Below are 144179 nucleotides of genomic sequence, written 5' to 3'. Positions count from 1 at the left end.
CTCCCTCCAAATTAAAGAACATCTGACTACAAATGTTATTTATCTTTTGGAGTGCCCATGCAAAAAACAGTACATAGGGCGAACTAAAAGAACACTCAAAAAGAGAATAGCTAAACATATTTCCAATATTAAGAAAGGTTACGAGCTACGTACAGTTTCGAAACACTTCAAAAAATTCCATAAAAAAGATCCAACGTCACATACCTTTATAGCATTTGAAAGTGTTAGAAGACAGTGGAGAGGAGGCAATTACATCGCAAATATGTCAAGAGTTAAATCCAGAAGGAATTTTGAATTTTGATACAATAGTTTCTTTAGCTCTGAATGATGAAATGGAACTCTTTGACTTTCAGTAAACTATGGGGTGGGTGCTTACCAGCACCTCGATCTCTCCTCCTTGGAAGGCCCCCATCCTCCCATTCTCCATTTTCCATATTCTTCTAAGCTGATAATTCCACACAGATTAAATATATATAGAAGAAAGAAAATACAATGTATTGTAAGATAGAAGTAAAACAAGCACTATTGAGATAGTCAACAGTAATCCTTTGGAATATTCATCATATTTTTCAAAGCCAGGCAGAAATATCAAACAATTTTTCTTTCTGAGAAAAACTGCACCAGAAAAGCAGGAGTGTTTTTGATATTTCCTTTTCCATCTTTTACTTTCTGAAATGACTTTTATATTGTTTGATGTCATTGTATCTTCTATGTGGGACTCCGTAGTTATGCTTACCTTTTGATCCACAAGATTTGTTTCTCATAAAATTTAGAATACCAAGGAACAAACTAAATAACAGATATCACTATATATATATGGAGACTTGAAGTGCGGGCCAGCTATTAGCAATTACCTAAAATTGGGAAATGCTGATACCCCTCCTCCTTGTTAATAGATGACCCTATAAAAATTAATCCAGTTAAGACACTGTTCATGCCCACTGAAGGAGCATGTATGCTCCGAAACGCGTCTGGCCTCTGAACAGTGATATCCTAATTGATGCATAAAGAATATAGCATGCTGCGATCCAGAAAGTGATTTACTTTTGTTTCATATGGCCATATGTAGCTACATTCAACCTTAAATCGAAGACCTATGGTACCTCCCCCTCTCCCTATACGCCAAATGAAACTAAGACCTACAAAAAGCGAAGCCCACATGTGCAGATACAAAAAGTATATGCTTTATTAAATAACATGATAACATACATAAAGGACGTTATATTTACAAAAAAGGTAGCAGCAAGAAAAACCACCATCCCAGTGGTACACTAAGCCATGAGTAATGACAAAAATAGAAAAATGCTTACAAAAGTCTATATAATAAGGCCGAGTCTCATATATTGCATACAATAGGTATCTCTGTGTAGGACGGTCACTACCAGAAATAACCACAGCAGTCTGACCTGCAGATATCACAGGAACGTGTAAAGCCCGGGCGGGAACATGACATCTTACAGACCGCTGACCATAAGGGAGCAATAATAACCTTATACAGAGAAGACTCACCAGAGAAGCTAGTGTATCCAAACAGGGATGGCGTTACCCCCAACGAGCGTTTCGGCGTGCCTTCGGCAGGGGGTAGCGCCATCACCGTGGATCATGTGATTATAAAGATCTATCCTCCAATCAGGTTGCATTCGCAATATCTTCAATCATTTAAGTATTTTAGTCACCTGGATGTTCGGCAGCAAGGGCCTGATGGACGCAATCCGGCACATGATCCTCCCCCCAACCAGCATCACCTCATACCGCCAATGACACGTGACGTCTCACGTCATGTGGCCGGCCAATGTCAAGACGCCAGGTGGGAGGTGCCATACACAGTCTCGTACATCATGTGCACACATCATAGGGGAAGAAAATCTGAGCGAACAGATGTGCCATGCAATCCCATTCTAGATATCTCTCATGTACGCCCTCTTGGCATATTCTACTCCCTCTCCTGGACATCACCTATAGATAATAATGTGTATATTGATACAGCCCAATCTTACAGAGTATGAAAATGTTAATTCTGTACATAAATGAATATTAAAATACATACAAGTAACATATTATACAGAATCTCATAATACATAATTACAGAGGAACTTCATAATATATGATTACACACAATATAAATAAATACAAAATGCACATAGGGCTGTATTTTATAATAAACCAGATATTAATGTAAAAGGACATAATTGGTTGGTTCTTCATCCTTCAATACATCATTAAAAAGTTAAAAAAATATATATAGAAAAACTAAAGGGAAAAGGGGGCAAACACCGGTGCATTCCGATGTGCCTAACTTGCAATAATCAATATAGTTGCAGAAAACCTCACCCAATTAAGTTCTAAAAGGATGCAGTCATGCAGATAACCCCCAATCCCTCCGTACCCCTGTCTTATATTGCCAAAGCAGAATGTAAGACCATCCATAAAAAATCAACATGGGCTGTGCACACTTGAGAGAGTCCCCACTGACGAAAACTATGCAAGATGACAGGATGGTCTATCCAAAAATGGATGCGATGATACCAGGCCTAATGGAAGCTATGAAAGGAAGAAAAGAAGAAAAATACACATTCAAAAATTAATAATAGTCCTAACATTAAAAACAATGGATCCAAAGTAGATGGTCCTAATAGTTAGAGAAACGCATAGAAACTCAAATTTTCGTTCAGACCTGCGGGACGAAGGGTCCCCAGTGTCCAAATCCTCCGGCTCTCTTTCTGGGCAAGTCTTTTGGATATGCCCCCTGCTCGAAGATCCGTTCTGATACAGTCAATCCGAATTAAACTAACAGCTAGATGGGAGTATCGTGCATAACCACATGGGACGCCATTTTTCCCGCGAGACGCTAACAGACAGTTCGGACTAGAGTTCGGAGTAGAGATTGGAGTAAGATTACCGGAGTGAGGTGCCAGATAGCCTCACCACAAAAGCGTGAGTCACCCTATGAAGGGACACCACCTGTAACAAGGAGGAGATTGATTATTCCATATAACTAATTCTGTAAAAAACGGCACTGAAAGAGATCATCACTAAGAGTGATGATACATGATTTTAACCATATAGGAGACATATAAAAACAATAAGTACATCTCTACTATTGTTTGACTAACAATTATCGTCCTTTCACTATTGTTTGGTTGTTAACTATCAATCATCTGGATGTATCATCTGGAGAATTATTTATAATAATTGATCTATTATTCATATTATGAACTGGGACATTGCTATCACTATTATCATCTGAAGAATCATAATTATTATATGTCTACTATAGGAGGACTAACATCAATTTTTTAAGAGAATTTTTATTTTGTTTTTAAATATTGGGGCCAACTTGACTCTTAAATCACTGCAAAAGGTGCACCACAATGATATGCAACTGAAAATATTGGCTAATCCCTCAGGCTGATGTTAAAAACTGAGACTAGCCAATTTATTCCAGTCAGGAACACAACGGAGCCCTTTTGCACCACCGTCAAGGTATCTCAGCGTGGTATGGGTCCTAGCACTAGACTACCTATTGTGTGTGAACACGGTCTGAATGGTGCTAAGATCTAACTCACAGCCAAGCTCCCACATACCTCCATAGTGAGATTACTCAGGCAGTGGGAGAAGGGATATGGCTGCAAGCCCCACCTATAACAGGCCATGTGACACAGGCTACCAGGTGCACTAGAATGTTACCGGCATTACGCAATGGCACATTCCATACATATAAAATAAAATCACTAAAATAAAGTGGCCTAAATGGGAGGAAATGCTCAAAAACCCCAAACACTGTAGCGTGTTTATAACTGGGGGAGCAATTCCTCTGCATGTGATCCGTTGCTAGCGGCAATCCCCAGTAAAAAATGCATACAATGGAGGAAGTCGGCAGCGGACCACATGCACCACAAAGGCATCCTACACAAGATGGAGTAGTGTGTGGATTATAAACACGCTACAGTGTTTGGGGTTTTTGAGCATTTTCCTCCCATTTAGGCCTCTTTATTTTAGTGATCCAACTTGACTCTTTCCTAATAGTAGCCATCGCGATTAAGGATTATATTATGTAATTATGGTATTATAAGGGCATTTTCTGGTATTGATATAATCATGATCAGATACTAATCAATTATCAATTAATATTCAACTGATGTTTGATCCACTAGACATATGTCCATATTTTTCATTTGCATTTTGATGTGTCTGACCATGATCAAATATCATAATTGCTACTAATCATGTACTGCATATTGAATAATATATCTTGTTTTTTGTAAATTTTTTAACTCGTTCATTTTTTTATTTCATATATCTGTATTTTTATTTAAAATAAATATATTATACTTTTCTACACCGTTCCAGATACAGAGTGTGCCATCCATATACAGTGGATATAAAAAGTCTACACACCCCTGTCAGGTTTCTGTGATGTAAAAAAATGAGACAAAGATAAATCATTTCAGAACTTTGGCCACCTTTGATTTGACCTATAAACTGTACCACTCAATTGAAAACAAACTGAAACCTTTTAGGTGGAGGGAAGAAAACAAAAAAATAAAAATAAATGTGGTTGCATAAGTGTGCACATCCTCTTATAACTGGGGATGTAGCTGTGTTCAGAATTAAGCAATCACATTCAAAATCATGTTAAATAGGAGTCAGCATACACCTGCCATCATTTAAAGTGCCTCTTATTAACCCCAAATAAAGTTCAGCTGCTCTAGTTGGTCTTTCCTGAAATTTTCTTAGTCGCATCCCACAGCAAAAGCCATGGTCCAAAGAGAGCTTCCAAATCATCAGAGGGATCTCATTGTTAAAAGTTATCAGTCAGGAGAAGGGTACAAAAGAATTTCCAAGGCAATAGATATACTATGGAACACAGTGAAGACAGTCATCATCAAGTGGAGAAAATATGGCACAACAGTGACATTACCAAGAACTGGACGTCCCTCCAAAATTGATGAAAAGACGAGAAGAAAACTGGTCTAGGAGGTTACCAAGAGGTCTACAGCAACATTAAAGGAGCTGCAGGAATATCTGGCAAGGACTGTCTGTGTGGTACATGTGACAATAATCTCCCGTATTCTTCATATGTCTGGGCAATGGGGGAGAGTGGCAAGATGAAAGCCTTTTCTTACAAAGAAAAACATCCAAGCCAGGCTACATTTTGCAAAAACACATCTGAAGTCTCCCAAAAGCATGTGAGAAAAGGTGTTATGGTCTGATGAAACCAAGGTTGAACTTTTTGGCCATAATTCCAAAAGATATGTTTGGTGCAAAAACAACACTGCACATACCCAAAAGTACACCGTACCCACAGTGAAGCATGGTGGTGGCAGCATCATGCTTTGGGGCTGTTTTTCTTCAGCTGGAACTGGAGCCTTAGTTAAGCTAGAGGGAATTATGAACAGTTCCAAATACCAGTCAATATTGGCACGAAACCTTCAGGCTTCTGCTAGAAAGCTGAACATGAAGAGGAACTTCATCTTTCAACATGACAACGACCCAAAGCATACATCCAAATCAACAAAGGAATGGCTTTACCAGAAGAAGATTAAAGCTTTGGAATGGCCCAGCCAGAGCCCAGACCTGAATCCGATTGAAAATCTGTGGGGTGATCTGAAGAGGGCTGTGCACAGGAGATGCCCTTGCAACCTGACAGATTTGGAGTGTTTTTGCAATGAAGAGTGGGCAAATCTTGCCATGTCAAAATGTGCCATGTTGATAGACTTATATCCAAAAAGACTGAGTGCTGTAATAAAATCAAAAGGTGCTTCAACAAAGTATTAGTTTAAGGGTGTGCACACTTATGCAACCATATCATTTTATTTTTATATTTTTTCTTCCCTCTACCTAAAAGATTTCAGTTTGTTTTTCAATTGAGTTGTACATTTTATAGGTCACATTAAAGGTGGAAAAAGTTCTGAAATGATTTATCTTTGCCTCACAGAAACCTGACATTTTAACAGTGGTGTGTAGACTTTTTATATCCACTGTATACTTACTTTATCCAATTTCCACATTAAGCGGAGGGAGGGTGCCTAGTATAGAGCACCACAATCCAGAAGGGTTGAATAAGTGAGCCACTATCTTTGCTTTTTATTTATTCCTTTTGGTTTTTGTTTCGTGTTTGTGTTTTTTTGTTTGTTTTTTTTAATTCAGTTTTTCTTTTTATTTATTTAGTTAGAATTGGGTGTATTTATTTGTATATCAGTTTTAAGGGGGTGTTTGATAAAATGATCATCTCACAATGGTGAATTGTGTCTTTCCTGATTCCATTTCTGGAGCATACCCGACACCTTTTTTGTGGCCTTCTCCGTGTCTCTGTGGGGGGGAACTACCCCAGGGAAATGCTGTCCTCGTATTATTCTGCTCTCACTTCCTGTGACCCTGCTCCCTTCCTGTTCCCCAAATAAAAAGGTCTTTATTACTTTTTCTTGAAAGTGCAGGAATTTTCCTCCATTTTCCTGTACGTCTGTATATTGCAAAAGCATTATAGAGGGCTATTTGCATCAGGTGCAATGCCAATTTTGTGTATGGTTGCAGTACCGGGTCTGACAGATCCACCCCTCCCATAAACTTATTATAGTCCTGGATGCACACAGGTTTGGGGACTGATTCTGTGGATCCACAAACTGGAACAGGGGTGGATCTGTCAGCATGTATGGTAGTAAGTACAAAGACACCACGCTTGTCTTTGTACTTAACAAGCATCATGTTATCACTGCAAACCGCCCTGCTTTCCCTCACTTTTATTCTTTGGTCTATAACATTTTTAGGATGTTTGTGGTTTCATCTGATAGTTCCGCATGCAACAGTGTCTCTGGAAATCAGGCATTTCAGTAGAGGGACACTTGTGTAGAAGTTGTCAAGGTACAAGTTGTACCCTTGACCTAACAGGGAATGAATCAAGTTCCATACTATTTTGCCTGCTATTCCAAGGACAGGGGGGCACTCTGGGGGTTCGATTTTGGAATCTTTTCCCTCGTAAACGCTGAATTTATATGTATAGCCACATTGGCTTTCACATAATTTGTAGATTTTGATGCCATATCTGGCACGTTTGTTGGGCAGGTATTGGCGAAAATGCAGTCTGCCCTTGAAGTGCACAAGGTATTCATCAAAGGACAGATGCTTTTGTGCGGTGCATACCTGGCCAAACTTGAGATAATAATCTATAATGGGCCGAACTGTATAAACGATCATATCCAGGATCATTAGGGGGTGGACAATCTGCATTATTGTTATAATGTAGAAGTTTCAGGAGAACTTCGAATTGGGCCCTGGGCTTAAAGGGACACTGACAGGCCCAATAAGCATATTTAGCTATATATATGACTGCACAGGTCTTCTAATGTGTAATAAAAACATATAAGTATACCCCCTGTCCACCTTATAAATACAGTAAACTGATGTTTTATAACCTGATAGAATCGTCTTCTTTCTGCCCAAGGGGCGGCGTTTCAGTTCACTTGCGCCCAGCCGCCGTTTTGAAGCGCATTCCCAATAGAAAGCTATGGGCATCGGACTCCATTTTAGCTTCAGCGCATGCGGCCGGCACCCTCACTGGCCGGGATCGCATCGCGCCTGCGTCCCCTCTGCTTCTTTGAGGCCGCTTCAGCCTCTGCGTTCTGCGCCTGCGCCGGGCACTCTTCTGAGCAGTGCTTCAGAGCGCTGCTCTCAAACACATCTGAAGCCGCCCAGCGAAGTGAATATTGATGAGCTGGGCGGCGCTTCAAAACGGTGGTTGGGGCGAGGCTGGCTGGGCGCAAGTGAACTGAAACGCCGCCCCTTGGGCAGAAAGAAGACGATTCTACCAGGTTATAAAACATCAGTTTACTGTATTTATAAGGTGGACAGGGGGTATACTTATATGTTTTTATTACACATTAGAAGACCTGTGCAGTCATATATATAGCTAAATATGCTTATTGGGCCTGTCAGTGTCCCTTTAATGGTGCGGTATATTGACGTGTGATGTAAAAGGTCATTACTCCAATATGACCGTAGTGATGGTTTTTAAACTATCCCCATATAAAAAATTAAATAAAAAAAAGGCCAGTTATGGGATACAATTGGTATGGTAGAACTGCTCAAAACAATAGTAAGTCCAGCATGAAAAAAAGTTTTTTACTTAAAATTACAATATTTAATCAATATTATATTAAAAGTGGGATACAGTCTCATTAATTCATATACAAAAGTGACCAATAGTGTATTAATCTTAAAGACCAGACATACAAACAGAAATGGGGAGGTCACAGGTGCCTATAGGGTGAAGAGAGGGGGGGAGGGAGATGGATGTAGATATGGGGTTGGGCCTATACAGCCCTATACTATCCCTATCTATCCCTTTGCCCAGGGAAAACCCCAGATGGTAGGGCCCCCCTGTCCTCGTGCCTAAACAATAAATGCCCTGATAGTCCCTGTACTATATAACTAATTGATGACCTAGTTGTGGTGGCAAATCACCAGCCAGGTGTGACTGACGTGAACCAACCACCACACTTAGGTAATACCTCAACGCGTTTTACACTAAGAGGGGGCTCCTCAGGAGTGAAACCTATTAGTCACTAACAAGCGGCAAAATAATAAATAAATAGATAGATGTTATGGAATCATATTAGTTATAACGATGAAACTCGTGAATTCCAAGAAATCGCAGCAATAACAATCATGGATTGTATACACGCCTTCCACGAATTACTCAAGCAGCCAACCATATAGGTTATGCCAAATGATAAACACTGGTGTGAACCAATAGATGACGGTTCCCCAGTGACACACTGAGTGTCCACGATGTGTGATTAAAGATGTGGTGTTAACAATACAAAATCCGCAATCAGACAAATATGCCACATCCTAAATTTTCTACTCATCCATGATGTGGACTTCCAGGGTTGTGGTCAAACATCCATACATGCGTCCTCAACAGGATACATCAGAAGCACGTATTTCTTTGTGCTTGGGCAACCTATAGATAGAAACCACAAAATAATCCAGGGGTTCACCAATGACAAAATACTACTTCCCCACTTTGAGAAATAGGTCCCACACCCTCACATACCCGTCAAGTGACGGTCATAATTGGAAGTACAGTCAAGAAGTGCAATCACCATCCAAAACACACTTGATATCAAAATCTGATGATATAGGTGAGGAATATGCAGACCTGAAAATTAATTACAAAAGCAACAACCTTGATGTGCTGAACATATGTGGAATAGCATCGCAAAGAAATGATGCATAGATTACTTACAGTGGAAGACCGCAAATCCAGTGCGCCCATTATGCTGCCGTCCTAATAGACTAACTGGTCTGATGCCTGTGTGCCATTTAAACAGGACGCCTGATTCCCGCCCTCAAGATAGCTCCACCCACCCCACAGAGCGTCCAATTAGTTGCCGCTCTGCTCGTGGTGAATGTCCGCCCTACTCCGGTATCGTGATGCATACCCAATGCGTCACGACGGAACTTCCTGTCAATGGAACGCACCTCCTTTGCGTGTCAGCCGGAACTTCCTGCCACTGGAACGCAACGGTTCTAACTGCGTATCAACTGTGTGTCCAGGTCATGTGACAGGGTCGACTGCCCACTCCCCCTTCCTATCTATGAAGCGCAACGATAATAATACATATGCAGAAGGCTTAATTTAGCCCTCCCATAGGTCATACAATGTAAGTATAGAGGGGAATAGAGGATTACATATCAGGAGTGGTCCAAATACCCTTTGATGATCTCATGATTGAAAACATAATTAATCAAAGCTTATATTGAACAAAGAGGAAGGTTGAAAGAGTACATTAAATACCATCAATAAGTATATACTCATTGCTTGGGGTGCACCTAGTACTGTGGGACTATGCCCCAACATTACCAAGATAACTAATAATGACCCCAGCAGGATTGCACTCCACAAAACAATAAAACCCTTACGTTCCAGACATAGGGCATATTTTGGGCATTAATCTGAAAAGGGCAAGAATTTATACACTTCTGTCCAGAAGTCCAGATATTAAAAAACAACAAGGAGAGGACAAATAACCCTCCCCAATATAAATGTTACATATTCGTATGCTTCTCACATCTAAGACACGGTTCAGGGGATACAATTCACTTTAAGGGGAAGCATATCAGACAAAGGACAACCAAGCCAATTTAACAGTGTACCATGGTAAGTTTATAAGAAACACCCAAAAGTGAGCCTTTCATTAAGGCTGAGAGGGGACTGGGATCGAAAGCGATAAATCCATTCGTATTCCTTTTGTAGAATTTTCCGATCCCAGTCCCCCCTCAGGGGATAAGGATACCAACTCCAAAACCGAAAATCGAAGGCATCTAGGATCACCGTCATGTGCTTCCAGCACATGAGATGTCACCGGGGTAGCCTTTTTCTTCAGGACATCATTGACATGTTCGCAGATACAGTACAGACCAAAAGTTTGGATACACTTTCCTATTCAAAGAGTTTTCTTTATTTTCATGACTATGAAAATTGTAGATTCACACTGAAGGCATCAAAATTATGAATTAACACATGTGGAATTATATACATAAGTGTGAAACAACAAAAAATATGTCATATTCTAGGTTCTTCAAAGTAGCCACCTTTTGCTTTGATTACTGCTATGCACACTCTTGGCATTCTCTTGATGAGCTTCAAGAGGTAGTCACCTGAAATGGTCTTCCAACAGTCTTGAAGGAGTTCCCAGAGATGCTTAGCACTTGTTGGCCCTTTTGCCTTCACTCTGCGGTCCAGCTCACCCCAAACCATCTTGATTGGGTTCAGGTCTGGTGACTGTGGAGGCCAGGTCATCTGGCGCAGCACCCCATCACTCTCCTTCATGGTCAAATAGCCCTTACACAGCCTGGAGGTGTGTTTGGTGTCATTGTGCTGTTGAAAAATAAATGATGGTCCAACTAAACGCAAACCGGATGGAATAGCATGGTGCTGCAAGATGCTGTGGTAGCCATGTTGGTTCAGTATGCCTTCAATTTTGAATAAATCCCCAACAGTGTCACCAGCAAAGCACCCCCACACCATCACACCTCCTACTCCATGCTTCACGGTGAGAAATAGGCATGTAGAGCATCTGTTCACCTTTTCTGCGTCGCACAAAGACACGGTGGTTGGAACCAAAGATCTCAAATTTGGACTCATTAGACCAAAGCACAGATTTCCACTGGTCTAATGTCCATTCCTTGTGTTCTTTAGACCAAACAAGTCTCTTCTGCTTGTTGCCTGTCCTTAGCAGTGGTTTCCTAGCAGATATTCTACCATGAAGGCCTGATTCACTCTTAACAGTTGTTCTAGAGATGTGTCTGCTGATAGAACTCTGTGTGGCATTGACCTGGTCTCTAATCTGAGCTGCTGTTAACCTGCGATTTCTGAGGCTGGTGACTCGGATGAACTTATCCTCCGCAGCAGAGGTGACTCTTGGTCTTCCTTTCCTGGGGCGGTCCGCATGTGAGCCAGTTTCTTTGTAGCGCTTGATGGTTTTTGTGACTGCACTTGGGGACACTTTCAAAGTTTTCCCAATTTTTCGGACTGACTGACCTTCATTTCTTAAAGTAATGATGGCCACTCGTTTTTCTTTACTTAGCTGCTTTTTTCTTACCATAATACAAATACAGTCTATTCAGTAGGACTATCAGCTGTGTATACACCTGACTTCTCCACAACGCAACTAATGGTCCCAACCCCATTTATAAGGCAAGAAATCCCACTTATTAAACCTGACTGGGCACACCTGTGAAGTGAAAACCATTTCAGGTGACTACCTCTTGAAGCTCATCAAGAGAATGCCAAGAGTGTGCAAAGCAGTAATCAAAGCAAAAGGTGGCTACTTTGAAGAACCTAGAATATGACATATTTTCAGTTGTTTCACACTTTTTTGTTATGCATATAATTCCACATGTGTTAATTCATAGTTTTGATGCCTTCAGTGTGAATCTACAATTTTCATAGTCATGAAAATAAAGAAAACTTTTTGAATGAGAAGGTGTGTCCAAACTTTTGGTCTGTACTGTACGTCTGCGTAACTCTCTGATGGTTTTCCCTATGTAATCCATCGGGCAAGGACATTTATTATTATTTATTATTAAATATCTTATAACACTTATAGATTTTAATATTTGAGGCAAACAATGTTAAGCATGATAAACAGATGATACCTCATTGCAATGATTAAAAATGACTGATAATCCGCTGTGGATAGACAGGTTAGGAGGAGGTGACTTAGATTAACAGCCTGGGGAAGCAGCCGTATGATGGATGAAGGAGAGTGAGAGCGGAGGATTCACAGCGCTCCAGAGGAAGGTGTCAGATCACTGATGCCTGGTTATAAGAGGAGAGTTTGTTGTGATGTTAGATTACTGATGTAAGGTTGTATTGGAGAAGTGATATTGCGGTGAAGGGGAGAAGAGTGATGAATTGATGGACTGTTGATATATATAGTAGATGCATTGGGGAGGGATAGTGAATTAACTATATGGATGGAAGTATTCCATAATATAATTGAAATAATAATTGATTCATGATAAAAAATAATTAATTATTAAATTGCCTGCTTGGATTTGCTTAGTCGAACAGTGCTGTTGATAACATGTATGCAAGTGTAGCAGAGCTGAGTTACTTAGCTATGTAACATATTTATGTCACAGTATACAGCAAAATATATCTAATATATAATTATATAATAGTAATAATATATATATATATATATATATATAAAATAAATAATAATAATAACATAAAATAGAAAAAAAAAATGAAAACAAGCAGGCAATTTATTAATTGTTATAATTTATCAATTATTATTTTGATTATTTATCAGCAATTATCATCCATTCACAAATGCACCTACTAAGTCTCCCCACATCCCTTCATCTCTGCCTGCTCCTTGGCTCCCCTCCATCCCTGCCCTCTCCTTGGCTTTCCTCCATCTGTGCCCCCTTCCCCCACATACACATTTAAGGCACAATAGTAATAGCATACAATTGTCACAAACCCTCAACTGCAAGAAGTATTCGGTCTCTAGGGGTTTTCAGCTTCTGACTGTAAAGAGTGACCTAATACTTCTCACAGATGAGGGTTTGTTACAATTGCGGCACAAGTCTCTCTCCTGTTCTGAAAGTTTGTTACAATGTATAGTACAGTATACAATATATATGTATATTAAATAGTACTGCTTTTGTCTACTGCCCAGTAAATAAATTACTTACTGTATCTGTTTTGTAAGTAACCCCCAAGGCTCTGTACAGAGACATATCCTTTGGTGGCTTTACCTGCATGGCACGGCTGGCGCATTTTGCTTTGTTGGGGCTTTATTTTCATGTAATTTTTATTTGAGCATTTTTTTGGTTTTCATTTTTATTCTAGGAAAACTTTTTCTTTAACTGAACAAAGTTAAATGGTGACCCCTTTCTATAAGAGTTGTTTTACTATAGGGTGATGTATGGTTTAGAGTCACTGAGAGCAGAGGTAGCTGGTCCACATTCAAGTGCGATGCGCTGCTTTTTCCTTTCAATGTACTGACACAAGTGATTCAAAAAAGTTTCATTACAAGTTTCCGCAATTACTGTACTTTCGGTCCGGACCATATAAGAAGAAATACTGTACATTTGCCAGCATTTATTATCATTTTATTGGTACCTAAATAGGATCATATCCATCGATCTTCACTGGGATTGTATATATATTTATGGATATTGATTAATTAATATCTATTTATTTTTATCTTGATACAGTTTTCCATTTATATTTTTATTTATTATTATTTGTTTTTCTCTATAAAAATCAATATATAGTTATCAAACTAATTAATTTTTTTAAATTCATTTACAAGATCAAAATGATATCAATTGATTAATCGGCATCTAGTTGGTGTACAAATATCTACTTCTACTGCATATATTTTATATATATTTTTATTCTTATTTTTAATTTTAATATGTGTTATACAATAAATGATTAGTGTTGCATGCGGAACCAGTAGGAGGAGTGCCTACCGTTTTATATATATTTATTGGCACAAGTGGTGGCATTCTGTATTGTACACTATATCGCTGCAGCTAATTACTGGCTTTTGCGATATCTCGCCATACACCTACAGTATGAGGCCACTGATTGCCCGCAGAGGTGACATTCTGTATACCGCTGCAGCTAATTACTGGCTTTTGCGATATCTCGCCATACACCTACAGTATGAGGCCACTGATTGCCCGCAGAGGTGACATTCTGTATACCGCTGCAGCTAATCACTGGGTCCAGCAATGCAGTATCTCACCATACTGTACATCTATGAGGCCATATACTGTATTGGCTACAGGTCAATGGCTGCAGCCCTGAAGATGACAAAGCAGCAAAGTGTCCATTTTAGGTATATTAAAACAAATGAAATTAATTATGGATTACTAAAAATGTCAGGTATCAAAAACAGTTCATAGTTCAGTATAATTTTTTATTTTTTTTAAATTGACCCATGGTGTTCTGGAGCTCCTTGACCTCCTGTCATACTGACCATTAACCCTTTCATTCCCTTATACTATATAGAAATAAGATGCAGAGAAGACCAGTTTGTAGCCATATTCTAGTGCTTCTGGTTTTGCATATAGAGCGATAGATTTATTGGACATATACCATATAATATAAAAATACAGATAAAAATACACACACTGTACAAGTTAAATAGGAGTGAATATAAAAATAAAAATTTGAAATAAAAAATATATTGCAAAATATTAATCCTTATTAATATTAATTAAGACAAGACGATGGTGCCATCTAAGATCTGAGATCATACTACAGTAAGTGAAGAAGTACTTGGAATAAAATCTCCAATATGTATGGAGACAGATCCATATAAGGGTCTTATATAAGAAAGGCCGGACTAGGACGAGAGGTAGGAGGAGGCCGACGTGATAGGTTTTGGTAGGAAGGGTAAGGGCAGGAGGGAGTTAATAGATGTGGAGAGGGGGTGGTTAGGAGAAAAAGGGGGTGGATTTAGGTGTTAAAAAGGAGGGAAAAGAACTTACCGGTCACGATGTCCCACTCAGTGGACAAAGTTCTGCAGCAGCTGAGGGCGGCAGCGGAGTCCAGGGGTCAGGACTGGCTGCAGGAGCAGGTAGCCAGCCTGTTGCGGGGGGGGGGGGGGGGGGCGGGTACAGCAAGCCCGCTGCCAAGTGCTATCCAGCCGCGGCAGGTACGGCCGCCGACACGCCTGAGCCCTGAAGTTACCCACAGGGGACGGCGTGCAGACTGCCTCCAGATCCTCCCGGCGTGGGAGGAATCCAACAGGTCGGCGGGACCCAGTGCAGGGCGGGGTGACCTGTGCCCCGTCTGCAGCAGCATGCGGCGTGGTGGCAGGAGCAGGAACTGCAGGCTCCCCCCTCTCAGGAAGGGGAGGGCTGCTCAACGTGGGAGAGGCAGCAGCAGCATGGGACACAAGGCTGTGCACCAGGAGAGGGGGAGGGTGCTCAGGACTCAGCAGAGTGACGGACAGCCTTCCGCTGGTCCTGCCCACAGGGAGGAAGAAGATGAATTGGGTTCGGCGCGGAGTGCATCCAGCGCGGAGGATGCTGCGATGCCGTGTTTAAGCGGGCGGATGACATCTGGAGTGGTCGTGCCGATGACATCTGGTGTGCAGCGTCAGGATTCCGGAAATTCAGCTGCGGGGTACACAGCACCCCGGCAGCCAGGTGTGACAACATTGGGAGGGTTTCTTGCGTTAGCTCAGGGTGCGGGGGAGGGGGAGGGGTTGCAAGCTGCAAGCCTGGGGGTGGTTCAGGCGTCACGGTGGGGGGTTCGGTGTCGGTGTAAATGCAGCCAGGCGGCGGAGATAACAGGCCCAGGGTGCATGATGCGGCGAGTGGGGAGGTGTACGTGTGTTTTGAGGGCCCCCTGGGAGCGCACTTGAAGCAGGAGGTCAGGGAAAGGATATGGCAGGGGGAATATGTAGATATTTTTTCACTTCTCCCCTTGGAGCGTTTTAATCTGGACTTAGGTAAAAGAAATGGGGGAAAAAAGGAAGAGGAGGAAAAACGGCGGTACCGGCTAATACCACACACTTTTGCAAATTGGCTCCAGGCGTTCGCCATATTAGCAAGTGTGATTGGGGAAAGAGCGCCGGACAGTTGTTCGCTGCTTTTTTGTTATTTGGATGCTATAGGGGAGGCTTATAGAGTTTATGGGGGTACTGAGTGGCTGAGGTATGACAAGCAGTTTCGTCAGAGGAAGGTGGTCCACCGTAGTATGCGGTGGGACCATAAAGACATAGGGTTGTGGATGAGGGTGACGGCGCCAGTAAGGCATCCCTTTTCGGGGGATGCACAGGGGGGGCTGGTCAATCAGGGTTTGCAACGGCAGCGGCTAAGGGTCTGTGCTTTCTCTTTAACTAAGGGAGTTGCAAGTTTGGGCCAAAATGTAAATTCAAACATGAGTGTTCGTCCTGCGGGGGAGGTCACGGGGCTAGCCTTTGCTTCCGGGGAGCAAAACAGAGGGGGGGTGAGGCTGGTGTGAAGGGGTCAGACGCCGGTGCGGGTGGAAGGGATGGCGTGGTATCTAGATTGATACCTGGACAGGGGAGCAGCGGAATTTTTAAGGAAAGGTTTCACGGAGGGGTTTAGTATTCCGTCTCGCCCGGGGGAACAGGTGATGATGGTTAGAAAGAATCTGCGTTCGGCTTTGGAGCATCCGGAGGTGGTATCAGACAAATTGGCTAAGGAGGTGGCATTGGGTAGAATGGATGGGCCTTTTGCGGAGTTACCGTTAGTTAATTTGCGGGTTTCCCCTTTGGGGGTGGTGCCCAAGAAGGAGCCGAACAAGTTTCGGCTCATTCATCACTTATCTTTTCCAAGGGGGGGCATCGGTCAATGAGGGTATTGATCCTGAGCTCTGTTCGGTGGTCTATACCTCCTTTGATGCGGCTGTAGGTTGGGTACGTAAATTGGGTCCGGGGGCCTTATTGGCAAAAACGGACATTGATGCGGCGTTTCGGCTGTTTCCCGTTAACCCAGATAGTTTGCATTTGCTAGGTTGTTTCTGGGATGGCGGGTATTTTGTGGATAGGTGTTTGCCAATGGGGTGCTCGGTGTCCTGTGCATACTTCAAAACATTTAGTTCTTTCCTGCAATGGGTAGTGAAGGATGTGTCGGGGTGTGCGTCGCTTACCCATTATCTTGATGATTTCCTATGCTTGGGTTCGGCAAATTTGCAGGTTTGTGCGTTATTGTTGTCCACGTTACAGTCGGTTTTTAAGTTGTTTGGGGTTCCGTTGGTGGCTGGGAAGATGGTGTGGCCCACGACGGAGTTGAGTTTTATGGGTATAGTTATTGACGCGATTCGAATGGAGTGTCGGTTGCCGAAGGATAAGGTGCAGGACTTGAGGATGGCTGTGGGGAAAGCATTGCGGGCCCCCAAAATTTGCCTGAGGGATTTGCAATCCCTGTTAGGAAAGTTACATTTTGCCTGTTGGATTATTCCGATGGGGCAGAATTTTTGTAGGAGGTTGGCGTCAGCCACGGGGGGGGGCTGGTGGTGAGTGGCCCCACATCATTTTATTCGGTTGGGTCACGAGTTGAAGGGCGATTTAGCGGTTTGGGAGGGGTTTTTGAGGGATTTTAATGATAGGGCATTAGTTATGGGTGATGCGGTGGACAGTTTTGATTTTGATTTATATTCGGACGCTGCGGGGGCGTGGGATTTGGAGTGTACTGAAATGGCCAGTGGTGTGTGGGGAAATGGCCTGAGTACTGGGTGTTGAGGGTTTGGGTTAGGAACGTGGCGCTGCTGGAGCTTTTTCCGATAGTGCTTGCGGTGGTTCAGAAATCGAAAAGTTCGTTATCATTGCGATAACCTGGGGGTGGTGCAGGCGATCAACGGTTTGACTGCTTCGTCTCCTCCAGTAGTTCAGTTATTGCAGCACTTAGTGTTATGTTGTTTAGCGCTTAACTCTTGGATTGTGGCTGTGCATGTACTGGGGGTTGACAATGGGGTGGCTGACTCTCTTTCTCATTTGCAATGGGAGCGTTTTCGGCAGCTGGCCCAGGACACGGAGGCAGATGGGCTGGTGTGTCCGGAGTCTAATGTATAGTAGTGGCCACCATCGTCTCCCCCGACACCAGGGCCAGGAAGGGGAGGCTGAGTAGTATCCACATATTCCTTATGACTTTCACCTGTAAGGCTGCACGGTGACACCACAGGAACTTCTGCCACTCTCCCACTTGTTGCTATAGGAATAACTGGCACATACTGTACCGCATTGTCCGGCTCCACGCCTCACTGCGCCGATTTGGCTGTGTGCAGAGCAGTAGTTATGATAGCAATATTATGTCGAAGCTCTCCCCCCCTCCACCCTGATGTAACAATCTGAATATACAGCTGGGACATAATATCACAATCATAACTACTGCTCTGCACACAGCCAAATCGGCAGAGTGAGACGTGGAGCCGGACACTGTGGTGCAGTATGTACCGGTAGTATATAAGTCTTTGTCTGATGTTAAGAATCGCTATAAGAATCACTATAGCACTGAGTATAGCAATGGGATGAAGTGGCTCAATCACCCATACAGACTGCTGTTCCATGCGCCATCTGGTGTTCATAAACCAAAATTGCAACCTGATTTTTCTCAATAGTCTATTTACGCGCTTCGGGTTTTCAAAGGAATTGGATATCGCTCTGCGCTCACGCGATTCTGATGGGAGCGCTAGTGATGATTCATCTGCATATACAGTCCTGATCAAAAGTTTAAGACCACTTGAAAAATGGCAAAAAATCATATTTTACATTGTTGGATCTTAACAAGGTTCCAAGTAGAGCTTCAACATGCAACAAGAAGAAATGAGAGTGAGACAAAACATTTTTTGAGCATTCAATTAATTTGCTGATCCAAATTTTAGGACCACATGCCTTTAAAAGGCCAAATCTGTGCAAAGATGTGGATTCATTGTCATTTTCTGTCAGGTAGTCACACGTTGTGATGGCAAAGGCAAAAAAACTCTCCCTTTTTGAACGTTTTTTTGTTTTTTTTTTGTTTTTTTTTTGTTTGTTTTTTTCTTCTTTTAACATCCATAAAAAACACATTGCACCAACAACAAGCAAAAATCAAATGTTAATAATTAGTAGTTTCTATTCATTTCTGTTTTCTTTCTCCCCTTTACCTTCCCTCCCCCCCATTCCCCCCTCCCTTTACCATACCCTCCCACCCCTAAAGGGAATGAAGGAGGGGGGGGCGTGGGAAAAAAAAAAAAAAAAAACACATGGCAGATGTCAACCCTGAAGTAACCAATTTTCCCACACTTGGTCGAGATTTAATGACCCTTTAGAATGATTATTCATTACACGTTCTTCTTTAATTAAATTATCTATTACTTTTCTCCACTGTCCCACCGTCGGTGGGTCCGCCTTTATCCATTTTCTGAGAATAAGGAGTCTGGCCTGAAATAGTACTTTATTCAAGACCAATCGTATTTTTTTGTTCAAATTCAAGTGTTCAGTTGCCCCTAGAATAAAAATTACTGGATCATTGGGCAACCGAACCTTCAGGAGCAAATACACGGTTTCCATTATTTCTGTCCAGTATCTATAAAGCTTGGGACATCTCCAAAAACAATGTATCAAATCTGCTCTCTCCTCCCCGCATCTTGAACACTTATCTGTTTCTCTCACTCCCATTCTTTTCAATATCCATGGAGATCGATGAAGTCTATGCACTATGTAAAATTGTGAGATCTTATGTGAACCCCTATCCGAGATTGTCGCATAATTCCTGAGGGCATCTCTCCATTTTTCTTCCGTAAAGGAATCTAGATCTTTCTCCCATTTTTTCTCAGCAAGCATTGTAATCCTTTTTCTCTTTGCCTCCATCAAAAACCTATATCTCCTTGCAGTTATTCCTCCTCCTTCTGCTTCTGCTGTAAACTTATCCAACCTATCTGATTTTTCTCTTCTATACTTGTCTTCCTGTACCACTGTCCGCAGTGCATTCCTAAGCTGGAAATATTTATACATATCACTATGGGGGATCCCAAATTCCAACACCATTTTGTTGAAGTCCTTCAGCTTATCCTCTTCAAAAATCTGATCTAAATATTTCACTCCTTTTTTCCCCCAATCTATATAATCCCTTATTGTTTCTAATTCCTTTAAATTAAGATTTTTCCATATCAGTGTATATTTCAAAAACCCTTTAATCTCCAATATCTTCTTAATTTCCCCCCATACGTATTCTATTAAATTTAATATCCTATTATCAGTATTTTTTTTCCCCAAAAAACCTGATTCCAACACCTCTAAGTGATTACATTCCTTTTTCCATCCCCATTTATTTAATTCTTGTCTACCCACCTGACTATCTAAACTACCCTTTATATTCCCGTATTGTGTTATTAAAAAATAAAAAAACAAATTAGGGACCGCTAATCCTCCCTCCTGCACTGGAAGCTGAAGGACTTCCTTCTTTATCCGAGGGATCGCACCCTTCCAAATAAATTCCCCCATTAATCTATCAAATAGTTTGAAAGTGTTCTGCGGTATTCTCGCTGGGGCATTTTGTAATACATAGAGTATCTTCGGGAGGAGGACCATTTTTATTAAATTTACTCTACCTTGTATTGACATTGGTAGTCTTTTCCATATGTGTATTTTAGTTCTTAATTCTTTTATTAAGGGAAGGACATTTAATTTTTCATATTCTTCTATATTTCCGGAGATTTGTATACCGAGGTATTTAAAATTTTCATTTTTTTTGAGAACGTGTACCCGTGTATCTCCCTGTAATTGTCCATCTCCTAATAATAACATGTGTGATTTCCCCCAGTTAATATTTAAACCAGAAGAAAAACCAAATTTATCTATTGTCTCCATCACTTTATTAAACTGATCCCCAATGTTTTGCAAAAAAAGTAAAATATCATCCGCATACATTAACACCTTTTCTTCTCCACCCACATATTGAAAACTTTCAATCTCCCTATCATTCCTTATTATATTTGCCAAAGGTTCGATTGCAATAGCAAATAAAAGGGGGGAGAGAGGGCATCCCTGCCTTGTGCCACGAGATAGGGCAAACGGCAGGGACAAGCTCCCATCCACCACCACTCTAGCCCTAGGGTTACAATATATTAACTGTATCCACCCTATAAATCCCTCCCCTATGCCAAACCTCCTTAATACTGCCCATAGATACTCCCATTCAATACAATCAAATGCCTTTTGGGCATCCAATGAAAGTATCGCTTTCTCCCCTGCATCTGATCTATTAGCTTCAATGTTGAGAAATAACCTTCTTATATTGGAGTATATTGTTCTACCTGGTATAAATCCTGTTTGGTCTTTATTTATTATTACTTTGATAACCTTTGAGAGCCTATCAGCCAAGACTTTTGCCAAAATTTTAACATCCGTGTTCAACAGGGATATGGGCCTATATGAACCAGGATCTGTTTGTTCTTTTCCTTTTTTTGGAATTAATGTAATAATTGCTTCCTTCATGGAATTCGGTAAATCGCCTAATTTTCGGGCCTCATCCAATGTTGTTTTTAGTTCTGATACCAAAACCTGAGAGAAGGTTTTGTATATTTCAAAAGGAAGTCCATCTCCTCCTGGTGCCTTCTCGAGTTTAACCTTCCCCAGAGCTAGATTTATTTCTGCCACCGTTATTTCTTTCTCCAGATATTCTCTTTGAACCTCAGATATCCTACTAAAAGCAATCTTATCTAAATATGAATCTAACTCTTGTTTTGAGTATTGCACATTGGACTTATATAACTCTAGGAAATACTCCCGGAACACATTTTTAATGCCTTCAGGTATGGTGGTTAATTTACCCGTTTTATCTCTAATTGCACCGATCCATGATTTCCCTTTTTGATTTTTCACTATATCTGCTAGTATTTTACCAACCTTTTCACCCTCCGAGGCTACCTGGATCCCTTGAAAAAGCAATTCTTTCCTACTTTTTTCTAATTGATATATCTTCAACTTTTCTTGTTCTTCCTCCCATGCTCTCTTGTTGAATGCAGTAGGGTATCTCATACATGTCATTCCTGCCTCTTGCAGTTTTTCCTCCAGTACCTTCCCGTTTTTCCTAGTACTTTTTTTCCAATAATCTACTTTTTTAAACAGTATTCCCCTCAAAAAGGCCTTAGAAGTGTCCCAAACCACCAATCTACTGGCAGAACCGTTATTTTCCATAAAAAAAGTTTTAACTCCTCAATTATACTCTCCTTATCCGAGATCAATAATAACCAATGGGGATTGAACTTGAACAACGGCAAAATATTTTTTTAATTCAAATCCAGCTCAATTACCATTGCATTATGATCTGACAGGGCCATAGGTATATACTTTATCATGATCCTGTTTTGGGACATTAAATTTTTATTTCCAAAAGTCATATCTATTCTCGACCAAGTTTGGTGTGTTTTTGAGTAACAAGAGTACATAACTTCATCAGGGTTCTGGACCCGCCATACATCTACCCAATTGAATTCATGAACTAATTTACGTAAATCTACATTTTGTGCTCCTCCCCCTCTGCCAGACATCCTATCCCTGAGTGGATCCATAACCGCATTGTAATCGCCTACCGCAATCAACATACATTCCTGTTTATTCAACATAAATCTATACAGTAGATACAAAACATCTGATTTATATGGTGGTGGAATATATATATTTGCGATTACAGTTTTAATCCCTTCTACATAACAGTGTAAGAAGAGGTATCTGCCGTAGCTGTCCGCCTCACATGCCAGACCTTCAAACTTGATTTTGTTATGGATCAAAATTGAGACCCCTCTAGAATAAGTAGTATATACCGAATGATATCCCGCCACCATCCACCTCCTCTCTAGCCATCTTACTGATCCCTTATCCAAATGTGTCTCCTGGAGGCAAATGATGGCTGGCAGAAACCTCTTCATCCACTCAAGGATAGCGTATCTTTTAACTGTCTCGCGGAGCCCTCTCACATTCAATTAAACGATCTAAACCATCTAACCGAGGTGGAGGAGCAAAAAAATAATAATAAATAAATAAATAAATAAATAAATTCCACGTCCCCCCTACCCACATCCCATATCCACCCTCCCATCTATATAGTCCCCCTTTCTGCTATCCAGCAGTCCGGGCGGCTCCTTAACTTAGCATATTGGCTCCTATCCCCTCCTCCCCCCCCAGCCTCAAAGTCCCTCTCCATCCGCCCATTCACTAACTTCCTCCGGAGTCTGAAAAAATACAACTTTACCATTGTGTTCCACCCTTAATTTTGCTGGAAAAAGTAGGCTATATTTTATACCTGCCTCCCTTAATCTTTTCTTGACCGATATGAATTCTCTTCTTTGTGCGTTGGTACTAAATGAATAATCTGGGAATAGTTTAACCTTTACCCCCTGTATATAATATTTTTCGGAGGTTCTAACATCTGATAATATTCCATCTCGATCTTTAGATAATAAACATTTCACCAATATCGGTCTAGGAAAATCCCCTGGCACCCTATTTTTTGTGGGGACCCTGTGTGCTCTTTCGATAGAGAATAAGGGGGAGAGAGTACCTTCTTTAGTATTTTCCTTTAACCATTTTTCCATAAATTCAGTACAATTTTCTCCCTCCACTCGCTCTGGGACCCCCACGCATCTTATATTAGACCTTCTAGCTCTATCCTCCTGGTCTACCAATTTTTGTTCCATCTTAACATTTTTTTGTTTTAAGAGATCCACCTCTTTCTCTAATTTATACACAACTTTCTCTAGGGTGGGAATCCTTTTTTCCGTCTCTTGCAAACGCTGCCTTACTTTTTCCATCTCAGCTCGTATAACCATAACATCTGTTTGCACTGTCCCAAGCTGGGTTACTAAATTACCTATTAAATTTTCCATCCGTGAGACCGTGCAAAGTATATCCTGCACCATTTTTACATCTGTTTCTGTATATGTCACTGGTGTACCCCTCTCCCCCTCCACTAGCGTCACATGTGTCGGACCCTGCAAACTAGCATCCACATTTTTTTCTTTTTGTGGGGATCTTGCCCCAGGTGAATTCGGGACCAGATATTTATTTAAACCCAACTGTTTAGACCCACTTTCTAAGCCTGATACTGATCGCCTGGCGGCACTCCCCGTAGGGCCACGCTGTTCCTCCCTTTTTTTGATGGCATTTTAAATTCTCTTCCCCCTTTCTCAGTTTCTTCCTCTATTGCTTCCTCTCTTCTCTATCCTTTCCTCCAAGGGCAAAAAGAGTCAATGATATTAATCCGACCTTGCAGAAAACCAAACAAATCCCAAACAAAAACAAAAATAAATAAATAAATGAATCCCTCCAATAATTAGGGCTCAAGGCCCAACATCTTTACATATACTAAGTACAGTCAATTAGTTGGTTAGACAGTCAATAATATTGATCAAAACCTTAGTCCGGAAGGAAAGAGAGAAGAAAAAACAAAAATAATGATAATAAAGAAGTTGAAGCTCAAGCCTAAATCCGGACATATACGGAGTGCCGTCAGTTAGTTTATTAGTTCAGGGAAGTCCAATATCACTGTTCTGGCTTAAGATCTGAGGGGGATGAGGGTTTTTCCCTCCAAAGTTATTAAGGGTTATACTCCAAAACCCAAACCCCCTCACTCTTTTTCTCTCCTCATTCAATTGCAGGTATCACTGCTAGCTATTGTTTGATCTGCGGCGTACTCGAATTTAACTCCCATATTTACAGCCATAATGGCAGATAGACCATCTGTCAGCTGCAATCGTAGGGGTATTACACAGCCACGGCAGACATATATACACGGTGGCCAAATGAAAATCACAAAGGAAGACCTGCGCCCCACAGTCAATTTCTTCTATAGATCTCCATCCGAAGAACGTGGGGGGGGGGCGACCCTTCTGGTACTGCAGTTCAATTCGGCCTCTCCACTGAGAGCCCGCAGGAGTCCACAGAGTTCAACAGAACAGAACAGGACCTCAGAAACAGACGACTACACCCTCAGGCGTCGTCTCCATGGAGTCCAGCCACCCACAGACAGCGTTCAGCCGGTACCCCCCTTAGCAATGAAAATTAGTATGCATGCCTTAATCCAACTCCACCGGGCTTCAGCACACCAGCACTTATTCTCAGTCCTCCCCCACAATGTGGGTACTGGGAGTAACTCACCACCCGGCACTTCCTAGTAGCGCAGGACGAGGTTCAGAGTCCAGGCATCCACGTCGGCATCTCAGACAGTTTAGGGCGGCCTCGGCATATCGACAGACTCACGGAGGTCAGATGTCCCGAGCAGCAAACAGGCGGCAGGCGGCCAGCGTGCAGGGGAGGGCGAGGGGGGCGGAGCCCTAGCGTCCCACGTCAGACGCTCTCATGCGCACCCAATTACTATTACGAACGTTGTCGGGTTGTTGAACTGCATAAGCAGGGTCTCTCACAGCGTGCCATCGCTGCTGAGGTGGGACGCAGTAAGACAGTCATTTGGAATTTCTTAAATGATCCTGAGGGTTATGGAACAAAAAAGTCAAGTGGAAGACCCCCAAAAACATTAATCAGCACTGAGCCGGAGGATCCAATTGGCTGTCCGTCAAGACACTGGACGATCCTCGACCCAAATTAAGGCCCTTACTGCTGCTGACTTCAGCCCCATAACCATCAGATGGCATCTGAGACTGAAGGGCTTACAAAAACAAAAAAACATCTTCAAAGACCTCGTCTCCTCGAACAGCACAGAACTGCTCGTTTGGACTTTGCAAAAGAGCACCAAACATGGGACATTCAAAGGTGGAAGAAAGTTTTATTCTCTGATGAGAAAATATTTAACCTTGATGGTCCTGATGGTTTCCAACTTTACTGGCATGACAAGCAGATCCCACCTGAGAGGCAGAGATAGGTTTAATTTATAGTTGTTTTCTTTTCTTCCTTTCTGATTATTTTTAGTCTTCTGTGAGAAATATAGGTGTGGGTGGGCAATGCTTGTCAATGATTATCTTCTTTTTTATGTATCTATGGTAAGAAATGTATTGAGTAATTAAAAAAGAGAAGAAGAAAAAGAATACTGGTATATGGTTTGTGGCTAAGAAAAATCCAATATAAATAATTGCGTTTGTCACTTTTGAGACAAATCCTTCAACAATAGACGTATTTTAAGCAACCTTTTGAGATGGTAAAAACACGGTAGAAGTGTACTTCACAGCTTAGTCTAAATATGGTTGCTTCTTGTGTGTGAAAGAGAATATTACATCACAGTAGATCTATGGCAGGCTTTTAAACAAACTTTTCTAAGAAAACCTTCCACAATGGTTCCTTTCTAGCAATACACTGCGGGGGCAGCCCTGGTCCTTCAGTGTTCTGTGCAGATGTCAAGGCTGTTGTTCTACTGGAAAAGTAGCTGGGACAGTTGGATATGGTTCTCCAGACCAGAACCACTGTAGCAGGAAGTTCCAGGCTAAATACAATAGACCAACCTACTAACATTACCTAGCCTTTTGCCAACTCTATGTGTAGGCCCAATAATAATCCTCCAAAAAGCTATTTTTAACAGGCTAGAACATTTAACTGTTTTAGCACAAAGCGCATTCATGGAAATGTTTTTAATATAGTAGTTATGACTTTAAAGGGATTCTGTCACCTGGATTTTAGGGACAAAGCTTTTAACATCACATTAGTCTGCTCGTTTTGTATTAAAATATACTAGTGTTACTACTCTAAGTGTTGTCCTTTGTCTAGAAAATCGCTTTTATTAATATGGTAATTACCTGAGTAAGAAGTCCAAGGGTCTGTCCCTCCGGCCGTAGTATCCACGAGCTTATGTCTCAGCAAACGCATTCCGCGGTGTGTGGAATCGGCCTCACAGGACGCACTGCACATGCGCCAGCCGGCAATGAGGAGTGAATAAATTAGCAGTGGGCAGTGCTGGGCTCCAGGAGAAGGGGTGCATCTGGGCTCCAACGGCCGGAGGGACAGCCCCTTGGGATCCTTACTCAGGTAATTACCATATTAAAAAAAGTGATTTTCTTGACAAAGGACAGCACTTAGGGTAGTAATACTAGTATATTTTAATACAAAACGAGTAGACTGATGTGATGATGTTAAAAGCTCTGTCACTAAAATCCAGGTTCTGCAGTTGTTTGAAGTTATGGATAGGGCATAACTATTAGATCGGTGGGGGTTCTACCACTGGGACGACCACCGATCACGAGAACAGGTGCCCTGTACCCCCTGCAACCCTTTAAAATGAACAGAGCATCCGGTCGCACATGCGTGTGGCCGCTCTATTAATTTCTATGGGAGTTTCAGAGCTAGCCGAGTATAGCACTTGGCTATCTTCAGAATCCCCATAAAAATGTGAATGCTGGATGTGCAACCGGCTGCTCCCTTCATTTCAAGAGGGTTACAGGGGGCATAGGACACCCGTTCTTGTGATCGGTGAGGGTCCCAGAGGTAGGACCCCCACCGATCTAATAGTTATCCCCTATCCTGTGGAATTCTTAAGCTGTTAGAAATAAATGGAGAAACACAGATAATATGCCATTGCTTTAGTCAGTTTATTAGAAGCTTTAGTTATTAATTATGAAACATACTGAGCAAAAGCTATGAAAAAATTACAATAAATCAGTTCAGTAATAAATATATCCTCTAATCCACTGTGATGAGTCTTTGCAGCTGTAGAAATCAATGAAATATGTAGACAATGTGCGATTGCATAAGTTTAGTTATTGATTATAAAATATACTGAGCAAAAGCTATGAGACGGCCACAATAGATCTTCAGTATTAAAGTTTGCATCCTTGAGTCCACTTTGCTAAGTTTCTGCCCTTACAGTACTTTCTCCATGCAACCCTGTAAAAGAAAAAGGTTTATTATTATTTTTCATTTCTCTTGATTATATAGCGCTGACATATTCTGCAGAGCTTTACAGACATTAACGTCACACTGTCCCCAATGGGGATCATAACCTAAGGTCCCTATCACTATGTCTTTGGAGTGTGGGCGGAAACCAGAGTACTCAGAGGAAACCCACACAAACATGGGGAGAACATACAAACTCCATGCACCAGTGCTAACCAGTGTTTAATAAATTCGATATTAGGCACTTTATTGTGTGCATATTTGGATCTATTAACTTTAATGATTGATAGTGCTAAAATAGAAAAAACAAAAAAACTTTATTAGGGTGTCAGTTATAAACATCAATATGAAATGGCTCTTATAATCATATTACTCTGGGTGTGGGGGGCCTCCACAATATCCACTAATCCTACAATCCTGCCAAAACAGCATGGAGTGAAGTTTAGTAGTGTGGTTCTTGCTGTCCCCACCTCTCTGGGGGTATTGATACATGGCGCAACAGGACCCTGTGTAGCTGAACTGCCAATACTAGTCAAGCTATGATCACCTGAGCCTATACCTTTGCTCACTTGAATCAATGGCAATATTAGCTTGCTACCTATAACCTAGTGCTGCCCTGTAATGAGTCCCTACTGCGTTCCCCTCAGCACATATTACAGGCTACATTAAAGACTTGTTTCCTATCTAGCACTCTGCTTGACGCGTTTCCCTGATGGTCAGTATTTCATCAGGAGCCAGCGCAGAAGGGAAACAAAGCAACAAATTGATAAGGTGCTGCACGCCTCTGATATGGTGCGTGTAGCTACACGTAGCCACCGGCACTTTGATGGCCGTAGCGCGGCCTCCGCATACCTCTTCTTATGTACAGATAACCACACTTATGTACAGAAACACACATGTGTGTAAACGGATTTTGGATGACAAAACATACTGTAGAAGATTAGCTAGCAATCCCACTGATGTCTTTAAAAAGGGGTTGGTACAGCTTTTGGATAAGGCAGCAGCATTTGATCAGTAAGGCTTAATATGCATTTATGCTACCACAATATCCGGTGCTACCATCCTTTTACAGTCGACCCAAGATCCTCAAGGGGGTATCCCCTTTGAAAGGGAGACCAATTGTATCGGGGATTAGCAGCCTGACAGAAAAGATCAGCATTTACGTGGACAGGATTTTAAGACCATTTGTAGTTAGCTTACCGTCTTATGTAAGAGACGTGTTGAGGCGCCTCAATGATGTATACTGTGAAGAGCATACGCTCTTAGCGAGCCTAGATGTTGAGGCTCTCTACAGCTCGATCCCGCATGAGAAAGGATGTGAGGCAGTAAGAGCGTTCCTGGCGGAAAGAGGAACACATCTCTTGATGCATAATGAATTTGTGGTGGAGCTACTACAATTTATCCTGAGGCACAATATATTCTCCTTTGATCGTGACATCTACCACCAGCTCAGGAGGGTGACGATGTGGAGCCCATGTACCCTGACTTGTGACAACCTGTACCTGGGCTGGTGGGAGAAGGAGATTGTGTTTGGGGAAGTCATGGACTGGTTGGCCTCATCCATTTTGTTATGGATGAGGTTCATTGATGATGTATTCATCCTTTGGAGATTCACGAGCACTGAATGTGAGGGGTTTGTCTCCTCGTCGAATGTGAATGATTTGGGGTTATATTTCACATATGAAATCAGTGATACCCATCTCACATTTCTGAACCTCTCCATCAGTATTAACCAGTCGAGAAAAATAGTCACCAAGATGTTTCGCAAATCCACAGCTCCCAACTATAACTATAATTAAGCAATAGGATAGTGGACATCCGACCCCACTTAAACGGGGCATCCACAAGGGCCAATACTTAAGGGCCTGATGAAATTCTTCAGAATGGGAAGACTTTAAGGTGGCGGCAAATGGCCTCTAGAGGAGGTTCATGCAAAGAAGCTATCCTTTGTCTTCCCTTAAGAGAGCATACCAGCATGCGTCAGGCTGCAATAGGGATAGTTTGCTACATCTCAAGAAACGGGAGATTGGGAATGATAAAATACAGATCATTGGGACATTTGACCTGGGACACAAAGAGGTACGTGAGATTCCGTGGGAATCCTGAAATCGGACCCGGATGTGGGAGACCTGGTGGGTGATTATCCTTTGATCACCTACTGGAGAGGTGGCAGTTTGAGGGACAGACTGGTCTATAGTGTGTTCAAGACCCCCGCCAAGGAAAACTGTCTCCCTAAAAAAAAGTGTGGTAGCTGTATTGCATGTAAAGATATCAAAAAAGGCAATAAAGTAACCAGCTCTGTGACGGGATGCAGCTAAAGTATTAGATCATTTATTAATTGCAAAACTGTAGGTGTGGCAAATCCAGCCACATTGAGAACTGTTGGACTGTATCCGTGACAATCCCTGTGACTATGGGCCCTGGGCGATTTGGCCCTTTAAATACAGAACTTGGGCATATTGCATGTTATTTCCCTGTTTCTGGGCTTAATGGATTCATTTGTACCATGCTGGGTGTGTTTCTATTGTCCCATTGTGTAGTAACTTTTCAGTTTAGGAGATAATGGGGGAGATACAGTGATTGATTCAATTATCTCCTAGACAGAGGGGAGGAATATGTGTGGGTTGTAACTACAATGTTATCGGGTAATGTATGATAATGTGTGTGTCCCTCTCCTTCCGGGGAGCATGTAATAAAAAGGGCTGCAAGCTAGCAGCCAAGTAGTTCACCTCCAAGCTATGTGTCGTCTAGTTCTTGGAGGGATGGGATTTATACACGCTACCTGCATTTCATTCTGATGGTTCCTGTCTACCAGCGGAGATATTGCCCTTCACCCTGCCTCTCCGCTACAATTGGTGGCAAGCGACGGGATTCAAATCTGTTCAGCTGTTTTATTTGATACGAACGGAAAGGAACCTCATCCGTACAAAGTCATAGTTCGTGAGTATGCGGATTTTATGCGAACAGATGACGAATGGGGACGGATTATACCAGGCTGAAAAGAGAAACGCTAAAGGCATTACTGGAAGCCAGAGGAATTATTGCCAGTAACAAAGCAAAAAGAGTCATTATTGACGAACTCATGGAGGGTGATCAAGCAGCAGTTACACCAGCAGCCACGGAAACATATAGCTCAGCATGGGCCAACGAAATGAGGATAAGGCTGGCATTTTTTCCGTTGCCACATTCCCAGGAATTTCTTGAAAGGACATCAGCTGATATTAATGAATATCTAGCGGCCACCCGACCAAACCTCACTTCACCTGGGGGAGTAAACCCTCCTGCATATCCGGTAATATCAGAAAAACTGAAATTACCGCACCATGCATTTAAAACCTATGTGGAAACCGAGGACATTGATGGGTACCTGCAGGACTTCGAAAGATTATGCCAGCTGCATAAAATCGATCCTGCGGATAAGGTACCCCTATTGGCCGGCAAATTGTCGGGTAGGGCAGCGGAAGCATACCGGACTATGCCAGATGAGGACAGCACAGATTATCAAAAGGTAAAACAAGCCATATTGACCAGGTATGCCATTACCCCTGAGGCATACCGCCAGCGCTTTCGGGAGCTAAAGAAAGCCGAGAGAGATACCCACACGGAATGGGCACATAGATTGACCCGTGCTGCTAAAGGATGGGTACAAGCAGCACAGGTAACCCAGCTGGAAGAGCTGTTACAATTGTTATTACTGGAGCAATTTTTTCAAGGACTGTCTGACGAATTACAAAACTGGTTACGGGATCACAAACCCAATACCGTACATGTGGCAGCTACTATGGCAGACGAGTACCAAGATGCCCGGCGGGCACAGAAGGTTGCACAACGACCCCTTTCCGGGGCTCCTACAACTAACCCCGTTCCAGCACCCGTTCCAGCATCCAGTCCAGCACCCTACAGATCGAGTGGGGGCAACTACCAACAAGCACCCAGATACCAGTCTCGCCCGCAGGTCAGATGCCATATTTGCAAGCAGCAGGGGCACATCCAGAAAGATTGTCCCAGGAACCAAAACCGTTCCAACTGGGGAAACCCTAGCCAGCAGATTCATCACCCAGCGGCAGTACACTGCTTCCAAAATGAGTTTTCCCAGCAGCAATTGGTGCCAATGCTTCCAGGGGAACCCTTGGGCATTCTACACAAGGCCAACCCGATACAGGCAGCCTCTGACAACAGACAAGGCCATTGCCAGGCCGTCCACCTAGATGGCAGGAGCCGCCAGGGATTACGAGACTCTGGCGCCACCATCACCTTGGTTCGGAATCACTTGATCCCTGCTCACCAGCTCACCGGTGAATGTGTAGCTGTTCGAGTAGCCGGGGGTAATATCTACAAGATTCCTATTGCCCGGGTACATTTGAATTGGGGAGCGGGGTCTGGAAATGTGGAAGTGGGGCTCATGCAAGATTTGCCAGCGGATATTATTTTGGGCAACGATTTGGGGGAGCTGACTTCGGCGTTTGTGCCACAACGGAACCTCCAGGAAGCTTTACCTGTTGTTACCAGGCAGCAGGCCCACACCAACCCACCGGAAAATCACGCTGAGGCTCAGGTAAAGAACAATACCCCTGTTATCCCTTGCCCCCCCCCCATTAGAGTTTGGTAGTGAGGTAGCTAATGACCCTTCCTTGCAAGTATATAAAGATAAAGTAGCAGGAAGCCAAACTGGGTTAGAGGGGGAGAGATATGGGTGGGAAAAGGGGTTACTGCATAGATATGCAGATAAGACAGTAGCCGGTACAGTTCCCGTATCTATGCGACAGTTAGTAGTACCTAAGAGATACCGGCGTGAGTTACTACGCATTGCTCATGACATCCCCCTGTCAGGACACTTAGGGGTTAGTCGGACTAAACACCGGTTAACGCAGAACTTCTTTTGGCCCGGTATCTCCAAAGACATTCGGCAGTATTGCCAAACGTGTGACACTTGCCAACGAGTAGGGAAGGGAGGAGATAAATATAAGGCTAAGTTACACTCCCTCCCTATAATTGAAGAACCCTTCAGTAGGGTAGCTGTTGACATTATTGGACCCCTAGCTAAACCCGGCCCCTCGGGGAAGCGGTTTATCCTGACGGTAGTAGATTACGCCACCCGTTACCCTGAGGCAGTGGCATTGACTAATATTCATGCCGAGACCGTAGCCGAGGCCCTTATTAAAATATTCTCTCGCATGGGTTTCCCCCGAGAGATTATTTCTGATAGGGGCACCCAGTTCACCGCTGAAGTCACCCGCCAGTTGTTGAAAACATGTGGGGTAAAGCCGATTATAAACTCGGCCTACCACCCCCAGTCTAATGGCCTCTGTGAACGGTTTAATGGAACATTGAAACAAATGCTCCGTACGTTCATGGAGACCCAGAAGAACTGGGAGCGGTTTTTGCCCCACCTGTTGTTTGCATACAGGGAGGTGCCTCAAGAGTCCACTGGGTTCTCACCTTTCGAGTTAATGTTCGGACGGAGGGTAAGGGGCCCCTTAGATTTAATCCGGGAACATTGGGAGGGGGAAGTCACGATAGAGGGTACCCCTGTTGTACCATATGTGCTGGAGTTTCGGGACCGCTTGGAGGAGCTAACCGAGACCGTACGCTCTAACCTCCGGGCGGCCCAGAGCCGGCAGCGCCGATGGTATGATAGAGGTGCCAGGGACCGCAGTTTTCAAGTGGGGGAAAAGGTGTTGATCCTTAAACCTGTTAAGAATGATAAACTGCAGGCTTCCTGGCAGGGCCCATACAAGGTGGTGGAACAAGTCTGTGACACCACCTATGTGATCGGTCCATGTACTGGAGCAGGAGTTAGGCGGATGCTCCATGTTAACATGTTAAAACCATATCATGAACGCCAAGAGGAGGTAAATGCTATTTGCGCCTCTGCTGCAGAAGATATGGACAATTTACCTCTCCCTGATCTCCTGGGAATGGATAACCGGAACGAAGACCTGGGAGAGGTACAATTGGGGGAAAGATTAAACCCGCAGGAAAGGGACCAGATTGTAGATCTCTTACGAGAGGAAAGCGAAACCTTCTCTAATGTACCAGGGTATACCCCCCTAGCCACTCGCCGAGTGGAGACCCCTGGTCAGCTGCCCATGCGTCAACCCCCTTACCGCATCCCTGAATCTGTCAAGGAACACATGCGTAAGGAGATTGACGAAATGTTAGAGCTTGGGGTGATAGAACACTCCGACAGCCCCTGGGCTTCCCCGGTAGTTCTAGTGCCGAAACGGGACGGCACGACCCGTTTCTGCGTAGACTACCGGAAGTTGAATGACAAGACGGTATCAGACGCCTATCCTATGCCCAGGATAGACGAACTCTTAGATAAGATGGCCCGTGGTCAGTACCTCACGACGATAGATTTGTGTAAGGGGTACTGGCAGATTCCCCTATCCGAGGATGCCATCCCCAAGTCGGCGTTCGTCACCCCATTTGGCCTGTACCAGTTTAAGGTCATGCCATTTGGGATGAAGAACGCCCCGGCTACCTTTCAGAGGATGGTAGATCGACCCTAAAACCCAGCAAGTGCCATATAGGGATGGCAGAAGTTCAGTATCTGGGACACAGGGTGGGTAGTGGGAAACAGAAGCCAGAACCCGCTAAAATTGAGGCTGTCGCCAAATGGCCAACCCCCCGCACCAAGACCCAGGTATTAGCTTTCTTAGGTACCGCTGGGTATTACCGGAAATTTGTACCCAATTATAGCGCCGTAGCAAAACCCCTCACTGACCTTACCCGTAAAAATCTCCCTAAGATTGTCACCTGGAGCCCAGAGTGTGAACAGGCATTCCAAAAACTGAAAGACTCTTTGATAAATGCTCCTGTCTTGGCCGCTCCTGATCCAACTAAACGTTTTCTTGTCCACACAGACGCTTCAATGTTTGGATTGGGAGCAGTACTGAGCCAAGTCGGAGCTGATGGCGGCGAGCATCCTGTAGCTTACTTAAGCAGGAAATTGTTACCCCGAGAGGTAAGCTACGCCGCCATCAAAAAGGAATGCCTGGCCGTGGTGTGGGCCTTAAAGAAATTACAGCGGTACATTTATGGACAACAGTTCTCGCTACTCACCGATCACAACCCGTTGGTATGGCTAAACAGGGTGTCTGGAGACAATGCCCGACTGTTGCGCTGCAGCCGTTTGACTTGACAATTCACTACCGCCCTGGGAAGCAGAATGGTAACGCCGACGGGTTGTCCAGACAAACTGACCTTGAACAATGATCGTTGGGTACTCTTCCGGACCTCCCCAAGCCGATCCGTTTGGATCAGACTGTGTATGCCGGCTTGGTTCTGGGGGAGCATTGTGGCAAATCCAGCCACATTGAGAACTGTTGGACTGTATCCGTGACAATCCCTGTGACTATGGGCCCTGGGCGATTTGGCCCTTTAAATACAGAACTTGGGCATATTGCATGTTATTTCCCTGTTTCTGGGCTTAATGGATTCATTTGTACCATGCTGGGTGTGTTTCTATTGTCCCATTGTGTAGTAACTTTTCAGTTTAGGAGATAATGGGGGAGATACAGTGATTGATTCAATTATCTCCTAGACAGAGGGGAGGAATATGTGTGGGTTGTAACTACAATGTTATCGGGTAATGTATGATAATGTGTGTGTCCCTCTCCTTCCGGGGAGCATGTAATAAAAAGGGCTGCAAGCTAGCAGCCAAGTAGTTCACCTCCAAGCTATGTGTCGTCTAGTTCTTGGAGGGATGGGATTTATACACGCTACCTGCATTTCATTCTGATGGTTCCTGTCTACCAGCGGAGATATTGCCCTTCACCCTGCCTCTCCGCTACAGTAGGCATAGTGTACATAGCCACATGTATCTGTCAAAAGCAATATGTAGGCAAGACCAAGAGCGAATTTAGGAGACGGATAGGGGAACACCTATCTAACATCAGTAACCAGGATGATACCCCGATTGCACAACACGTGCTAAAATATCATGCAAAAATGCATAATTTTATCAGCTTTCATGGGATGGAGCACGTGAAGCCGTCCCCAAGAAGGGGGGGGGGGGGGGGGGGGACATTGATAACCTCCTGCTGCGAAAAGAGGCAGAATGGATGTTTAGGCTTCAGACTGTCAAACCTAATGGATTAAATGAGTTTATATCATATACTTGTTTTATATAATAGTGGATCTGGGGCCATGTAATTAGGTGATACCCATCTCATAAGAGACCTCCTTATCTGAGTGACTTTTGGAGTATATGGTTCTGGGTCATGGGACATTTGCCTATGACCCTGATTTATTTAACCATGTTCATGCCATAACATTGGTGTATCCAACTCTGTATTTGTCGTAACTTGATCCATGCTTTCATCTCTAGTTGCGGGCTATGATTTACTTGCGCGCACAGTGATACCCTTTTATTGTTTATTTGTTTATTTCATTTTTCTAAAGGGATGTAAAGATAAACAGCCATGTAATATAACATCCATCCATTGGCAGCGTGGTTGCTGTCAGGTAAGTAAATATATCTATTGATAAGTGGACCTAGTTGAGTAATGTACTATGTCTCCCAGGAGGACATATAGTAGCCGCCTTGAGATCACCAGATAATTATGTATCCTTTCTTACCCTCTGGGATTTTGTGATGAATGAACACAACGGGCGGAGGAGTACTTGGATATGCCTCCCCGTCCTTTGCATGATCCGCTGTGAGGCTCCACCCAGAGGGAGTGGTTATCTGTACATAAGGAGAGGTATGTAGCCTGTAATATGTGCTGAGGGGAATGCAGCGAGAATAAGAAGATTAATCCAGCATCGAAGTTAACAACGTTTTGAGTTCCTTTATTCAAAATTGCACAGATCTGTACAGTGACCGCATCGCCTCAGTGTTCCCAAGAATCGTCTACGTGTTTTGAACAAACGTGTTCTTAATCATGACTGGCCAGAGATTCCCAGGTGGCAGTACTTGTAGAGGTGAGCCCCAACCACTCCTCCCATCTCCAGCTGGTGATTGAAGGTAGTAAATTGTGGCAAACTCCAATCAAAAAAAGCCACTGGGAAAATCTGAACCAAACATTGGTGTATATTAACAAACAATAAAAAATGTATAAAACCTAGTTCGTGCACTTAAAATACATGATGTTCAAGGCCTTAGGTCTAAATCAGGGATAGCAATACACAGAAGTCAACTTCCCACAGTAAACGGAAAGAATATATTCCCTAAAAAAACGCATGGTCTGAACAGTAATTCCCAATGTTAAAAGAAAAACAAAAAATACAGCTATATATGGCAAATCTGTCTTCAAAATTGCTCTTCTGAGTAGAATAAACACATATGCACACCAGGAATGGACCCAATCCTAATATAGATACATAAGTTCTTTCTTTAAATTAAGGCCATCTGGATGCCTTGTTTTTAATCGAAGTATCCAGAAGGCTTCCCTCTGTATTAGATGCTTTTGAAAATTGCCCACTCGGATGGAGGGCAGAACTCGCTCAATTCCAAAAGCAGAAAAGGTTCGCAAACTCCTATCATGTACTGAAATAAAGTGCCTGGCTGCATTCAAAATATTGACGTATGAAGCATTAGTGACATAATTCAAATGTTCCAGGATTCTGTTTTTCAATTTTCTTATGGTGCTTCCCACATAAAGTAAATCACATTGTGTACATCTAATAACATAGATGACCCCAGTGGTGTTACAATTGATATAAGACCTAATGGGGAAATGTAAAGAATGTTCAGAGTCCTGGAAAATTTTGGTGGGCAAGACATAACCGCATGTCCTGCAGGGATGACCGCCGCACCGTGTGAACACGGTATACTTTAACCAGGCACTGGGTTTGCTTCTCTGTGGAGTGGAAGCAAATAATGATGGAGATAAAGAACATGCCAGAGTGGGAGACCGTCTAGCAGCCACTCTAACGCCCTCTTGCATCAGGCCATGTAGAATATCATCTTCATGTAGGATCGAAATACATGTTTAACCTGCTGAAATTGGTTACTATATGTAAGAACTAGGGTAGGTAGATTAATGCAGTCCTTCCCACTTACTGTATCATCATCATTCCTACTTTTATTATTGCTCTAGAAAAGTCATATCTCGCGATTCTTTATCTGCGCTATTCTTTTAGCTCTTTTAATCATCAAACCAGGATAACCCCTTGCCAGCAAGCGTGCAGCGACGATGCGGCACTCAGACATGAACGCCGCATCATTACTGCAATTTCTCCTGGCACGTACCATTTCACCCACCGGTATGGACTTAATAGTATGCATGGGGTGATGGCTGTTCGCCCTCAAGATCGCATTGCCAACTACTGGTTTACGGTAAGTGGATGAATGTATATTCCGATGGGGGATGCCCGTGAGGGTCAAATCGAGGAAATTAATGGTGAACATATCCTGTAAATAAGTGAATTTTAAATTGTACAGATTGCATAAAAGGGGGGAATGCAGTAGGGACTCATTACAGGGCAGCACTAGGTTAGAGGTAGCAAGCTAATATTGCGGCTGATTTAAGTGAGTAAAGGTATAGGCTCAGGTGATCATAGCTTGACTAGTATTGGCAGTTCAGCTACACGGGGTCCTGGTGCGCCGTGTATACCTACCCCCCAGAAAGGTGGGGACCCCAAGAACCACACTACTAAACAACACTCCATGCTGTTTTGGCGGGATTGTAGGATTAGTGGATATTGTGGAGGCCCCCCACACCTAGAGTAATATGATTATTAGAAGTAGATAGCCATTTCATATTGATGTTTTAAACTGAGACTAATAAAGTTTTTTGGTTTTTTCTATTTTAGCGCTATTAATCAATAAAGTTAATAGTTCTATATACAGATAGGCACAAACTTCTACACAATTTTCTAAGTTATTTCAAACTTCTAAATGAATGACATACCGCTATAATAATGCCATTGCTTTATGATCGGGGTGGGGGACATCTAGAATCTTTATTGGCCCTTAACATGGAGATTTAGCTCTGTTATAACGCTGTATACCCTCCACAGTTTTTCCTCTGTACAGCAGCACCCCAGCCACTGGACGTGTGGAGGACGTGAGAAGGGCCATGCTTCAGTACCCGGTAGCAGAATGAGTGCCACAGTGCAAGGAAAACTTAGGGGAAGCAAAGTTCTGAACCCCTGATCATAAAAGCCATGTCACATCCAAGCAATATGACATCATTTTATGAAAAACTCTTGTAATTAGGGTAAGGATAGATAAGTAGGACACTAATGCAATAAGAGGATTGGTGTAGCTTCAATGGTACTATTTGGTATCAAATGGCACTGTGACAATATCTGGGAAATTATGGCACATTGAGGCGCACAAGGTGTTAGCTGAATGCTCTTCACTGTGATATTACAGCACTGTATGTGTATTTATAGGCTGTGTTGTACTGTGAAGTCACAATAATGTGGGAGTATTTAGAGGTTCCATTCTTCGGTGATGATATTGTTAAAGATGTGTGAATTTTATTCTATATTTTGTATATCTAGGATTGTAATGAGTTAACTTTTTCTACTTCCAAGTGCCCACCCACCCCCCTCTTTGTTTCAAGATTGGAGAAGAGAGGGGGGGCAAAGGGCTGTGCTGTGAGAGGTTTCTGTTTTCTCATCCTTGTACAGGCGTCCCAACAAGGGAGCTATATAGAGAGTCATATAGACTGTGAAGGAGTGCATAAGCCAATTATATGGCTCGATGATATGTATATATTATTCACTGCCTATAGAGAAGCACCTCTTTGAAGTGTCACATATGATGTAGGCAGTATTCTTGCTAGAATGAACTCCATTACAAAATGGCGATGGTAACCAGATGTTTACATTAGTTCACATTCCAAAGTAGGACCCAGTGCGCAGAAGCCAGGGTGCTATCTCCTCTCTCTTATCTCTTCTTCCTTTTTGACCAATGAAACAATGTTAAATCCTCAGTGAGGACTGCCCTCTTCTGAAGATGTATATACGCTTACCCCATGTAATAAAAGTTAGAGATTGCTTTGACCAACTTCTGTGTCAGCGTCCAGTCTCTCAGCCACGCGTGGATATTAACCCCTGGGGGGGGGGGGGGTACATTGATTTGGAGCAACAGAGTGCATCTAAAATGCTCTAATTTAGGGCTACTTTGACAAATGGCGACCATGAAGGGACCCCAAGGTGAAGGGAGCATCAACAGCCGACACACAAGAGGCCCCAGGACTTGACGAACGTCAGAGAGGAGATGGCCGGCTTTAATAGAACGGTAAGAATACTCTTACCCGCCTTTCTGCCATTTAGTTCGTCACTTCATGTTGGCCTAGTCTGCTGTGAGGTGGCACCCATGTAAGTATAGTAGTTGGCTAATATGCTGAAAGCCTGGGGTCCATAGAACCATAGTCTGAATTTATAGATCACTCTGGTGTGTATATGTTTTGTGTGTGTCTGTGATTTATGTGAGGAGTGAGTTGAACACAGACGGTAAGACCACAGACAAAGGGAGGGGACAGTAACCTCCTGGTTGGGAAGGGGGCGCTGTAGTGCCGAGGTGTGGGACAAAGTAAACTCCGGCTGATCTGGCAGGGAGATGTGTGGAGCCGTATGACTCTTTGAGATAAGGGAAGACTGCGGAGATGTTCTCCACCTGACCTGACCCCAGGAAGACGCGACGGAGCCCGTCTGACCCCTGGTCTTGGGGAAGATGTGCGGGGAGTACCAGCTGACTAGTCAGACGTGATAGTCAGATTTGAGCCAACCAGAGGGGAGGGTGAATCCTTTGTCTACGGAGGAAAGGGTTAAAGGTGCTGATCACTCCTCTGTTTTGTGTGTGTGTCAGTCTGAAATACTGTTGTTGATATGGGTCAGTCCCAGTATTATGAAGAAGGAGAAAATACAGCCCCTAGCTAGTAGCGAGGGAAGAGGGAGATTATAGGATGTGATATTAAGAATTGAAAGTAAAAAATGTGACAAATAGCCCTAGAATGAGGGATTACAGCAGTTCAAAGAATGGTCAGTTAATGTATAAGTGTATTGAAGGAAAAGAGAAGTTGGTTGAAGGATAATAATAGGCTGGTGCATACTGAGTTATGGTTTAAAGTGTCCATGGAAGTAACTGAGAGAAATTGAAAGTTGGAGAAATGTGTAGCATTTCTTATTACAAGATGGAGGATTTTGAATCCTATAGAGAACACAGAAGTTGCCATGTGGCATCCCTTCCCCCACCACATCTGCTGTAAATTCCAATGAGTAAAAGTTTGAGGAATATTTAGGATGATTGCTTTACTTCCCCTGCCTGAACATTCCTGAGATAAGAGACGGGAGGCAAGGGAATCATGCAGAGTAAGTGATGTTATATGTGTAATAAAAATTGTTCAATAATCTTCTTTCTTCTTTCCCAAGCAGGGTACTGTGGGAATCCAGATTTTAACAAAATGACTGTATGATTATAACATGTATATTGTCTTACAGCGACAGACCATCAGCAATTCTGGGTGTGGTGTGGCTATCTGTTTTCAGGAAAGCTGTGTTGTCTGTGCTGCAAGTTTTGGGATGAAACAATGTGGGTTGGAAGACATAAATGATTCAGTGGAATGTGAATGGGTGTGGCTTTGAGTTGTAGTTGAGGCGAATATGTGTGAAGACTGATTATGAGCTGTTAATGAAAATAAGTACATGGAAAAATGAATGCGTGTGGAGTACGATATTTGTTTTTTAAATAATATGCGCATTGAGAATTGTATTTTATTTTTCTTGGAAGTTTTGGGTTTGTATTGGTGCCAACAGCATTGATCAAGCTGTACATTTTTATTTATTTATTTTATTTTTAAATTGAAGTCAATGAAAAGTTTTTATGGGCCCTTTGTGTGTTCATGTCTGTATTGTCAGATCTGTTTGTTTCAATGTTTGAAGTTACGTGTTACATGTTAAGTGTTGTGCTAAACATCAGAGCTCTGTTCTAATGGACAGCTGGCAGATTACTGACGGACAAAAGGATAGGGGTGGACGTTACAGACGACAGCCCTTGTGCCCATCCCCTAGTTATAAGACACTCCCATGGAAGATGAGAAGTCCTGTTTTGTTTTCCAGTCTATTAATTCTGCGATAGGAAAAGTTGGATACTTCTGTAAGCCAAAATGCAGAGTAACATCAAGCAGCATTGGGTGGTTCAGTGGTGCCAACCATAGGTAGTGTTCCTTTGGCATTGCTTCAGCCCTGATGTCAAACGCCTCATTGAAGTGAGGAAAAAGTAAGTCTGCCACCCTATGGTGGGCCTGCAGAGTCTGTGGGACCCAGATCCCAGAAGAGAGAGTGTTGTGCTATGTGTGGTACTCCTCGTCCACACCACACAAGAGGATTGTATTCTATGTTGACCATGCCCGGATCACTGTCCGTCCCCACAGACACCCATGTTTTTTGTCATAAGGAGAACACAAAGATAGTAAAGGGGGGGGGGGAGTTAGATCAAGATTAGGAAACAGGAAATCCAGTATCGGCTCTGCTTTTTAGCAGATTCAGTCTGGCCCAATGATATCCCTCATTCTGGGTGATAAAGAAGTAGTCCCGTTTTTGATTGATACTGGAGCAGCCAAGACAGTTGTGCACAGCAAACATGGCCTCCCCTGATTTACTCTCCAAGGACACCAGTCTTTGGGTAGAAGTGAATGGGAAAGTAGTACGCTCCCTTTTTTCAACAGAAACCATCCATATTAGATTTGCCCCTAATCAAGATGCGCTTGCCCGTTTGCTGGTCAGTGGTAACGCCCCTTGTTGCCTCCCAGGTGCAGATTTGTTTGCAAAAGTACATGCAGCTATCTCACATCAGGAGGACGGCACTGTGAAGCTTACAGGTGCCCTCAATGACCAGGAAGTTTGTTGGCCATTAGTGATAAAATTCCCTGGTCCATGTTTGTATCAGTACTCCCAGAAGCTGAGAAAAGCAAACCACTCACCATTGGATGGTACATGACCTACATGCCGTTAATGAAGCCACAGTTTCTAACACCCACATTGTGCCCAACACACACACACACCTTGTCGGCTCAGGTTCCCATTACCCCTACTCACTCCACTGTGATTGATTTGTCCTTTAGTCCCTACCACCTTACAGATGAGGTGGTAGATGCTTTTTATGCCTAGAACTGGCAATTTTGTGTTCCCCCACACTGAGCCTATCAGATTATTACATTTAGATTGTATTGTTATGAAGTGAGTGGCCATGACTCAGCTGTCCTCACCCAATTGCATGGCCAGCAATAACTCCCCGTAGCATATTATTCAGTCAGACTTGATCCCGTGGCCAGAGGTGCCCCTTTCTGCATCAGAGCTGTAATAGTTGTACTAGCTATGCTTGATGAAAGCTCTGAGATAGTTCTGAACCACAAAGTGATGGTGATATTACATCTATCCTCATGAACGTACAATCCAAATGATTGTTTTGTTGCCCGTTATTTGAGAATGCAGTGTTCCATTTTGTTGCCTGACAATGTTGCTCTCCAAAGGTGTAATACTTTGGACCCAGCCACCCTGTTGCTTCTGGACCAAGGGGGGAGGGAAGAGTTAGGGCACCGCACTTTAAACTTTTCTTCCAGATTCAAAGGAAGAGGCTCCGGACTGCAGATGATGTCACAAGAGGTAGTGGGATTTGGTAAATCAGCCATTAGGTAATCTTGATCATGTGCTCTTTGTGGATGCATTGAGGTATGGCCAGGATGGCAGGTACTACACAGGTTGGGCAGTGGTGATTAAACGTGAACTACCACACATGTCTGCTCAAGAAGTGGAGCTAAAAGACTCTGAAGATGGCTTGCAGATATGCAGATGGAAAAAACAGCCAACATTTACACTGATTCCAGGTGTGCTTTGGGATAGCCCATGACTATGGGCCCATATGGAAAGCCAGAGACTCCTCGATCGCTTCAGGTAAACCCATCGAAAATGGGGAAGCAGTGAGGTCTCTGATGGAAGCCCTCTTGTCACTAACATGAGGGGTTATGATAGCAATGAAAGGCCACTGTAAACAGATGCAGAGGAGGCAAAGGGGAAGGCCACGGCAGATCAGGCGGCAACAATGGCTGCCAAATTACCTAAGCAGACCCCTGTCTTAAGTGGCCACAGTTCAGGTCCCTGAAATAACTCCTGTCTCCCGAAAGTTCTTAAGACCTTACAGAACCAGATGGGGAAGGAGGAAAGGGACTGTGGATGGAAAAGGGAGGACTACAAATAAGAAGGGAAACTTTACCTTCCCAGGTCCCTCTACTCCACGATGGCACAGGCAACCCATGGAGTGATGCACCAGACAAAAACTGCTATGTGTGATTTAGTACATAGCATACGGTATGCCCCAGGGTTCAGCACTGTAACAGTCAGACATACTCAAGGATAAATGGTTTGTGCCCAGAACAACGTGGGCAAGGTGGTTAAGGTACCCAAGAAACACGTCTTGCTTTTTGTATCTGTTTCAACGTTTGCAGACTACCTTCAACTACCCAAGGTGGGCATGTATGAGTATGTATTGATATGTGATGACTTGTTTTCAGGATGGCCAAAACCGTACCCAAAGAAGTAAAGAAGATTATGGCCGAAGTTGTGTGCAAGTATGGGGTACCTTAGATCATTGACACAGGTGTTCACTTCACAGGTGAAGTGATGCAGGAGATGATGAAGGTTTTGGGTGTAGGACAGGCCTTACATGCTTCGTACCATGCACAAAGCAGCAGTAGAGAAGGGAAAATGAACTGAACGGGACACTAAGTTAAAGATTCAAAGCCTTAATAGAGTGCCTGCTGGTAGCCCTCTTTTAATAAGGTATACGCCTAACCGTGAGACAGGCCTTTGTCCCTATAAGATCCTTTTTGGGTCAGCCCCTAGAATAGGATTTTATTTCCCACAGCAGCTTCAGATGCAACATGGTTGTCTGACAGATTATGTGATCAGTTTTATATAAGCATTTGACTAAAGTACATTTTCGAGTTTTTGCTTCACTTCCAGGTTTTGATAAAGTACCAGGAACCCACCCACTTGTGTCTGGAGATTGGGTGGTAGAAAAATACACGTTAGAAAAGTCCTAAAACTCTGGTTTGATGGTAAATTCCGAGTGTTGTTGACCACATGCACAGTGAAGCTCAAAGACAAGGATAATTGGATTGATTTCAAGGAAGTGTTGAGACTGGTTTTCCCTTGTGTGACTGTTGATCATGACTCAAAAGAATATGGAAAATTGGTCCAGTCAAATCAGAAGCACTGATGACCTCCAGTCCCCCCATATAATGTCAACGCCAGTTAGGGAAAGATCATCTGACTTCCCCGTACTCAAATCCAGTGTCACGGGAGGCTGTTCGCTAGGTATGGCTTGTCGTGGAAGCTGGTGAAGAGGAGGCGGAGCATTGGGACAGATGTTTAGGTTTAGGGAGAGAATGAAATTCAAGGGGGGACTGTTAAAGATATGTGAATTTTATTCTATATTTTGCATATCTAGGATTGTAATGAGTTAACTTTTTCTACTTCCAAGTGCCCACCCACCCCCCTCTTTGTTTCAAGATTGGAGAAGAGAGGGGGGACAAAGGGCTGTGCTGTGAGAGGTGTCTGTTTTCTCATCCTTGTACAGGCGTTTCAACAAGGGAGCTATATAGAGAGTCATATAGACTGTGAAGGAGTGCATAAGCCAATTATATGGCTCGATGATATGTATATATTATTCACTGCCTATAGAGAAGCACCTCTTTGAAGTGTCACATATGACGTAGGCAGTATTCTTCTTAGAATAAACTCCATTACAAAATGGCGATGGTAACCAGATGTTTACATTAGTTCACATTCCAAAGTAGGACCCAGTGCGCAGAAGCCAGGGTGCTATCTCCTCTCTCTTATCTCTTCTTCCTTTTTGACCAATGAAACAATGTTAAAGCCTCAGTGAGGACTGCCCTCTTCTCAAGATGTATATACGCTTACCCCATGTAATAAAAGTTAGAGATTGCTTTGACCAATTTCTGTGTCAGCGTCCAGTCTCTCAGCCACGCTGAGCACCATGATTTGGAGCACCAGAGTGCATCTAAAATGCTCTAATTTAGGGCTACTTTGACAATATCACAATAGTGAGTGAATTTATAGACTGCAATCTATTATGATTTCACAATATATAGATATGCGTTTGTGTATCTATTCACTATTGTAGTTATTGTATTGTATTAGTATATATTCATAGGCTGTACACCATTATGATGGGATCAAAATAATGCCTGACTGTAATGATATATAATGTGATGAAATGACAACACTGTTACCAATAAAACAATTTTTTTTCCTATTTAGGCCCCATTCGCACAACCCTATTTTTGGTCCGCAGCTGAACAGCCTTTTTTGCAGATCAGATGCGGACCCGTTCAAAAAAGATACAAGTCCTATTCTTGTCTGTTTTTGTATGTAGGAATTGTAACAATGGGTCCTCCAAAAAAACTGATTCAACACGGACAGCATCCATATTTTGTGGATCTGCGTTTTGCGGACCACAAAATACATATGGTCATGTGAATGCACCCTTTAAAAAACTGAGTGACGAGGGCAGGGAGTGGGCAGGACTGGTGGCCCAGCTACATTTATCATATTCTATGCAAGTTTTCTAACATAGAAGAACACCGACATCTATGTCAGCCAGATCTCAGTTCAAACGCACGGAGTGCTGGATGCTGTGCCTAATTTATGATAAGGCGTACACCTCATCATAAATCAGGCGCGGCATTCTGCAGCCAGGGGTAGATTGGAAAAAACATTTAAAAGTGGCCCCATGTTGTAGGTAGGTCAAAACTGACAGAAGGCGGCGCAACAAAATTAGGCAGGGCCAGCAATACCATAGTACAAAGCAATATACTGCCCTAGCTGAACCAAATACCACAGTGCAGCACAAAATACTGTGACCTGCCGCAAAGTTGAATTCAGGAGGGCACCTACGGCTGCTGGCCAGGTGCGTATGAGACAATCAGATCATTATGTACCCGGCTGACGGCCCTGAGAATGGCTTGGGTGGCCCTCCTAGGCATCGGCCCACCAAGAAATTTCCCTGTAGAGTCTATGGCCAATCTGCCCCTACCTGCAGCATTCCAGGCTATGAATAAATCTACCGCTTAGTGTTCAGTGATTTATACTCACCATGCATTCATGCCATTGGAATTACTCACAACACGCTTTGCACATTTTATAGCTTGACTTATATTGTCACTTAACAGTGCTGTAAAATAGTAAAAAAAAAAGTTAGAATTTGCAAATCACATTATGACTTTGTTAAAAGCTGTAACATTTCCAGGCAAACTTTCCAGTTTTAATTAGCATCTATCCTAACCTGCACTTCAAATTATTACCTACTATTGCCCATTATCCGTTTCCTAACATTATGTATTCAAATAAATGTATTGCAGTTGAGGGAACAATTTCTTCTGGAGTTCTTTTGAGAGAAATGGCAGAGACTATTGCTTAGATTTTTCTAGGATAGACTTTGTCTCCATTCTCCTACTTCGCTTTACATATCAGAATAATGAATAAGTAATTCATGAATAGGGATGAGCGAACTCGAACTGTATAGTTCGGGTTCGTACCGAATTTTGGGGTGTCCGTGACACGGACCCGAACCCGGACATTTTCGTAAAAGTCCGGGTTCGGGTTCGGTGTTCGTCGCTTTCTTGGCGCTTTTGTGACGCTTTCTTGGCGCTTTTTGAAAGGCTGCAAAGCAGCCAATCAACAAGCGTCATACTACTTGCCCCAAGAGGCCGTCACAGCCATGCCTACTATTGGCATGGCTGTGATTGGCCAGAGCACCATGTGACCCAGCCTCTATTTAAGCTGGAGTCACATAGCGCCGCCCGTCACTCTGCTCTGATTAGCGTAGGGAGAGGTTGCGGATGCGACAGTAGGGCGAGATTAGGCAGATTAACTCCTCCAAAGGACTTCACTTGATTAATCGATCGATCTGCAGCTGTGCATCATTGAGCTGCTGATACTCAAATGCTCACTCACTGTTTTTAGGCTGCCCAGACCGTTTGTCAGTCACTTTTTTATGGGGTGATCGGCGGCCATTTTGTGTCTTGTGCGGTGCTGCGACCAAGTGCATCCAAGCTGCGACCAAGTGCATTTAACCCTCAATGGTGTGGTTGTTTTTTGGCTAAAGCCTACATCAGGGTGAAGCTGTCACACCAAGTGCATTTAACCAGCAATAGTCTGTTCATTTTTTGGCCATATACTAAATCAGGGGCAAGCTGCGCCTGTCACCAAGTGCATTTAACCCTCAATAGTGTGGTTGTTTTTTGGCTAAAGCCTACATCAGGGTGAAGCTGTCACACCAAGTGCATTTAACCAGCAATAGTCTGTTCATTTTTTGGCCATATACTACATCAGGGGCAAGCTGCGCCCGTCACCAAGTGCATTTAACCCTCAGTAGTGTGGTTGGTCAAGCTGTGACACCAAGTGCATTTAACCAGCAATAGTCTGTTCATTTTTTGGCCATATACTACATCAGGGGCAAGCTGCGCCCGTCACCAAGTGCATTTAACCAGCAATAGTGTGGTTATTTTTTGGCCATATCCCAGTCTAATTCTGTCACTAAATCCATACCGGTCACCCAGCGCCTAAATACTAGGCCTCAAATTTATATCCCGCTAAATCTCTCGTTACCGCTGTCCTGTTGTGGCTGGGAAAGTTATTTAGTGTCCGTCAAAGCACATTTTTTGTTCTGGGTTGAAGTACAATTCCCAATTTAGCAATTTCATAATTTAGTGGTTCCTGCTATATCAGAGCTATTTGAAATCTATCCCTAAAAGGGTATATAATATTCAAGGTGCACATAGGGTCATTCAGAATAACTTCACACACACGCTACTGTGCATTTCCAAGTCTAATTCTGTCACTAAATCCATACCGGTCACCCAGCGCCTAAATACTAGGCCTCAAATTTATATCCCGCTAAATCTCTCGTTACCGCTGTCCTGTTGTAGCTGGGAAAGTTATTTAGTGTCCGTCAAAGCACATTTTTTGTTCTGGGTTGAAATACAATTCCCAATTTAGCAATTTCATAATTTAGTGGTTTCTGCTATATCAGAGCTATTTGAAATCTATCCCTAAAAGGGTATATAATATTCAAGGTGCACATTGGGTCATTCAGAATAACTTCACACACACCCGCTACTGTGTATTTCCAAGTCTAATTCTGTCACTAAATCCATACCGGTCACCCAGCGCCTAAATACTAGGCCTCAAATTTATATCCCGCTAAATCTCTCGTTACCGCTGTCCTGTTGTAGCTGGGAAAGTTATTTAGTGTCCGTCAAAGCACATTTTTTGTTCTGGGTTGAAGTACAATTCCCAATTTAGCAATTTCATAATTTAGTGGTTCCTGCTATATCAGAGCTATTTGAAATCTATCCCTAAAAGGGTATATAATATTCAAGGTGCACATAGGGTCATTCAGAATAACTTCACACACACGCTACTGTGCATTTCCAAGTCTAATTCTGTCACTAAATCCATACCGGTCACCCAGCGCCTAAATACTAGGCCTCAAATTTATATCCCGCTAAATCTCTCGTTACCGCTGTCCTGTTGTAGCTGGGAAAGTTATTTAGTGTCCGTCAAAGCACATTTTTTGTTCTGGGTTGAAGTACAATTCCCAATTTAGCAATTTCATAATTTAGTGGTTCCTGCTATATCAGAGCTATTTGAAATCTATCCCTAAAAGGGTATATAATATTCAAGGTGCACATAGGGTCATTCAGAATAACTTCACACACACGCTACTGTGCATTTCCAAGTCTAATTCTGTCACTAAATCCATACCGGTCACCCAGCGCCTAAATACTAGGCCTCAAATTTATATCCCGCTAAATCTCTCGTTACCGCTGTCCTGTTGTAGCTGGGAAAGTTATTTAGTGTCCGTCAAAGCACATTTTTTGTTCTGGGTTGAAGTACAATTCCCAATTTAGCAATTTCATAATTTAGTGGTTCCTGCTATATCAGAGCTATTTGAAATCTATCCCAAAAAGGGTATATAATATTCAAGGTGCACATAGGGTCATTCAGAATAACTTCACACACACGCTTCTGTGCATTTCCAAGTCTAATTCTGTCACTAAATCCATACCGGTCACCCAGCGCCTAAATACTAGGCCTCAAATTTATATCCCGCTGAATTTGAATACAATACATTGGGCCAAATAATATATTTGTTGTTGTGGTGAACCATAACAATGAGAAAAACATCTAGTAAGGGACGCGGACGTGGACATGGTCGTGGTGGTGTTAGTGGACCCTCTGGTGCTGGGAGAGGACGTGGCCGTTCTGCCACATCCACACGTCCTAGTGTACCAACTACCTCAGGTCCCAGTAGCCGCCAGAATTTACAGCGATATATGGTGGGGCCCAATGCCGTTCTAAGGATGGTAAGGCCTGAGCAGGTACAGGCATTAGTCAATTGGGTGGCCGACAGTGGATCCAGCACGTTCACATTATCTCCCACCCAGTCTTCTGCAGAAAGCGCACAGATGGCGCCTGAAAACCAACCCCATCAGTCTGTCACATCACCCCCATGCATACCAGGGAAACTGTCTCAGCCTCAAGTTATGCAGCAGTCTCTTATGCTGTTTGAAGACTCCGCTGGCAGGGTTTCCCAAGGGCATCCACCTAGCCCTTCCCCAGCGGTGAAAGACATAGAATGCACTGACGCACAACCACTTATGTTTCCTGATGATGAGGACATGGGAATACCACCTCAGCATGTCTCTGATGATGACGAAACACAGGTGCCAACTGCTGCGTCTTTCTGCAGTGTGCAGACTGAACAGGAGGTCAGGGATCAAGACTGGGTGGAAGACGATGCAGGGGACGATGAGGTCCTAGACCCCACATGGAATGAAGGTCGTGCCACTGACTTTCACAGTTCGGAGGAAGAGGCAGTGGTGAGACCGAGCCAACAGCGTAGCAAAAGAGGGAGCAGTGGGCAAAAGCAGAACACCCGCCGCCAAGAGACTCCGCCTGCTACTGACCGCCGCCATCTGGGACCGAGCACCCCAAAGGCAGCTTCAAGGAGTTCCCTGGCATGGCACTTCTTCAAACAATGTGCTGACGACAAGACCCGAGTGGTTTGCACGCTGTGCCATCAGAGCCTGAAGCGAGGCATTAACGTTCTGAACCTGAGCACAACCTGCATGACCAGGCACCTGCATGCAAAGCATGAACTGCAGTGGAGTAAACACCTTAAAACCAAGGAAGTCACTCAGGCTCCCCCTGCTACCTCTTCTGCTGCTGCCGCCTCGGCCTATTCTGCTGCTGCCGCCTCGGCCTCTTCCTCCGCCTCTGGAGGAACGTTGGCACCTGCCGCCCAGCAAACAGGGGATGTACCACCAACACCACCACCACCACCTCCGTCACCAAGCGTCTCAACCATGTCACACGCCAGCGTTCAGCTCTCCATCTCACAAACATTTGATAGAAAGCGTAAATTCCCACCTAGCCACCCTCGATCCCTGGCCCTGAATGCCAGCATTTCTAAACTACTGGCCTATGAAATGCTGTCATTTAGGCTGGTGGACACAGACAGCTTCAAACAGCTCATGTCGCTTGCTGTCCCACAGTATGTTGTTCCCAGCCGGCACTACTTCTCCAAGAGAGCCGTGCCTTCCCTGCACAACCAAGTATCCGATAAAATCAAGTGTGCACTGCGCAACGCCATCTGTAGCAAGGTCCACCTAACCACAGATACGTGGACCAGTAAGCACGGCCAGGGACGCTATATCTCCCTAACTGCACACTGGGTAAATGTAGTGGCAGCTGGGCCCCAGGCGGAGAGCTGTTTGGCGCACGTCCTTCCGCCGCCAAGGATCGCAGGGCAACATTCTTTGCCTCCTGTTGCCACCTCCTCCTTCTCGGCTTCCTCCTCCTCTTCTTTCACCTGCTCATCCAGTCAGCCACACACCTTCACCACCAACTTCAGCACAGCCCGGGGTAAACGTCAGCAGGCCATTCTGAAACTCATATGTTTGGGGGACAGGCCCCACACCGCACAGGAGTTGTGGCGGGGTATTGAACAACAGACCGACGAGTGGTTGCTGCCGGTGAGCCTCAAGCCCGGCCTGGTGGTGTGTGATAATGGGCGAAATCTCGTTGCAGCTCTGGGACTAGCCAATTTGACGCACATCCCTTGCTTGGCGCATGTGCTGAATTTGGTGGTGCAGAAGTTCATTCACAACTACCCCGACATGTCAGAGCTGCTGCATAAAGTGCGGGCCGTCTGTTCGCGCTTCCGGCGTTCACATCCTGCTGCTGCTCGCCTGTCTGCGCTACAGCGTAACTTCGGCCTTCCCGCTCACCGCCTCATATGCGACGTGCCCACCAGGTGGAACTCCACCTTGCACATGCTGGACAGACTGTGCGAGCAGCAGCAGGCCATAGTGGAGTTTCAGCTGCAGCACGCACGGGTCAGTCGCACTACAGAACAGCACCACTTCACCACCAATGACTGGGCCTCCATGCGAGACCTGTGTGCCCTGTTGCGCTGTTTCGAGTACTCCACCAACATGGCCAGTGGCGATGACACCGTTATCAGCGTTACAATACCACTTCTATGTCTCCTTGAGAAAACACTTAGGGCGATGATGGAAGAGGAGGTGGCCCAGGAGGAGGAGGAGGAGGAGGAGGAAGAGGGGTCATTTTTAGCACTTTCAGGCCAGTCTCTTCGAAGTGACTCAGAGGGAGGTTTTTGGCAACAGCAGAGGCCAGGTACAAATGTGGCCAGCCAGGGCCCACTACTGGAGGACGAGGAGGACGAGGATGAGGAGGAGGTGGAGGAGGATGAGGATGAAGCATGGTCACAGCGGGGTGGCACCCAACGCAGCTCGGGTCCATCACTGGTGCGTGGCTGGGGGGAAAGGCAGGACGATGACGATACGCCTCCCACAGAGGACAGCTTGTCCTTACCCCTGGGCAGCCTGGCACACATGAGCGACTACATGCTGCAGTGCCTGCGCAACGACAGCAGAGTTGCCCACATTTTAACCTGTGCGGACTACTGGGTTGCCACCCTGCTGGATCCACGCTACAAAGACAATGTGCCCACCTTACTTCCTGCACTGGAGCGTGATAGGAAGATGCGCGAGTACAAGCGCACGTTGGTAGACGCGCTACTGAGAGCATTCCCAAATGTCACAGGGGAACAAGTGGAAGCCCAAGGCCAAGGCAGAGGAGGAGCAAGAGGTCGCCAAGGCAGCTGTGTCACGGCCAGCTCCTCTGAGGGCAGGGTTAGCATGGCAGAGATGTGGAAAACTTTTGTCAACACGCCACAGCTAACTGCACCACCACCTGATACGCAACGTGTTAGCAGGAGGCAACATTTCACTAACATGGTGGAACAGTACGTGTGCACACCCCTCCACGTACTGACTGATGGTTCGGCCCCATTCAACTTCTGGGTCTCTAAATTGTCCACGTGGCCAGAGCTAGCCTTTTATGCCTTGGAGGTGCTGGCCTGCCCGGCAGCCAGCGTTTTGTCTGAACGTGTATTCAGCACGGCAGGGGGCGTCATTACAGACAAACGCAGCCGCCTGTCTACAGCCAATGTGGACAAGCTGACGTTTATAAAAATGAACCAGGCATGGATCCCACAGGACCTGTCCGTCCCTTGTCCAGATTAGACATTAACTACCTCCCCATAACCATATATTATTGGACTCCAGGGCACTTCCTCATTCAATCCTATTTTTATTTTCATTTTACCATTATATTGCGAGGCTACCCAAAGTTGAATGAACCTCTCCTCTGCCTGTGTGCTAGGCCTAAATATATGCCAATGGACTGTTGCAGTGGTGGCTGACGTGAAGCCTCATTCTCTGCTATGACATGCAGACTAATTCTCTGCTGACATGAAGCCAGATTGTCTGTTACGGGACCTCTCTCCTCTGCCTGGGTGCTGGGCCTAAATTTATGACAATGGACTGTTGCAGTGGTGGCTGACGTGAAGCCTGATTCTCTGCTATGACATGCAGACTGATTCTCTGCTGACATGAAGCCAGATCCTCTGTTACGGGACCTCTCTCCTCTGCCTGGGTGCTGGGCCTAAATTTATGAAAATGGACTGTTGCAGTGGTGGGTGACGTGAAGCCTCATTCTCTGCTATGACATGCAGACTGATTCTCTGCTGACATGAAGCCAGATTGTCTGTTACGGGACCTCTCTCCTCTGCCTGTGTGCTAGGCCTAAATATATGCCAATGGACTGTTGCAGTGGTGGCTGACGTGAAGCCTCATTCTCTGCTATGACATGCAGACTAATTCTCTGCTGACTTGAAGCCAGATTGTCTGTTACGGGACCTCTCTCCTCTGCCTGTGTGCTAGGCCTAAATATATGCCAATGGATTGTTGCAGTGGTGGCTGACGTGAAGCCTCATTCTCTGCTATGACATGCAGACTGATTCTCTGCTGACATGAAGCCAGATTGTCTGTTACGGGACCTCTCTCCTCTGCCTGGGTGCTAGGCCTAAATATATGCCAATGGACTGTTGCAGTGGTGGCTGACGTGAAGCCTGATTCTCTGCTATGACATGCAGACTGATTCTCTGCTGACATGAAGCCAGATCCTCTGTTACGGGACCTCTCTCCTCTGCCTGGGTGCTGGGCCTAAATATATGCCAATGGACTGTTGCAGTGGTGGCTGACGTGAAGCCTGATTCTCTGCTATGACATGCAGACTGATTCTCTGCTGACATGAAGCCAGATCCTCTGTTACGGGACCTCTCTCCTCTGCCTGGGTGCTGGGCCTAAATTTATGACAATGGACTGTTGCAGTGGTGGCTGACGTGAAGCCTGATTCTCTGCTATGACATGCAGACTGATTCTCTGCTGACATGAAGCCAGATCCTCTGTTACGGGACCTCTCTCCTCTGCCTGGGTGCTGGGCCTAAATTTATGAAAATGGACTCTTACAGTGGTGGGTGACGTGAAGCCTGATTCTCTGCTATGACATGAAGACTGATTCTCTGCTGACTTGAAGCCAGATTGTCTGTTACGGGACCTCTCTCCTCTGCCTGGGTGCCGGGGCCTAAATATCTGAGAATGGACTGTTCCAGTGGTGGGTGACGGGAAGCCAGATTCTCTGCTATGGAACCTCTCTCCAATTGATTTTGGTTAATTTTTATTTATTTAATTTTTATTTTAATTCATTTCCCTATCCACATTTGTTTGCAGGGGATTTACCTACATGTTGCTGCCTTTTGCAGCCCTCTAGCCCTTTCCTGGGCTGTTTTACAGCCGTTTTAGTGCCGAAAAGTTCGGGTCCCCATTGACTTCAATGGGGTTCGGGTTCGGGACGAAGTTCGGATCGGGTTCGGATCCCGAACCCGAACATTTCCGGGATGTTCGGCCGAACTTCTCGAACCCGAACATCCAGGTGTTCGCTCAACTCTATTCATGAATTATTTAATTCATTATTATTAAAGAGGACCTTTCACTGGTCCGGACATTATAATATAACTAGTGGATTCTGTGGGGCATACTTATGGCAAATTACAGCGCTTACTATTTCCTGTATGCGCCGCTCTGTTTGCCCGCTGTGCCTCCCGTTCACTTTTCCGCCTGGTATGTAAATTCATACCATCGGTACAGGGAGGAGATGGCCCTGTTTCTCAATGGGCGTCTCCTTCACCCTGGCTGTGACGTTCTCCAAAGGGATTGGACAGCTCACAGCCAGAGAGAAGGAGACGCCTATTGAGAAACAGGGCCATCTTCTACTCCCTGTACCGATGGTATGAATTTACATACCAGGCAGGAAAAGTGAACGGGAGGCACAGCGGGCAAACAGAGCGGCGCATACAGAAAATAGTAAGCGCTGTAATATGCCATAAGTATGCCCCACAGAATGCACTACTTTGGAGAGAGTTCAGAGAAGAGCTACTAAACTGGTACATGGATTGCATGGATAAAACTTACCAGGTAAGATTAAAGGACCTTAACATGTATAGCTTGGAAGAAAGACGAGACAGAGGGGATATGATAGAAACTTTTAAATACATAAAGGGAATCAACAAGGTAAAAGAGGAGAGAATATTTAAAAGAAGAAAAACTGCTACAAGAGGACATAGTTTTAAATTAGAGGGGCAAAGGTTTAAAAGTAATATCAGGAAGTATTACTTTACTGAGAGAGTAGTGGATGCAAGGAATAGCCTTCCTGCAGAAGTGGTAGCGGCAAATACAGTGGAGGAGTTTAAGCATGCATGGGATAGGCATAAGGCCATCCTTCATATAAGATAGGGCCAGGGGCTATCCATAGAATTTAGTATATTGGGCAGACTAGATGGGCCAAATGGTTCTTATCTGCCGACACATTCTATGTTTCTATGTTTCTATGTCCGGACCTGTGAAAGGTCCTCTTCAATTAGTTTTCTATTTTTGTTACCCGTCACTCATCTGGCATGAGTGGTCGTTTGGTAACTCTCTTGGATGGAGCTTCTCAGAGTCCGGATTGGCAGTAGTATGGTGATAATTCATCTTTCTCACTTGGTAGGACTACTTCTGTGTGGGGCTACATAGAATACGCTTACAAGAGTGCCTCCATATGACTTCTGTTCATGTCTGTATGACAGGATGGGAGAGCACCTGGCATTGAATTGCTCTGACACTGTAAAGGCATTATTTAGGCTGTGGCAACAGGGGCGATAACTGTTGTGCATGACTCATTACATCATAATATCATGTGCATGTGACACAGGAAAATGGAAGTCACCACAATCAGCACATCAACCTGAAATGGCACCCCAACCCCCCAATGCCAATTTCTTAACCGAACCCCTTCCCTCCAGCCCTACTGTTAAAGACATACTTGGAAAACATTACATACAAAGCTACAAAACATACAGGGTAATACAGCACCACATATTGTGCTTCCTAATAGTATACTGCAGAAACAGATAATCCCCCTTCCGCTGCCCGCCTCTTGCTCCTACCTGATGCTTCCTGAGGCAGTCGCCTCACCTCATTGGTGGTGCAACCCTGATTGTAGACCAGGCCCATTCACTGGTGTACCTAGGTCATGTGATCAATGACTCTTTAGAGTGCCTTGACCTCTTCTAATGGGTAGTCAACCCGGGCTCTAGGAGTTGGAACCCCACATATCAGCTGAGTATAGGTCATCAATATTAAACCCCGAGAAAGCTTTGTTACAATTCATTATTAGTCCATTCATAACCTCTAGTAGAAATAATAAAGGAATAGCACAACACAGAGCCATAAGAATAGATGCCCCAGAATTTTTATTACATGGGGAATGCATGTACAGTAGTTACTAAAACAGACAGCTCAACTTTAAGGGCAGGAGCTTTTTCACACAGTGTATCAGAGAAATAAAATGGTGTCCCATGGACCAACTCATCCCGACACAGGTAGAGAGTAGTACAGGACATGTAGTATTACACTAGTACAGTAGAGAGGTGCTACTAGATACCGTATTAGTGCATGCACTTCAGTTTTATCAGTCAGATGCCTTTGCTCATTTGCTGTACTTGTGGCATTATATATTGAATATGGTTTCCAGATACAATGGTGAAAATAGAATAAGTTGTCTCACTTTAGTTTACTTACCTTTGCAGTTGATATTGCAAATATTTTTACTTCTGGGGGGCTTGTAATCATTTCAACACCATCGACTATTCATTTGAAAAATGCCATAATCAGTGCTCTTGTCATGTGGATTGTAGTTTGTGCTGGCTGTGTTGAAGCCACTCTCATGGAATGCGGTACAAATCCCTGGAGAGGGTTTAGTTCAAAGAACAAAATGTTGATACAGCATTATTAATTTAACTATTAGCTACAGCGAAAATTTTTAACCGCTTTATACCAAGAAATGATTGTCAACCCTAACAACCACATTCGTTTTCACTTTGTTGAACTGGCCGGTAAATTAAGTGAACTTATTTTCACCTCTTGTCATATTGCTCATATAATTGGTAAGGAGATAAAAAAAAAAATCTCATATTTAGAGCTGTGCTGGGTCACAAGATGTCAAATAAAGTTTTTTTTTAAAATTTTTCGAAAGTTAATTTTGTTGAAGATTTTTATTTTTTTTTACCACCTCAGCTCCCCTAGCTTAAACCCCCTTAATGACCAGACCACTTTTTACAATTCTGGACTACACTATTTTCACGGTTTATTACTCGGTCATACAACTTATCACCCAAATGAATTTTACCTCCTTTTCTTCTCACTAAGGCCTCTTGCACACTGCCGTGTTTCACGGCCGTATGCGGGCCGTGGAACCGCGGCCTGGATCCCTCCTGAGAGCAGGAGCGCACGGCGTCACTGGTTGCTATGACGCCGTGCGCTCCCTGCTGCCGCCGCAATACAGTAATACACTGGTATGATCTATACCAGTGTATTACTGTACTGTGCCGGCAGCAGGGAGCGCACGGCGTCATAGCAACCAGTGACGCCGTGCGCTCCTGCTCTCAGGAGGGATCCAGGCCGCGGTTCCACGGCCCGCATACGGCCGTGAAACACGGCAGTGTGCAAGAGGCCTAATAGAGCTTTCATTTGGTGGTATTTCATTGCTGCTGACATTTTTACTTTTTTTAATATTAATCGAAATTGACCCAAATTTTTGCTAAAAAAGTAATTTTTCACTTTTGATTGTAAAATTTTTCAATTAAAACTACATTTCTATATAAATCTTTCTTTAAATTTATTGTTCTACATGTCTTTGATAAAAAAATGCAATAAGTGTATATTTATTGGTTTGTGTAAAAGTTATAGCGTTTACAAACTATGGTGCAAAAATGTGAATTTCCGCATTTTGAAGAAGCTCTGACTTTCTGAGCACCTGTCATGTTTCCTGAGGTTCTACTATGCCCAGACAGTAGAAACACCCCACAAATGACCCCATTTCAGAAAGTAGACACCCTAAGGTATTCGCTGATGGGCATAGTGAGTTCATGGAAGTTTTTATTTTTTGTCACAAGTTAGCGGAAAATGATTATTATTATTTTTTTTATCTTTTTTTACTAAGTCTCATATTCCACTAACTTGTGACAAAAAATAAAATTTTACATGAACTAACCATGCCCCTCACGGAATACCTTGGGGTGTCTTCTTTCCAAAATGGGGTCACATGTGGGGTATTTATACTGCCCTAGCATTTTAGGGGCACTAAAGCATGAGAAGTAGTTTGGAATCCAAATTCGTAAAAATGCCCTGTGAAATCCTGAAAGTACTGATTGGAAATTGGGCCCCTTTGCGCATCTTGGCTGCAAAAAAGTGTCACACATGTGGTATCGCCGTACTCAGAAGAAATAGGGCAATGTGTTTTGGGGTGTATTTTTACTGGGCTGGGTGAGAGAAATATCTCTCTAAAAGACAACGTTTCCCATTTTATTATACAAAGTTGTCATTTGACAGAGATATTTCTCTCACCCAGCATGGGTATATGTAAAAATACACTCCAAAACACATTGCCCTACTTCTCCTGAGTACGGCGATACCACATGTGTGACACTTTTTTGCAGCCAAGATACGCAAAGGGGCCCAGATTCCAATGTGAGGGGTATGGTGAGTTTATGTGAGATTAAATTTTTTTGTCACAAGTTAGTGGAATATGAGACTTATGAGAAAAAAGAAAATCAGTTTCCGCTAACTTGTGCCAAAAAACAATAATTCTTCTATGAACTCGCCATGCCCCTCAAAAGTGATCTTTTTATAGCGCTGCAGTGATTTTACTGTGTTTTTGCAGTAATCAGAAAAAAATAATTCTGTCACTGCGGTGGGGCGGACTGAACGCAAGTGTGCGCACAAGATCAGGCCTGATCGGGCGAACACTGCGTTTTTTGTAGAGCCTATAGAACATGTCCTATTCTAAAGTAATTTTCTATATAGTTCTGGCAATGTGCGGATCCGCAAAATGCAGACAGCACATTGACGGTGTCCATGTTTTTCAGATCCGCGGTGTCCGTGTTTTGCGGATCTGCGGATCCGTGGATCCGCAAAACACATACAGACGTCTGAATGGAGCCTTACAGGTGGTGATCAATGACAGGGGGATGATCAGGGAGTCTATATGGGCTGATCACCACCCTGTCATTGATCACCACCCTGTAAGGCTCCATTCAGATGCCCGTATGTGTTTTGCGGATCCGTGGATCCGCGGATCCATGGATCCGCAAAACACATATGGACGTCTGAATGGAGCCTTACAGGGGGGTGATCAGAGAGTCTATATGGGGTGATCACCCCCCTGTAAGGCTCCATTCAGACGTACGTATGTGTTTTGCGGATCCATTGATCCGCGGATCCGTGGATCTGCAAAACACATACGTATGTCTGAATGGAGCCTTACAGGGGGGTGATCAATGACAGGGGGGTGATCAGGGAGTCTATATGGGGTGATCAGGGGTTAATAAGGGGTTAATAAGTGAGGGGGGTGGGGGGTGTAGTGTAGTGGTGTTTGGTGCTACTTACAGAGCTACCTGTGTCCTCTGGTGGTCGACCCAAGCAAAAGGGACCACCAGAGGACCAGGTAGCAGGTATATCCGACGCTGTTAACAAAACAGCATCTGATATACCTTTCAAGGGTTAAAAAAAATCGCATCTACAGCCTGCCAGCGAATGATCGCCGCTGGCAGGCTGTAGATGCACTAGTTTACCTGCCGTTTCCTGTGAACGCGCGCTCCTGTTTGCGCGCGTTCACAGGAAATCTCACCTCTCGCGAGATGAGATGATGCGCCGGCGCGTTGAAGAGGAATAAACCGGTCGCCTCCGGACCGCAATCCTGCGTTAGGCGGTCCGGAGGCGGTTAAAGCAACTGCATTTTTGTTTTTATATATACAGTACAGACCAAAAGTTTGGACACACCTTCTCATTCAAAGAGTTTTCTTTATTTTCATGACTATGAAAATTGTAGATTCACACTGAAGGCATCAAAACTATGAATTAACACATGTGGAATTATATACATAACAAAAAAGTGTGAAACAACTGAAAATATGTCATATTCTAGGTTCTTCAAAGTAACCACCTTTTGCTTTGATTACTGCTTTGCACACTCTTGGCATTCTCTTGATGAGCTTCAAGAGGTAGTCACCTGAAATAGTTTTCACTTCACAGGTGTGCCCTGTCAGGTTTAATAAGTGGGATTTCTTGCCTTATAAATGTGTCACGGATGGTGTAACAGAAAACAAAAAGTTACAAATAATCCGACTGGCTTGAACCGAAACTAAGAAACAAAAGGGTGACCCCTATTTAAGCCCTGAAATGCTCCCTGTCTTCTCAGCCCATGCAAAGATCTCTATGATAGAAAATTGCATGCCCTCGTGCCTCGACTGTATGACACCTGAACACCCTATAACAGTGGGGGGACACGACCACCGGCTCCCTACACTTAATATGGAGGGAGTCAGGGTCACCTAGGATCAAGCAAACAGGAAAACACAAATCAATGAACAGACTTATCTGTAGAAGCATCAGTTTGTAGCATCCAGCATGTACACACTCCAGGAAGTTGTATAAACCACAAAGTGATGCAGTATGGGAGGGGATTTAAAGGGATGCAATCAGTGCAACTAGATGACAGCTGAGAGAGGGGAACAAGATGACAAAACTAAAGCAAAACAAAAGAACCTCAAGCAGGAGGTTCTGAAGAACGCCTGTCAGAGCTTCTCAAATGTCTGGCGGTGACAGTACCCCTCCTTCTACGAGTGGACTCCGGACACTCAGAGCCCACCTTCTCAGGATGGGACCTTTGGAAAGCCCTGATGAGACGAGTGGCCTTAATGTCTGTCACTGGGACCCACATCCTCTCCTCAGGACCATAACCCTCCCAATGAACAAGGTACTGGAGGGAACCGCGGACAACAAGAGAATCCACAATCCTAGAGACCTGAAATTCAGGATTACCATCAACCACAATCGGAGGAGGAGGCAAAGAGGAGGGTACAATGGGTTGGACATAAGGTTTTAATAGGGACTTATGAAAAACATTATGGATCTTCAAAGTCTGAGGAAGATCAAGACGGTAGGCAACAGGATTGATGACGGACAAGATTTTGTAAGGCCCAATAAACTTAGGACCCAACTTCCAGGAGGGAACCTTCAATTTGATATTCTTAGTAGACAACCACACCAGATCACCAACATTCAGGTCCGGACCAGGCACACGTCTCTTATCCGCCACACGCTTATATCTCTCACTCATGCTCTTTAGATTAGCCTGAATCTTTTGCCAAATAGATGACAAAGACGAGGAGAATCTCTCCTCATCAGGTAAACCAGAAGACCCCTCTCCAGAGAATGTCCCAAACTGTGGATGAAACCCATATGCACCAAAAAATGGTGACTTATCAGAGGACTCCTGACGACGGTTATTTAAAGCAAACTCAGCAAGGGACAAAAAAGAACACAAATCCTCCTGATTCTCCGCCACAAAACAGCGCAGATATGTCTCCAGATTCTGATTGACGCTCTCTGTCTGGCCATTCGACTGTGGGTGGAAAGCAGAAGAGAATGACAACCGAACCCCCAAGCGAGAACAGAAAGCCTTCCAGAATCTGGAAACAAACTGCGTGCCCCTATCAGAGACTATGTCTGAAGGAATACCATGCAATTTGACAATGTGATCAATAAATGCCTGCTCCAGCGTCTTAGCATTGGGCAACCCAGGAAAAGGAATGAAATGCGCCATTTTACTAAAACGGTCCACCACCACCAGAATCACAGTCTTCCCTGAGGAACGAGGCAGGTCCGTAATGAAGTCCATGGACAGATGTGTCCAAGGACGGGAAGGAATGGGTAACTGAAGAAGAGGACCTGATGGCCGTGAATGAGGGACTTTGGCACGAGCGCAGGTCTCGCAGGCTGCCACAAAACCCTCAACCGACTTACGAAGCGCCGGCCACCAGAATCTCCGAGCGATGAGATCCACTGTGGCTCTACCCCCCGGGTGCCCAGCAAGGACAGTATCGTGGTGCTCCTTAAAAACCTTGTGTCTTAAAGCGAGAGGCACAAACAACCTCCCAGGAGGACAAAGATTAGGAGCCTCTGCCTGGGCTGCCTGAACCTCTGCCTCCAATTCAGGATAAAGAGCAGAGACCACCACACCTTCAGCAAAAATAGGACCCGGGCCTTAAAAATTCCCACCTCCCGGAAAACAACGTGACAGGGCATCTGGCTTCACATTCTTAACCTCAGGGCGGAACGTGACAACAAAATTAAACCTTGAAAAGAACAAAGACCATCTGGCCTGTCTCGGGTTCAGACGCTTGGCTGACTCCAAGTAGGCCAGATTCTTATGGTCAGTAAACACAGTAATAGGGTGTCTGGCTCCCTGTAGCCAATGGCGCCATTCCTCAAAAGCTAACTTGATGGCCAACAACTCCCTATCTCCTACATCGTAATTTCTCTCTGCAGAGGAGAGTTTCTTCGAGAAAAAGGCACACGGTCGCCATTTCGTAGGAGACAGACCCTGAGACAAGACCGCACCCACACCCACCTCAGAAGCGTCCACCTCAACTATGAAGGGCAGAGATATCAGGTTCTACCAAGATGGGAGCGGAAGCAAAACTCTCCTTGATACTAGAAAAGGCCTTACGCGCCTCTACCGACCAGGAGGAAAAATCTACCCCCTTTCTTGTAATATCAGTGAGTGGTTTAATAGCAGAGGAATAATTCAAAATAAACTTCCTGTAATAATTGGCAAAACCCAAAAACCGCATCAGCGCCTTCTGATTCTCAGGAAGCTCCCACTCAAGCACAACGCGGACCTTCTCGGGGTCCATGCGAAAACCAGAAGCGGAGAGAAGAAACCCCAGAAATTGAATTTCTGGAACCGCAAACACACATTTTTCCAGTTTAGTGTACAATTTATTCTCCCGCAGGATGAGCAAGACCTGACGTAGGTGGTCCTTATGAGTTTTGAAATCAGGAGAAAAAAATCAAAATGTCATCTAGTACAAATTTCCCCATTAAATGATAAAAAATGCTGTTCACAAAATGCTGAAAGACGGCTGGAGCATTCATCAAACCAAAGGGCATAACCAAATTCTCAAAATGGCCCTCAGGGGTATTGAAGGCCGTCTTCCATTCGTCCCCTTCTCTGACCCTGACCAGGTTGTATGCCCCTCTTAGATCCAACTTGGAAAAAACGTTAACCCCAACAATCTGGTTAAACAGGTCTGGGATCAGAGGAAGCGGATAAGGGTCACGAATTGTGATACTGTTCAGCTCCCTGAAATCCAGACATGGTCTTAAAGAACCATCTTTTTTCTTAACAAAGAAAAAAACAGCGGCAACAGGTGACTTCGAGGGTTGTAGGAGTCCCTTTCTCAGGCTCTCAGAGATATAAGCATGCATAGCGACCCTTTCAGGTTGGGAGAGATTGTATTAACGAGATTTAGGCAGCTTGGCGCCTGGGATGAGATTAATAGGGCAATCATACTCCCTGTGAGGGGGCAACTCCTGAACACCACTCTCAGAAAACACATCCGAAAATTCAGAGAGAAAAGATGGTACAGTCTTAGTAGAAACCTCAGAAATAGATGTCGTGAGGCAATTCTCTGCAAAAGTCACTCCAACCATTTATTTGCCTCGCTTGCCAATCAATGGTGGGGTTATGTTTAGTGAGCCAGGGTAGCCCCAACACTAGAGGAGTAGGCAACCCGCTTAGGACGAAACATGACACATCCTCAACATGAGTATCACTCACAATAAAACGGATATTGTGAACTATGCCCTTTAACGATTTCTGAGAAAGTGGAGTGGAATCAATAGCAAAAACAGGTATATCCTTTCCCAAAGTGCCTACCTGGAAACCATGTGTTATAGCAAATTGATTATCAATGAGATTGACAGCTGCTCCACTAGCTACAAAAATCTCACAAAAAATGTTCTTGCTCTCTAGCGCCACCCTGGCAGGTAGGACAAAACGGGAACTACAAGCAAACGGAAAACCTTCAATTTCCGCATCAACCTTGCCAATAGTAACAGATGGAATGTTTTTAGAGGATTTTTTTCTTTTTGTTTCTTTGTTTCTTTATTACCCTCAAAAAACTGCCTGAATCTCCTAGAGGGACAAACATTTGCCAAATGATTTATACCTCCACAACAGAAACAAACCCTCCTCTGAGAGCTGAATCTTCTATTGTCAGAGTCAAGCAAACCCAGCTGCATGGGCTCCTGCTCAGAGGGGATTGAGAGAGACGGAGACCCCTGCGCACTGAATGAGACCGCCGCACTGTCCTTGGACTGAGTATGACAGGAAGGAGTGATCTCTCCTCTCTCTAAGACGCCTGTCAATACGAACGGCCTGAGACATGGCAGAGTCCAAGGAGGTAGGTCTCTCATGAAAGGCAAATGCATCTTTCAATCCCTCTGAAAGACCATGGCAAAATTGACTTCGGAGTGCAGCATCATTCCAACCAATCCAATCAGCTGCCCATCTCCGAAATTCAAAACAGTATATCTCTGCGGACTGTTTACCCTGGCATAAAAGACGTAGTCTAGACTCAGCCATAGCATATATCATATATCTGACCCAAGGCTAAAAAAAATTCATCCACTGAACGGAGGGGCCGTGCCCCCACCGGCAGCGAAAAGGCCCAAGACTGAGTGTTATCCCTGAGCAGCGAGATGATGATCCCCACCCTCCGCTCCTCATCACCAGAGGAATGGGGAAGTAGGCGAAAATGGAGTTTGCAAGCCTCTCTAAAATGAACAAAATTCTCAATACCCCCGGAGAACGTATCCAGAAGCGAGATTTTAGGCTCAGAACAAATTCCATGAACGCAAGCAGAAACGGTCACCTCAAACTGAGAGACAGTTTTCCGGAGATCTGCTACCTCCAGTGAAAGACCCTGCATGCGGTCAATCAAGGTTGAAACCGGATTAATGCTTAAGACGGTTATGGCGGTTTATAATGTCACGGATGGTGTAACAGAAAACAAGAAGTTACAAATAAGGATCCGACTGGCTTGAACCGAAACTAAGGAACAAAAGGGTGACCCCTATTTAAGCCCTGAAACTCTCCCTGTCTTCTCAGCCCATGCAAAGATCTCTATGAAAGAAAATTGCATGCCCTCTTGCCTCGACTGTATGACACCTGAACACCCTATAATAGTGAGGGGACACGATCACAGGCTCCCTACACTTAATACGGAGGGGGTAAGGGTCACCTAGGATCAAGCAAACAGGAAAACACAAATCAATGAACAGACTTATCTGTAGAAGCATCAGTTTGTAGCATCCAGCATGTACACACTTCAGGAAGTTGTATAAAACGCAAAGTGAAGCAGTATGGGAGGGGATTTAAAGGGATGCAATCAGTGCAACTAGATGACAGCTGAGAGAGGGAAACAAGATGACAAAACGAAAGCAAAACAAAAGAACCTCAAGCAGGAGGTTCTGAAGAACGTCTGTCAGAGCTTCTCAAATGTCTGGGGGCGACAAAATGGGGCTGGGACCATCAGTTGCGTTGTGGAGAAGTCCTACTGAATAGACTGTTATAATTTGTATTATGGCAAGAAAAAAGCAGCTAAGTAAAGAAAAACGAGTGGCCATCATTACTTTAAGAAATGAAGGTCAGTCAGTCCGAAAAATTGAGAAAACTTTGAAAGTGTCCCCAAGTGCAGTCACAAAAACCATCAAGCGCTACAAAGAAACTGGCTCACATGCGGACCGCCCCAGGAAAGGAAGACCAAGAGTCACCTCTGCTGTGGAGGATAAGTTCATCCGAGTCACCAGCATCAGAAATCGCAGGTTAACAGCAGCTCAGATTAGAGACCAGGTCAATGCCACACAGAGTTCTAGTAGCAGACATATCTCTAGAACAACTGTTAAGAGGAGACTGTGTGAATCAGGCCTTCATGGTAGAATATCTGCTAGGAAACCACTGCTAAGGACAGGCAACAAGCAGAAGAGACTTGTTTGTGCTAAAGAACACAAGGAATGGACATTAGACCAGTGGAAATCTGTGCTTTGGTCTGATGAGTCCAAATTTGAGATCTTTGGTTCCAACCACCGTGTCTTTGTGCGATGCAGAAAAGGTGAACGGATGGACTCTACATGCCTGGTTCCCACCGTGAAGCATGGAGGAGGAGGTGTGATGGTGTGGGGGGGCTTTGCTGGTGACACTGTTGGGGATTTATTCAAAATTGAAGGCATACTAAACCAGCATGGCTACCACAGCATCTTGCAGCGGCATGCTATTCCATCCGGTTTGCGTTTAGTTGGACGATCATTTATTTTTCAACAGGACAATGACCCCAAACACACCTCCAGGCTGTGTAAGGGCTATTTGACCATGAAGGAGAGTGATGGGGTGCTGCACCAGATGACCTGGCCTCCACAGTCACCGGACCTGAACCCAATCGAGATGGTTTGGGGTGAGCTGGACCGCAGAGTGAAGGCAAAAGGGCCAACAAGTGCTAAGCATCTCTGGGAACTCCTTTAAGACTGTTGGAAGACCATTTCAGGTGACTACCTCTTGAAGCTCATCAAGAGAATGCCAAGAGTGTGCAAAGCAGTAATCAAAGCAAAAGGTGGCTACTTTGAAGAACCTAGAATATGACATATTTTCAGTTGTTTCACACTTTTTTGCTATGTATATAATTCCACATGTGTTAAATTATAGTTTTGATGCCTTCAGTGTGAATCTACAATTTTCATAGTCATGAAAATAAAGAAAACTCTTTGAATGAGAAGGTGTGTCCAAACTTTTGGTCTGTACTGTATATACAGTACAGTAGATGTAAATGGATTAAACCCATGTTCCTCCTCTCTGTACAACAACAGTGAAGAGGATCTTGAATGGAGTGGTGGTCCCCCAGTCGCTGTGACACTTTATTCAATGTCTATAGAAATGAATGGGAACCATGTTCTAGTGATTGGTGATACGATGATACGTTTATCACCTATTAACCCCTTTAAGCCAAATGCAAATAGGCAATAGTAAAATCGGCAGTGTTCTCAACATTGAACACAGACTAGTTTTTAAACACACTGCTCATGGGTGTCATCTGTGTGTGATCTGTTTTTCTCATAAACCCATTAACTTGAGTGAATAAGTCTTGTGGCAAAATCAGAGCAGGATGCTGCGATTTTCTCCTGGGGCAGGAGCATGATTCCCGCACTGCACACGCTTGTCTGAAACAGCCCTTAGGCTCTGTGCACATTATGTCAGAGCCCGAATTTTTGTTTACAATGGGACACTAAGGTGAACGTATGGCTATACAGTAGCATACAATGGAGGTATATGTAAGGAAATCCTTCCTACACATACAGCCAACCAAAAGCTCTGTTTCTACGTTTTTGTTTTAAAATGCGACCATAGGGGCAAAATATCTCAATGTATTTCTAGACAGTGGCATACATTGGATATCAGAGGTATATATGTTAGGAAATCTTCTTGATGTATACTACTAACAAAGGTGTCAGGAGCAGGAGCAATATGCCTCTCAAGGAATCTGGAACCACACAAGGCATGCTACAAGCACAAGATCCAAGATATGTGATGGAAATGAGTGTGCCTTCGGAGAAGACCTTGCTGAGTTCGGTCTCTAAAGCTATGACATAGTTTCAGCCTATTATCCCTACATGATCTAACAGTGTAATAAAAAAAAAAAACTAAATTAAAAACTCACACTTCGGTGCACCAATAGTGTACAACCAGTTAAACGTCTCAGCGGTGTACAGAATACGGAGTTTACGGTACACTTTTTCAATGGTGCTGCAGTGCACGGAGTAAGGGCAGGGGCATTGCTGCTCCTGCCTGTGCCCCCCGGAGGTTTACTAAATCCTTGCATAGCACATGGATACCTTGTACCCATGTGCTATGTCAGGATTAGCTGAGCGGAGCGGGCTCCTGCCTGTGCCTGCTTCGCTAAGCTAAAAGCTGACATGGAGGACTCTTAGCGAAGCAGGCACAGGCAGGAGCCGCTTCATTCAGCTAATCCTGGCATAGCACATGGTAACAGAGTACCCGTGTGCTATGCAAGCATTTAGTAAACCTCTGGGGGGCCCAGGCAAGAGCAGCAATGTGTGCTCCTCCCCATACTCCATGTGCTGCGGCCCCCTTCATAAAGTGTACAGCCCATACTCCGTACACTGCTAACTTGTACAGAAAAGTCAGTTTTAAGCGCACAGGGGAAAGGACGCTTTGGGGGGAGGGGGGGGGGAGTATCTCTATTAAAAATTCAAAATGCACCAGAGGATGGGGGCACAAAACTCTGGCGCCAGGCCTGCTGCTGGAGAGCAGTGGAGGGCCAACAGGTTTGGACCATCAGAGAGCAGCAGCAGCAACAACAAGGCATTTTATGCAGCACCCATGCCCCCCCCTCCAAGTAGTGAAACTGTGATGGGCACAGGTTAAAATTCCACAATGCAAATATACTTACAATTTTCCAGACTGTAACCTCTGAAGCCACCAAGTCCTCCCTTTTTCAGAACCCTAGCAAGTTCACATTTTTCATACTTTTTTCCACTTGCAATTGCAAGTAGGAGCACGAGTCCTCCCAAGATATGTATTTGCCACTTCATAGCTAAGCTTAGAGACTAAGGTATGCCAGTCAGATACAATGCCCTTTATATTACAGGCGTGACACACAACTTCCTCCTTCATGACCAAAGTAAACTCATATTACTCAAGAGAAACCAATAATTAATTTCAGTTCATCCAGTTCCTGTGTGAAATAGGATTTACCCATGCACCTACTTTTATTTTTATTAATCCAATAGTGAAGTGATTTTTTTGTATTTTGTTTAGAAATTCCTTTCTTATATCACTGAATAATATGGCACAATTATTTTTTCTATTCATTTTGCAATTATTAATATTATATTTATTAGTATTTTTTTATTTGATAACTGTTTAACAGTACAGTATTGGAATATCTATCCCAGTAGTATTACTACAGCACAGCCCTGAATTCCCTTAGCAGTTAGCATGAAACTAGTCATTTTATTCAAAATTTATTCAGTAGTGTCATGGCAGTAGTGTCATGGCATCTAATTTAATAAAGGGCAGTTATACTTTTATAAAAGAAGAGCAGAAATGCTGCTCTCAGTGCTGTGCCTCTTTTTTTTTTTTACAAACATGCTAATTACAGCCACTCTATCATGTGTGATCACAAATGCAGAACTTCTTCCTGATGCCTTCAAGGATCTTTCTCGAATAAGACTAGCAGGGCGGCTTTGTTCCAAAAATACTGCCACACATGGGTTATGTGTGACATTGCATCTAGGCTCCATTACCACCCACTCTCTTTTGACAAGTGGTGCTGCTTTTGGAGATGTGACTTATCTCTGCAGGCCCCACACCTGGTGCCCCTCTGATCACAAGGCATGGAGTGAATGCAGCTGAAGGCTGCTGATCAATTTGAAGTCTATGGGACTGAGAGAGATAGCCAAGTAAAATGCACAGATGTCTTCATTAGTCCTATAAATTTTGAAGAAAGTGGCACTGGAAATGCTCAGAGAGGCATACAGATATGGTACTACTCTGCTATCAGAGCCGATACTGTATTTATAGCAACACTGGTCATTACTGCAGTAAAATGTCCTACATGCTGCTCCTGTGTGAGAGAGAGGAGCAGGATTTTGTCTCCTGTATATGTGCTGTGTATGAGAGGCATTACAGCACCTAGTCTTAACCCCTTCTGCAACTAAGCCCAGATAAAACTGACAGAGATGGAGACTGCAGAGGGGAAAACCACAGGATACAGGTAACATTGTGGTCAGAAATATTATTTTCGTTAATGTACACATAAATATTTTAAAGGTCATACAATTTTGCACTGTAGAGAGACTTTTGGTTGCTTGCTCATTGGTTTGTACACAGGTCAAAGTGATTGCTTATGAGTTTATTTAACTCCTTAAAGAGACACTGACAGGCCCTATAAACATATTTCGATATTCCTATACAGTCATAGGTCTATTAAAGTGTATTCAAATGATGTAAGAGTACCCCCTGTCCGCATTGTAAACCATATAAAAACAACTTTATATTCATCTGTCAATCGCATTTCTTTGTGCCCATGGGGCGTTTTTTCTCCCACCTTCGTGCCCAGCCGCGCCCCAACTGTCGATTCCTACTGCTGCTCAGCTCATTATTATTCACTGCGCTGGGTGGCTCTTACATTCCCCGATCCTGTCAGATCCCGTGCATGCCCGATACAGACTTATGGGCATCGGCCTCAATCGGACCATCTGCGCATGCGCCGTATACCTGTGTCCGGCACCCTCCAAAGCCTGAAATTGAATGCGCCTGCGTCCCGTTTTCTTCTATGCGGCTGCTCCCTGTCTCTATCGGGCATGCGCGGGATCTGACAGGATCGGGGAATGTAAGAGCCGCCCAGCGCAGTGAATAATAATGAGCTGGTCGGCGGTAGAAATCGACAGATGGGGCACGGCTGGGCACGAAGGTAGGAGAAAAAACGCCACATGGGCACAAAGGAATGTGATTGACAGATGAATATAAAGTTGTTTTTACATGGTTTACAATGCGGACAGGGGGTACTCTTATAATATTGGAATACACTTTAATAGACCTATGACTGCATAGGAATAACTAAATATGTTTATAGGGTCTGTCAGTGTCCCTTTAATGACTGGCCATTTTGCACCTTTCTTGACCCGACAAGTGTCACTTTATGTGGTAATAACGCTTTTACTTATCCAAGCCATTCTAAGATTGATTTCTTGTGACACATTGTACTTCAGGTTAGTGGTAAATTTGAGTCAATATGTTTCACCTTTATTTATAAAAAAAAAATCTAAAATGTACAAAAAATCTGGAAAAATTTGTAATTTTCAAAATAGTTATTACTTTACATTTCCCATATGTCTACTTTATGTTGGCATTGTTTTGAAAATGTCAATTGTAGGGATTTCCCAAATGGTAGCCTTCAGATAAATACACAGTAGCCTTTTAGTGGTGGAAATCAAAGTAATAAATGTCTTTTATTGTTGGCACACCACAATTCAACAGGCAGTAGTGATCAGCTTACTTCAGCCGACATTTAAAGAAAAACAATTCGGTCTTGAATCTGAAAAATCACATAGAAAGTTTTAGGGCACAGTACCGTACTCCCCACGGAGTGGATGGGAACCTTGCTTTGTCCTTTGTCTCTCGGCAAAGACCCTCTGGTTTTCACTCGGCTCCAAAAACACACAGCTACACAGAGCTCCACCAACAGCCAGGTAATCACACCACTGACCCTGCTGGCTGACTTTTTGTAAGCCCGTCAAAACCCGGCCTGGACCATGGGGAACAGCCAACCCCCCCTGCATCAGCAACTGCTGCGGACATATACACTACTGGCTCCTACTTCACTGAGGCCAGGAACCTCGGTGTCACATATCTTCCATCTATGATGGTCCCTTGTGCCTTTCTACATATCCCCCCCCCCCCTCTGCCCAAAGCCGGGGGTCTGGACAACTCCAGCAAACATGCAGTGTACTCTGGATAGGGCATCCGCATTTCCTTGTAGCCTTCCCAGCCTATGCTCTACCGAAAACCTAAAGTCCTGTAGAGCTAGAAACCAACGGGTGACACAGGCATTCTTATCCTTTTTCTCTCTTAACCATTGCAGAGGGGCATGATCCGAGACCAGTGTAAATCTCCCTCCCAGGAGATAGTATCGGAGACAATCAAGGGCCCACTTAATGGCTAAGCATTCCCTTTCAATTATGGAGTAATTCTGCTCTGCCGGGGACAGTTTTCTGCTGAGGTAACACACGGGATGTTCCTCCTCATTTATGACTTGAGACATTACTGCCCCTATGCCTACTTCTGATGCATCTGTCTGAACAATAAATTCCGGGGAGAACTCAGGGGCTACCAAGATGGGCTGTCTACAGAGGGCGGACTTAAGTTTTTGGAAGGCCTCTTCAGCCTCTGGGGACCACTTGATCACAGCAGACTTCCCCCCTTTTGTAAGGTCAGTCAGGGGTACTGCTATTTCTGCAAACTTAGGAACAAATCTCCTGTAGTATCCCACAATACCGAGAAAGGCTTTGACCTGTTTCTTGGTAAGTGGGCGGGGCCATTTTTGGATCGCTTCCACTTTAGTTACTTGGGGTTTTATTATACCTCTTCCGACGATATATCCCAAGTAACTAGCCTCTTCCAACCCCATGGCACACTTACTTGGATTTATAGTGAATCCGGCCTTTCGTAGCGCATCTAGGATGCTCTGAACTTTACTGAGGTGACTCTCCCAATCTTGACTGAAGATCACTATATCATCCAAGTAAGGGGCCATATATTCCCGGTGTGGGCGTAAGATTTGGTCCATAGCTCTCTGGAAGGTGGCGGGGGCCCCTTGCAACCCAAACGGCATCCTAACGTACTGGAAGGACCCTTCCGGTGTAGAAAACGCTATGGAATTTGCCAGTATCCCTTTGTAAGATCCAGGGTCGTTATGTATCGAGCTGGCCCTAGTCTCTCAATGAGCTCATCCACCCGGGGCATGGGATAAGCATCTACTTTGGACACCTCGTTTAATTTTCGGTAGTCATTACAAAATCGCCATTCTCCATTGGGCTTCTGGACTAGCACTATGGGACTAGACCACCCACTTTTGGATTCCTCAATTACCCCCAGTTTTAACATTCTCTGGACCTCTTTGGAAACTATCTCCCTTTGGGCCTCAGGTATCCTGTATGGTTTTAAATTTATTCGCGCCTGAGGTTCTGTTAGAATTTCATGTTCCACAACCTTGGTTAAGCCAGGGGTTTCTGTAAACAAGTCCCTATTCTGCTGTAACAGGAGCTGGCATTGGTATTTTTGGGAAGGGGACAGGGTTTCGGCAATTTTTACATTGTCGATGGTGGCGTCTGGTTGGGTCAACAGACATGGGATCTCAGGAGATTTGATAGGGCTTTCTCCTACCTGGCTGATGTACCCGGTAGTTAACTTCGCCCACCCTCTCAGTTATCTCATAGGGCCCTTGCCACTTGGCCAGGAACTTGCTCTCCACTGTGGGGACTAAGACTAAAACACGGTCCCCAGAACTGAACTGTCTAAGACGGGCCGTCCTTTATACGTTCTCTTGCGCCTCCTGTGCCTGGAGCATATGCTCTTTCACAATAGGTGTCATTTGAGCTATTCGCTCCTGCAATGTAGTCACATGTTCAATGACACTTTTGTAAGGCGTGACCTCACTCTCCCAGGTCTGCTTAGCGCCTCGTGGATGCCTTCCATACAACAACTCAAAAGGCGAGAAACCTGTTGACACTTGGGGTACCTCTCTGATTGAGAACAGTGGATAAGGCAACAGGTAATCCCAATCTCTGCCATCTTTCTCAACCACTTTTTTCAACATAGCCTTCAAAGTTTTATTGAAGCGTTCCACCAGGCCATCTGTCTGTGGGTGGTACACTGAGGTACGCAACTGGTTAATTTTTAATACCTTACAGAGATCCTGCATGACCCTGGACATGAACAGGGTCCCCTGGTCAGTCAGGATCTCCTTGGGCAGCCCTGTTCTGGAGAAAATCTGAAACAGTTCTCTGGCTATAACTTTAGAGGTAGCTTTCCTCAAGGGCACCACTTTAGGATATTGGGTAGCATAATCCATTACCACTAATATATATTGGTGCCCCCTTGCGGATTTTGCCAAAGGCCCGACTAAATCCATCGCAATTCTCTCGAATGGTATCTCGATAATTGGTAATGGTATTAGAGGGCTGCTGAAGTTTGCGACTAGAGAGGTTACTTGGCACGTAGGGCAGGATTGGCAGTAATCCATTTCTCTGTAACACCCAGGTCAATAAAACCTCTGCAAAACCCTTTCAAGAGTTTTATCAGCCCCTAAGTGTCCCCCTAATACATGGCTATGTGCCAGGTCCATTACCATGCGTCGGTATGCTTCAGGAACCACGAGCTGTTCAACTAATTCTTCCCGGATTTTAGTCACCCGGTACAACAAGTTTTCATTCATTGCAAAGTGAGGGTACCTTTCGTCTGCCCCTGGCTCTTGAGGTGCCCCATTTACTACCCCCACATTGTTTAAGGCCCCTTTTAGAGTCTCATTTTGGGACTGAGCAGTCCCAAAGTTTCCCCGAGACACCTCTAAGTCGGGGACCGTCTCCTCAAGGGCAGACTCTTCCTCATTCTCACCTACCATGGCCGAGAACGGAAAGTCAGGGACCATCTCAGGGTCAAGGAGCACGGGGCTGTCTGCAGCACCAGGGTGTTGCTACGGTACTGCCTTGGCCCACAGGTCCCAAAACACAGGACAGTCTCAGCCAATGATCATCTCATGCATCAACCCCTGCACTACCCCTACCTGGTGGTATACTGTACACTCTTTTGTTTTTAAGGTCACCTGGGCTATTGGGTAGACCTTGGTATCACCATGAATGCAGGTGACTCTAAAGGTCTTCCCAGGAACCAACTTATGAGGAATACTGGCCGTTAGGTGCGTGACCAGGCTCCCCGAGTCCATAAGTCCCTTTGTGGGGTTGCCATTCACATTAATTGTACAAAAAGGGAGTCCTCCCTCAACATTAGGAACCGCACTACACAACCTCGAATCACATGATTATAACATAACAAAATTCCCTATTCCCCATATCAGTTATAAAATTCCAATACAATCATATTCACATACATAAAAACAAATACTGCATTTAAAAAACGTTTTTCTGACATAACTTTAAAATACCTCTGTCTCTGCCTCTTTTAGTCATATGGTTGATTACGCCCTCTCATCTTCTACTCCATTATTGTCTCCTACACCACAAAAATTTTACCTACACTCCCCCACTGGCATCTCAGCTCCACTTATCGTTCACCACACCAGCGTCAATATGGACTTTAGTTTTTACATTTTGCTACACTTATTCTCTTCTAATAGATATCCAAATATACATAACCCCACATAAAATATACAAACCCCATTTTCTTTTTTCATTGCATAAAATAACCCACATTATGATATCTATCTTGCAAGTGAGAAAATTTCACATCAACTTCCCCATATTGTTGCCAAAGGTTTATATTTACAGTCACAGATTCACAAATCTTGAATGTGCTGCATATCAATGGCAAACCCATATTTTATTTATCTATTATACAGGCCTTTATATCAAATTCAACATTCAAACCATCAGGCTACAAAGTCCCCAATTTATAGATCTATTCTACTTCTTTTCTATTTATTCTATATTTAATGGATCACCCCCTCTCCAGTTATTATGGACCTGTTCAAGTCCAATAAACCTCAAACCTTCAGTGTTTTTGTTATGTATTTCTTTTAAATATGCAGAGACACTGTGTGTATCTAATCCTTGTTTTATATTTCGTATCTGTTCTTGAATTCTGACTTTTAGTTTTCTAGTAGTCCTTCTTACATACTGGAGACCACATGGACACTCCAGCATGTAGACAACACCCATATGTTCACACAAAAGTTCTCCCATTATTTTAGTGGTACCATTGCTCCTAGAAACCACTCTTTTTTGCACTGTTTATTTTCTTTCAGACGATTCTTAGATGGTAATCAAAAACCGAACTATGTGAAATTATGTTTATTCATTTTTCCAAATTGTGTGAATATGAAACTATGTACAAGTTTATTCTGTAGTAGTGTTGAGCGAGCATGCTCGGCCGAACTGCTTTTCGGCTCCAGCATCGCTATGCTCGGCACATGGCAGTACTCGGCCGAGTACCGCATGTGCTTGAGCGCGATGCTCGAGTCTCCTCCCCACTCGTTTCTTGGCTGCTATGCAGCCAATAAACGTGCAGGTATGTACTGCCATCACTGTAATGCTGTAGCCTTGTATTGGCTGGCTGGAACACATGATCGGGTGCTATATAGCACCCGATGGCACGTTTTCAGCTCATTATTAGTCAGGGAGAGCTGCGCTTATAAAGGGACAGACAGTGTAGGGAGTGTGATCGCAATCTATTTAGTTGAAAAACGTTTCAAACACCCAAAAGTCCTTTTAAGGACCATTGTGTGTGGTGGCAGCATTATAATATAGCCATCAAATTTTTTCTATAGAGGGTGTCTGCAGTGACTTGTGACATCTGTGCAATACCTTCTGTGTGTCAGGGCCAGAAATAGGAAAAATATAAGTGAAAACTAGAATATTTTTCCATACTTTTCCATACTTTTTCTATACAGGGTGTCTTCAGTGACTTGTGACATCTGTGCAATACCTTCTGTTTGTCAGGGACAGAGATAGAAAAAATATGTGAAATCTATTTTCCTTTTTCCATACTTTTACGTACTTTTTCCATATACTGTGCTTGCTGTGACATCCATGCCACATCTTGTGTGTCAAGCGTGCATATAACATTTAATATGAAGAAGGCGAGCAGTAAGGGACGGGGAAGAGGCTGATGGTTCATGCAGAGGCGGTGGCCCAGGGCGCAGAGAAACTGTGCCTGCTGCCAGAGCTCAAGAAAAACAATCATCCACAGGACAAAACTCTTGAAGTCAGACCAGTGCGACCAGGTGGTCGGTTGGATTGCAGCAGATAATGCTTCCAGTCGGTTAAGCACCACCCTATCTTCCACCAAATCCAGTCTCAGTAGCCAATAGTCTGGTCAACAGAATCCTCACCCTGATCCTCCTTCCTCCCACCATGGAGAGTCTGGCCAAACAAGTGATCCCACACTCGGATATTCCGAGGAGCTCTTTTCATCGCCATTACTTGATTTGGCACTCTCGCCAAGCACACTTGAAGAGGGACATGAGATCTTGTGCCCTGATTCCCAACCTCTTGAGCATCCACAGTCACAAGAACATGGCTGACTTCATGTTAGGCTGCCTTTCTCGCGACCCGCGCGTAATACGCATTTTAGACAACATGGATCACTGGGTGTCCACCCTTCTCGATCTCCGCTACAAAGAGAACTTCTTATCTCTCATTCCTCAGGTGGAGAGGACGAGCAATATGGTACAATACCAGAAGGTTCTGGAATTTCCATATGACAACGCTGGCGGCAGAGTCTGTACTTCCCTGGGCAACTGAGGAGGGGAGACAAGGGGAACACACAGAAGTTCCAACAGAGGCAGGGCAACACTCTCCAAAGCCTGGGACAGTTTCATGAAACCCCGCCAGCACCCTCCCCTGATGCGCGGCCAAGAGTCACAATGAGGGAAAAGTTTTGTAAGATGGTGAAGGAGTACGTAGCAGAGCATGTCAGCGTTCTCAGTGATCCCTCAGTGCCTTACAACTACTGGGTGTCCAAGCTGGACACGTGGCACAAACTGGCACTCTACGCCTTGGAGGTGCTGGGCTGATCTGTCACCAGTGTTTTGTCTGAGCGGGTATTTAGTGCTGCTGGTGGCATTATAACAGATAAGCGTATCCACCTGTCAACTGAAAATGCTGACAGGTTGACTCTTATAAAAATGAACAAGGCCTGGATTGCCCCTGACTTCTCGACTCCACCAGAGGAAAGCGGATGAACAAAGGCACTTTAAATGTGTTGTTTAATGTACTCAATACACCCCTTCCACCACAAAAAAGGGTATAGGGTTAAATCTTCCTTATCTCATCCTCCTCTTACATCATATCAACATGCTTATTTGTCGCATATATGCCCTTGCATATCATTTTTTACAGGGTTAGCTCACTTGCAGGCCCTCGCATATAATTTTTTAGAGGGTCAGCTCACCTGTAGACCCTCGCATATAATGTTTTACAGGGTCAGCTCACCTGCAGGCTCTCGCATATAATTTTTTACAGGGTCAGCTCACCTGCAGGCCCTTGCATATAATGTTTTACAGGGTCAGCTCACCTGCAGACCCTCGCATATAATGTTTTACAGGGTCAGCTCACCTATAGGCCCTCGCATATGTTTTACAGGGTGAGCTCAACTGCAGGCCCTCGCATATAATGTTTTACAGGGTCGGCTAACCTGCAGGCCCTTGCATATAATGTTTTACAGGGTCAGCTCAACTGCAGGCCCTCGCATATAATGTTTTACAGGGTCAGCTCACCTGCAGGCCCTCGCATATAATGTTTTACAGGGTCAACTCAACTGTAGACCCTCGCATATAAAGTTTTACAGGGTCAGCTCACCTGCAGGCCCTCGCATATAATGTTTTACAGGGTCAGCTCAACTGCAGGCCCTCGCATATAATGTTTTACAGGGTCAGCTCACCTGCAGGCCCTCACATATAATGTTTTACAGGGTCTGCTCACCTGCAGGCCCTCACATATAATGTCTTACAGGGTCAGCTCAACTGCAGGCCCTTGCATATAATGTTTTACAGGGTCAGCTCACCTGCAGGCCCTCGCATATAATGTTTTACAGGGTCAGCTCACCTGCAGACCCTCGCATATAATGTTTTACAGGGTCAGCTCACCTATAGGCCCTTGCATATGTTTTACAGGGTGAGCTCAACTGCAGGCCCTCGCATATAATGTTTTACAGGGTCAGCTAACCTGCAGGCCCTCGCATATAATGTTTTACAGGGTCAGCTCAACTGCAGGCCCTCGCATATAATGTGTTACAGGGTCAGCTCACCTGCAGGCCCTCGCATATAATGTTTTACAGGGTCAGCTCAACTGTAGACCCTCGCATATAAAGTTTTACAGGGTCAGCTCACCTGCAGGCCCTCGCATATAATGTTTTACAGGGTCCACTCACCTGCAGGCCCTCGCATATAATGTTTTACAGGGTCAGCTCAACTGCAGGACCTCGCATATAATGTTTTACAGGGTCAGCTCACCTGCAGGCCCTCACATATAATGTTTTACAGGGTCTGCTCACCTGCAGGCCCTCACATATAATGTCTTACAGGGTCAGCTCAACTGCAGGCCCTTGCATATAATGTTTTACAGGGTCAGCTCACCTGCAGGCCCTCGCATATAATGTTTTACAGGGTCAGCTTACCTGCAGGCCCTCACCTACAATCTTTTACAAGGTCAGCTCACCTTCTGATGACGACAGCAAAGTCTTGCCTGTTGGTACTCTGGCACACATGGCTGACTTCATGTTAGGCTGCTTTTCCCACGACCCACGTGTTATACGCATTTTAGACAACAAGAGTTACTGGTTATTCACCCTTCTAGACCCCCACTACAATGAGAACTTCTCATCTCTCATTCCTCTGGTGGAAAGAACAAACAAAAATGGTGCTATACCAGAAGGTCCTTATTGAAAAATTGCTCCAAAGTTAATAGGGCAGACGTGCGATCGCCTAGAAGTTATCTAAAGTCAACAAAGTGGCTGCAGGCCCTCACCTACAAGTTCAGTCTCAGTAGCCAAGAGTCTAGTCAACACAATCCTCACCATGACGGCACACTGGGTGAACGTTGTATAAGCTGGGAGGAAGTCGGCTGCTGGCACCAGACTTGCCCTCCAATAGATCCTCATTATCAGAAAGTGTACTCATTCCAATAACAGGGCCTCTTGTTATTTATCATCACTACCTCCCCGAGTCGGGAGTGGGTAATTGCTGCGCACCTGCTGCCTTCCTTAGATGCTTGTGCTTTAATAACTTGACCCACTCTCTCTGGGTGGTTCACAATTAGGAAAAAAAGGGGGCAAGGCAAAAACAGCCAATCAGATTTCAGCCATTGACCTCCCTTGGATGTGGTAGCCGTTTCTCAGGCTCCCTCTCCGGCATCGAACCCTGATTCCCCGTTACCCGTGATAACCATGGTAGGCGCAGAAAAGAGCATCGAAAGTTGATAGGGCAGACATCCGAATGGATCGTCGCCGTCATGGGAACGTGCAATCGCCCAGGCTATCTAGAGTCACCAATGCGGCAGCAGACCCTCACCTCTAATGTTTTAGATGGTCAGATCAGCAGACCCTTGCTCAAAATGTTTTTTGAGCGTCACCAGCAGGCCATCACTCATAATTTTTCAAGGGTGTGTATGATGCCCTCCTTTATGTGTAACAAAGGGTGTATTGGAATGCTGATTCCTTGTAATTTTTGGCAGCACTTTCACTTAGTGCATAGGCTTTATGAGTGTAGGACTCCCACTTCCTGAACTATTGTACCACAATGTGAATAAGGCCCTCCATTATGTGATATACAGGTTGTATCGGAGTACCTCTTCCTTGTAATTTTTGGCAGCACTTGCACTTTATATACAAGTAAATATACAGGAAAGAATGTCTCTTAACAATTTTTTCTCTAAAATAGATTTATTTTTTCGGTTTCGTGCGTATTATTGTCAGTCTGTAAAAGTGGCGTACTACTCGGACAACAAGGTTCCCGAACCATTTCAATGGTGTTTCCATCAACTTCTGACCTTTTTCCTATCCTGATGTGTTTCCTATCCCAATGTGTTCGGCCAGAGCACCCGAGCACTTTAACGCTCGATCAACACTATTCTTTTGATTAGGTGCTTTTTTAAAAATAACTGTAGGATTTTTGGGGATAATATTTTCTAATATGGCGTAATTTTTAAGGAAAGACCAATTTTTCTCACAACTTCCTTTATTTGCCTGCATTATTGTTGAATTGTCTAATAAAACTCAAGCAAAAGTATTTTTCTTCCTTCTTCCTTCTATTTATTTGCTGCTTCTTACCCTGTTCCAAATTAACACTTTCCTCAATCACCTGATGTGAAACTCTCCCTAGTTCTTCGTTCTTATAGCCTTTTTTCTAAAAAACAGTTTTTTTATTAAGCTACTCTGCTCCTTATAGTCATGCAAATTGGTGCAGTTTCTATATACTCTTTTAAACTGTCCCTTAGGGATATTCTTAATCCAGGGTTTGTAATGACAAACTGGTCGCGGAAATATATGCATTTGTGTCTGTAGGTTTAAAATATGTTTTTGTTTTTAATCTCCATTCATCAACAAAAATGGTGAGGTCTAAAAAATCAACACACTTGTGGCTCACATTTCCTGTAAACCGCAAGTTCCATTCGTTCATATTTTTTGTCCCTCACAATCTCCTTTCCATATCAGCAGGCAATCATCAATATATATTTTCCACATAATCAATTCTCCTTTTCTATCTTTATTACCCAACCTTGGTTTTATAAATTCCTCTTCCCATGAACCCATCAATCGGTTGGCGAAACTGGGGGTGAATTTCGCCCCCGTCGCCGTCCTGATGCACTGCAAGTACCAGCAACCATCAAACCCCAAAAAATGTGACATAAACAAAATTCTAAACATTTGATCTTTATCAAGACAGTCTTTAATAGTATTCATACCCTTGTCTTTGGGGATAACAGCATACAGAGATGCAACATCTACAGTGGTCTGTATTATATCTTCTGTATTTTGCCCCAAACCCTTTAAAAGTTTTAACACATCTCCTGTATCTTTAAGATAAGAAGGGGTTTTGCTCACATATTTTTGCAGGAAAAAATCAACATATTCAGTTAGCCGGCTAGTCAGGTAATTGATCCCAGATACAGTAGGCCTAGGTTTGGGGGATCCATAACATTTTTATGAACTTTGGGCAGATAGTAGATCACTGGCATAACTGGGTATTTATTCTGAAGTAATTCAAACTCTTTTACATTAAAAATACCCATTTCCTTACCCTTCATCAATAGTATATCCATTAGTTTTTTTATATTCCAGGGTAGGATCCTTCCTCAATCTCTTACACGATGTGTCATCCTGCAGTAGTTTATACATGACTTCCTCGTATCTTGTTTTATCGAGGATCACTACCCCCTCCCTTATCATCTGACTTGATCACGATATGTTAATTTTTCTCTAGCAATTTTAAGGCCTTCCTTTCTTCATGGGTTAGATTATAATGAACAGGTTGAGAATCTATTTTTCCTAGTTATTTCAAAAGGCCCGTTTTTAAAGGCTTCAATACAAAATTTGATTTATCTCGCAAGTTGGTATGCATAATACCTCCAATACCTGTATCTGTATCTTTTCATTATAGGGTTCGAGGTAACATATTTGGCTATATTGAGCTTTCTTATAAACCTACGAATATCCAAAAAGGTCTCAAACTTGTTAAGTTGTTTTGTGGGTGCATATTTTAACCCATTAAAACCTTATTTTCATTATCACTCAAAACATACGAACTAAGATTATAAATCCCATTTAGTTCTCCTTTAACTACTTGTTTCTGGAGCTGTTCCTTTCTTTTATCCCCCCTCTACATCTTCTGTAAGATTTATTTTCTGGGGGTTCTTGTCTTTTCTACCTGTGACTTTATTTCAAATGTTTCTTCTCTTTGGATCCCCTTTATTTTCTAATTTGGAAAATTTGTTACCTCATCATCTTGAGACCTGTTGGCATTATTCATAGGTTCAAATAAATTCTCCTCCGCACATAGGTAATGCTGATAATATCTATGCTGATACCATATCTATGATAACGCGGTCCTCTTGGCTGTTGATTATTTGGCATATTATACATATGCGATTTATATCTCCCTGCTGGATACATCCTTTGTTGATAAAGGAGATAACTGTAACTGGAGGGATTACATGGTCTGGAATCATAACCATACCTTGGGGGTCTAGTTGTTTGTTGATAATTATCTCTAGGTTCATAGGATTGGGTGTATTTGTTTATTTGTCACTATATTTTATCTGTAAGGTGTTTTGGTGGGATTCCTGATCAAGTTTTTTATGGATATTTTTGATTTTTGAGCAAGTTTGAAATGTAACACTGAGGAAGTTTTCACATTACAATATGAAAGTAATCAACCGAATGATTTAGAGGGTATTTTTTCAGAATTAGAAAAACATATGATTAAAGAGTTGAAAACCACTTGGGATGTGATCACATTGGAGAGATATTTAGCCGAGGAAAAAATTCCAGAAGGATTAAGATGACAATTACCTCTGAGTTCAGAGGATGCTAATGATTTGGAAAAATGGGAGAAATGAATGAATCAGTGTGGCTTTAATACTATGCATTTTATTATTATTATTATTATTATAATAAGAAAAGATAAATTGAAATGTATTAACAAAAGCGATCGATGAGATTCAAGAGAAGTTATAACCGTTTAAGAAATTAGATGACTATGTGGAATTATCTAAATTATGTAAAAAAACAAACATAGGAAATATATCAAAATATCAGAAGATTATCGACATAATAAGGTATATAAATGGAAATCTAAAGGAGTGCTAGAGAAGGGTTCACATGATGAGGAGCCAAAAAAGAAGATATTGGGATCCAACAAGGAGAATTTTCATACTCACAGTAAGATTCGTCAAAGGGCTCCTCCTCAACAGAGATCCTATGAACCTAGAGATAATTATCAACAAACAACTAGACCCCAAGGTATGGTTATGATTCCAGACCACATAATCCCTCCAGTTACCGTTATCCCCCTTATCAACAAAGGATGTATCCAGCAGGGAGATATAGATCGCATATGTATTATACGCCAAATAATCAACAGCCAAGAGGACTACGTTATCATAGATATGGTAATTATAAACCTCAATATTATCAGCATTACCCACGTGCGGAGGAGAATTTATTTGAACCTATGAATAATCCCAACAGGTCTCCAGATGATGAGGTACAACATTTTCCCCATGAGAGAATAAAGGGGATCCAAAGAGAAGAAACATTCAAAATAAAGTCACAGGTAGAAAAGACAAGAACCCCCCAGAAAATAAATCTTACAGAGGATGTAGAGGGGGGATAAAAGAAAGGAACAGCCCCAGAAACAAGAAGGTAAAGGAGAACTAAAGGGGATTTATAATCTTTTTTCGTATGTTTTGAGTGATAATGAAAATAAGGTTTTAATGGGTTAAAACAGTGGTGCCCAACCATTTTTCGTCTGAGGGCCGCACTAGACTTGGTATAAATTTTGCGGGCCGTAACCAGGTAGCTTTGCCAGAAAGAAATGCAAACGCTGTGAGGGGGCACGTGTGAGCATTACTACTGTGAAGAGGGCACATATCTGGGCATAACTTCTGTGAGGAGGGCACATATCTGCATAACTACTGTGAGGGGGCACATATCTGGGCATAACTACTGTTAGGGGGCACATATCAGGGTATAACTACTGTGAGGAGGGCACAAATCAGGGCATAACTACTGTGAAGAAGGCACATATCTGGGCATAACTACTGTGAGGGGGCACATATCTGGGCATAACTACTGTGAGGGGGCATGTGTGAGCATTACGTTTGTGAAGAGGGCACATATCTTGGCATTATTACTGTGAGGGGGCACATATCTGGGAATAGCTACTGTGAGGGGGCATGTGTGAGCATTACGTCTGTGAAGAGGGCACATATCTTGGCATTATTACTGTGAGGGGGCATATAATGTATACATGTGTGTAATGTATGTAGTGCAGTATGTGATGATCACACACTGCACTACATACATCACACACATGTATACATCACATACTGCGCTGTCACCTTCTTCTGCAGGTCTACCTTAAAGTCTGGTCTTTAGGCTTCAGTCAGATCCTCCACCGCCATGCTTGCGCCGTATGCCTGACACCACCAGGAGCTGGCCCCTCCTCCTTTCATCTCCCGCGGCTTCTCCTACAGCAGGGCGCTCTATCGCTCTGCCTGCCCAATCTTAACAATCAGGGGCGTAGCTAGAAATGACTGGGCCCCATTGCAAAAAAAATGATGGCCCCCCTCCCGGATCTCCTACCCCCACATACCTATCGGACCTCCCACCCCTTCCAGAGCTCCCACCCAAACACCCCTCCAGGACCTCCCACCCCAACATCCCCACACCCTTCCCGATATCCCCCTCAGTGTCGTCCACAGATATCCCCCTCAGTGTCGTCCACAGATATCCCCCTCAGTGTCGTCCACAGATATCCCCCTCAGTGTCGTCCACAGATATCCCCCTCAGTGTCCTCCACAGATATCCCCCTCAGTGTCCTCCACAGATATCCCCCCTCAGTGTCCTCCACAGATATCCCCCCTCAGTGTCCTCCACAGATATCCCCCCTCAGTGTCCTCCACAGATATCCCCCCTCAGTGTCCTCCACAGATATCCCCCCTCAGTGTCCTCCACAGATATCCCCCCTCAGTGTCGTCCACAGATATCCCCCTCAGTGTCGTCCACAGATATCCCCCTCAGTGTCGTCCACAGATATCCCCCTCAGTGTCGTCCACAGATATCCCCCTCAGTGTCGTCCACAGATATCCCCCTCAGTGTCCTCCACAGATATCCCCCCTCAGTGTCCTCCATAGCTATCCCCCCTCAGTGTCCTCCACAGATATCCCCCCTCAGTGTCCTCCACAGATATCCCCCCTCAGTGTCCTCCACAGATATCCCCCCTCAGTGTCCTCCACAGATATCCCCCCTCAGTGTCCTCCACAGATATCCCCCCTCAGTGTCCTCCACAGATATCCCCCCTCAGTGTCCTCCACAGATATCCCCCCCTCAGTGTCCTCCACAGATATCCCCCCTCAGTGTCCTCCACAGATATCCCCCCTCAGTGTCCTCCACAGATATCCCCCCTCAGTGTCCGTCCACAGATATCCCCCCTCAGTGTCCTCCACAGATATCCCCCCTCAGTGTCCTCCACAGATATCCCCCCTCAGTGTCCTCTACAGATATCCCCCCTCAGTGTCCTCCACAGATATCCCCCCTCAGTGTCCTCCACAGATATCCCCCTCACCCAGAGCCGCTTCCTAGCTAATTTATTCACTGCACTTGCCTCTGCGTAATCTCGCACAGGCGCACTGGCAGAGGCCAGGAAGGCGGTGCATGCGCACTTTGATACATCTGCCAGTGCACCTGTACGAGATTACAGCGCTTCTCTTCAATTTCACAGAGGCAAGTGCAGTGAATAAATTAGCTAGGAGGCGGCGCTGTGCGGGGAGATTGCAGGCACAGGCAGCATTGCTTTGCTGCCTGTGCCGTTCGCAGCGCACCCTGCGCTAGTGCGCTGATAAAGTCCTGTCACTGTGCGGGCCGCATGACACGGCTTCGTGGCCGCATTTGGCCCGCGGACTGTAGGTTGGGCATCACTGGTTTAAAATATGCACCCACAAAACAACTTAACAAGTTTGAGATCTTTTTGGATATTCATAGGTTCATAAGAAAGCTCAATATAGCCAAATATGTTATAGCCTATAATGAAAAGTACAGATGCAGGTATTGGAGGTATTATGCATACCAACTTGCGAGATAAATCCATTTTTTCCCCCAGCCCAAAAATAATGAGTGTATTGAAGTCTTTAAAAGGGGGCCTTTTGAAATAACTAGGAAAAATATATTCTCAACCTGTTCATTATAATCTAACCCATTAAGAAAGGAAGGCATTAAAATCTCTAGAGGAAAAATGAACATATCGTGATCAAGACGGCTGATAAGGGGGGGGGGTAGTGATCCTCAATAAAACAAGATATGAGGATGAATCCACGTATAAGAGATTGAGGAAGGATCCTACCCTGGAATTTAAAAAAATAATGGATATATTATTGATGAAGGGTAAGGAAATGGGTATTTTGAGTATAACTACGCCACAAGTGACCTCATTTTGGAAAGAAGACACCCCAAGGTATTCCGTGAGGGGCATGGCAAGTTCCTAGAATTTTTTATTTTTTGTCACAAGTTAGCGGAAAATGATGATTTTTTTTTTCTCTTTTTTCCTTACAAAGTCTCATATTCCACTAACTTGCGACAAAAAATAAAAAATTCTAGGAACTCGCCATGCCCCTCACGGAATACCTTGGGGTGTCTTCTTTCCAAAATGGGGTCACTTGTGGCGTAGTTATACTGCCCTGGCAATTTAGGGGCCCAAATGTGTGAGAAGTACCTTGCAATCAAAATGTGTAAAAAATGGCCTGCAAAATCTGAAAGGTGCACTTTGGAATATGTGCCCCTTTGCCCACCTTGGCAGCAAAAAAGTGTGACACATCTGGTATCGCCGTACTCAGGAGAAGTTGGGGAATGTGTTTTGGGGTGTCATTTTACATATACCCATGCTGGATGAGAGAAATATCTTGGCAAAAGACAACTTTTCCCATTTTTTTATACAAAGTTGGCATTTGACCAAGATATTTTTCTCACCCAGCATGGGTATATGTAAAATGACACCCCAAAACACATTCCCCAACTTCTCCTGAGTACGGCGATACCAGATGTGTTACACTTTTTTGCTGCCAAGGTGGGCAAAGGGGCACATATTCCAAAGTGCACCTTTTGGATTTCACCGGTCATTTTTTACACATTTTGATTGCAAAGTTCTTCTCACACATTTGGGCCCCTAAATTGCCAGGGCAGTATAACTACGCCACAAGTGACCCCATTTTGGAAAGAAGACACCCCAAGGTATTCCGTGAGGGGCATGGCGAGTTCCTAGAATCTTTTATTTTTTGTCGCAAGTTAGTGGAATATGAGACTTTGTAAGGAAAAAAGAAAAAAAAAATAAAAATCATCATTTTCCGCTAACTTGTGACAAAAAATAAAAAATTCTAGGAACTCGCCGTGCCCCTCACGGAATACCTTGGGGTGTCTTCTTTCCAAAATGGGGTCACTTGTGGCGTAGTTATACTGCCCTGGCAATTTAGGGGCCCAAATGTGTAAGAAGTACCTTGCAATCAAAATCTGTAAAAAATGGCCTGTGAAATCCGAAAGGTGCACTTTGGAATATGTGCCCCTTTGCCCACCTTGGCTGTAAAAAAGTGTCACACATCTGGTATTGCCGTACTCAGGAGAAGTTGGGGAATGTGTTTTGGGGTGCCATTTTACATATAACCATGCTGGGTGAGAGAAATATCTTGGCAAAAGACAACTTTTCCTATTTTTTTATACAAAGTTGGCATTTGACCAAGATATTTTTCTCACCCAGCATGGGTATATGTAAAATGACACCCCAAAACACATTCCCCAACTTCTCCTGAGTACGGCGATACCAGATGTGTGACACTTTTTTGCAGCCTAGATGCGCAAAGGGGCCCAAATTCCTTTTAGGAGGGCATTTTTAGACATTTGGATCCCAGACTTCTTCTCACACTTTCGGGCCCCTAAAAAGCCAGGGCAGTATAAATACCCCACATGTGACCCCACTTTGGAAAGAAGACACCCCAAGGTATTCAATGAGGGGCCTGGCGAGCTCCTAGAAATTTTTTATTTTTTGCATAAGTTAGCGGAAATTGATTTTTTTGGTTTTTTTCTCACAAAGTCTCACTTTCCGCTAACTTAGGACAAAAATTTCAATCTTTCATGGACTCAATATGCCCCTCAGCGAATACCTTGGGGTGTCTTCTTTCCGAAATGGGGTCACATGTGGGGTATTTATACTGCCCTGGCTTTTTAGGGGCCCTAAAGCGTGAGAAGAAGTCTGGAATATAAATGTCTAAAAATGTTTACGCATTTGGATTCCGTGAGGGGTATGGCGAGTTCATGGGAGATTTTATTTTTTGACACAAGTTAGTAGAATATGAGACTTAGTAAGAAAAAACAAAAACAAAAACAAACAAAAAATTTCCGCTAACTGGGTGATCACCCCGCTGTCACTGATCACCCCCCCTGTAAGGCTCCATTCAGACATCCGCATGATTTTTACGGATCCATGGATACATGGATCGGATCCACAAAACACATGCGGACGTCTGAATGGAGCCTTACAGGGGGGTGATCAATGACAGGGGGGTGATCAGGGAGTGTATATGGGTGATCACCCGCCTGTCATTGATCACCCCCTGTAAGGCTCCATTCAGACGTCCGCATGTGTTTTGCGGATCCGATCCATGTATCCATGGATCCGCAAAAATCATGCGGACGTCTGAATGGAGCCTTACAGGGGGGTGATCAATGACAGGGGGGTGATCAATGACAGGGGGTGATCAGGGAGTGTATATGGGTGATCACCCGCCTGTCATTGATCACCCCCCTGTAAGGCTCCATTTAGACGTCCGTATGCGTTTTGCGGATCCGATCCATGTATCCGTGGATCCGTAAAAATCATACGGACGTCTGAACGGAGCCTGACAGGGGGGTGATCAATGACAGGGCGGTGATCAATGACAGGGGGGTGATCAGGGAGTTTATATGGGGTGATCATGGGTGATCAGGGGTTTATAAGGGGTTAATAAGTGACGGGGGGGGGTGTAGTGTAGTGTAGTGTGGTGTTTGGTGCGACTGTACTGACCTACCTGAGTCCTCTGGTGGTCGATCCTAACAAAAGGGACCACCAGAGGACCAGGTAGGAGGTATATTAGACGCTGTTATGAAAACAGCGTCTAATATACCTGTTAGGGGTTAAAAAATTCGGATCTCCAGCCTGCCAGCGAGCGATCGCCGCTGGCAGGCTGGAGATCCACTCGCTTACCTTCCGTTCCTGTGAGCGCGCGCGCCTGTGTGCGCGCGTTCACAGGAAATCTCGCGTCTCGCGAGATGATGCATATATGCGTGACTGTGCGCAGGGCTGCCACCTCCGGACCGCACATCTGCGTTAGGCAGTCCGGAGGTGGTTAAAGACTAAAAGGAAAAGAGGACCGGCACTCGCTGTTAGTAGATAATCTTGTTGTGATTTATTGTCACATTCCAGTGACGTGTTTCGGCATACAATCTGCCGTTTTCAAACTGCTATTAAAGACTGTCTTGATAAAGATCAAAAAATGACAACTGAACAGGGGACATTTATATTAGAATTTTTAGAATTTTGTTTATGTCACAATTTTTGGGGGTTTGATAGTTGCTGGTACTTATAGTGCATTGGGATGGCGATGGGGGGCGGAATTCGCTACCCGGTTTCGCCAACCAATTTATGGGTTCATGGGAAGAGGAATTTATAAAACCAAGGTTGGGTGAGAAAGATAGAAAAGGAGAATTGATTATGTGGAAAAGATATATTGATGATTGCCTGCTGATATGGAAAGGACATTGTGAGGGACTAAAAATATGAACGAATGGAACTTTTGGTTTACAGGAAATGTGAGCCACAAGTGTGTTGATTTTTTCGACCTCACCATTTTTGTTGAAGAAGGGAGATTAAAAACAAAAACATATTTTTAACCTACAGACACAAATGCATATATTTCCATGACCAATTTGTCGTTACAAACCCTGGATTAAGAATATCCCTAATGGACAGTTTAAGAGAGTATATAGAAACTGCATGAATTTGCATGACTATGAGGAGCAGAGTAGCATGATAAAAGACAGGTTTTTAGAAAAAGGCTATAAGAAGGAAGGACTAGAGAGAGTTTCACAGAAGGTGGTTGAGTAAAGTGTTCATTTAGAACAGGGTAATATGCAGCAAATGAATAGAAGGAAGAAGGAAGAAAAAGACTTCTGCTTGTTTTTTATTACACAATTCAACAATAATGAATGGCAAATAAAGGAAGTTGTGAGAAAGAATTGGTCTCTCCTTAAAAATAACCCCATATTAGGAAATATTATCCTACAGTTATTTTCAAAAAAAGCACCTAAACTAAGGAATAAACTTGTACATAGTTTCATATTCACACAATCTGGTAAAACTAATAAACATCGGTTCACATGGTGCTGTTTTTGCTTACCATGTAAGAATCGTCTCAAAGAAAATAAACAGTGCAAAAAAGAGACAGTGGTTTCTAGGAGCAATGGTACTAATCATAAAATAATGGGAGAACTTTTGTGTGAACATATGGGTGTTGTCTACATGCTGGAGTGTCCATGTGGCCTCCAGTATGTAAGACGGACTACTAGGAAACTAAAAGTCAGAATTCAAGAACATATACGAAATATAAAAAAAGGATTAGATACACACAGTGTCTCTGCACATAAAAAAAAATACATAACCAAAAACCCAGAAGGACATTGAATAGAATAAATCGAAAAGAAGTAGAAGGGATCTATAAATTGGGGACTTTGTAGCCTGATGGTTTGAATGTTGAATTTGATATAAAGGCCTGTATAATAAATAAAATATGGGTTTGCCATTGATATGCAGAACATTCAAGAATTGTGAATCTGTGACTGTAAATATAAAACGTTGGCAACAATATAGGAAAGTTGGAGTGAAATCATAATGTTGGTTATTTTATGCAATGAAAAAAGAAAAGTGGGCTATGTATATTTTATGTGGGGTTATGTACAGTACAGACCAAAAGTTTGGACACACCTTCTCATTCAAAGAGTTTTCTTTATTTTCATGACTATGAAAATTGTAGATTCACACTGAAGGCATCAAAATTATGAATTAACACATGTGGAATTATATACATAACAACGAAGTGTGAAACAACTGAAAATATGTCATATTCTAGGTTATTCAAAGTAGCCACCTTTTGCTTTGATTACTGCTTTGCACACTCTTGGCATTCTCTTGATAAGCTTCAAGAGGTAGTCACCTGAAATGGTTTTCACTTCACAGGTGTGCCCTGTCAGGTTTAATAAGTGGGATTTCTTGCCTTATAAATGGGGTTGGGACCATCAGTTGCGTTGTGGATACACAGATGATAGTCCTACTGAATAGACTGTTAGAATTTGTATTATGGCAAGAAAAAAGCAGCTAAGTAAAGAAAAATGAGTGGCCATCATTACTTTAAGAAATGAAGGTCAGTCAGTCTGAAAAATTGGGAAAACTTTGAAAGTGTCCCCAAGTGCAGTCACAAAAAACATCAAGCGCTACAAAGAAACTGGCTCATATGCGGACCGCCCCAGGAAAGGAAGACCAAGAGTCACCTCTGCTGCGGAGGATAAGTTCATCCGAGTCACCAGCCTCAGAAATCGCAGGTTAACAGCAGCTCAGATTAGAGACCAGGTCAATTCCACACAGAGTTCTAGCAGCAGACACATCTCTAGAACAACTGTTAAGAGGAGACTGTGTGAATCAGGCCTTCATGGTAGAATATCTGCTAGGAAACCACTGCTAAGGACAGGCAACAAGCAGAAGAGACTTGTTTGGGCTGAAGAACACAAGGAATGGACATTAGACCAGTGGAAATCTGTGCTTTGGTCTGATGAGTCCAAATTTGAGATCTTTGGTTCCAACCACTGTGTTTTTGTGCGACGGAGAAAAGGTGAACGGATGGACTCTACATGCCTGGTTCCCACCGTGAAGCATGGAGGAGGAGGTGTGATGGTGTGGGGGTGCTTTGCTGGTGACACTGTTGGGGATTTATTCAAAATTGAAAGCATACTGAACCAGCATGGCTACCACAGGTGGCTACTTTGAAGAACCTAGAATATGACATATTTTCAGTTGTTTCACACTTTTTTGTTATGTATATAATTCCACATGTGTTAATTCATAGTTTTGATGCCTTCAGTGTGAATCTCCAATTTTCATAGTCATGAAAATAAAGAAAACTCTTTGAATGAGAAGGTGTGTCCAAACTTTTGGTCTGTACTGTATATTTGGATATCTATTAGAAGGGGATAAGTGTAGCAAAATGTAAAAACTAAAGTCCATATTGACGCTGGTGTGGTGAACGATAAGTGGAGCTGAGATGACAGTGGGAGAGTGTAGGTAAAATCTTTGTGGTGTAGGAGAGAATAATGGAGTAGAAGATGAGTGGGAGTAATCAACAATATGACTAATGCCTCATGCACACGGACGTTTTTTTTTGTGGTCCGCAAAAACGGGTTCCACAGTTCTGTGATCCGTGTCCGTTTTTTCTTTCTTGGGTCTTCCTTAATTTTTGGAGGATCCACGGACATGAAGGAAAAAGTAGTTTTGGTGTCCGCCTGGCCGTGCGGAGCCAAACAAATCCGTCCTGTCTTACAATGCAAGTCAATGGGGACGGATCCGTTTGACGTTGACACAATATGGTGCAATTGCAAACGGATCCGTCTCCCATTGACTTTCAATGTAAAGTCAGGAGTCCCTATTATACCATCGGATCAGCGTTTTCTCCAATCCGATGATATATTTTAACTTGAAGCGTCCCCATCACCATGGGAACGCCTCTATGTTAGAATATACTATCGGATTTGAGTTAGATCGTGAAAACTCAGATCCGACAGTATATTCTAACACAGAGGCGTTCCCATAGTGATGGGGACGCTTCAAGTTAGAATATACTACGAACTGTGTACATGACTGCCCTTGCTGCCTGGCAGCACCCTATCTCTTACAGGGGGCTGTGATCCGCACAATTAACCCCTCAGGTGCCGCACCTGAGGGGGTTATTGTGCGTATCATAGCCCCCTGTAAGAGATCAGGGGCTGCCAGGCAGCAGGGGGCAGACCCCCCTCCCTCCCCAGTTTTAATTTCATTGGTGGCCAGTGCGGCCCCCCCTCCCTCCCCAGAATTAAATTCATTGGTGGCCAGTGTGTGGCCCCCCCGACACCCCCTCCCTCTATTGTATTAATTTGATTGGTGGCCAGTGTGCGTCCCCCCGGCCCCCCTCCCTCTATTGTATTAATTTTATTGGTGGCCAGTGCGGCCCCCCCTCCCTCCCTCTACTGTATTAATTGAATTGGTGGCCAGTGTGCGGCCCCCCTCGGCCCCCCTCCCTCTATTGTATTAATTTCATTGGTGGCCAGTGTGCGGCCCCCCTCACTCCCTCTATTGTATTAATTTCATTGGTGGCTAGTGTGGCCCCCTCCTCCCCTCCCTCCCTCTATTGTATTAATTTCATTGGTGGCCAGTGTGCGGCCTCCCCTCTCCCCCCCCCCCAATCATTGGTGGCAGCGGAGAGTTCCGATCGGAGTCCCAGTTTAATCGCTGGGGCTCCGATCGGTAGCCATGGCAACCAGGACGCTACTGCAGCCCTGGTTGCCATGGTTACTTAGCAATATTAGAAGCATCATACTTACCTGCTGCGCTGTCTGTGACCGGCCGGGCGCTCCTCCTACTGGTAAGTGACAGGTCTGTGCGGCGCATTGCTTAATGATCTGTCACTTACCAGTAGGAGGAGCGCCCGGCCAGTCACAGACAGCGCAGCAGGTAAGTATGATGCTTCTAATATTGCTAAGTAACCATGGCAACCAGGACGGCAGTAGCGTCCTGGTTGCCATGGTTACCGATCAGAGCCCCAGCGATTAAACTGGGACTCCAATCGGAACTCTCCGGTGTCACCAATGATCGGGGGGGGGGGAGGGGAGGCCGCACACTGGCCACCAATGAAATTAATACAATAGAGGGAGGGAGGGGGGGCCGGGGGCCGCACTGGCCACCAATGAAATTAATACAATAGAGGGGGGGCCGGGGGGGCCGCACACTGGCCACCAATGAAATGAATACAATAGCGTGAGGGAGGGGGGCCAGGGGGGAAATTAAATTAAATTAAAACTGGGGAGGGGGCTCTGCCCCCTGCTGCCTGGCAGCCCCTGATCTCTTACAGGGGGCTATGATAAGCACAATTAACCCCTCAGGTGGAGCACCTGAGGGGTTAATTGTGCGGGTCACAGCCCCCTGTAAGAGATCGGGTGCTGCCAGGGAGCAGGGGGCAGTCATGTACACAGTTCGTAGTATATTCTAACTTGAAGCGTCGCCATCACCATGGGAACCCCTCTGTGTCAGAATATACTGTCGGATCTGAGTTTTCACGAAGTGAAAACTTAGATCTGAAAAAGCTTTTATGCAGACGGATCTTCGGATCCGTCTGTATGAAAGTAGCCTGTGGACGCGGATGACAATCTTGTGTGCATCCGTGTTTTTTCACAGACCCATTGACTTGAATGGGTCCGTGAACCATTGTCCGTCAAAAAAAGATAGGACAGGTCTTATTTTTTTGACGGACAAGAAACACAGATCACGGATGCGGATGAACAACGGTGCATTTTCCGAGTTTTCAACGGACCCATTGAAAGTCAATGGGTCCGCAGAGGAAAACAGAACAACGGACACGGATGCACACAACGGTCGTGTGCATGAGGCCTAAAAGAGGTATTTTCATGGATTTTAAAGTTATGTCAGAAAAACGTTTTTTAAATGCAGTATTTGGTTTTATGTATGTGAATATGATTGTATTGGAATTTTATAACTGATTAGACATTGTGCCCGTTACAATCACCACATTTTTTAGACCACACCTCACCTCACCACAGAACGAGAACCAGACGACACTCACAATCCCCAAGAAGGCTTTTGAGAACCCAATCCCCCACACACAGGTACAATTTGAGACACAAACACAATCCTCAACCAGAGAAACAGATGAGAGACAGACCAGAGACACAGTCACCGAACACCAGGCACAATCATTATTATAATGGGAACACCCAAAGGAGAGGAATCAGAGATTGGAGACAACAAGGACACTGGGATACAACTCTATAGAAAGACAAGGAGAGGAAAACGAAAGAAGAAATCAACACAGACATTACAGAGCACAATAACAGATGATATAACCAATAATCTCAGCAATTTCACGTTAACAGCTGCACAAATCAATCTGTTAAACAAGGAAATTAAATTCTCTCCGATGGCTAAACTAGATAAATTTAACACATTTATAGGGGTAGAAAAAAATAGTGAGAAATATATGTCTGAAAAAATACTTTATGAGAAATACAGTTACTAGAAAAATGACAAATATATCTAAGTAGCAACACACATCACTTAGAGAAAAATAAATAAATAAAATACCCTAAACAAGAAATAGGCCCCGAAATAGCCACATTTAAAAAAAAAAAACATGTAGAAAGATATTAGGAGAATCAAAAATACTCCCACATAACAATTTTAATAAGGAAGAAATAAAAGCAAATAAAGAACTACAAACCTTACAAAATATAGTTACCAGACCAGCAGATAAAGGTGGTGCCATTGTCATTCTAGACTATGAAAATTCTAACAAAGAATGTAGGATACAGTTGGTGGATCATTCGACATATACTATTTAAAAAAAAAATCCAACTATAGAATTTTATAAAGAATGTCTATTATAGTCAATTGGGGCGTGATAAAGATTTTCTATTTGAACAAGAATACAGATATATTATCGGAACACAAAAAAGACTACCACTATTTTACTGTGTGCCTAAAATTCATAAAAATCAAACATACCCACCAGGTAGGCTGATAATTTCTGGAATTGGTTCAATTACATCAAACCTATCACAGAATATAGACCGGCTACTACAACCGGTAGTGAAACAGATACCTTCATACATCAAAGATATGACAGATATCATAGCTCATTTCGAACAAATTGATTCTCAGGAACATTGGTTTTTAGCTACCATGGATGTAAATTCTTTATAAACTATAAACTATAATTAACCATAGTCAAGGTGTTGAAGCATTGAAAGAACAACTACAACAAAGTAAAACACTACAACTTGATCAAATAGATTTTATAGCAGAAGGGGTCAACCATATCCTCACACATAACTGTTTTATCTATGAGGGTGAGTTTCTTACAGACAAGAGGGACAGCAATGGGCACCAGGTTTTCCCCCAGTTATGCAAATGTATTTATGGCCCACTGGAAACAGGAGAACATTGGACCAAAATTGGGGACCAGCCTTGTGCTCTGGCATCACTATATAGATGACATCATTTTTATTTGGAAAGATACTGAAACACACCTTTTGAAAGAAATCAATACTAACGACAGACATTTGAATTTCTTAACAAATATAAATAAAACATATGTGGAAATTCTTGACTTAATAAGAAAAATAGATGGAAATAGACTAGTATGCAATGCATTCCATAAATCGGTGATGAAAAATAATTATATTCTATACTCCAGCTGTCATCTTCCAGGCTGGCTAATAAATATCCCCACTAGCCAGTTTAGAAGGTTAAAAAGAAACTGTAAAAATGAAGAACAATTTGAAGATGAAGCAAAGAGCTTGAAAGAACAATTTCAAATTAAAAACTACCCGAATGAAATAATAGAAACGTCCCTACAGAAGGAAAGAACTATAAATCGGAAAGATTTTTTCACAGTCACTAAAAAAGAAATGAAAAAAGATGAAAATGTATGCATTATTTTGCCATCTAATACACAGTGTAAAACAATAGAGAAAACATTGGCATCTTCTTATGAAAGATAAGCTAATAGGTCCATACTTACCCACAAATCCATTAATAACGTACACTAGAGCTCCAAATTTGGGCTTAAAAATTGCTCCATCGATAAAAAATAAAACAAGCAGAATCCAAACTAGCTGTTTAACGATAAAAGGTTTCTATAGATGCAGAAGGTGTAATAATTGTAAAACTACGAATTTCCCTAAAAAAAGACTAAAATAAACTCAACACACAACAATTACTCCCTCCAAATTAAAGAACATCTGACATGTGACTCTACAGATGTTATTTATCTTTTGGAGTGCCCATGCAAAAAACAGTACATAGGGTGAACTAAAAGAACACTCAAAAAGAGAATAGCTAAACATATTTCCAATATTAAGAAAGGTTACGAGTAGAGTTGAGCGAACACCTGGACGTTCGGGTTCGAGAAGTTCGTCCGAACTTCCCGGAAATGTTCGGGTTCGGGATCCGAACTCGACCCGAACTTCGCCCCGAACCCGAACCCCATTGAAGTCAAGGGGGCTGCAAGGGCTAGAGGGCTGCAAAAGGCAGCAAAATGTAGGTAAATCCCCTGCAAACAAATGTGGATAGGGAAATGAATTAAAATAAAAATAAAATAAATTAAAATTAACCAATATCAATTGGAGAGAGGTCTCATGGCAGAGAATCAGGCTTCATGTCACCCACCACTGGAACAAGCCACTGTCAGATATTTAGGCCCCGGCACCCAGACAGAGGAGAGAGGTCCCATAGCAGAGATTCAGGCTTCATGTCATAGCAGAGAATCAGGCTTCATGTCACCCAACACTGGAACAGGCCACTGTCAGATATTTAGGCCCCGGCACCCAGACAGAGGAGAGGGGTCCCATTGCAGAGAATCAGGCTTCATGTCACCCACCACTGGAACAGGCCACTGTCAGATATTTTTAGGCTCCGGCACAAAGACAGAGGAGAGAGGTCCCATAGCAGAGATTCAGGCTTCATGTCATAGTAGAGAATCAGGCTTCATGTCATAGCAGAGAATCAGGCTTCACGTCACCCACCACTGGAACAGGCCATTGTCAGATATTTAGGCCCCGGCACCCAGACAAAGGAGAGAGGTCCCATTGCAGAAAATCAGGCTTCATGTCATAGCAGAGAATCAGGCTTCAAGTCATAGCAGAGAATCAGGCTTCAAGTCATAGCAGAGAATCAGGCTTCATGTCATAGCAGAGAATCAGGCTTCACGTCACCCAACACTGGAACAGGCCATTGTCAGATATTTAGGCCCCGGCACCCAGACAGAGGAGAGAGGTCCCATTGCAGAGAATCAGGCTTCATGTCATAGCAGACAATCAGGCTTCATGTCACCCACCACTGGAACAGGCCATTGTCAGATATTTTTAGGCCCCGGCACCCAGACAGAGGAGAGAGGTCCCATTGCAGAGAATCAGGCTTCGTGTCATAGCAGAGAATCAGGCTTCAGGTCTCCCACCACTGGAACAGGCCACTGTCAGATATTTTTAGGCCCGGCACACAGACAGAAGAGAGACGTCCCATAGCAGAGATTCAGGCTTCATGTCATAGCAGAGAATCAGGCTTCATGTCATAGCAGAGAATCAGGCTTCATGTCATAGCAGAGAATCAGGCTTCATGTCATAGCAGAGAATCAGGCTTCACGTCACCCACCACTGGAACAGGCCATTGTCAGATATTTAGGCCCCGGCACCCAGACAGAGGAGAGAGGTCCCATAGCAGAGAATCAGCCTTCATGTCATAGCAGAGAATCAGGCTTCAAGTCATAGCAGAGAATCAGGCTTCAAGTCATAGCAGAGAATCAGGCTTCATGTCATAGCAGAGAATCAGGCTTCACGTCACCCAACACTGGAACAGGCCATTGTCAGATATTTTTAGGCCCTGGCACCCAGACAGAGGAGAGAGATCCCATAGCAGAGATTCAGGCTTCATGTCATAGCAGAGAATCAGGCTTCATGTCACCCAACACTGGAACAGGCCACTGTCAAATATTTTTAGGCCCCGGCACCCAGACAGAGGAGAGGTTCATTCAACTTTGGGTTGCCCCGCAATATAATGGTAAAATGAAAATAAAAAAAGGATTGAATGAGGAAGTGCCCTGGAGTACAATAATATATGGTTAAGGGGAGGTAGTTATAAATGTCTAATCTGCACAAGGGATGGACAGGTCCTGTGGGATCCATGCTTGGTTCATTTTTATGAACGTCAGCTTGTCCACATTGGCTGTAGACAGGCGGCTGCGTTTGTCTGTAATGACGCCCCCTGCCGTGCTGAATACACGTTCAGACAAAACGCTGGCCATCGGGCAGGCCAGCACCTCCAAGGCATAAAAGGCTAGCTCTGGCCACGTGGACAATTTGGAGACCCAGAATTTGAATGGGGCCGAACCATCAGTCAGTACGTGGAGGGGTGTGCACACGTACTGTTCCACCATGTTAGTGAAATGTTGCCTCCTGCTAACACGTTCCGTATCAGGTGGTGGTGCAGTTAGCTGTGGCGTGGTGACAAAACTTTTCCACATCTCTGCCATGCTAACCCTGCCCTCAGAGGAGCTGGCCGTGACACAGCTGCGTTGGCGACCTCTTGCTCCTCCTCTGCCTTCGCCTTGGGCTTTCACTTGTTCCCCTGTGACATTTGGAAAAGCTCTCAGTAGCGCGTCTACCAATGTGCGCTTGTACTCACGCATCTTCCTATCACGCTCCAGTGCAGGAAGTAAGGTGTGCACATTGTCTTTGTACCGGGGATCCAGCAGGGTGGCAACCCAGTAGTTCGCACACGTTAAAATGTGGGCAACTCTGCTGTCGTTGCGCAGGTACTGCAGCATGTAGTCGCTCATGTGTGCCAGGCTGCCCAGAGGTAAGGACAAGCTGTCCTCTGTGGGAGGCGTATCGTCATCGTCCTGCGTTTCCCCCCAGCCACGCACCAGTGATGGGCCCGAGCTGCGTTGGGTGCCACCCCGCTGTGAACATGCTTTATCCTCATCCTCCTCCACCTCATCCTCGTCCTCCTCGTCCTCCAGTAGTGGGCCCTGGCTGGCCACATTTGTACCTGGCCTCTGCTGTTGCAAAAAAACTCCCTCTGAGTCACTTCTAAGAGACTGGCCTAAAAGTGCTAAAAATGACCCCTCTTCCTCCTCCTCCTCCTCCTGGGCCACCTCCTCTTCCATCATCGCCCTAAGTGTTTTCTCAAGGAGACATATAAAGTGGTATTGTAACGCTGATAACGGCGTCATCGCCACTGGCCATGTTAGTGGAGTACTCGAAACAGTGCAAAAGGGCACACAGGTCTCGCATGGAGGCCCAGTCATTGGTGGTGAAGTGGTGCTGTTCCACAATGCGACTCACCCGTGCGTGCTGCAGCTGAAACTCCACTATGGCCTGCTGCTGCTCGCACATTCTCTCCAGCATGTGCAAGGTGGAGTTCCACCTGGTGGGCACGTCGTATATGAGGCGGTGGGTGGGAAGGCCGAAGTTACGCTGCAGCGCTGACAGGCGGGCAGCAGCAGGGTGAGAACGCTGAAAGCACGCACAAACAACCCGCACTTTAGGCAGCAGCTCAGACATGTCGGGGTAGTTGTGAATGAATTTCTGCACCACCAAATTCAGCACATGCGCCAGGCAAGGGATGTGCGTCTAACCGGCTAGTCCCAGAGCTGCAACGAGATTTCGCCCATTATCGCACACCACCAGGCCGGGCTTGAGGCCTACTGGCAGCAACCACTCGTCGGTCTGTTGTTCTATACCCCGCCACAACTCCGGCGCAGTGTGGGGCTTGTCCCCCAAACACATCAGTTTCAGAACGGCCTGCTGACGTTTACCCCTGGCTGTGCTGAAGTTGGTGGTGAAGGTCTGTCGCTGACCGGATGAGGAGGTGGAAGAAGAGGAAGAGGAAGCCGAGTAGGAGGAGGAGGTAACAGGAGGCAAAGAATGATGCCCTGCGATGCTTGGCGGCGGAAGGACGTGCGCCAAACAGCTCTCCGCCTGGGGCCCAGCCGCCACTACATTTACCCAGTGTGCAGTTAGGGAGATATATGGTTAGGTGGACCTTGCCACAGATGGCGTTGCGCAGTGCACACTTGATTTTATCCCATACTTGGTTGTGCAGGGAGGGCACTGCCCTCCTGGAGAAGTAGTGGCGGCTGGGAACGACATACTGTGGGATAGCAAGCGACATGAGCTGTTTGAAGCTGTCCGTCTCCACCAGCCTGAATGACAGCATTTCAAAGGCCAGCAGTTTAGAAATGCTGGCATTCAGGGCCAGGGATTGAGGGTGGCTAGGTGGGAATTTACGCTTTCTCTCAAAGGTTTGTGAGATAGAGAGCTGAACGCTTCCGTGTGACATGGTGGAGATGCTTGGTGACGGAGGTGGTGTTGTTGGTGGCACATCCTCTGTTTGCTGGGCGGCAGGTGCCAACGTTTCTCAAGAGGCGGAGGAAGAGGCCGAGGCGGCAGCTGCAGAAGAGGTAGCAGGGAGAGTCTGAGTGAGTTTCTTGTTTTTAAGGTGTTTACTCCACTGCAGTTCATGCTTTGCATGCAGGTGCCTGGTCATGCAGGTTGTGCTAAGGTTCAGAACGTTAATGCCTTGCTTCAGGCTCTGATGGCACAGCGTGCAAACCACTCGGGTCTTGTCATCAGCACATTGTTTGAAGAACTGCCACGCCAGGGAACTCCTTGAAGCTGCCTTTGGGGTGCTCGGTCCCAGATGGCGGCGGTCAGTAGCAGGCGGAGTCTCTTGGCGGCGGGGGTTCTGCTTTTGCCCACTGCTCCCTCTTTTGCTACGCTGTTGGCTCGGTCTCACCACTGCCTCTTCCTCCGAACTGTGAAAGTCAGTGGCACGACCTTCATTCCATGTGGGGTCTAGGACCTCATCGTCCCCTGCATCGTCTTCCACCCAGTCTTGATCCCTGACCTCCTGTTCAGTCTGCACACTGCAGAAAGACGCAGCAGTTGGCACCTGTGTTTCATCATCAGAGACGTGCTGAGGTGGTATCCCCATGTCCTTATCATCAGGAAACATAAGTGGTTGTGCGTCAGTGCATTCTATGTCTTCCACCGCTGGGGAAGGGCTAGGTGGATGCCCTTGGGAAACCCTGCCAGCAGAGTCTTCAAACAGCATAAGAGACTGCTGCATAACTTGAGGCTCAGACAGTTTCCCTGATATGCATGGGGGTGACGTGACAGACTGATGGGCTTGGTTTTCAGGCGCCATCTGTAAGCTTTCTGCAGAAGACTGGGTGGGAGATAATGTGAACGTGCTGGATCCACTGTCGGCCACCCAATTGACTAATGCCTGTACCTGCTCAGGCCTTACCATCCTTAGGACGGCATTGGGCCCCACCAAATATCGCTGTAAATTCTGGCGTCTACTGGGACCTGAGGTAGTTGGTACACTAGGGCGTGTGGCTGTGGCAGAACGGCCATGTCCTCTCCCAGAACCACAGGGTCCACTAACACCACCACGACCATGTCCGCGTCCCTTACTAGATGTTTTCCTCATTGTTACCGTTCACAACAATAAGAAAAAAATTATTTGGCCCAATGTATTGAATTCAAATTCAGGCCTTTTTTTACAGGCACCTAACACTATCTGGCTATCTATTTAGGTACCGTATTACACTAATACAGGCACAGCAGTAACCACAGATTTAGCTGAATATAAATTGTAGGCCTAGTATTTAGGACCTGGATGACAGGTATACGTTTACGGACAGAATTAGACTTGGAGATGCACGGTAGCGTGTGAAGTTATTGAGGATGACCCTATCAGCATCTTCAATGTAATATACCCTTTTGTGGATAGTTTTAAACTTGGCCTGCTACAGCTACTACTGATTTAGGGAATTGCTAATTTGGGAATTGTATTTCAACCCAGAAAAAAATATATCCTTTGCCAGACAGCAGACAGTATTACAATTGGCTGGCCACAGCTGAAACACCAGATTTAGGGTACTGCTATTTTGGCAATTGTATTTCACCCCTCAATAAAATAGTAAGCACAGCCAAGCCCCTGATATAGGATATAGCAAAAAAAAAAACAACTATTGGTTAAATGTACTTGGTGGCAGCTTGTGCTGGCGCACCACAAGACGCAAAATGGCCGCCAATCACTCCAGAAAAAAGTGACAGAAAAACGCTCTGGGCAGCCTAAAAACAGTGAGCATTTAAATAGCAGAGGTTGAATGATCCACAGCTGTAGATCGATAACTTCATTAAGTGTTTTGGAAGAGTAAATCCCTGCCTAATCTCGCCCTAACAGCAGCAGCTGCATCCTCTCCCTACACTGATCAGAGCAGAGTGACGTGCGGCGCTACGTGACTCCAGTTTAAATAGAGGCTGGGTCACATGGTGCTCTGGCCAATCACAGCCATGCCAATAGTAGGCATGACTGTGATGGCCTCTTGGGGCAAGTAGTATGATGCTTGTTGATTGGCTGCTTTTCAGCCTTTCAAAAAGCGCCAAGAAAGCGCCGAACACCGAACCCGAACCCGGACCATTTGAAACTGTTAAAAGACAGTGGAGAGGAGGCAATCACATCGCAAATATGTCAAGAGTTGAATCCAGAAGGATTTTTGAATTTGATATTTGAATTTTGTTTCTTTAGGTCTGAATGATGAAATGGAACTCTTTGTCTTTCAGTAAACTATGGGGTGGGTGCCCTCTGAGGACGGGACATCGACATCCGGCTGCTTACCAGCACCTCAATCTCCCCTCCTTGGAAGGCCCCATCCCCCATTCTCCATTTTCCATATTCTTCTAAGCTGATAATTCCACACAGATTAAATATGAATAGAAGAAAGAAAATACAATGTATTGTAAGGTATAAGTAAAACAAGCACTATTGAGATAGTAGACATTAATCCTGTTGAATATTCATCATTTGCTTCAAAACCAGGCAGAAAGATCAACCAATTTTTCTTTCTGAGAAAACACACACCAAAACTGCACCAGAATTGCAGGAGCGTTTTTGATATTTCCTTTTCCATCTTTTATTTCTGTTTATTCTTTCTGAAATGACTTTTGTATTGTTTGATGTCATTGTATCTTCTATGTGGGACTCCGTAGTTATGCTTACCTTTTGATCCAAAAGATTTGTTTCTCATAAAATTTTGAATACCAAGGAACAAACTAAATAACAGATACCACTATATATATGGAGACTTGAAGTGCGGGCCAGCTATTAGCAATCACCCAAAATTGTGAAATGCTGATATCCCTCCTCCTTGTTAATAGATGACCCTATAAAAATTCATCCAGTTCAGACACTGTTCATGCCCACTGAAGAAGGAGCGTCTGGCCTCTGAACAGTGATATCTTAATTGATGCATAAAGAATATAGCATGCTGCGATCCAGAAAGTGATTTACTTTTGTTTCATATGGCCATATGTAGCTACATTCAACCTTAAATCGAAGACCTATGGTACCTCCCCCTCTCCCCATACTCTGAATGAAACTAAGACCTACAAAAAGCGAAGCCCACATGTGCAGATACAAAAAGTATATGCTTTATTAAATAACATGATAACATACATAAAGGACGTTATATTTACAAAAAAGGTAGCAGCAAGAAAAACCACCATCCCAGTGGTACACTAAGCCATGAGTAATGACAAAAATAGAAAAATGCTTACAAAAGTCTATATAATATGGCCGAGTCTCATATATTGCATACAATAGGTATCTCTGTGTAGGACGGTCACTACCAGAAATAACCACAGCAGTCTGACCTGCAGATATCACAGGAACGTGTAAAGCCCGGGCGGGAACATGACATCTTACAGACCGCTGACCATAAGGGAACAATAATAACCTTACACAGAGAAGACTCACCAGAGAAGCTAGTGTATCCAAACAGGGATGGCGTTACCCCAACGCGCGTTTCGGCCTGCCTTCGTCAGGGGGTAGCACCATCACCGTGAATCATGTGATTATAAAGATCTATCCTCCAATCAGGTTGCATTCGCAAAATCTTCAATCATTTAAGTATTTTAGTCACCTGGATGTTCGGCGGCAAGGACCTGATGGACGCAATCCGGCACATGATCCTCCTCCCAACCGGCGTCACCTCGTACCGCCCATGACACGTGACGTCTCACGTCATGTGGCCGGCGTCAAGACGCCAGGTGGGAGGTGCCATGCACCGTCTCGTACATCATATGCACACATCACAGGGGAAGAAAATCTGAGCGAACAGATGTGCCATGCAATCCCATTCTACATATCTCTCATGTACGCCCTCTTGGCATATTTTATTCCCTCTCCTGGACATCACCTATAGATAATAACAATGTGTATATTGATACAGCCCAATCTTACAGAGTATGAAAATGTTCATTCTGTACATAAATTAATATTAAAATACATACAAGTAACATATTATACAGAATCTCATAATACATCATTACAGAGGAACGTCATAATATATGATTACACACAATATAAATAAATACAAAATGCACATAGGGCTGTATTTTACAATAAACCAGTTATTAATGTAAAAGGACATAATTGGTTGGTGCTTCATCCTTCAATACATCATTAAAAAGTTAAAAAAAATATATAGAAAAACTATAACTAGTACTCTCATTATATGTTATAAGACCAGTGTTAGCGTATGACATAAGCTTCAACAAAAAAATGAAAAGTGAAAAAACTGTGCATTTAATGAAAAATATATTCATAAAAAAAAAAAGAATAAAATAAAAAATGAAAAATAAAAAATAGATGGAAAAATATCAATGGTGAAATTTATAAATACATATTAAATTAATAATAGTGAATAACTAACTATGTATAAAATGTATATATTATTATTCCACCCAAAAAATGAGTAGTGGGTGAAAATAGTGGCATGAAACCTACATAGTAACACAGTACATAAGGCCAAAAAAAGACATTTGTCCATCCAGTTCGGCCTGTTATCCTGCAAGTTGATCCAGAGGAAGGCAAAAAAACCCTGTGAGGTAGAAGCCAATTTTCCCCACTTTAGAGGAATAAAAAAATTCCTTCCCGACTCCAATCAGGCAATCAGAATAACTCCCTGGATCAACGACCCCTCTCTAGAAGCTATAGCCTGTAATATTACACTCCAGAAATACATCCAGGCCCCTCTTGAATTCCTTTATTGTACTCACCATCACCACCTCCTCAGGCAGAGAGTTCCACAGTCTCACTGCTCTTACCGTAAAGAATCCTCTTCTATGTTTGTGTACAAACCTTCTTTCCTCCAGACGCAGAGGGTGTTCCCTTGTCACAGTCACAGTCCTGGGGATAAATAGATGATGGGATAGATCTCTGTACTGACCCCTGATATATTTATACATATTAATTAGATCTCCCCTCAGTCGTCTTTTTTCTAAAGTGAATAACCCTCATTTTGATCATCTTTCAGGGTAATGTAGTTGCCCCATTCCAGTTATTACTTTAGTTGCCCTCCTCTGGACCTTCTCCAGCTGTTTTATGTCTGCCTTATTTACAGGAGCCCAGAACTGTACACAGTACTCCATGTGTGGTCTGACTAGCGATTTGTAAAGTGGTAGGACTATGTTCTTATCACGGGCATCTATGCCCCTTCTGATGCAACCCATTATCTTATTGGCCTTGGCAGCAATGGCACTGTTTTTTGCAGCTTAGTTTGCTGTTTATTAAAATTCCTAGATTCTTTTCCATGTCAGTGTTACCGAGTGTTTTACCATTTAGTATGTACGGGTGACTTGCATTATTCCTTCCCATGTGCATAACTTTACATTTATCAGTGTTAAACCTCATCTGCCACTTATCTGCCCAAGCCTCCAATCTATCCAGATCCCTCTGTAGTAGTATACTGTCCTCTTCCATGTTAATTACTTTACACAGTTTAGTGTCATCTGCGAAATTTGATACTTTACTATGCAAGCCTTCTACAAGATCATTAATAAATATATTGAAGAGAATAGGGCCCAATACTGACCCCTGAGGTGCCCCACTAGTGACAGTGACCCAAACTGAGTATGTACCGTTAATAACCACCCTCTGTTTTCTATCATTGAGCCAGTTACTTACCCACATACAGACGTTTTCTCCCAGTCCGAGCATTCTCATTTTTTATACTAACCTTTTATGTGGTACAGTGTCAAATGCTTTGGAGAAGTCCAGATATACTAGATACATTGATTCGCCACTGTCAAGTCTAGAACTTACCTCCTCATAGAAACTGATTAAGTTAGTTTGGCATGACCGATCCCTCACGAAGCCATGCTGATATGGCGTTATTTGCTTATTTCTGTTGAGATGCTCTAAGATAGCATCTCTCAGAAAACCTTCAAACAGTTTACCCACAACAGATGTTAAACTTACCGGCCTATAGTTTCCAGACTCTGTTTTTGGACCCTTTTTAAATCCTGTGGGACATTCTGTGCTGCCCCCAACTATATGGTAACAGAGATGTACTGTATGTCTATGTCTACCATTCTGTGCTGCCCCCAACCATATGGTAACAGAGATGTACTGTATGTCTATGTCTTGTGGCTGATCACATGTATTCTTCATGTATTTCTCCCATTAGATGGGAGTCCTGGAACTGGAACAATACATTAATGGTACATACTGCCATAAATACAGTATTTCAGTTGTTAATACCCCTTTAAATTTTAATTTTGGCCCTCGTCGTTGGTTCGGTCTGGCAATGTGGCCCCCAAACCAGGAAACGTTGTGCACCCCTGGTATAGAGTCTGCAAATATCAGAAATAAGGGTCTGGCTATGACATTACTTAATTCCCTTAGGATACAGGGGGGTATGCCATCCGGTCCTGGCGATTTGTCTATTTTAATCTTTTTAAGTCGCTGATGTTCTTGTGAGTGAAAAAACCAATGAAGAAAAAGTGTGAGTATTAAAAATGCAAAAACCACACATAATAGGTATATATTCCGCCATAAATGTAATAGCTTATATATACTGGCGTGAGAGAAACATGAGCCTCAAGATAAACCATGAAGGTGTGAAGAAAGAAGTGCGGAAGAATGCGTGAATGATGAGATGTGACAATAAGGGAGGGAGGGAGGGGAAGCCAGGGAAGGGGAAAGGGAATAGATGGGGAAGGGAGGAGGGGGGGAGAGAAAGGGGAGGGGGGAAGGGAAAAGGGGGCAAACACCGGTGCATTCCGATGTGCCTAACTTGCAATAATCAATATAGTTGCAGAAAACCTCACCCAATTAAGTTCTAAAATGATGCAGACAGGCTCGGACTGGCCCGCAGGGGTACAGGGGAATCCCCCGGTGGGTCCCTGAGCAAGGTGGGCTCCTAGTCTGCCACCCCCTGCACAAGTGGCACATAACACATTAGATGGTCCTAGACCCCACATGGAATGAAGGTCGTGCCACTGACTTTCACAGTTCGGAGGAAGAGGCAGTGGTGAGACCGAGCCAACAGCGTAGCAAAAGAGGGAGCAGTGGGCAAAAGCAGAACACCCGCCGCCAAGAGACTCTGCCTTCTACTGACCGCCGCCATCTGGGACCGAGCACCCCAAAGGCAGCTTCAAGGAGTTCCCTGGCATGGCACTTCTTCAAACAATGTGCTGACGACAAGACCCGAGTGGTTTGCACGCTGTGCCATCAGAGCCTGAAGCAAGGCATTAACGTTCTGAACCTTAGCACAACCTGCATGACCAGGCACCTGCATGCAAAGCATGAACTGCAGTGGAGTAAACACCTTAAAAACAAGGAAGTCACTCAGGCTACCCCTGCTACCTCTTCTGCTGCTGCCGCCTCGGCCTCTTCTGCTGCCGCCTCGGCCTCTTCTGCTGCTGCCGCCTCGGCCTCTTCTGCTGCTGCCGCCTCGGCCTCTTCCTCCGCCTCTGGAGGAACGTTGGCACCTGCCGCCCAGCAAACAGGGGATGTACCACCAACACCACCACCACCTCCGTCACCAAGCATCTCAACCATGTCACACGGCAGCGTTCAGCTCTCCATCTCACAAACATTTGAGAGAAAGCGTAAATTCCCACCTAGCCACCCTCGATCCCTGGCCCTGAATGCCAGCATTTCTAAACTACTGGCCTATGAAATGCTGTCATTTAGGCTGGTGGACACAGACAGCTTCAAACAGCTCATGTCGCTTGCTGTCCCACAGTATGTTGTTCCCAGCCGCCACTACTTCTCCAAGAGAGCCGTGCCTTCCCTGCACAACCAAGTATCCGATAAAATCAAGTGTGCACTGCGCAACGCCATCTGTAGCAAGGTCCACCTAACCACAGATACGTGGACCAGTAAGCACGGCCAGGGACGCTATATCTCCCTAACTGCACACTGGGTAAATGTAGTGGCAACTGGGCCCCAGGCGGAGAGCTGTTTGGCGCATGTCCTTCCGCCGCCAAGGATCGCAGGGCAACATTCTTTGCCTCCTGTTGCCACCTCCTCCTTCTCGGCTTCCTCCTCCTCTTCTTCCACCTGCTCATCCAGTCAGCCACACACCTTCACCACCAACTTCAGCACAGCCCAGGGTAAACATCAGCAGGCCATTCTGAAACTCATATGTTTGGGGGACAGGCCCCACACCGCACAGGAGTTGTGGCAGGGTATAGAACAACAGACCGTCGAGTGGTTGCTGCCGGTGAGCCTCAAGCCCGGCCTGGTGGTGTGCGATAATGGGCGAAATCTCGTTGCAGCTCTGGGACTAGCCGGTTTGACGCACATCCCTTGCCTGGAGAAAACCTCACCCAATTAAGTTCTAAAATGATGCAGACAGGCTCGGACGGGCCCGCAGGGGAACAGGGGAATCCTCCGGTGGGCCACTGAGCAAGGTGGGCTCCTAGTCTGCCACCCCCTGCACGAGTGGCACATAACACATTAGATTACTGCACTACATACATATATTCAATGTACAGCACCTCAACCAGGCTATGTTCATATAAAAAAACTTGTTAGATTATTTATTATACTTGAATGTATCCGTACGGTGGGCCCCCAAAATACATTTTACTGGTGGGCCCTAGGTACCCCAGTCCGACACTGGATGCATATTGCCAAAGCAGAATGTAAGACCATCCATAAAAAATCAACATGGGCTGTGCACACCTGAGAGAGTCCCCACTGACGAAAACTATACAAGATGACAGGATGGTCTATCGAAAAATGGATCCGATGATACCAGGCCTAATGCAACCTATGAAAGGAAGAAAAGAAGAAAAATACACATTAATTTTTTTTTATAATAATCCTAACATTAAAAACAATGGATCCACAGTAGATGGTCCTAATAGTTAGAGAAACCCAATTTTTCGTTCAGACCTGCGGGACGAAGGGTCCCCACTGTCCAAATCCACCGGCTCTCTTTCTGGGCAAGTCTTTTGGATATGTCCCCTGCTCGAAGATCCGTTCTGATACAGTCAATCCGAATGAAACTAACAGCTAGACGGGAGTATCGTGCATAACCACATGAGACGCCATGTGTCCTGTGAGACGCTAACAGAGTGGCCGCGAGTTCGGAGTAGAGATTGGAGTAAGATTACCGGAGTGAGGTGCCAGATAGCCTCACCACAAAAGCGTGAGTCACCCTATGAAGGGACACCACCTGTAATAAGGAGGAGATTGATTATTCCATATGACTAGGGATGAGCAAACCCGAACTGTATAGTTCGGGTTCGTACCGAATTTTGGGGTGTCCGTGACACGGACCCGAACCCGGACATCTTAGTAAAAGTCCGGGTTCGGGTTCGGTGTTCGTCGCTTTCTTGGCGCTTTTTGAAAGGCTGCAAAGCAGCCAATCAACAAGCGTCATACTACTTGCCCCAAGAGGCCGTCACAGCCATGCCTACTATTGGCATGGCTGTGATTGGCCAGAGCACCATGTGACCCAGCCTCTATTTAAGCTGGAGTCACATAGCGCCGCCCGTCACTCTGCTCTGATTAGCGTAGGGAGAGGTTGCAGCTGCGACAGTAAGGCGAGATTAGGCTGATTAACTCCTCCAAAAGACTCCATCCATTGATCAATCTGCAGCTGTGGATGATTGAACTGCTGCTATTGAATTGCTCACTGTTTTTAGGCTGCCCAGAGCGTTTTTCAGTCACTTTTTTCTGGGGTGATCGGCGGCCATTTTGTGTCTCGTGTTGCGCCAGCACAAGCTGCCACCAAGTGCATTTAACCCTCAATAGTGTGGTTGTTTTTTGGCTAAAGCCTACATCAGGGTCAAGCTGTCACACTAAGTGCATTTAACCAGCAATAGTCTGTTTATTTTTTGGCCATATACTACATCAGGGGCAAGCTGCGCCTGTCACCAAGTGCATTTAACCCTCAATGGTGTGGTTGTTTTTTGGCTAAATCCTACATCAGGGTGAAGCTGTCACACCAAGTGCATTTAACCAGCAATAGTCTGTTTATTTTTTGGCCATATACTACATCAGGGACAAGCTGTCACCAAGTGCATTTAACCCTCAATGGTGTGGTTGTTTTTTGGCTAAATCCTACATCAGGGTGAAGCTGTTACACCAAGTGCATTTAACCAGCAATAGTCTGTTTATTTTTTGGCCATATACTACATCAGGGGCAAGCTGCGCCTGTCACCAAGTGCATTTAACCCTCAGTAGTGTGGTTGGTCAAGCTGTCACACCAAGTGCATTTAACCAGCAATAGTCTGTTTATTTTTTGGCCATATACTACATCAGGGGCAAGCTGCGCCTGTCACCAAGTGCATTTAACCCTCAGTAGTGTGGTTGGTCAAGCTGTCACACCAAGTGCATTTAACCATCAATAGTGTGGTTATTTTTTGGCCATATCCCAGTCTAATTCTGTCAGTAAACGTATACCTGTCACCCAGCGCCTAAATACTAGGCCTCAAGTTTATATCCAGCTAAATCTGTCGTTACTGCTGTACTGTTGTGGCTGGGCAAGTTATTTAGTGTCCGTCAAAGCACATTTTTTGTTCTGGGTTGAAATACAATTCCCAATTTAGCAATTTCCTAATTTAGTGGTTTCTGCTGTATCAGGCCTACTTTAAATACATCCCTAAAAGGGTATATCAGAATCAAGGTGCTGATAGGGTCATTCTCAATAACTTCACACACACGCTACTGTGCATATCCCAGTCTAATTCTGTCCGTAAAGCGTATACCTGTCACCCAGCGCCTAAATACTAGGCCTCAAATTTATATCCAGCTAAATCTGTCGTTACTGCTGTACTGTTGTGGCTGGGCAAGTTATTTAGTGTCCGTCAAAGCACAGTTTTTGTTCTGGGTTGAAATACAATGTCCCAATTAAGCAATTTCCGAATTTAGTGGTTTCTGCTGTATCAGGCCTACTTTAAATACATCCCTAAAAGGGTATATCAGAATCAAGGTGCTGATAGGGTCATTCTCAATAACTTCACACACACGCTACTGTGCATATCCCAGTCTAATTCTGTCCGTAAAGCGTATACCTGTCACCCAGCGCCTAAATACTAGGCCTCAAATTTATATCCAGCTAAATCTGTCGTTACTGCTGTACTGTTGTGGCTGGGCAAGTTATTTAGTGTCCGTCAAAGCACAGTTTTTGTTCTGGGTTGAAATACAATTCCCAGTTTAGCAATTTCCTAATTTAGTGGTTTCTGCTGTATCAGGCCTACTTTAAATACATCCCTAAAAGGGTATATCAGAATCAAGGTGCTGATAGGGTCATTCTCAATAACTTCACACACACGCTACTGTGCATATCCCAGTCTAATTCTGTCTGTAAAACGTATACCTGTCACCCAGCGCCTAAATACTAGGCCTCAAATTTATATCCCGCTAAATCTGTTGTTACTGCTGTACTGTTGTGGCTGGGCAAGTTATTTAGTGTCCGTCAAAGCACATTTTTTGTTCTGGGTTGAAATACAATTCCCAATTTAGCAATTTCCTAATTTATTGGTTTCTGCTGTATCAGAGCTATTTGAAATCTATCCCTAAAAGGGTATATAATATTCAAGGTGCACATAGGGTCATTCTGAATAACTTCACACACGCTACTGTGCATTTCCAAGTCTAATTCTGTCAGTAAACCTATACCTGTCACCCAGCGCCTAAATACTAGGCCTCAAATTTATATCCAGCTAAATCTGTCGTTACTGCTGTACTGTTGTGGCTGGGCAAGTTATTTAGTGTCCGTCAAAGCACAGTTTTTGTTCTGGGTTGAAATACAATTCCCAATTTAGCAATTTCCTAATTTAGTGGTTTCTGCTGTATCAGGCCTACTTTAAATTTATCCCTAAAAGGGTATATCAGATTCAAGGTGCACATAGGGTCATTCTGAATAACTTCACACATACGCTACTGTGCATTTCCAAGTCTAATTCTGTCAGTAAACCTATACCTGTCACCCAGTGCCTAAATACTAGGCCTCAAATTTATATCCTGCTAAATCTGTCGTTACGGCTGTACTGTTGTGGCTGGGCAAGTTATTTAGTGTCCGTCAAAGCACAGTTTTTGTTCTGGGTTGAAATACAATGTCCCAATTAAGCAATTTCCGAATTTAGTGGTTTCTGCTGTATCAGGCCTACTTTAAATACATCCCTAAAAGGGTATATCAGAATCAAGGTGCTGATAGGGTCATTCTCAATAACTTCACACACACGCTACTGTGCATATCCCAGTCTAATTCTGTCCGTAAAGCGTATACCTGTCACCCAGCGCCTAAATACTAGGCCTCAAATTCATAGTCAGCTAAATCTGTGGTTACTGCTGTGCCTGTATTAGTGTAATACGGTACCTAAATAGATAGCCAGATAATGTTAGGTGTCTGTAAAAAAAGGCCTGAATTTGAATTCAATACATTGGGCCAAATAATATTTTTGTTGTTGTGGTGAACGATAACAATGAGGAAAACATCTAGTAAGGGACCCGGACGTGGACATGGTCGTGGTGGTGTTAGTGGACCCTCTGGTGCTGGGAGAGGACGTGGTCGTTCTGCCACATCCACACGTCCTAGTGTACCAACTACCTCAGGTCCCAGTAGCCGCCAGAATTTACAGCGATATATGGTGGGGCCCAATGCCGTTCTAAGGATGGTAAGGCCTGAGTAGGTATAGGCATTAGTCAATTGGGTGGCCGACAGTGGATCCAGCACGTTCACATTATCTCCCACCCAGTCTTCTGCAGAAAGCGCACAGATGGCGCCTGAAAACCAACCCCATCAGTCTGTCACATCACCCCCATGCATATCAGGGAAACTGTCTGAGCCTCAAGTTATGCAGCAGTCTCTTATGCTGTTTGAAGACTCTGCTGGCAGGGTTTCCCAAGGGCATCCACCTTGCCCTTCCCCAGCGGTGTAAGACATAGAATGCACTGACGCACAACCACTTATGTTTCCTGATGATGAGGACATGGGAATACCACCTCAGCAAGTCTCTGATGATGACGAAACACAGGTGCCAACTGCTGCGTCTTTCTGCAGTGTGCAGACTGAACAGGAGGTCAGGGATCAAGACTGGGTGGAAGACGATGCAGGGGACGATGAGGTCCTAGACCCCACATGGAATGAAGGTCGTGCCACTGACTTTCACAGTTCGGAGGAAGAGGCAGTGGTGAGACCGAGCCAACAGCGTAGCAAAAGAGGGAGCAGTGGGCAAAAGCAGAACACCCGCCGCCAAGAGACTCCGCCTGCTACTGACCGCCGCCATCTGGGACCGAGCACCCCAAAGGCAGCTTCAAGGAGTTCCCTGGCATGGCACTTCTTCAAACAATGTGCTGACGACAAGACCCGAGTGGTTTGCACGCTGTGCCATCAGAGCCTGAAGCGAGGCATTAACGTTCTGAACCTTAGCACAATCTGCATGACCAGGCACCTGCATGCAAAGCATGAACTGCAGTGGAGTAAACACCTTAAAAACAAGGAAGTCACTCAGGCTCCCCCTGCTACCTCTTCTGCTGCTGCCGCCTCGGCCTCTTCTGCTGCTGCCGCCTCGGCCTCTTCCTCCGCCTCTGGAGGAACGTTGGCACCTGCCGCCCAGCAAACAGGGGATGTACCACCAACACCACCACCACCTCCGTCACCAAGCATCTCAACCATGTCACACGGCAGCGTTCAGCTCTCCATCTCACAAACATTTGAGAGAAAGCGTAAATTCCCACCTAGCAACCCTCGATCCCTGGCCCTGAATGCCAGCATTTCTAAACTACTGGCCTATGAAATGTTGTCATTTAGGCTGGTGGACACAGACAGCTTCAAACAGCTCATGTCGCTTGCTGTCCCACAGTATGTTGTTCCCAGCCGCCACTACTTCTCCAAGAGAGCCGTGCCTTCCCTGCACAACCAAGTATCCGATAAAATCAAGTGTGCACTGCTCAACGCCATCTGTAGCAAGGTCCACTTAACCACAGATACGTGGACCAGTAAGCACGGCCAGGGACGCTATATCTCCCTAACTGCACACTGGGTAAATGTAGTGGCAGCTGGGCCCCAGGCGGAGAGCTGTTTGGCGCACGTCCTTCCGCCGCCAAGGATCGCAGGGCAACATTCTTTGCCTCCTGTTGCCACCTCCTCCTTCTCGGCTTCCTCCTCCTCTTCTTCCACCTGCTCATCCAGTCAGCCACACACCTTCACCACCAACTTCAGCACAGCCCGGGGTAAATGTCAGCAGGCCATTCTGAAACTCATATGTTTGGGGGACAGGCCGCACACCGCACAGGAGTTGTGGCGTGGTATAGAACAACAGACCGACGAGTGGTTGCTGCCGGTGAGCCTCAAGCCCGGCCTGGTGGTGTGCGATAATGGGCGAAATCTCGTTGCAGCTCTGGGACTAGCCGGTTTGACGCACATCCCTTGCCTGGCGCATGTGCTGAATTTGGTTGTGCAGAAGTTCATTCACAACTACCCCGACATGTCAGAGCTGCTGCATAAAGTGCGGCCCGTCTGTTCGCGCTTCCGGCGTTCACATCCTGCCGCTGCTCGCCTGTCTGCGCTACAGCGTAACTTCGGCCTTCCCGCTCACCGTCTCATATGCGACGTGCCCACCAGGTGGAACTCCACCTTGCACATGCTGGACAGACTGTGCGAGCAGCAGCAGGCCATAGTGGAGTTTCAGCTGCAGCACGCACAGGTCAGTCGCACTGCAGAACAGCACCACTTCACCACCAATGACTGGGCCTCCATGCGAGACCTGTGTGCCCTGTTGCGCTGTTTCGAGTACTCCACCAACATGGCCAGTGGCGATGACGCCGTTATCAGCGTTACAATACCACTTCTATGTCTCCTTGAGAAAACACTTAGGGCGATGATGGAAGAGGAGGTGGCCCAGGAGGAGGAGGTGGAGGAGGAGGAAGAGGGGTCATTTTTAGCACTTTCAGGCCAGTCTCTTCGAAGTGACTCAGAGGGAGGTTTTTTGCAACAGCAGAGGCCAGGTACAAATGTGGCCAGCCAGGGCCCACTACTGGAGGACGAGGAGGACGAGGATGAGGAGGAGGTGGAGGAGGATGAGGATGAAGCATGGTCACAGCGGGGTGGCACCCAACGCAGCTCGGGCCCATCACTGGTGCGTGGCTGGGGGGAAAGGCAGGACGATGACGATACACCTCCCACAGAGGACAGCTTGTCCTTACCCCTGGGCAGCCTGGCACACATGAGCGACTACATGCTGCAGTGCCTGCGCAACGACAGCAGAGTTGCCCACATTTTAACGTGTGCGGACTACTGGGTTGCCACCCTGCTGGATCCACGGTACAAAGACAATGTGCCCACCTTACTTCCTGCACTGGAGCGTGATAGGAAGATGCGCGAGTACAAGCGCACGTTGGTAGACGCGCTACTGAGAGCATTCCCAAATGTCACAGGGGAACAAGTGGAAGCCCAAGGCCAAGGCAGAGGAGGAGCAAGAGGTCGCCAAGGCAGCTGTGTCACGGCCAGCTCCTCTGAGGGCAGGGTTAGCATGGCAGAGATGTGGAAAAGTTTTGTCAACACGCCACAGCTAACTGCACCACCACCTGATATGCAACGTGTTAGCAGGAGGCAACATTTCACTAACATGGTGGAACAGTACGTGTGCAGACCCCTCCACGTACTGACTGATGGTTCGGCCCCATTCAACTTCTGGGTCTCTAAATTGTCCACGTGGCCAGAGCTAGCCTTTTATGCCTTGGATCTGAACGTGTATTCAGCACGGCAGGGGGCATCATTACAGACAAACGCAGCCGCCTGTCTACAGCCAATGTGGACAAGCTGACGTTCATAAAAATGAACCAGGCATGGATCCCACAGGACCTGTCCATCCCTTGTGCAGATTAGACATTAACTACCTCCCCTTAACCATATATTATTGTACTCCAGGGCACTTCCTCATTCAATCCTATTTTTATTTTCATTTTACCATTATATTGCGAGGCTACCCAAAGTTGAATGAACCTCTCCTCTGTTGGGTGCCGGGGCCTAAATATATGCCAATGGACTGTTCCAATGTTGGGTGACGTGAAGCCTGATTCTCTGCTATGACATGCAGACTGATTCTCTTCTGACATGAAGACAGATTCTCTGTTACGGGACCTCTCTCCTCTGCCTGGGTGCTGGGCCTAAATATCTGACAATGGACTGTTGCAGTGGTGGCTGACGTGAAGCCTGATTCTCTGCTATGACATGCAGACTGATTTTCTGCTGACATGAAGCCAGATTCTCTGTTACGGGACCTCTCTCCTCTGCCTGGGTGCTGGGCCTAAATATATGACAATGGACTGTTGCAGTGGTGGCTGACGTGAAGCCTGATTCTCTGCTATGACATGCAGACTGATTCTCTGCTGACATGAAGCCAGATTCTCTGTTACGGGACCTCTCTCTTCTGCCTGGGTGCTGGGCCTAAATATATGACAATGGACTGTTGCAGTGGTGGCTGACGTGAAGCCTGATTCTCTGCTATGACATGCAGACTAATTCTCTGCTGACATGAAGACAGATTCTCTGTTACGGGACCTCTCTCCTCTGCCTGTGTGCTGGGCCTAAATATATGACAATGGACTGTTGCAGTGGTGGCTGACGTGAAGCCTGATTCTCTGCTATGACATGCAGACTGATTCTCTGCTGACATGAAGACAGATTCTCTTTACGGGACCTCTCTCCTCTGCCTGGGTGCTGGGCCTAAATATCTGACAATGGACTGTTGCAGTGGTGGCTGACGTGAAGCCTGATTCTCTGCTATGACATGCAGACTGATTCTCTGCTGACATGAAGCCAGATCCTCTGTTACGGGGGTCCTCTCTCCTCTGCCTGGGTGCTGGGCCTAAATATATGACAATGGACTGTTGCACTGGTGGCTGACATGAAGCCTGATTCTTTGCTATGCCATGCAGACTGATTCTCTGCTGACATGAAGACAGATTCTCTGTTACGGGACCTCTCTCCTCTGCCTGGGTGCTGGGCCTAAATATCTGACAATGGACTGTTGCAGTGGTGGCTGACGTGAAGCCTGATTCTCTGCTATGACATGCAAACTGATTCTCTGCTGACATGAAGACAGATTCTCTGTTACGGGACCTCTCTCCTCTGCCTGGGTGCCTGGGCCTAAATATATGCCAATGGACTGTTCCAATGTTGGGTGAAGTGAAGCCTGATTCTCTGCTATGACATGCAGACTGATTCTCTGCTGACATGAAGACAGATTCTCTGTTACGGGACCTCTCTCCTCTGCCTGGGTGCCTGGGCCTAAATATATGCCAATGGACTGTTCCAATGTTGGGTGACGTGAAGCCTGATTCTCTGCTATGACATGCAGACTGATTCTCTGCTGACATGAAGACAGATTCTCTGTTACGGGACCTCTCTCCTCTGCCTGGGTGCTGGGCCTAAATATATGACAATGGACTGTTGCAGTGGTGGCTGACGTGAAGCCTGATTCTCTGCTATGACATGCAGACTAATTCTCTGCTGACATGAAGACAGATTCTCTGTTACGGGACCTCTCTCCTCTGCCTGTGTGCTGGGCCTAAATATATGACAATGGACTGTTGCAGTGGTGGCTGACGTGAAGCCTGATTCTCTGCTATGACATGCAGACTGATTCTCTGCTGACATGAAGACAGATTCTCTTTACGGGACCTCTCTCCTCTGCCTGGGTGCTGGGCCTAAATATCTGACAATGGACTGTTGCAGTGGTGGCTGACGTGAAGCCTGATTCTCTGCTATGACATGCAGACTGATTCTCTGCTGACATGAAGCCAGATCCTCTGTTACGGGGGTCCTCTCTCCTCTGCCTGGGTGCTGGGCCTAAATATATGACAATGGACTGTTGCACTGGTGGCTGACATGAAGCCTGATTCTTTGCTATGCCATGCAGACTGATTCTCTGCTGACATGAAGACAGATTCTCTGTTACGGGACCTCTCTCCTCTGCCTGGGTGCTGGGCCTAAATATCTGACAATGGACTGTTGCAGTGGTGGCTGACGTGAAGCCTGATTCTCTGCTATGACATGCAAACTGATTCTCTGCTGACATGAAGACAGATTCTCTGTTACGGGACCTCTCTCCTCTGCCTGGGTGCCTGGGCCTAAATATATGCCAATGGACTGTTCCAATGTTGGGTGAAGTGAAGCCTGATTCTCTGCTATGACATGCAGACTGATTCTCTGCTGACATGAAGACAGATTCTCTGTTACGGGACCTCTCTCCTCTGCCTGGGTGCCTGGGCCTAAATATATGCCAATGGACTGTTCCAATGTTGGGTGACGTGAAGCCTGATTCTCTGCTATGACATGCAGACTGATTCTCTGCTGACATGAAGACAGATTCTCTGTTACGGGACCTCTCTCCTCTGCCTGGGTGCTGGGCCTAAATATATGACAATGGACTGTTGCAGTGGTGGCTGACGTGAAGCCTGATTCTCTGCTATGACATGCAGACTGATTCTCTGCTGACATGAAGCCAGATCCTCTGTTACGGGACCTCTCTCCTCTGCCTGGTTGCTGGGCCTAAATATATGCCAATGGACTGTTGCAGTGGTGGCTGACATGAAGCCTGATTCTCTGCTATGACATGCAGACTGATTCTCTGCTGACATGAAGCCAGATCCTCTGTTACGGGACCTCTCTCCTCTGCCTGGTTGCTGGGCCTAAATATATGCCAATGGACTGTTGCAGTGGTGGCTGACATGAAGCCTGATTCTCTGCTATGACATGCAGACTGATTCTCTGCTGACATGAAGACAGATTCTCTGTTACGGGACCTCTTTCCTCTGCCTGGGTGCTGGGCCTAAATATATGACAATGGACTGTTGCAGTGGTGGCTGACGTGAAGCCTGATTCTCTGCTATGACATGCAGACTGATTCTCTGCTGACATGAAGCCAGATTCTCTGTTACGGGACCTCTCTCCTCTGCCTGGGTGCCGGGGCCTAAATATCTGAGAATGGACTGTTCCAGTGGTGGGTGACGTGAAGCCAGATTCTCTGCTATGGGACCTCTCTCCAATTGATGTTGGTTAATTTTTATTTATTTTATTTTTATTTTTATTAATTTCCCTATCCACATTTGTTTGCATGGGATTTACCTACATGTTGCTGCCTTTTGCAGCCCTCTAGCCCTTTCCTGGGCTGTTTTACAGCCTTTTTAGTGCCGAAAAGTTCGGGTCCCCATTGACTTCAATGGGGTTCGGGTTCGGGACGAAGTTCGGATCGGGTTCGGATCCCGAACCCGAACATTTCCGGGAAGTTCGGCCGAACTTCTCGAACCCGAACATCCAGGTGTCTGCTCAACTCTACATATGACTAATTCTGTAAAAAACGGCACTGAAAGAGATCATAACTAAGGCCGAATGCACATATTGTAGTGTATTACTGTACAGGAGCGGCTGCATGAAGCGCACGGCGTCATAGCAACCCATGACGCCGTGCGCTCCAGCAGTCAGCAGGAATCCCGGCAGGGTTTTCACGGCCCGCACTCGGCCGCGGAACACGGCCATGTGCATTCGGCCTTAGAGTGATGATACACAAATTTTACCATAGAGGAGACATATAACAACAATAAATACATCTCTACTATTGTTTGACTAACAACTATCGTCCTTTCACTATTGTTTGGTTATTAACTATCAATCATCTGGACGTATCATCTGGAGAATTATTTATAATAATTGATCTATTATTCATATTATGAACTGGGACATTGCTATCACTATTATGATCTGAAGAATCATGATTATTATATGTCTACTATAGGAGGACTAACATCAGTTTTTTAAGAGAATTTTTATTTTGTTTTTAAATATTGGGGCCAACTTGACTCTTAAATCACTGCAAAAGGTGCACCACAATGATATGCAACTGACAATACTGGCTAATCCCTCGGGCTGATGTTAAAAACTGAGACTATAGCCAATTTATTCCTGTCAGGAACACAACGGAGCCCTTTTGCACCACCGTCAAGGTATCTCAGTGTGGTATGGGTCCTACCACTAGACTACCTATGGTGTGTGAACACAGTCTGAATGGTGCTAAGATCTAACTCACAGCCAAGCTCCCACATTCCTCCATTGTGAGATTACTCATGCAGTGGGAGAAGGGATAGGGCTGTAAGCCCCACCTATAACAGGCCACGTGACACAGGCTACCAGGTGCACTAGAATGTTACCGGCATTACGCAATGGCAACTTCCATACATATAAAGAAAAATCTGTAAAATAAAGTGGCCTAAATGGGAGGAAATGCTCAAAAACCCCAAACACTGTAGCGTGTTTATAACCGGGGGAGCAGTAAAAAATGCATACAATGGAGGATGTCGGCAGCAGACCACATGCACCACAAAGGCATCCTACACAAGATGGAGTAGTGTGTGGATGAAAATATACAAATACATCCCTTCTCCCAATGCATGAGTGATCTCACTATGGAGGTATGTGGGAGCTTGGCTGTGAGTTAGATCTTAGCACCATTCAGACCGTGTTCACACACCATAGGTCGTCTAGTGGTAGGACCCATGCCACACTGAGATACCTTGACGGTGGTGCAAAAGGGCTCTGTTGTGTTCCTGACTGGAATACATTACCTAAAGTCTCAGTTTTTAACATCAGCCTGAGAGATTAGCCAGTATTGTCAGTTGCATATCATTCTGGTGCACCTTTTGCAGTGATTTATGTATTTGTATATTTTCATCCACACATTATCCCATATTGTGTAGGATGCCTTTGTGGTGCATGTGGTCTGCTGCCGACATCCTCCATTGTATGCATTTTTTGCTGGGGACTGCCACTAGCAACAGATCACATCTGGAGGAATTGCTCCCCCGGTTATAAACACGCTACAGTGTTTGGGGTTTTTGAGCATTTTACTCCTATTTAGGCCTCTTTATTTTAGTGATCCAACTTGACTCTTTCCTAATAGTAGCCATCGTGATTAAGGATTATATTATGTTATTATGGTATTATAAGGGCATTTTCTGGTATTGATATAATCATGATCAGATACTAATCAATTATCAATTAATATTCAACTGATGTTTGATCCACTAGACATATGTCCATATTTTTAATTTGCATTTTGATGTGTCTGACCATGATCAAATATCATAATTGCTACTAATCATGTACTGCATATTGAATAATATATCTTGTTTTTTGCTAAGTTTTTTTACTCGTTCATTTTTTTATTTCATATATCTGTATTTTTATTTTAAATAAATATATTATACTTTTCTACACCGTTCCAGATACAGTGTGTGCCATCCATATACAGTGGATATAAAAAGTCTACACACCCCTGTCAGGTTTCTGTGATGTAAAAAAATAAGACAAAGATAAATCATTTCAGAACTTTTTCTACCTTTAATGTGACCTATAAACTGTATCACTCAATTGAAAAACAAACTGAAATCTTTTAGGTGGAGGGAAGAAAACAAAAAAATAAATAAAAATAATGTGGTTGCATAAGTGTGCACATCCTCTTATAACTGGGGATGTAGCTGTGTTCAGAATTAAGCAATCACATTCAAAATCCTGTTAAACAGGAGTCAGCATACACCTGCCCTCGCAATCTGACAGATTTGGAGTGTTTTTGCAATGAAGAGTCAAAATGTGCCATAATGTGACTTATATCCAAAAACACTGAGTGCTGTAATAGAATCAAAAGGTGCTTCAACAAAGCTTTAGTTTAAGGGTGTGCACACTTATGCAACCATATTATTTTATTTTTATATTTTTTCTTCCCTCTACCTAAGCGATTTCAGTTTGCTTTTCAATTGAGTTGTACAGTTTATAGGTCACATTAAAGGTGGAAAAAGTTCTGAAATTATTTATCTTTGTCTCACAGAAACCTGACATTTTAACAGTGGTGTGTAGACTTTTTATATCCACTGTATACTTTTTTTTTTTTAATTCCAAGTTTATTTATCATTTTCTTCTTCTCATTAAAACAAGAAAAACATAGATAAGAAAATAGCCATTACAAAAAGCACAGATATACATCCTCATATTTAACAAGAGCATACCCTAACAGCTTTTCCCCCTTCTTATTAATTATACCGTAATCCTAAAAAAAGAAAGAAAGCTTTCCCCCTCCCCTCCCATCCCCACACCCACCCTCCCCTCCCTCCTCCCCCCTACCCACTTGGTTGTCTTGGGAGTGTCCTCAGGGTATTTTGTTTCAATGGCCTCTTTTCTAATAACTTATATCTATATTTCCCCCTCCTTACTCCTCATTTAATTACCCATCAGTTTCACCTGCCTGGCTTTCTCATAGCTCGTCACTCTTTCATATAGATTTTTCCATTCTACCACTCTTGGCGGGCAGTCCGCTCCCCATCCTCTAGCCAACACAACACGTGCCAGCATTAGCCCTTTTTCCCATTTCCTTTTGCTTTCTCTATTTCCCCCCATTATTCTAATGTCTCCCAGGACTGCCGTACTAATCCCCAGAGGTACAGGTCTCCCTGTTTCTCTCTCAAGGTCCTCAAAAACTTTAACCCAATACCCCTGTACAGTCGGGCAGGACCAAATCAGATGCACAAAATCAGCCCTTTCCTCTCCACATTTCCAACATTTTGCCTCTCCTGTTCTGTACATCTTACTCAATACCATGGGGGTAATATAGGTCCGGTGAAGGATAAAAAACTGCGTCAGTCGGAAGCCACTGGAGATTGTACTCCTTTTAACATTTTTATATATACTTCTCCAATCTAAAGTTGCGGGTTCGACCTCTCGTGCCCATTTTTTTTCACTATTAAATCTAATCACCCCTCCCAGTCCCTTCTTTATTTTTTTATAAATCTGTGAGATTGACACTTTACTCCCTATTCCCTGATAACAAAATTCAACAAAATCTGAGTGCTTCGTGATAAAGTATTCTCTATTCTCCGTTTTATCGAAAGCATGTTTTAATCTAGCATATCTAAACCATGTGAGACAGTCTTTATCTATATTAAGACCCATTTCCTCTGGTGTCTTCAACTTTCCTTCCACCACCATCTGGTGCACAAACCTAATACCCTTTTTATCCCAAAATACAAAGTCTTCAAACTTCCAAAATTCCTTCAAATTTATATTTCCCCAGATGGGGGAAATCTCTAGTGAGTGATTTATTCCTAGTAATTTTTTAACATTAACCCAAATTAAGTGTATCATATTATTGATTGGGCACTGCCTACCCTTTATTTTTATCATTCCTGTTTCTAAAGTACTAATGATATTATATTGGAGACCCTTCAGTTCCCCCTCCAAAAAGCGGCGCAGTCTGTCATCCTCCATCATTAACCACTGAAGCTGGGATGCAAAGTAATAACCCCTAAAGCATGGGACGGACAGGCCGCCATCTTCCTCATCTAGCCATAAATATTTTTGTTTCAGTCTGACCCTTTTTTTCCCCCAGATAAGATCATTTATCACTCCTTCTAGTGCATTAAAAAAGTGATCCCCTATCCAGACTGGGCAGGATGATATAACATACAAAATCTGTGGTAATAAGACCATCTTTATTATCGCTATTCGGTCCACTTGTCGTATCAGCAATTTTTGCCAGGTACTTGTTTTTTCCTTGACTCTTTTTAAAAGAGGCTCAATATTAAGTTCTAAATACTCCTGTATCCTTGAGCTAACTTTAATGCCCAGGTATTCAAACGACTCCGTGGATTTCAGAATTTTGACCTTAATTTCCTCTGGCCCAATTTCCTGGCCAATTGGAAGTAATACCGACTTTGTCCAGTTCACCCTAAGGCCGGAGATAAGGCCGAACTGATTTACTATTTCCATCAAGTACAGTACCATTGGTACCCCTCCATCCACAAAAAACAGAATATCATCAGCATAGAGGCATATTTTATCTAATGCACCATTTTCCCCAAACCCCCTTATTTTTTCATCTGCCCGGACCTTACAGGCCAATGGTTCCACAAATATGGCAAACAATAATGGGGAGAGAGGGCACCCCTGACGAGTACCCCTCTGCAAAGGTATTGGCTCTGAAATTTCTCCATTAATTTTTATCCTAACTTTCGAGTTCTTATATAAAAGCTGTACCCATTTGATAAATTTTTCTCCCAAATTAAACTCGTACATGACCTTCCATAGGTATGCCCATTCCACCCTGTCAAACGCTTTTTCAGCGTCCAGGGACAGGATGGAATGGGCACCCTCTCCTCCCATCTGCATGTTCAGTAATGTCCGTCGAATGTTGGTCTGAGCCTGGCGTTTGGGTATAAACCCTGATTGGTCTGGGTGTATTAACTTCGCGATAACTTTTCCTAGGCGGTTTGCAAGTAATTTAGCACATATTTTAAAATCGGTGTTGAGAAGAGAGATGGGGCGATACGAATCCACCTTTTTCTCGTCCTTACCCTTTTTACCTATTAAACTTATTACCGCTTCCGAGAGGGAGGGCGGGAGTTCGCCTCTATCCATTGACTCGTTTAGGACCTGCACTAACACTGGAAGAATGACATCTCCATATCTTCTATATATCTCGTAAGGGAAACCATCCAGCCCAGGACTGGAGTTCCCCTGAATAGTTTTCAGTGTCTCTCGTAATTCCTCAACTTCAATGGGGGCGTTCAGCCAGTCCCTCTCCTCTTCCGAGAGTCTGGGGATCGATACTCCCTCCAGGAAGCTTCTAAATTCTTCAAGCCCCCCCCCTCCCTCCGAGGAGTAGAGGCCCCTATAATATTCAATAAATTCGCGCTCTATCTCTCTCTGGCTGGATGCCATCCCCCCAGCTCTCCTCTCAACACCGCCAATCCTATTTCCCGTCCTTTGACTCTGTATAAGTGTGGAGAGAAGTCTTCCTGACTTCCCAGATTCCCTAAAATATTGTTCCCCCTCAAAAAACACTTTTGTTGTGCCTTGTCCATCAGATAATTCCTCAATGCCCTTTTTGCTTGATCCAGCTGGTCTATCAGTTCAGGGATTTTCTTCCTCATAAGTTCTACTTCTATTTTTTTTATCCTCTCTGTCAGTTCTCTCTCCTGTTCTGCAAATCCCCTCTTCAGGCCCTTAATTTTGCTAACCAAAATACCACGTAGAAATGCTTTAAAAGCATCCCAAACATACCCTGAACCTGCTGATCCCAAATTATATTTCCAAAACTCCTCTATATCCATTCTAATATCGTCTTCCTCCTTAATTAGATTCAGCCAGTGTGGGTTTAGCCGAAACTCACGACTTTTTAGTCTTTGATTTGTTTTAAACCGCAGGCAAACAGGGGAGTGATCTGAGATACTATTTACTTCATACCTCATGCTGGAGATCTTATTTACTAAATCTGAACTAACCAGTGCCAGATCTATTCTGGACATTATTTTATTTCCCCTGCTAAAGCAGGAAAACCCTAGTTTATCACCATATAGGTATCTCCATACATCTATTAATGATAATTCCTGCGATATTTTCCCCAGCACTGATTGTCGCCCAGTCAGCTGTTTGTCCTTCGGGATCACAGAGTATCTGTCTAATTCGTCATTCATAACATTGTTAAGATCCCCCATTATTACTATGGGACACTTGCCTCTAGAGTCTGCATACTCCATTAGTCTATGGATGACCGTTAAAGAAAAAGGGGGGGGGTATATACACAAAAGCCAAAATACACACAATCCCATTCCATTGACAATGAAGGAATACATATCTACCCCTCTCATCTATTTTCTCGTCAAATGGGAGGTAATCTACCATATGATGAATGTATACACTAACTCCAGATGAGTATGTAGAAAAGCATGAGTGATATTGATACCGGGCCCATTTCTTGTTTAAAAAATTTATCTTATCTTTTGTACTATGCGTCTCCATAAGTCCAACTATAGCCGGGAGATGTCTGGTAACATTATCAAAAACCATTACCCTTTTGACCCTATCTCCGAGCCCGCGTACATTCCATGTCATAATACTACTCATTCAAAATTTTTATTATTTTTTTTTTTCTTTTCCTTCACCTTAAACCCTGCTAGACCTCCCAAGACAACCATTCCTCCCCTTCTCCTTTTTCTAACCCCCCCCCCCCTATCTGGTCGGTAGAAATCAAACATTTCCCCCACCTCTTACATTCAGCCTCTTCCCACCCCTATACTCCCCCGAGCCGATATGGTGCCTTCATATTCCTATTCCTTTAGCGTCTAACCAGTCCACTACCTCTTCTGGCGAGACGAAAAACCTGGCCTGGTCGCGATATATTATACGAAGTTTAGTGGGGTACAGCAGGGAATATTGTATCTGAGCTTCTGCAAGTCTCTTCTTCACTTCTTTAAACTCACGCCTTTTCGTCTGAGTAGCTCTAGAAAAATCTGGATATATCGCTATGTTATTTCCATTAAACTCAATTGTCTGTATCTTTCTTTTAGTTCTCATTATTACATCTCTGTCTTTGGCGCTTTGTATTTTAGCCAAGATTGCCCTTGGTGGGCCCCCTTTTACCGGGGGTCTCCCTGGTATTCTATGAGCTCTTTCCACTGAGAACCATTGGGATAGGACATTCTCTTTAAAACTATCCTGCAGCCATTGTTGAATAAAGCCCGTTGTGTCCTCTCCTTCCACTCCCTCTGGAAATCCCACTATTCTGATATTTGATCTCCTGGACCTGTCTTCCATTGTAGTAATTCTCTCCAGAAGGGTATTTTTCTCATCGTCTATCCCATCAATTCTTTTTTTTTGTCCCTCTAGATCCTTTTTCATCATTCCAGAGGATATCTGCAGCTCTTTCACTTTCTCCCTAACTTTATTCATATCCTCCTTTATGAAGGAGAGGTCCACCTGGACTGAGGCGATCTTTAGGGACAACTCCTCTAAACTATGGTTTGTTTTTTGTACTGCGCCTAAAATTTCTTCAAGTTTGTTATCTACCAGATTAATTCTTTCCGCCATCCCCTCTCCACTACCCACACTCCTTTCCACCCCCCTATGTTCCTATAGTCCAGGAGGGAGAAGCTTGAAGGAGTTTATTCTTAACAACTTTAAGGGGAAACCCCGGCTCCAATGTCCTTTGTTTTCCTGTTTTCAACGCTCTCTGTATCCAGGTACTCTAAACAAATCATTAGAGGGGAGCAGTAATAGTCCTGTAAAATAATTCAGGGAGGGAGGAGTCTACCAGTATATACTTTTAATAACTTAAAGGGAAGCTCCGCTTCTAACGTCCTTCGTTGTCCTACTTTTTCAGTGATATCTGCGGTATCCCGATTCAGACATGTCATTAAAGGGAAAAAGTGGTAGTCCTGTGAAATAGTTCAGGAGGGAGAGACTTACAGGAGTATATTTCTTAATAACTTTAAAGGTAAACCCCAACTATAGTGTTCCTTTGGTACCTATTTTTCAGCGTTCTCTGTACCCGGGTACTCTAGTTCAGACAATTCATTAAAGTGGGGACCAGAAATAGTCAAATAGGATAATTCAGGGAAGGAGAAGTTTGCAGGTATAAACCTTTAACTCTAAAGGGGGGCACCAGCTCTACTGTCCATTTTTCTCAGTGATCTCTGTACCCAAGTGCTCCAGTTTAAACATATCATTAGGCAGTACCTGCAAGTTCATTTCCCTTCCCCACTTGCCTTCTTTCTTCCATTTTTTTTTTTTTTTTTTCTTCTTCTTCTCACCCCTCTCCAGCCATCACCAAGGGAGTTCTCAGCCGGAGCGACTGCTCACCTCTAGGGAGGCGAGGGGGGGGAGAAACGACACCAGTCCTCGGGCGGTGAGAGATCAATAGGACGCTGTCCCTTACTGCAACGCCGTCTGGGGTCCCGGTATCACATCAGGGCCCGTCCGACCACCTCATGCATGGAGCGTCACCCCCTCCACTCTCCACATTCCAGGGCGGACGGCCGAAGTTTTCAAAAGCAGGAGCCTCTCTCACATCCCTCCTGCGGCAACTCCCAGCTGACAAGACGGCTTCCTCAGGCTTACACGCTTCCAGCTGCTAGCACTCACACACCATGGTGCACGGAGGAGGGGAGGGGCGGGAGCACGGCACGTCCTCACGTCATGCCGTTCTGCTCTGGTCTCCTGCTCTATAACCATATATCCACTGTATACTTACTTTATCCAATTTCTACATTAAGCGGGGGGAGGGTGCCTAGTATAGAGCACCACAATCCAGGAGGGTTGAATAAGTGAGCCATTATCTTTGCTTTTTATTTATTCCTTTTGGTTTTTGTTTTGTTTTTGTGTTTTTTTGTTTGTTTTTTTATTCAGTTTTTCTTTTTATTTATTTAGTTAGAATGTGTATTTATGTGTATATCAGTTTTAAGGGGGTGTTTGATAAAATGATCAAAGGGGGTTTAGTTAAAGTCAACAGAGGTTTGGTAGATTCTAAAACAATCTTTTATGCAAATATCTGGCTTTGAGGAGCTCATCTCACAATGGTGAATTGTGTCTTTCCTGATTCCATTTCTGGAACATACCCGTCACCTTTTTTGTGGCCTTCTCCATGTCTCTGTGGGGGGAACTACCCAAGGGAAATGCTGTCCTCGTATTATTCTGCTCTCACTTCCTGAGGCCCTGCTCCCTTCCTGTTCCCCAAATAAAAAGGTCTTTATTACTTTTTCTTGAAAGTGCAGGAATTTTCCTCCATTTTCCTGTACTTCTGTATATTGCAAAAGCATTATAGAGGGCTATTTGCATCAGGTGCAATGCCAATTTTTTTATACCATGCCCGAGTTGTGCGGAGGGCAGTGTATGGTTGCAGTACCGGGTCTGACAGATCCACCCCTCCCATAAACGTATTATAGTCCTGGATGCACACAGGTTTGGGGACTGATTCTGTGGATCCACAAACTGGAACAGGGGTGGATATGTCAGCATGTATGGTAGTAAGTACAAAGACACCACGCTTGTCTTTGTACTTAACAAGTATCATGTTATTACTGCAAACCGCCCTGCTTTCCCCCTCACTTTTAATCTTTGGTCTATAACATTTTTAGGATGTTTGTGGTTTCATCTGATAGTTCCGCATGCAACAGTGTCTCCGGAAAACAGGCATTTCAGTAGTGGGAGACTTGTGTAGAAGTTGTCAAGGTACAAGTTATACCCTTGACCTAACAGGAAATTAATCAAGCTCTATACTATTTTGCCTACTATTCCAAGGACAGGGGGGCACTCTGGGGGTTCGATTTTTGAATCTTTTCCCTCGTAAACTTTGAATTTATATGTATAGCCACATTGACTTTCACATATTTGTAGATTTTGATGCCATATCTGGCACATTTGTTGGGCAGGTATTGGCGAAAATACAGTTTGCCCTTGAAGGGCACAAGGGATTCATCAAAGGACAGATGCTTTTGAGCGGTGCATACCTGGCCAAACTTGAGATTATAATAATCTATAATGGGCCAAATTGTATAAACGATCATATCCAGGGTCATTAGGGGGTGGACAATCTGCATTATTGTTATAATGTAGAAATTTCAGGAGAACTTCGAATTGGGCCCTGGGCATAATGGTGCGGTATATTGACGTGTGATATAAAAGGTCATTACTCCAATATCACCGTAGTGATGGTTTTTAAACTATCCCCATATAATTTTTTTTTTAAAAGGCCAGTTATGGGATACAATTGGTATGGTAGAGCTGCTTAAAACAATAGTAAGTCCAGCATGAAAAAAAGTTTACTCCTAAAATTGCAATGTTTAATCAATATTATATTAAAAGTGGGATACAGTCCCATTAATTCACATACAAAAGGCTAGGAAGTTTAGAAGCAAATCTTGAAAATTTTCAGAAATTTTAAAAAACCCAATTTTTAGTGACCAGATCAGGTCTGAAGTCACTTTGCGAGGCTTACATAAAATAAACCACCCAAAAATGACCCCATTCTATAAATTACACCCCTCAAGGTATTCAAAACTGATTTTACAAACTCTGTTAACCCTTTAGGTGTTCCGCAAAAATTAATGGAAAAGAGAGATACAATTTCAAAATTTCACTTTTTTGGCAGATTTTCCAGTTTAATAATTTTTTTCCAGTTACAAAGGAAGGGTTAACAGCCAATCCAAACTCAATATTTATGGCCCTGATTCTGTTGTTTACAGAAACACACCATATGTGGTCGTAAGCCGCTGTACGGGCACACGGCAGGGCGCAGAAGGAAAGGAATGCCATACGGTTTTTGGAAGGCAGATTTTGCTGGACTGGTTTTTTTGACACCATGTCCCATTTGAAACCCCCCTGATGCACCCCTAGAGAAGAAAATCCATAAAAGTGACCCCATCTAAGAAACTACACCCCTCAAGGTATTCAAAACTGATTTTACAAACATCGTTAACCCTTTAGGTGTTCCACAAGAATTAATGGAAAATAGAGATACAATTTCAAAATTTCACTTTTTTGGCAGATTTTCCATGTTAATAATTTTATTCCAGTTACAAAGGAAGGGTTAACAGCCAAACCAAACTCAATATTTATGGCCCTGATTCTGCACCTTACAGATACACCCCATATGTGGTCGTAAACTGCTGTACTGGCACACGGCAGGGAGCAGAAGGAAAGGAATGCCATACGGTTTTTGGAAGGCAGATTTTACTGGACTGTTTTTTTTACACCATGTCCCATTTGAAGCCCCCCTGATGCACCCCAGAGTAGAAACTCCATAAAAGTGACCCCATGTAAGAAACTACACCCCTCAAGGTATTCAAAACTGATTTTACAAACGTTGTTAACTCTTTAGGTGTTCCACAAGAATTAATGGAAAATAGAGATGCAATTTCAAAATTTCACTTTTTTGGCAGATTTTCCATTTTAATATATTTTTTCCAGTTACAAAGCAAGGGTTAACAGCCGAACAAAACTCAATATTTATGGCCCTGATTCTGTAGTTTACAGAAACACCCCATATGTGGTTGTAAACAGCTGTACCGGCACATGGAAGGGTGCAGAAGGAAAGGAACGCCATACGGTTTTTGGAAGGCAGATTTTGCTGGACTGTTTTTTTTTACACCATGTCCCATTTGAAGCCCCCCTGATGCACCCCTAGAGTAGAAACTCCAAAAAAGTGGCCCCATTTTAGAAACTACGGGATAGGGTGGCAGTTTTGTTGGTGCTAGTTTAGGGTACATATGATTTTTGGTTGCTCTATATTACACTTTTTGTGAGGCAAGGTAACAAGAAATAGCTGTTTTGGCACAGTTTTTATTTTTTGTTATTTACAAAATTCATCTGACAGGTTAGATCATGTGATATTTTAATAGAACAAGTTGTCACAGATGCGGCGATACCTAATATGTATACTTTTTTATTTATGTAAGTTTTACACAATGATTTCATTTTTGAAGCAAAAAAAATTATGTTTTAATGTTTCCATAGTCTGAGAGTCATAATTTTTTCAGTTTTTGGGCGATTACCTTAGGTAGGGTATGATTTTTGTGGGATGAGATGACGGTTTTATTGGCACTATTTTGGGGTGCGTGTGACTTTTTGATCGCTTGCTATTACACTTTTTGTGATGTAAGGTGACAAAAAATTAGCACAGTTTTTAATTTTTCTTTTTTACGGTGTTCCTCTAAGGGGTTAGGTCATGTGATATTTTTATAGAGCCGGACGATACGAACACGGCGATACCAAATATTTATACTTTGTTTTATTTATGTAAGTTTTACACAATAACAGCTTTTTTAATACAAAAAAATGTTTTAGTGTCTTCATATTCTGAGCCATAGTTTATTTATTTTTTGGGGCGATTGTCTCAGGTAGGGGCTCATTTTTTGTGGGATTAAGTGATGGTTAGATTGTTACTATTTTGGTGGGCAAACGCCTTTTTGATCGCTTGCTGTTGTACTTTTTGTGATGTAAGGTGACAAAAAAATGTTTTATTTAGCACAGTTTTTACGGTGTTCATCTGAGGGGTTAGGTCATGTGACATGTTTATAGAGCTGGTTGATATGGATGCGGCGATACCAAATATGTATACCCCCCCCCCCCCCTATTTTTTACAAAATTTTCTTTTACTTTATTTTATATTTTTTTTGGGGGGGGGGACTTTATTTTTCCAACTTTTTTTTTCACTTTATTTTTTGTCCCACTTTGGGACTTGAACTTTGGGGGGTATATTCCTTTACAATGCATTCCAATTCTTCTGTATTGGAATGCATTGGCTGTATGAGTAATACTGTGTGTATTACTCATACAGCTTCCGGGGCCTGTGAGATCCAGGGGGCTGGATCTCACAGGCTCTTCGCCGGAAGGCAGCGCGATGCCTTACTTAGACATTGCGCTGCCTTCCATGCCATCGGGCCCCCCCCCCACAGCCGCATGGGGACCCGATGGCATCCCCAACGCAGCCCGCCGGATAAGGTAAAATCTGCAAACCGCAGGTCTGAATTGACCTGCGGTTGCGATTAACCCCCGCCGCACCACAATGTAAATTTAGACTTAGGACGCACCGATACGCCCTGGGTCCTTAAGATCTCGGGAAACAGGGTGTACCGGTACGCCCTAAGTCCTTAAGGGGTTAAAGATGTGGTGCTAAAAATACAAAATCCTCAATCGGACAAATATGCCACATCCTAAATTTTCTACTCATCCATGATGTGAACTTCCAGGGTTGTGGTCAAACATCCATACATGCGTCCTCAACAGGATACATCAGAAGCACGTATTTCTTTGTGCTTGGGCAACCTATAGATAGAAACCACTAAATAATCCAGGGGTTCACCAATGACAAAATACTACTTCCCCACTTTGAGAAATAGGTCCCACACCCTCACATACCCGTCAAGTGACGGTCATAATTGGAAGTGCAGTCAAAAAGTGCAATCACCATTCAAAACACACTTGATATCAAAATCTAATGATATAGGTGAAGAATATGCAGACCTGAAAATGAATTACAAAAGCAACAACCTTGATGTGCTGAACATATGTGGAATAGCATCGCAAAGAAATGATGCATAGATTACTTACAGTGGAAGACAGCAAATCCAGTGCGCCCATTATGCTGCCGTACTAATAGACTAACTGGTCTGATGCCTGTGTGCCATTTAAACAGGACGCCTGATTCCCGCCCTCAAGATAGCTCCACCCACCCCACAGAGCGTCCAATTAGTTGCCGCTCTGCTCGTGGTGAATGTCCGCCCTACTCCGGTATCGTGATGCATACCGAAATGCGTCACGCCGGAACTTCCTGTTAATGGAACGCACCTCCTTTGCGTGTCAGCCGGAACTTCCTGCCACTGGAACGCAGTGGTTCTAACTGCGTATCAACTGTGCATCCAGGTCATGTGACAGGGCCGACTGCCCACTACCTCTTCCTATCTATGAAGCGCAACGATAATAATACATATGCAGAAGGCTTAATTTAGCCCTCCCATAGGTCATACAATGTAAGTATAGAGGAGAATTAAGGTGCCGCACCTGAGGGGTTAATTGTGCGCATCATAGTCCCCTGTAAGAGATCAGGTGCTGCCAGGCAGCAGGGGGGACCCCCCTCCCTCCCCAGTTTTAAATTCATTGGTGGCCAGTGCGGCCCCCCCTCCCTCCCCTGTATTAAATTCATTGGAGGCCAGTGCGGCCCCCCCCTCCCTCCCTCTCCAGTATTAATTTCATTGGTGGCCAGTGCGGCCCCCCCTCCCTCCCTCCCCTGTATTAAATTCATTGGTGGCCAGTGCGGCCCCCCCTCCCTCCCTCTCCAGTATTAATTTCATTGGTGGCCAGTGCGGCCCCCCCTCCCTCCCTCCCCTGTATTAAATTCATTGGTGGCCAGTTCGGCCCCCCTCCCTCCCCTGTATTAAATTAATTGGTGGCCCCCCCCTAATTAAAATCCCCCCCCATCATTGGTGGCAGCGGAGAGTTCCGATCGAGTTTAATCGCTGGGGCTCTGATCGGTAACCATGGCAACCAGGACGCTACTGCAGTCCTGGCTGCCATGGTTACTTAGCAATTTTAGAAGCATTATACTTACCTGCGCTGTCTGTGGCCAGCCGGGTGCTCCTCCTACTGGTAAGTGACAGGTCTGTGCTATAAGCAATGCGCCGCACAGACCTTTCACTTACCAGTAAGAGGAGCAACCGGCCGGCCACAGACAGCGCAGGTAGGTATAATGCTTCTAAAATTGCTAAGTAACCATGGCAGCCAGGACTGCAGTAGCGTCCTGGTTGCCATGGTAACCGATCGGAGCCCCAGCGATTAAACTGGGACTCCGATCGGAACTCTCCGCTGCCATCAATGATGGGGGGGATTTTAATTAGTGGGGGAGAGGGGAGGCTGCACTGGCCACCAAATTAATTTAATACTGGGAAGGGAGGGAGGGGGGCCGCAATGGCCACCAATGAATTTAAAACTTGGAAGAGAGGGGGGTCTGCCCCTGCTGCCTGGCCGCACCCGATCTCTTACAGGGGGCTATGATACGCACAATTAACCCCTCAGGTGTGGCACCTGAGGGGTTAATTGTGCGAATCACAGCCCCCTGTAAGAGATTGGGTGCTGCCAGGCAGCAAGGGGCAGTCATGTCCACAGTTCTTAGTATATTCTAACTTGAAGCGTCCCCATCACCATGGGAACGCCTCTGTGTTAGAATATACTGTCAGATCTGAGTTTTCAAGATGTGAAAACTCAGATCTGAAAAAGCTGTTATGCAGACGGATCTGCTGATCCGTCTGTGTGAAGGTAGCCTACGGACATGGATCACGGACGCGGATGACAATCTTGTGTGCCTCCGTGTTTTTTCACGGACCCATTGATTTGAATGGGTCCGCGAACCGTTCTCCGGCAAAAAAATAGGACAGGTCATATTTTTTTGACGGACAGGAAACACGGATTACAGGACGTGGGTGACAAACGGTGCATTTTCCGAGTTTTCAATGGACCCATGAGATGTCACCGGGGTAGCCTTTTTCTTCAGGACATCATTGACATGTTCGCAGATACGTCTGCGTAACTCTCTGATGGTTTTAACGATGTAATCCATTGGGCAAGGACATTTATTATTATTTATTATTAAATATCTTATAACACTTATAGATTTTAATATTTGAGACAAGTGAAAGGCCGATTCATTGGCCTGGATTTGTGGGAGGGGCTGGCCTGCCTACTTCAACGACTTGCGCCCCTCCCACCTTGTACGTCGTTCAGCGTTCTGGTTGAGCACGTACCTGGCATCGATCCTGCAGGCGACGGTAAGGAACATTCGGGCCCGGTAAGCACGGTCGGCCCCTTGGTGAGTGGGGACCCCGTGCTCCGGACAGTGCATGACCGAAGGGCAGCTCTTCTCCTCCCCCCCTCGTGGTGCCGGTGAGTCCGCTGGCAGCTGGGGGCGGTGCACGCCGGGGAGCTCTCCGCTCCGGCAATGTGTCAGGAGGCCGCGCTGACTCCCCTCGCAGCAGTGCGCACAGCCGGCGGCGGGCCAGCCCCTTAGGCGAAGGGGGGGCTCCCCCGCACTGTGCGTTCTGCTTGGGAGCAGGGCGGCCTCCCACGTGGCACGCTCGTTTGTCCGGCGCGGGGCGGAGTCAGGATGTTTCGGGCCTCCCCCCGCCCGGCTTGTGTCAGGGGGTTGCGCTGGGTCCCCACGTGGTGGAGCGCCTAGAGCGGGGGACCCCCATAGCCTAAGGGGCGGACCCTCCGCCGGCTGGGCACTCTGCCTGGGTGCAGTGCTGCCCCCCTCGTGGCACGCTTATTTCCCGGTGGGGGGCGGGGCTTTGATGTTTAGTGCCTCCCCCTGCCCGGCTCTATGTCAGGGGGTTTGCGCCGTGTCCCCACGTGGTAGGGTGCCCAGCCGGCGGAAGGTCAGTCCCTCAGGCTATGGGGGGCTCCCCCGCACTGGGCGCTCTGCCAGGGAACGGTGCGGCCCCCCACGTGGCAACATTTCACCGACTGGTGGGGGCGGGGCCCACGTTAGCTGGGCTGCCCCCCTTACCGGTCCATGCCAGGGTGCAGCGCTGCTCCCCACGTGATAGATGCGCCCGGCCGGCAGGTGGGTCGGCCCATGGAGATCGAAGGGCCCCCTCGCACCGGGCACTCTATCAGGGAGTCGCGCGTGCTCCCCACGTGGCTCACGAATGGCGTCCGTGTGGGGTGGAGGCCACCGAGCAGAGAGTATTCCCCCGCGCCGTCCCTCGATGCCTGGGAGTTTCGTGCTCCCCACGTGGTTATCGTTGGGGGGGCGTGGGTGGCGCGGTGGTCCCGCCCCTCACCCGCTTTAAAGTCTGGCACGGGCCGCCGTGCCGCTTAGATAGGCAGGGATCCGTGATTACACTAAGGTCGGTCAGGGGGTACGGGCGTTAGCCGTCGGCTGGCCTCCTCCTACCGGCTGCTCTCTAGGTTCATTACCACGTCTTCATGTCTTACTTTTCGTTGTTTTGCTTCGCATGCGCATCCAGAGTTGATGCTTATTGTTTTGCTTCTAGGTCATAGTCGGTCTTACTTACGTCCTGAGGTTGTGGCCTGTCGGTAAGGTAGTAGGGGTACAGGCGGGGGTAGGGGGTGAAGAGGCCGTACTAGCAGGGTCGTGTCTCATGCTCTGTCTCACGTTCAGGTTTCATTGTTTTCTAACTCCCCGCGGTGGTCTTTCTGTAGTTTTCCAAGCCGGTAAGTATATCATGTTCTCTCTGCATGGTACTTATGGGTGTCGGTAACGGTCCACTTCCTCACGATCCTTCTGGTGTCAATGTGCGGAGCTCACGGGGGCGGGTCACCTTTTATACACGGCTGGGCTGGTCACTGGTGCTGGCGGTCATCCAGTGTTGCTGGTCATTTACGTTACTGTTTCCACAGCTGTGATGTCGCACGCATCGGACATTGTCGAGGCGTCCGTGGATGAGAATGTGGCAGGAGTGTCTGAAGGGGGCAGTTTACCGTCTCTGAGAGCTTGGACTATCCCTAGGCTCATGTCGGAACTAACTAAGAAGGGTATCCCCTTCCCGGGTGCCGCCAGGAAGGCGGAATTATATCGGTTATGGAAAGACTCTGTGGCCTCCAGTCAAGACGTACTCCCCATGTCCACGGTGCAAACATCGCTCGCGCAGCTACATGTCATGCTGAACGGCCTTACGGCAGCTGTAACTTCCTTACAAGCGAGGTTGGAGTCAGTTGAGTCTCGCGACTCGGTCGTTCCTGCTCCCCCCCCTGACGTTCCGGTAGCCACTACCTCTGCCCTAGGGGAAACCCGTACTGCCCTGGCTGTTCCCAATGTGGCGCCCTCTCATTTTGTCCCGACCAACGTCAGGAAAGACATCCTAGAGGGTAGGGATGTTAACCTTGCATCTTTACTGATAGCTTCCAGGGATCTGTCCGATAACAAGGTTATAGCTTGCGGGGAAGTCTCGGTGGTACTGAGAGGCCGCGACCACAGGCTTAACCGCAAGTTAACCATTCCCGAATTTGTAATGGCTTTTAGCCTTTTCAGAGATGTTATATGTTCGGCTAGGCCGGATAGGAGGGAGGAGCTTGATCTGTACCTTTTTCGTGTGACGGAGTTGGGTCATAAGTATGGAGGGGTTTCGTTTTATGACTACCATTGTTCCTTTTCGGCCAAGGCAGCAGCGGCTTTTACTCAGTTTGGTTATGTTACAGATTGGTCCAACCTGGATACTGAATTATTTTGCCGGCATTTCGCAGGTCTTAAAGCTCCCTCCTGTTCGGCCTGTCAGTCCATCTTCCACTCTACCGAGTGGTGCCACAAATCAGCCAGCAGTGCTCAGTCTTTCCCTTCCGGCTCGTCGGCTGGGCCTCTCGATGTGTTCAGACCTCCCAGCTCAGTCGACAAGTTAGGCCGGCCCATCGTGCAGTTGGGTAGGTCACAGATTTGTAATAATTTTAATTTCGGGTCTTGTAATTTTGGTCAATGCCGTCTTCTACATATCTGTACCAATTGCTTTAGGGCCCACCCCAGAGCCGCATGCTCATTAAAATCAGTTAAAGCCTACATGAGTGTGGTCAATACCGATTGTTTATTAGAGCTTTTGCAGGGACACCATAATCCAGGGTTCGTGCAGTTTCTAGTTCAGTAAGACGGAGAGACTCATCATTGACCTATCAGCCCCACATGGTTCCCATGTCCCTAGTCTTAACTCCCTTATCCCTTCTGAGGAAGTGGGCATGAGGTATTCTTCCATCGATCAGGCCATCGCCATTATTTTACAGTTAGGGCCCGGAGCGATGTTGTCCAAGGCTGATATTTCGGACTGTCACGGCTGTTTAAGGGTAACAAGAGTATACACAGTAAAAAGAGCTACTGACCGGACCCCAAACTAGGGAAGAGAAAGGGTGACCCCTGTCAGACCCTCAACACTCTCCCTATGCTGCTAAAGCACATGCCCGGATCCGAATGGTGGAACGAGGCATGCCCGCGTACCTTAGACTGATGAGCCCTGTAACCCCTACAATAGTGGAAGGGGCACGGCCACCGATGCCCTGCACAGAATATGGAGGGAACCGGGGCCACCTCGGATCCAGTCAGGAAATCACCAGGTACATAACAAAGTCTGCACACTTAGCTGATGGAGCTGCAGCCGCAGAGAAGACGGATCCAAGGACCGCTGGCAATATCCGGAGTGCTTGCAGCAGCAGAACACAGGTCCAGAGAACTAGTAGCTAAAGGAGTGAAGATACTCAAGGCAGAGCTACAACTGAAAAGAGAAATATAATCCACGCCCTGCAATAGGAGGAGGGGTGATTTAAAGGCAGAGAAATCAAACGCAGGAGAGACAGCTGGGAGTAAGACCTAATCACAGGGGCGGAGAAACAGAACAGTGAGAAAACCTCCAACCCTAAGTGACATCATCACAGGGGTGGAGACACAGAGCTTTGAGAACGTCTCAAAGCTCTGGTAGTGACACGGACGCCTTTAAGTTACTGCCCATTATGCCAGCGCTCTGGCAGTGGCACGGCATTAAGTGGAAAGACCAATATTATTTCTCCACCAAGCTCACCTTCGGTTCCAAGAGCAGCCCCTGGCTCTTTGATCAGCTGGCTCAGGCCCTTCATTGGATATTAGAACAAAAAGTCCGCTGCAAGTTTGTCATTCATTATCTCGATGACTTCCTGCTGATTGAGAGGCCAGGGGCAGCTCCCCTAGGCTTGGGGAAGTTACTGAGGTGTTTCTCTCAGCTAGGTGTACCAGTCTCCCCCAAGAAAGTCGAAGGCCCGTCCACAGTCATCACCTTCCTGGGCATTGAGCTTGACTCGCAGGGCATGTTAGCCAGGTTGCCGTCAGACAAGTTGGCTAGGATTAGGGAAGTCATCCACAGGTTCTCAGTCACGACGGTGGTCACCAAGGCGGACTTACAGTCGCTACTGGGCATGTTGAATTTCGCCATGCGCATTATCCCGCAGGGCAGGTCTTTCATCTCCCGGTTGCTGGTGCTTCTCGCCACAGCTCCGGAACAGGACAGCCCAGTGCGTCTGGACAGTCAGGCCTTGGCAGACCTTCACATGTGGGACCACTTTCTCTGCCAATGGAATGGGGTGTCTTTGTTTATCCCTGAGTTGACCAGCCAATTCCCGGTAGTGTTTTCTGATGCGGCTGCTAGTTCAGGGTTTTCTGCTATTTTTGGCACCCACTGGGTCGCAGACGAATGGCCGGCTGAGGTCAGACAGATCCCAGGTTTCCTACATACCTCAGCGCTGTTCGAACTGTACCCCATCGTGGTAGCCGCCCATGTGTGGGGCAGTAACTGGGTCAATCGCTCTGTCTTGTTTGTTACTGATAACGCTGCGGTGGTTGACGTTGGGTTGTCTAAATCCTTGCATGTCATGTGTCTCTTGAGACGTTTAGTTCAACTCTCCCTTCATTATCATTTCCGTGTCTGTAGCACGCATGTACCAGGCTCACAAAACGTGGCTGCTGACGCCTTATCTAGGGCTAATTTCTCCCTTTTCTTTCAGGTCATGCCAGAGGCAGATGTCGTGGGTGCTACCGTCCCTCCCCACGAGTCATTAGTACTAATGTGACCAGACACCTAGAGACGGCCCACGCCTTAATAGCCAAGTCCCTGTCAGCAAACACGACCAGGGCATATAACACCGGGTGGAGGGTGTTTTGTAGGTTTCAGCAGGAGTGTCCTCAGGGGGAGTCCAGTTTCGTGGAGTATATCCTTACTTTCATTGGCTACTGCCACGCAGAGCTTAGGCTATCCCATACCACAGTGAAGACATACTTGTCGGGGGTGCAGCATTTCCTTTCGGTCAGTCATCCCGAACGGGCATCGGTTTTCTCCATACATGCCGTCAAAGCTGCATTGAGGGGTCTGGGCAGATGTGGATCTGGAGGCCAAGTGCGCAGACAAGCTGTCACCGGGCTCCTTATCCGCAACTTGTCCGACGTCCTGGATAGGAGCCCTTTCGGGGCCTTGCCTAGCCTGGTGCTCAAGTCCGCTATTTATTTAGCCTTCTATGGTTTCTTAAGACCGGGGGAGTTCACTTGTTCTCCTGGTAGTGACAGGTTTCTCACGGTCAGCCAGTTGGTTCAGTGCACCGAGGGTTACGTGCTACTACTCAGGACGTCCAAAACCTCGCAGACGGGTCCCCCAGTTCCGGTGTCTTTTTTCCCCACGGCTCATCAGTGGTGCCCCGTTGCAGTCCTCCGTCAGTTGCAGTCAGCGTTATCTGGGCACGGGCCGGATAGTCCTTTACTGCCTTTCGGAGTGATGCCACTCACTACTCATCAGTTCGTGTCCCATGTACGCTCCTTAGTGGCCAGTCTGGGCGGTGATCCCGCCCGGTGATCCCGCCCAAAGTTTGGTTTTGTGAGTTATGTTGTAATAAATTATTCCTGCTAACCAGTGTGTCTTTTGCCCTCTTTCAGGCGTCCCCACTACGGCGCGGTTGCGGCACAACTCTAACCGCTGAGGGACAGGGTAGTTAGGTAGGGCAGGGACGCTCCCCTGGTTGCCACGACCACAAACCATGTTAAGCATGATGAACAGATGATACTTCATTGCAATGATTAAAAATGACGGATAATCCGCTGTGGATAGACGGGTTAGGAGGAGGTGACTTAGATTAACATATAGAAGGAGGAGGTAGCGTAATCTAAGACTTAACGTTTAATAGATATTTAGCACAGTATTGGGTCATTGCCTCTACCCTGATTTATCCGTAGTTACCGTATTCCATACTTAGTAGCCGGTGAACTAAAAGTATCTTCTAGGCTTTATTGTACTGTATGTGCGGTTTTGTTGCTGTTCATTTTGGCAACATCATCAGCGTCTCTATATATATATATATATATATATATATACTTGTGTTGTACCGACCACACCTCCATCCTCTTTATTTCAATGGTTTGTCGCCGCCTGTAAGCGATACCTGCCTCTCTAAGTCTCCTCCAATGCCCGAGGGATGCGCACACTCCTTTTGGAGTAACCGCCCCTTTTTAGTGACGCGCCGCTTGGCCATACCTAATAAGGCATCACCGGCACGTCAGCGTTAGCCGTGCCCCCACACACGCCCTCTCTATCTAGGTTGGTGACGCGATCATCAGTTTAGCATATTCCACGCCCCTGGGGGGCGGGGCCCGCGCGTGTCAGGACGCACATTTAAATCGTGGACGGCGATACAAGCCGGTTGCCGCCACACGCGTACAGGGAGTTGCTATACGCTACCCCTTACCCACAGCTACTAGGACAGAGGGACCCCCATCATTAGGGAATAGGGCCTGAATCTCACCAGCGACCCGCTATTCAGTAGCTCTGACCAAGTCTCCTCCCCTGTACTCTAGTTCCTTGCTGATAGACTGTGTCTGTTTGTGACAGCAGTCAATAAGGACACACTCCTTTACATGTTAGCCCCTTATCCCCTGATGAGTCTGGGGCTTTAACCTTTAGACGAAACACGTAGGGATCTTACGCACCGCAGTGATTCTGTCACTGTATACCCGTAGTTAGGGTTGTCTTGGGATTTCTATACTTTTGTTTAGTTCCCTTATGTGCGGCCCCTGACCAGGTCATAGGGCTCTATAGGCCTGGTAGGGCTTTCTAGGGACAGTTCTCCTCATCTGGGACCCTGTTCCTTAGGTAACACTGTCTTCTGGGACTTCGCTACCATACCCAGATGACCGTCACCCACTGGTAAGACTGTTCCAGTTTATATATATTTTTCTGTGGAACGTATACCTTATTTTGAGTATGGTGTTACCTTGTTTCACATGGGTTTTACCATATAAATGTGGTTTCCTATTGTGACCTTGTACATTGTTGTTTGTGACACGTTGTTGGTGTGCACATTATTTCGATATTTTGTGTTATGTCCGTCTTTTTTAACTGTATATCTATTAAACGTTAAGTCTTAGATTACGCTACCTCCTTCTATATATTTCATTACTGTGGTAGCTGGCGAGCGTTATTCATTTACTCTCGCCGGTTGGGCA

General features: G+C 44.8%; 1 pseudogene; it reads right to left on the bottom strand.

Moving 5' to 3' along the window:
* Positions 1-27511: 27511 nt before the first annotated feature.
* On the bottom strand, positions 27512-129835 carry LOC122928014 (annotated as a pseudogene).
* Between the last annotated feature and the right edge of the window lie 14344 nt (positions 129836-144179).

Source organism: Bufo gargarizans, chromosome 2 (assembly GCF_014858855.1).
Source record: "Bufo gargarizans isolate SCDJY-AF-19 chromosome 2, ASM1485885v1, whole genome shotgun sequence".
In the NCBI taxonomy this organism is placed as follows: domain Eukaryota; kingdom Metazoa; phylum Chordata; class Amphibia; order Anura; family Bufonidae; genus Bufo; species Bufo gargarizans.
The sequence above is the reverse complement of the archived record's forward strand: the minus strand, read 5'-3'. Positions and strand labels throughout refer to the sequence as shown.